Source organism: Muscardinus avellanarius (genome assembly GCF_963383645.1).
Source record: "Muscardinus avellanarius genome assembly, chromosome: 2".
Classification (NCBI taxonomy): domain Eukaryota; kingdom Metazoa; phylum Chordata; class Mammalia; order Rodentia; family Gliridae; genus Muscardinus; species Muscardinus avellanarius.
In genome coordinates, this window is record NC_137787.1 from 32,354,780 (window position 1) to 32,498,958 (window position 144,179).

Sequence of the window (144,179 nt, forward strand, 5' to 3'; positions counted from 1 at the left end):
CTGGTTATTTTGAGATACTTGGGGAAAAACTCAAAATTTTAGGCTTCCCTTTTCTTCCCTCCTTGGATTTCAGGTGACAGACTACTTGGTTCTTAGTTTCTTATTCCTTCATAGAATATAATTTATTTATTTTTTGATACTAGGGATTAAAACCAAAGGCATTCTAATACTCCCGCCCTATTTTGTTTTATTATTTATTTTTTGCAGTATTGAGGATGGAACCCAGGGGCATTCTACCTCTGAGCTATACCCCAGCCCTATTTTTTTATTCTTTATTTTCTTTAATTTTTTGGTGGTACTGGGGGGTTCCTGGAAACCCTTCTACTTCCGGGCTACACTCCCAGCCTATTTTATACTTTTTTAAATTTGGAAACAGGGTCTCTTAAGCCAGCGCGGCTGACTTCGAACCTGCGTGATCCTCCTGTTTCTGCCTCCCAAGCGCGGGGATTACAAGCCTGCGCCACCATGCCAGGCTTATTTATTTTGAAACAGGGTCTCACTGAGTTGCAAAGGACCTCACTAAGTAGTAGTTTAGGCTGTCCACAAACCGAGATTCTCCTGTCTCAGCCTCTCAAATGCTGAGATTACAAGCGTATTCCACCACACCTGGCTTATTTTTTATTTGGAAGTAAGGTCTCACCAAATTGCTGAGGGCTTTGAAAAATTGCTAAAGCTAACCTGTGGTCCTCCTGTCTCGGGTCCCAAGTACTGGTATCCCACGTGTACACCACCATGCCTGGCAGTGTTTGGGTGACATTTTATTTGTATCATAGCATTCTGTAGTCAGATGTGTTTGAAATAGGCATTGGGTTCTGATCCCAGCTCTTTTACTAGGCAGGCTACTTAATCTTTGATTTCCTTTTATTTATTTATTTATTTATTTATTTTTTTATTGTGGTTCTGGGGATTGAACTCCAGGCTATCTTTTCTCTGAGCCATAACTTCAGCCCTATTTTTTTTTTTTTTTTGAAACAAGGGTCTCACTAAGTTGCTGAGGGCTTCCTAATTTGTTGAGGCTAGCTGTAAACCATCTCCCTGTCTTTGGTTTCTTTAGAAATGGAAATAAAATTCTTTGGTTTAAGAAGTATGTGCCAGGAAGCCAGGCATGGTAGTGCACGCTTGTAATCCCCGCGCTTGGGAGACAGGAGGATCTCACAGGTTCGAAGCCAGCTGTGCTGGTTTAAGAGACCCTGTTTCCAAAGATAAAAATAGGTCTGGGAGTGTATCCCGGAGGTAGAAGGGGCTTCCAGGAACCTCAGTACCACCCCCCAAAAAAAAAGAAGAAGTATGTGTCTGGCATGGTGGCTCATACTTGTAATCGCAGCATTTGGGAGGCTGAGATAAGAGGATCTGGGTTCACAGACAGCCTCAGCTACTTAGTGAGGCCCTTTGCAACTCAGTGAGACCCTGTTTCAAAATAAAGAAAAAAATGGGACTGGGGGTGTAGCTTGGAGGTAGAATGCCCCTGGGTTCCATTCCAGTACTGCAAAAAAAGTATGTGAGATAGCTTAGTGTTGGTCCTTTGGCAGGCTCTAGTGGAGTGTTAATTTCCCTAGCCTGTCTGCCTTTTCTGGTTGCAATTTCCAAATCACTATTTCTCTTATTTGTCTGTTTGTTTTCTAACTAAAAATAATGCATTCTTATTCTTTGTTTAGGGAATAGACCTGTTCATCTTACGTTTGTTTGTTTCTTTATGGTATGGGATTGAACCTAGGGGCATTCTAACTCTGAGCTATGCCCCCAACCCTATTTTTTATTTTGAAACAGGGATTCACTAAGTTGCAAGGGCCTCACTGAGTAGCTGAGGCTGGCTGTGAACCGCAATCCTCCTGACTCAGCCTCCCAAGTATGGAGATTACAAACATGCACCACCACACCTGGCTTATTTATGTATTTGGAGGTGATGGTGAACAAATCCAGGGCTCCTCACCTGCTAGGCAAGCGCTGTTACCACCGCGCTCTAACACCAGCCTCCCATGTTAACATTTTAGTGTTAACATGGCACACACACACACACACACACACACACACACACACACACATCCACCCCATAAACATAAGTTTAGGCTCTGCCACGTAAAAATAGTTGTGTGATTTTGTATTAGTTAAAAGATTGGGCTCTGGAGTCAGACTGGCCTTGAATCCTAGCTGTGTGACACTGGATAAAGTTTCTTAATTTCCTTAAGTCTTAGTTTTTCCATCTGTGAAAGGGGGTAATAATAGTATCTACTTCACAGAGTCACTTTGAAAATTAAGTGGGGAATTGCACACTGATCTTTTAGAATGGCCCCTGGTGTGGAACCTTTAAAGAATATTTGCCTCTCAAGGATTTTTTTTAATATTCTTGATGTGAATTTTTAATGAGTTCTTGACTCAGTATGTATTAATAATACTAATAAGTATTTGAATACAGACAGAATATTATAATTATTTTCATGGGGTGAGAGAACATTCTTGTGCCAGGAGAAATTGTGCGGCACACGCGTAGACAGTTGAGCAGCCTGCAGTTAGCGTGTCTCTGCCCTCGAGCCTGGGAGCTGGCAAATGTGAGAAAGTAGTAAGTACAGTTGCTAAAGGAGGGGTGTTTTGCTTTTCTCCTGGCCTCTTTAAGATTTTGAAGACACCTGCATGGCCTTGAAGGCCAAGTGGTCTGTGGGTGGGGGGCTCACTTTGAAATGTTTGCCAAAGGAGATGGAGGGGGTGTTGAAGTCAGCAGCTCTGCTCCTTCATTTGCCAGATTAGTTTTTTTTTTGTTTTTTTTTTTTGGGGGGTGATACTGGGGATTGAGCTCAGGGGGTTCTACTGCCTAGCTATACCTCCAGCTTTATTTTTTATTTATTTATTTTGGTACTGGGGATTGAATCCAGAGGCATTCTCCCTTCATGCTATACCCCAGCCCTATTTTATATTATTATTATATTATTATTATTATTATTAATTATTTGGTACTGGGGATGGAACTCAGGGGCTTTCTACCTCCAGGGTACATTCCCAGACCTATTTTATATTTTATTTGGAAACAGGGTGTCACTAAGTTGCTGAGAGCCTCACTCAGTAGCTGAGGCTGGCTTTGAGCCTGTGTGATCCTCCTGTCTCAGTCTCCCAAGTGCTGGGATTACAAGCGTGTACCACCAGGCTGGGCTTTTTATTATTATTGAACCCAGGGGCATTCTACCTTCAAGCTACACCCCCAGCCCTATTTTTCCTTTATTTAGATACAAGGTCTCACTAAGTTGCCAAGAGCCTTAAGTAGCTGAGGCTGGCTGTGAACTGGCAATCGTCCTGGCTCAGCCTCCCAAATACTGGGATTACAAGTATTACTGCCACCACACTCAGTTCATTTTTATTTTGAAATAGGGTCTTCCTAGGCAGGCTTGGTGGTGCACGCTTGTAATCCCAGCATTTGGGAGGCTGAGACAAGATTTTGGTTCGATGACAACCTCAGCTACTACTAAGTGAGACCCTTTGGAACTCAGTGAGACTTTGGAACTCAGTGAGACCCTGTTTCAAAAAAAAAAAAGAAGAATAAAAAATAGGGCTGGTGGTGTAGCTTGGAGGTAGAAATGCCCCTGGGTTCCATCCCCAGTACTGAAAAAAAAAAAAAAAAGGGTCTTACTAGGTTGATGAGAGTCTTACTTCTTGCTGAAGCTATCCTCCAATCTGTGATCTTCTTATCAAGTCTCCCAGGTAATGGAATTAGAAGTATGCACCACCACCTCCAGCTCTTTTTTTTTATTTATTTATTTTTTTTTATGTGGTACTGGGGTTCCTGGAAGCCCTTCTATCTCCGGGCTACACTCCCAGACCTATTTTTACATTTTTATTTGGAAACAGGGTCTCCTAAGCCAGCGCACGCGGCTGGCTTCGAACCTGCGCGATCCTCCTGTCTCTGCCTGCCAAGCGCGGGGATTACAAGCGTGTGCCACCACGCCTGGCCTTCTTTTTATTTTGAAACAAAGTAGTGGGATTACAGGCCGGGGCACCACATATACCTCACCTCAACCCTTTTTGTTTTGAAACAGGGTCTTGCTAAATCCTCCAGGGCCTTGCTAAGTTGCTGAGGCTAGCCTTGAACTCACTATTCTCAGGTCTCAGTACTGGTTTATAGATATGCAACACCACCCCTGGCTTCTAATGGTGTCTTTGAGCCTTATACCCCTCCCTAACAGGTTCTCTGCCCTTGAGTACTCGAGAAAGAAATATCCTGCTAAATTTACTAATGACCAAATGACAGGATAAATTAGCCTGGAGGAAGGAAACCTATTATTGTAGTGTGGCCTGGGGGCAGGCTTAAAGTGTGGCCAGTGCAGAGCTTAGGGCTGCTGGTAAATGGGAGGAGTTAGGTATTCCAAGAGGTGGGACCAGAGGGTATGAATAAATGCCTAGGGACAAAAGAGTGTTCTGTGTTGCAAATTGTGTTTCTGTGTGGCCCTGGAGTAGGGGCTCTAGGGGAATGAATGGTGAGAGGAGAGGTCAGCCTGCCAAGGGCATAAGGAGTTTCTGTGTTAGACTAAGGAACTAAGGAGTTTGGATTTCTTCTACATTTATAAGCGGACCCCAAGGCTGTCAGCTAAGTAAATTATGTATAGTTTGGAGGGTCCAGATTGTTTAAAAAATGGAAGAAAAGAGGGCAAGACTGGAATTGGAGCAGTGGGGTGCTTCTGGGAGAGTGAAGAGGTTTTGAACTGAGGTGGCAGGATGAACAGTCCAGGGGGACAGGTAAGCAGCTCAGGGCCACCACAGGGATGGGGCTCACCCTCACACCGAGCAGCGGAAAATGTGGAAGAGACGTTTAGCTTAGTCACTGGTTCTTAGGAAATGGAAGGTCCAGTTAGGTACACTGGCAATTTTGTACTTTTGTTTTGAAACCTGGGCAATAACCTCTAATCTAGGTGTAGATGTGGAGTAAAGATGGTAAAAGCCTGTGGGAAGGTTTTGTTTGAGCCTAGAACTTTTTGCCATTGTGTGTGACATAATCGCTGCCATTTCTTAGATGAGGAAGCAGATTTATAAAATAACTTGGTCAGAGCCGGGCATGGTGGCACACGCTTATAATCCCAGCACTTGGGAGGCTGAGACAGGATGATGGTTTGCAGCCAGCCTCAGCTACTTAGTGAGGCCTTTTGCAACTTGGTGATACCCTGTTTCAAATTAAAGAATAAAAAATAGAGCTGGGGTGGAGCTTGGAGGTAGAATGCCCTTTGTTTCATCCTCTATACCCCCCCCCCCAACACACAAAATAACTTGGTCAGGTTTATCCACTTTGTATGTTTAGAAGTTTCAGTGAACTGCTGCTGGGTGTGGTGGCCCATATTTGTAATCCCAGTACTTGAGACAGGGTCTTGCTAAATTCTCATGGCCAGCCTTGAACTCTTGGTCTTTCTACTTCAGCCTTGGAGTAGCTGGGATTACAGGCCTATACTGCCACACCCAGTTGGATTTTTAAAATCATTTGGAAACTTGGAAGATCTGGAAAGCAAGGTTTCCTTTCTTCCTCCCTCCCTCCCTTCCTTTTTTTCCTTCCTTCCTTCCTTTTTTTTCCTTTACTATCTTCTTTCTTCCTTTCTTGTTGGAACTTGCTCAAGTCAGTGCCTTTGTAGATAAGGAAAGTTTGCTAAAATCTCCCCGGGCCCACTCCTGCAGCCCCTGTAGGCATTTCATAAAGTAAGATCAAAAGAACCTTGGGGAGCATCAAATGAAAGTGTGGGGGCCAGAGAAAGGAAGGGACTGACTGAGAGCCAGGAAGGAGAGGTTTTTCTAGAAATGGTGATCAGCAGTGTCCTCCACAGAGGGGTCAAGTAGCTAAAGAGGGAAGAGTATATGGAGCTCAGTAACAAAGGGACCATTAGTTCAGATTCTTAGAACAAAAGAACTTTGAAGAGTATTGCTACAACTTAGTTTTTCTCCTTGTCCTGCAGTGTGGGGTCTGTGTAACATTAGTGACTATGACATGGTTAGAGACCCCGAAAACCTTTATTAGAAAGGATTATTATTATTTTTTGAAGTACTAGGGATGGAATCTAGTACCTCTGAGCTACACCCCCAGCCCTATTTTTTAGTCTTTTTATTTTTTGAAACGGTCTCACTGAGTTACAAAGGGCCTAAGTAGCTGAAGCTGTCCACGAACCAATCCTCTGGTCTCAGTCTCCCAAATGCTAGGATTACAAGCATGTGCCACCATGCCCGGCCCTAGAAAGGATTATTCATGGGAGCAAATAAGTATCCCCCCCCCCTTTTTTTTTTAAATTTTGTTACTGGGGATGGAACCTAGGGACATTCTACCTGTGAGCTAACCCCCCCAGCCTGATATTAGGCCTCTGAGTTGAGGCTGGTTTTGAACCTGTGTCAGCCTCCCAAGTACTGGGATTACAAGGGTGTGCCACCATGCACAGCTCTGGTTTAAATATTCTAACCAAATTTATTTATTTATTTATTTATTTATTTATTTATTTATTTATTTATTTATTTTGGTGGTACTGGGGGTGGAACCCAGAGGCTTTCTACCTCCGGGCTATACTCCCACACCTTTTTTATATTTTATTTGGAAACAGGGTCTCACTAAGTTGCTGAAAGCCTCACTGAGTAGCTGAGGCTGGCTTTGAACCTGTGCGATCGATCCTCCTGTCTCAACCTCCCAAGCGCGGGGATTACAAGCGTGCGCCACCACGCCCGGCTTCTAACCAAATTTAAACACTGCTTATTCTGCAAGTACTTCCCACCACCAAATTATCAGCTTGTAGAGTCTATATAGAACATAGAAAATATTTTAAATTTTTTGCAGTATTGGAGATGGACACAAGATCTTATGCACGACAGCAATCCCTCTGCCACAGCTATATCCCGAGACTTAAAAATTTATTTAAACATTTTTGAGACATAGGTACTATTTTACTTTTATTTGTGGAACCAGGAATGGAAAGGAACACAGGGGCATTCTACCTCCAAGCTATACCCTAGCCCCATTTTTTTGTTCTTTATTTTAAAACAGGGTCTCACTGAGTTACAAAGGGCCTCACTAAGAAGCTGAGGCTGTCCATGAACCATGATCCTCCTGTCTCAGCCTCCCGAATGCTGGGATTACAAGCGTGCGCCACCACACCGGGCTCATAGGCAGTATTTTTAATGTTAGATTTCTTTTTTTTTTTTTGCGGGTCTGGGGGTGGAACCCAGAGGCATTCGACCTCCGAGCCACACCCCCTGCCTTATTTTTGATTCTTTAATTTGAAACAGGGTCTCACTGAGTTACAAGGGTAGCTGAGGCTGTCCGCAAACCGCGATCCTCCGGTCTCAGCCTCCCGAATGCTGGGATTATAAACGTGCACCACCACGCCCGGTTTAATGTTAGATTTCTAATATGGATTATAGGGAGGCATTTGTAGTGGATTCAATAAGTAGTCCCAAAAGTGGGAGGGCCTGAGTTAGTGGAGAATTACATAGTACCATTCAGAAAACCACTAGCAGCTGGAGAGGGCATTTTAGTCCTGCAGATTCTACATTAAAATGATAATACTAATAAGCTACTACTTACTGCTTCTAATAGTAGTTAACACTAAATGATTACTATGTACTGGGTACCATGCTAAGCACAGTTCATGAAATACCTAATTTGATTCTCCTAAGCAACTCACTGAGGTACATACAATTATAATCTTCCTTTTACAGATGAGAAAACTTACCAAATTTGAGCCCCATCCCTGATTCCTACCAGAGCCAATGAGTGATCTCTGCTGCTACATAAGCTGTCCTTACCTTTCCAGTAAATCAGGTAAGGAACTATTGGAAAGACTGCTTTAATTTTAATTCACAATGCAAACATTTGTACAGAGCTATTTGAGCACTGTCTTTGGCACAGAGACCTTTTTTATTTCTTTTGTGGTACTGAGGATTGAACTCAGGGAAGTTCTGCCTCTGAACTTGAAACAGGGTCTTCCCAGGTTGCTGAGAATCTCACTTAGTTACTGAATCTGTCCTTGAACCCGCCATCCACCAGTCTCAGCCTCTCAAATACTGGAATTACAAGTATGCACTACCACACCCGTTTGCACATAGACCTTCAATAAGGATTTATTTATTTATTTATTTAGCAGTACAGGGGATGGAACCCAGGGGCATGTACCTCCAAGCTACACCCCCAGCCCTAGTCTTTTTAATCTTTTTAATTTTGAAACAGGGTCTCACTGAGTTGCTAAGCGCTTCACTAAGTAGCTGAGGCTGTCTGTGAACCAAGATCCTCCAGTCTTTCTCCTGAATACTGGGGTTACAAGTGTGTGCCACCACGCTTGGCCCATAAGCTTTTCTTTTTAAATACTCTAGTCTGAAATTTAATTATAATGAATATTGTTTATGTTTTGGGTGACAGACAGTTTTCTCACTGTATTTTTTTAGTCATATCAGTTGATAGATTTTTCATCATTCCTCAGTCAAATTTTACGACTTTTCACATTGATATGTAGATTTTGTTTTTTTTTTAAATCAGTACTGTCATCTGTTTAGCTACATTTACATTTTTTTTGCTCTAGCAAGTTGAATTAAAATTAATTTAAAAAGACTTGACATAAAGAAAAAATCTTTAGACTTTATTTTTGGTGGCACTACGGATCAAACCCAGGAGCATTCTACCTCTGAACTATACCCCAGCTCTATTTTATTTTTATTTGGAAACAGGGTCTTGCTAGGTTGACGAGACTCTCATTACTTGCTGAGGCTGTTCTCAAACCTATGATCTTCTGTCTTAGCCTCCCTAAGTACTAGTAATACAAGCGTGCACCACTATGCACACCTCCTTTAGACTTAAGTATAAAACTCTAAATGTGATTTTAACAGTAGCCACTTCTAGGATAAGTAAATATCCTTTTCATCTGTATTAAAAATATTGGAAAACGAACATTCTGAGAATTAGATTCATGCTAGTTTAAAAAAAAAGAGGGTGAGAGCTGGGCATGGTGGTCCATGTTTGTAATCCCAGTTCTTGGGAGGCTGAGACAGAAGGATGGCAGGTTCATGGCCAGCCTCAGCTACTTAGTGAGGCCCCCTGCAACTCAGAGACCCTGTTTCAAAATAGAGAATAAAAATTAGGGCTGGGATGTACCTCGGAGGTAGAATGCCCCTGAGTTCCGTCCCCCAGTCCCGCAAAAAGGAGGGGGCAGGTAAGTAATGTTAGTTCTATGCTCTTTAAATATGGTAGAATATTAGAGAAAAATGGTGCTGCCGGGAAATGAACATGCTTGTGAAATAGGAGATCAAAAGAACAGGAATGACAGAGTCCACGGGGTGAGGGTACAGTGGTACCTCTTAGAAACTGATGTTCACATTTGATCGATTGTTGTGGTTAAGAGACTGAAAGGGTCCATAGCTGCTTTTGTTAAAAGCTTATCTTCTTTTATTCTTTTTTTTTTTTTTTCTGGTCTGGGGATGGAACCCAGGGGCATTTGACCTCCGAGCTACATCCCCCACTGCCCTATTTTTTATTCTTTTAAATTTGAAACAGGGTCTCACTAAGTTGCAGAGGGCCTCACTAAGTAGCTGAGTCTGGCAGCCAACCAGGATCTTTCATTCTCAGCCTCGGGAATGCTGGGATTATAAGCATGCCCTGCCACACCCAGCTCTTTTATTCTTACTAATAACCTTTTTCCTCTGCATTTGCAAGAAGAAAGAAACTATGAATTGTTTATTTTAAAATTAAACTCGGCATACGCTTTAAAAAACAGATTTTACATCTTGCCATGTCCCCTACATTGAATTTCCAGTAGGATATGTTTACTGTTAGATTTTTTTCTTGGATAAAACTCAGGGCATTTTACCATGAAGCTACACCTCCATCCCTATTTTATTTATTTTTTGCAGTAGTGTGGATGGAACCCAGGGTCATCCTACTTCCGAGCTACACCCCCAGCCCTATTTTTTATTCTTTATTTTGAAACAGTTTCATTGAGTTGCAAAGGGCCTCACTAAGTTGCTGAAGCTGGCAGCGAACTGCTATCCTCCTTTCTCAGCCTCCCAAATGCTGGAATTACAAACTGCGCCACTGCGCCACCACGCCTGGCTCCCCATCCCTCTTTTATGTTATCTATTTTAAAACAGGGTCTATCTAAGTAGCTGAGGCTGGCTGTGAATCTGCTGTTCTCCTGTCTCAGCCTCCCAAGTACTGGGATTACAAGCTTGTGGCACCACCCCCAGCTGTGGAAATATTATTGCTGAGATTGGAATATTGCCTATTCTTAATAATAGTTACTTGTGTATTTTGGTAATAATTAAATAAGAGCGTGTATTTTGCTGTTGCTTTAAAGTGCTTAATTACCTGCATTCTCTCCTTTGAATTCTAAGCAAGTTGTCTCCACAGCTAAAGATGATAGTTGCTAGAGCTGTTAATTAATGTAGTCTGGCTGAGATTTTCTTTCCTTTTTAAGTGATTTTTTTTTTTTTTTTGTACTAAGGATGGAACCCAGGGACATTCTATTTTCGAGCTATTCCCCCAGCCTATTTTATTCTTTATTTTGGAACAGGGTCTCACTAAGTTGCAAAGGGCCTCACTAAGTAGCTGAGGTTGTCCTCAGACCACGATTCTCCTGTCTCAGCCTCCCAAATGCTGGGATTACAAATGTGTGCTACCACACTCAGCCTTTAAGTGACTTTTATCATGTGTTTAAAGGTAAAGTTTAACCAGGTGTGATGGCATATACCTGTAATCCTAGTACTTGAGAGGCTGAGACAGGAAGATTATAGGTTTGTCAACCAGCCTCAGCAATTTGGTGAGACCCTGTTTTAAAATAAACAAATAAAATAGGGCTAGGTATGTAGCTTGGAAGTAATGCCTCTGAGTTCAATCCCCACTACCATATATATGCACGTGCGCGCACACACACACACCCACACACATGTACTAGTTTAGTTTTAGCTTTTTGTCGTCATGGCTGAGAAATGTGAAGCAGGGCATGGTGCCGCAGGTTTGTAATCCTAGCATTCAGGAGGCTGAGACAGGAGGATCTGGGTTCAGGGACAGACTCAGATACTTTGTGAAGCCCTTTGCAACTTAGTGAGACTCTGTTTCAAAATAAAGAATAAAAAATAGGGCTAGGGGTGTAGCTCAGAAGTAGAATGCCCCTGGGTTCCATCCCCAGTACCTCAAAAAAAAAAAAAAAAAAAAGAAAGAAAAGGTGAAATGTGATAGTATTTATCCTGCCCTCCCTTTTTTATGTGGCTCCATGGATTGAACTCAGGGCCCAATACTTACTAGGTGAGCATCCATTACCACTCATCTCTACCCCCAGCCCAGAAATGTGACAAGTATTTAAATCTTAGGGCCTTTAAATATTTTATGTGGAATCTTCTTTTATTCCTGTACTGGGAATGGAACTGAGGGGCATTCTACTCCCCCCAGCCCTATTTTTTTATTCTTTATTTTGAAACAAGGTCTCACCAAGTTGTAGAGGGCCTCACTAAGTAGCTGAGGCTGTCCGAGAACCTGAGATCCTCCTGTCTAATCAGCTTCTCAAGGACTGGGATTACAAGTATGTGCCACCACATAGGGTTTATGTGGATCTTGCTGGTATGGTGGTACACATCATTAATCCCCGTCCTTGGGAAGCTGAGACAAGGATCCCACTTGGAGGACTGTCTCAGTAATTTAGGGAGACCTTCAACAACTTAGTGATATCTTGCTTGAAAATGAAAATATAAGATAGTGCTGGGGGTGTGGCTAAGAGTTAGAACTCCCCTAGATTCACTCCCCAGTAACCTCCCCCAACACCACTAAATTAGGTTGAAGAGAACTTGACAAAATGTTGAAATTAAATACATTAGCTGGGCGTGGTGGTGCATGCTTGTAATCCCCGCCCCTGGGAGGATGAGACAGGAGGATCTAACAGGTTCAAAGCCAGCCTCAGCTACTGAGTGAGGCTCTCAGCAATTTAGTAAGACCCTGTTTCCAAATAAAATATAAACATAGGTCTGGGAGTATAGCCCAGAGGTAGAAAGCCCCTGGGTTCCAACCCCAGTACCACCTAAATAAATAAATAAATAAATAAATAAATGCCTTTACGTAATGGCCTAGAAGACGTAGAGGTGAGATTTGGCACTTGTTTGATAAATGCTGAAAGAGGGCAGTTGAACATTTGATGAATTCTTGGAGTTAGAAGAAGGCTGAATAGGCAGACTTAATAATTTTTTATATTTTTGGACATCACTTGCTATATGAATATGGAGTAGCATATTATATGACATCTGCTTGAAACATTTGATGTTACTTCATCAAATGTTTTGGAATATTCAAAGATATCTTACAACTTCTAAATTATACTATGACTATGGCTGTTAAAAATAATTGTATGCACTGTCTGAAGCACCAATTTAGTGGATTTTTAAAATTTTTTTATTTTTATGTATTTTTTTGCAGTACTGGGGATAGAACCCAGGGGCATTCTACCTTCTAGCTACATCCTCAGCCCTATTTTTTATTCTTTATTTGGAAACAGTTTCACTGAGTTGCAAAGCACCTCACTAAGTAGCTGAGTCTGTCTGCAAACCATGATCCTCCTGTCTCAGCCTCCAGAATGCTGGGATTACAAGCGTGCACCACCATGCCTGTCCCAGCCCTATTTTATTATTTTATTTTATTTTAGCAGTATTGGGATTGAATCCAGGGGCAGTTTATATCAGAGCTATACCCCTGGCCCTATTTTTTTATTTTAATTTTGAAACAAGGTCTCACTAGGTTCATGAGAGTCTCATCACTACTTGCTGGGTCTGTCCTTGAAATTGTGATCCTCCCATTTTTATCCTCACAAGTACTGAGAATACATGCCTAGGCTACCATGCCCAGATTTTTTGTTTTTTCTTTTTTCCTTTCAATTAGAGACTTACTAAATTGCCTATCCAAGACTGGCTTGGAATTTGCAATCCTGTCCAGCCTTCCAAGGACTGGGATTACACCACTCTTCCCTTCTCCCAGCCCATTTTAACATTTTAATCTCTCCTTTTTTTTTAGTACTGAGGATTGAACTCAGGGGCATTCTACCTTGGAGCTATACCCCAAGCCTTATTTTTTATTCTTTATTTTGAAACAGGGTCTCACTAACTTGTAGAGGGCCTCACTAAGTAGCTGAGGCTGGCCATGAACCTGTGATCCTCCTATCTAAACGTCCCAAGTATTGGGATTAAAAGTACTGGGATTACAAGTGTGTACCACCATACCTGGCTTCTTTCTTGTTGTTGTTGTTGTTGTTGTTGTTGTTGTTGTTGTTCTTCTTCTTCTTCTTCTTCTTCTTCTTCTTCTTCTTCTTCTTCTTCTTCTTCTTCTTCTTCTTCTTCTTCTTTTTTGGTATAGGGGATTGAGCCTAAGGCATTCTACCTCTGAGATAGCTCTAGCCTTTTTTATTTTGAAATGGTCTTGCTAAGTTGCTGAGATTGACATTAAACCTGCAATTTTCCTGTCCCCCACCCCCAATATGGGAATTACATACCCATAGCACCTCCCTGGCTATTTTATTCTGTCTGACACAGGGTTGGTCTTGCTAAATTGACTAGATTGACTAGGCTGGCCTTGAATTTGTAATCCTGCTTCAGCCTCCCAAGTAACTGGAATTATAAGTGTGTGCCACTGTGCTTGGCCCAACTTAGTAATTTTTTTTCCCTTCGGTACTGGAGATGGAACCCAGGAGCATTCTACCCAGCTCCCAGCCCTATTTTCTAGTCTTTTATTTTTTTGAAACAGGGTCTCATGAGTTGCAGAGGGCCTCTAAGTAGCAGAGGCTGTCCGCAAACCGCGATCCTCTGGTCTCTGCCTCCTGAATCCTGGGATTACAAATGTACGCCACCAGGCCTGGCCAATTTAGTGGTTTTTAGAAATTATGAAATAATCAATGGGTGAATGTTGTATTCTTTGTGTAAATATGGAATTAAGAGTTATTGCCACAAGATCTACTTATGTGTTCAGCTTGCACTTCTATATGAGCAGCTGTTAATTTCTGGGTACCGTGCTAGGCCTAGGGAGATAATGATGCACAGAAGACTTGTCCCTCTGGGAGTGCATTTTCTAGGAGGGAAGACAAAAGGACAAGCAGTTAAGGCAGAATGATGAATATGAGACTGGGAAGTGCGTGGGGTACCTCAGAGGCGCGGCTAACTCATCAGCTTTTATTCAGCTTTGGGGAGTTTATGTATGGCAATGAGTAAACTGTATTCTGTGAGTGTGTGAGTGATACTGGGGATGGGACCCAGAGGCAGTGTATCTTCAAGCCAGCTCTTTTTATTTTTTATTTATATTTAGTTATTTTTGTGGTACTAGGGATGGAACCCAGGGGCTTTCTACCTCCTGGCTACACTCCCAGACCTTTTTTATATTTTATTTGGAAACGAGGTCTCTTAAGCCAGCTGAGACTGGCTTTGAACCTGCGGGATCCTCTTGCCTCAGCCTCCCAAGCGCAGGGATTACAAGTGTGTGCCACCACGCCCGGCTTAATTTTTGTTTTGAAACAGAGTCTTACTAAGTTGTTGAGGCTGGCCTCAAACTTGTAGTCCTCCTGTCTCAGCATCCCAAGTACTAGGATTATAAGTATTTGCCATCACACATGGCTAAACTGTATTCTTAAGAATAGGGTTGGCTAGAAGAAGGCCACTAAGAAAATGAAGAAGGAAGCTGGGTGTGGTGGTGCATGTTTGTAATCCCAGTACGTAGGAGGCACAGACAGGAGGATCACAGGTTGGACTGTTTCAAAACTAAAAAGACTAAAAATTGGGCTAGGGGTATAGCTTGGAGGTACAATGCCCCTGGGTTCTATCCCGGTACCGCAAAGAACAAAAAAAGAGTAGGGCTGGGGGTGTAGCTCGGAGGTAGAATGCCCCTGGGTTCAGTCCCCAGTACCACATGTGTATGCACGCACACACATGTTTGCACCAGGCTGGGCGTGGTGGTGTACACCAGGGTTCAATCCCCAGTATCACTGGTGCACACGCGCTAGGCTGGGCATGGTGGTGTATACCTATAATTCTAGTACTTGGGAGGCTGAGACAGGAGAATTGCAGGTTTGGGGCTAGCCTCAGCAAGTAATTGAGACTTTCATCAACCTAGCTAGACCTTGTTTCAAGACAAAAATAAAGTAGGGCTGGGGGTGTACCTTAGAGGTCAAACACTCCACCTTGTTCAATCCCTAGTACCATGGAAATAAACAGCAGCTGAGCAGGTGAGAATTACAGTCAATTAGTTCCCTATGATAGGAGGTTGGGGTGGAGTAGGAGTGAGAGATGGCTTCTGCAGAATCATAGTTTAAAATGAGATAAGCTGGGCTTGATGGCACACACTTGTACTCCCAATACTTGGAGGCTGAGACACAGGTTTACAGCTTTGAGGACAACTCAGCAATTTAGTGAGGTTCTCAGCTACATAGCGAGTCACTATTTCCAATAAGAAACAGAATTGGTCTGGGGGTGTGGCCTGGAGGTAGAATGCCTCTGGGTTCAATCCCAGTATCACAAAAAAGAAAAAGCCTGGTGTGTGACATACACTTGGAATTCTAGTGTTTGGGGGGCTGAGATGGAGGAACCAGGTTTGAGGCCAGCCTCAGCTATTTAGTGAGGCCCTCCGCAACTTAGTGAGACCCTGTTTCAAAATAAAGCATAAAATTGGGCTGGGGATATAGCTCAGAGGTAATATGCCCCTGGATTCAACCCCCAGTACCTAAAAAAATAAAAATAAAAATAAAAAAAGAAAGAAAAGTGTAAGAAATTACAAGTAGACAGAAAAGAGGCAAGAGTGCGCTGATGGAGCCAGTCATTATAGAAATGACTAGTCAGCCAGGTGTGGTTTTGCAAGCCTGTAATCCCAGTACTGGAAGGCTCACACAGGAGGATCACAGGTCCCAGAGTGGCCTCAGTAATGTACTAGCGCACGCTCAGCAATCTAGTGAAACCCTGTTTCAAAAACAAAAATAAAAAGGGCTGGGGTCTGGCTTAGAGGTAAATGAGGTTCAATCCTTAGTACTTAAAAAAAAAAAATGTCAGACCAAAGTAAACATTGCCCTTCTCCATTCATCCTTGCTCGAGTCTTCTGTGATCTTAAACAGTCTTATAATTATCAGCATAGGCTTCCTTTTTTGGGGGGTGGGTTACTGGGGTTCAGCCCAGGGCAATCTACCTCTGAGCTATACCCCAGCCCTTTTTAATTTGAAACTGTCTCATTCAGTTGCTAAGCCCGTCTTGAACCTGCGATCCTCCTGTCTCAGCTTCCCAAGAACTGGGTTTAGAGAGGCTTCTTTTTCACAAAGGCAATCAAACTGATGCTCTAAACAACTTTATTTACTTAATTCTTTCAGGGTGTTTTAACTAGGTTTTTATTTATTTTTTTTACTGAAGTTCATAAAGACTTTGTTGGAGTAATTAATAATGGACAGTTTGTTGGGCTGGATGAATAGTGCATGTGGAGAGTGTGAAAGCGTAAAACAGGATGGGTTTGCTTTGACACGTTTCCTGTCCCAAATACCCTAGGGCTGCTAAAGTTTAACTTTTATTTCAGCTCTTCTTTGCATATTATTAAGGTATAAAAGGAAAGTTCTTATTTTTGTTTTATACTGATTTGTGGTTAGATTTACTTAGTAATATATGTGTCTCGTATTAACTAAGTGAATATTTTATTTGTTTTCTATTAAAGTAAGTAAGTGAAGTGTTTTTCTTTTTCTTTCTTTTTTTTTTTTTTTTGTGGTACTAGGTGTGGAACCCAGAGGCTTTCTACCTCCGGGTAGAAATACTCCCAGACCCATTTTATATTTTATTTGGAAACAGGGTCTCACTAAGTTGCTGAAAGCCTCACTAAGTAGCTGAGGCTGGCTTTGAAGCCGTGAGATCCTCCTGTCTCAGCCTCCCAAGTGCGGGCATTACAAGCGTGCGCCACCATGCCCAGCATGTGAAGTGTTTTTCAAGGAGAATACAAATTCTCTACCATTTTTACTGGCACATGGAATGTAGTGACAGTATAAGAATTAGTATTTGTGAACAATAGCTTGCATTTATCTAGTGCTTACCATGTACTGGGCACGAGACTGAGTGCTTTACAACCTGGTGATAACATAGCTACTGTTTTTCTGTTTTACAGGTGAGAAAACTGAGATTCAGAGAGGTTAAATGATTTGCCCAAGTTAACACAGTAAGTAGAAGATTTTGGACTTGAACAACTTGTCTTCAGATTCATCAAGCATTTATGTATCTTGTTATTGGTAGTATAAGAAATTTCTTATTCAGTTTTTCTTGTCTTTACTTGGTGCTGGAATGGAACCCATGCTAAGCACGCTCTACACTAGGCTGTGTCTCCAGACCCCATATTTAATTTTTTGAAGAAAAGAACTGAGCCACACCCAAAGCCTTATTTTATTTTTTATTTTATTTTTAATTTTTTTTAAACACTTCTTTTTGGTGGTACTGAGGTTCCTGGAAATCCTTCTACCTCCGGGCTATACTCCCAGACCTATTATATATATATTTTTGGAAACAGGGTCTCTCAAGCCAGTGAAGTTGGCTTCGAACCTGCGGGATCCTCCTCTCTCTGCCTCCCAAGCGCGGGGGTTACAAGCGCATGCTTTATTCTTTATTTTGAAACACGGTGTCAGTAAGTTGCAGAGGGCCTCACTGAGTAGCTGAGGCTGCCTGAGAACTTGTGATCCTTCTTTCCAAGCCTCCCAGCTACTGGGATTACAAGCATGCACTACCACTCTTAGCTCTCATTTTATTTTTTCGAAGAAGGTGGGTTCCTTTGGGGCTTAGAAAGGTTGTGAGTATTATATAATTTCTTTCCATTTTCTTCTAGAATCTCAGGTCATTATTATTACCCTCTGTTAATGTAGGTGCACTATGTGGTACAGAGCTCTGACCCGAATGATAGAAATAAATATTGGTGGGTGACTAGTCTTATGGGTTCAATAAGATTTTGTGTGTGTGTGTGTGTGTGTGTGTGTGTGTGTGTGTGTGTGTGTGTGTACTGGGGATGGAACCCAGAGGCATTCTACCTCCGAGATATACCCCCTAGCCCTGTTTTTTATTCTTTATTTTGAAACAGGGTCTCACTGAGTTGCAAAGTAGTAGCTGAGGCTGTCCTCGAACCACGATCCTTCTGTCTCAGCCTCCCAAATGCTGGGATTACAAGCATGTGCCATTACGCCCCGCAATAATAAACTTTCTAAAGCAAGAATTTGCATAGTACTTGGAGGCTAAGACAGGAGATTTGCAGGTTTAAGGCCAGCCTCAGCAATTTAGCAAGACCTTGTTTCAAAACAGTAAAAAATAAATAGGGCTAAGTGTGTAATTTGGAGATAAAGTACCCTTCGGTTTGATTCCTGTACTACACAGAAAAATAAATAAGCAAGATGGGCATGCTGGTGGCACATGCATGTAATCCTCATTCTTGGGAGGTTGAAGGAGAAGGGTAGCAGGTTTGAGGCCAGCTTTAGCAATTTGGTGAGGCCCTATTTCAAAATAATAAGTCAAAAGGGCTGGGTATGCAGTTTGGAGGTAGAATGCCCCTGGGTTAAGTTTCTCATATCAATAAATAAGTTTTAAAAAAGCAGGAATATGAACTATTTTGTATTTCATAGAAATATTTGCTACAAATTGCAAAAAAAAAATTCTGGTCAAATAACAAAAAGTGCAGCATTTTGTTTATTTTTATTTATTTATCTATTTATTTTGTGGTACTTGAGGTAGAACCCAGGGGCTTTTCTACCTCCGGGCTATACTCCCAGACTCATTTTTTATACTTTTTGGAAACAGGGTCTCACTAAGTTGCTGAGAGCCTCACTAAGTAACTGAGGCTGGCTTCGAACCTGTGTGATCCTCCTGTCTCAGCCTCCCAAGCGCTGGATTACAAGTGTGTGCCACCATGTCCCGCTAAAGTGCAGCATTTTGGAGGGAGGGTTTTTTTTTTTTACATTTATAGTTCATTCCAGTGGTATAGTCATAGATTTGGGTTCTGAAAATACAATAAGTGTACAAGCATAAGTAGTGAAGTAAAAAGACGTGTTCCTGTGGCATTTATTTGGTGGAAGAATTTTGCTTTGAGGTATTCAGAAAACCAGATCAGTTGTTAATTTAGATCCATTTTAAATGGTAGGATAACATATTTTATAATCCCTGTTTTCCCTTGTTTGACTTCATTATTGGGATGTTATATTACATGAAAGAATCTATCGCTTTGAGGAGAGTGATTTTGAATTGTTTTGTCTTGGGTTAGCTAGTTTTGCATATTTCTAATTGTTAACTAGGCCTTTTGATGTCTTCATAGACAATCTGCTTCATCTTGATTCAGCATTCCAAACTGACATCCTTGGGGTTCTCTTAACATTGCTATGTTGCAGGAGATTTGAAATCAGGTATGTCTGTGGGGCCAAATTTCCTCAGTGAAGTTTTTAACTTGAATCTCCCTATGCTTTTTTGGTGTATAATTTGGGTTTCTTTCTTTCTTTTTTTATGATGGCCTTTTAGCTGATGTTCACAAGGAATAGAGTCACGTGATGTATGAAGGGAAACATATACACTTCTCTGAGGTTGACAATAAGCCCTTGTGCTCATATAGCCCGAAACTGTGCAAGCAGCGGCGACTCAACGGCTACGCCTTCTGTATCAGACACGTTCTGGAGGACAAGACTGCCCCCTTCAAGCAATGTGAATATGTGGCCAAGTACAACAGCCAGCGCTGCACCAACCCCATCCCCAAGTCAGAGGATCGCAGGTAAGCGCTACTGCTGGCTCTGTTCTGGGCTGTATTAGTAGGCTTGGAATGCGTCCTTGTTTCTTTCTCTCTCTGTCTCTCTCTCTCTCTGTCTCTCTCTCTCTCTGTATGTGGTCAGTGTAAGTGTTGAGTTCTATGGGTAATCTAACTAAACTTAGGAATTCTAAGAATGAGAAAGGGCGATTTCTTTTAAAGGTAGTGGTACATTGGGGTATCATTTTTAAAGTATGTTTGAGTATTTTCATCTTTTTATTTATTTTATAATCAGTTAAAAAAGGCTTTTGTTCTTGAAAATTGTTGCTTGAGGTCTTGGTACTGATTTGTTTGATTTGACTTTTCTACTTAGTTTTACCATGCCTAGCCAGAGAAATTACAAGAAGTAATTGTTATGATTGGTAATAATTTTGAGGTTTTAAAATCTATATTTTAAAGATAGTAAAGGGTATATACTTAATTAAAAATATTTGTGACATTCTGAAAATTTACTTCCTAAACAGACTTCTAAGTAGTGGTTAGCATTGTTTTATAATTTTGCTCTTTTTTGGTTAAAAAGAGTTCCAAATAGGCTTTGTTTAACATAATTTAGAAACTCTATTTTGGCTTTAAGGTTAGACTTTATTGCTAGAATTGTGAATTTATACTTTGCTGAATTAAAAAGTGAAACAATTATTTTTGAAGAAGTCTTGTACTAATTGCCTTTCATATTCTTAGGAAAATTTACACTGTCTTTCACATATAATCTCTGTATGCATATTTTTCTTTAGTTTTGCAATAACCATGTCCATCATCATGAGACATTGTGGAGAGACATGCTTGTTTTGTAGAAGTTCTAGTTTTCTTCAAGTAGAAAATTTGAACCTTTTACTTTTATCTTAAAACACACCTACCCCCTTCATCTGTGTTCCTACAAGTAAGCAAATGTCACATGCACGAATTGGTTGAAAAAGCATCGTTTTTTTTTATGTCATGATGAACATAGTTTTCCACTTTTAGTGTGAAAAAAAATAAACTGGTGGTAATTATGCCACCAAAATAAGGAGAAATATATACATAGAGTGATTTGGGGATATTCCCTTAGAAATTCTAATGAGCATTTAAGGCTTCAGATTTCAGTACCTGAAAGTTAGAAACAGCTGCTTAGTGAGGCAAGGAATAAAATTTTAATTTCATGTGAGAAATGGACCTGTGTATCAGGCTAAACATATCTGTCCAGTTGGTTTTAGCAGACCCTTGCCCTCTTTTAACATGAAGAATTGCTGAGCTTGGATTTTTTTGCTTCTATCTCTGTGGTAAAGACATCTCTATAACTGTCTTAAATTCAGTGTATCACAGTTGTAATTGTCAACCTTGGATTTTTTTTTTTCATATGTGCTAAAGCAAGTATTAGTTAACAGCAAGAACTGAAGTGAGAGTCTTTCTGAATGTCTTTAAAATTTAATGATCCGAAGCATCTGTTTTTACCTTTTGTCTTCAAAGTAGAAGACAAAGTCCTCTTTTGAGAACAAGATAAGAGAAAGGACTTTTGTGTTTTTGTGTTAGGAGAAGCTCTGGTTACCAAGTACGAAGTTGTACTTTTTTCAAAATTGATCCATCACCACATCATTGTAAATTATATCAATAATTTTACTATTTATAAGGTTGTCTGAAGATACTTTATTTTTATTTTTATTGTTTTGGTGGTACTGGGGTTCCAGGAAGAAGCCTTTCTATCTCTGGGCTATACTCCCAGACCTATTATATATATATATATATATATATATATATATATATATATATATATATATATATTATTTATTTATTTGGAAACGGGGTCTCTTAAGCCAGCATGGCTGGCTTCGAACCTGTGAGATCCTCCTGTCTCCACCTCCCAAGCGCGGGGTTTACAAGCGTGCACCACCATGCTTGGCATCTGAAGATACTTTAAAAGTGGAGTCAGAGAAGCCTGGCGTGGCTGTGCACACTTGTAATCTCAGTACTTGGCAGACTGAGAAAGTATCGTAGGTTTGAAGCCAGCCTCAGCAGCTTAGTGAGGCTGTCGGCAACTTAGTGAGACTCTGTTTCCAAATAAAATATAAAATAGGTCTGGAGGTGTAGGTTCAAGGTAGAAGGCCCCTGAATTCTATCCCTAGTATCACAAAAAAAAGAAAGAAAAGAAAAAAGAATAATCTGGGTAAAGTGGCGCATACTTGTAATACTTGGGAGGCTGAGACTAGAGGATCTGGGTTTGCAACCAGTCTCATAGTGAAGCCCTCCATAACTTAGTGAGATCCTGTTTCAAGATAAAGAATAAGAAATAGGGCTGGGGTATAGCTTTGGAATAGATGCTCCTGGATTCAATCCCTAGTTCTGCAAAAAAGGGGAGGGGGATCAGAGAAGATAATATTCTTGTTACCTCAAGAAATCCGGGTTGAATTCATGCAATAATATTTTAAACTTGTATATAAATGTAAATAGTTAAATTGTATCATGATATAATTAGAAAAGATTAATATTCTCTTGAAAGTAACTTTCATGATTGTGAATGCAATTACTCTTTGAGCATTTAGCAATTTGAAATGTTTTTTATTGTTTTAGAAAGCAGTTTCAGTTGTCAGAATTATCGGGTTGGTGGTCAGCTAGAGGAATCTTCATGATTTCTGTTATCTAACTTACCTGGTATATATTATAAATTCAAATTTATAGGTCTCCACCTTTTTTTCAATAGAGTACTGAGAAAGTACATTTTTTACATGTTTATTGTGTGATAAGCTGATAATGAGAGCCTTGGTTCTTAGAAATAAGTGATTATTAAATCAGCTATTTTGTGTAATACATATGTTAAATTTAATGTACCATAATTACATATATATGATATAAATATATATATATATATGATATATATATATATCTTTTTTGGGGGGGGTCTGGGGATGGAACCCAGGGGCATTCTACCTGAGATACTCCCCCAACAATATATTTTATTCTTTATTTTGAAACAGGGTTTCAAAGATCCTCACTAAGTAGTGAGGCTGTTCTTGAACTCTGATTCTCCTCTCTCAAATTCTCAAATGCTGGGATTACAAGCCTGCGCCACCATGCCCAGCTCTACATTTATTCTTTTTAAAAATAGCCCAATTAGTCAGGCGTTGTGGCGCACACTTGTAGTCCCAGCATTTGGGAGGCTGAGACAGGAGGGTCACTGTCAACCTCAGCTATTTGCTGAGGCCCTCTGCAACTTAGTGAGACCCTGTTTCAAAATAAAGAATAATTTAAAAAAATAGGGATGGGGGGTAGCTTGAAGATAGACTGCCCCTAATTTCCATCCCCAGTACTCCCCCACAAAAAATAGCCTAATTAATCCAGATGCAGTGGTACATGTCTGTGAACCCAATACTTGGGAGGCTGAGATAGGAGAATCATGACTTCAAGATCAGTCTCAGCAACTGAATAATACCCTGTTTAAAAATAAAAAATACGCTGGGCGTGGTGGTACACACTTGTAATCCCCGTGCCTGGGAGGCAGAGACAGGAGGATAGTGCAGGTTCGAAGCCAGTCACCCTGGCATAAGAGACTCTGTTTCCAAAAAAAAAAAAAAAAAGGTCTGGGAGTGTAGCCCGGATATAGAAGGGCTTCCAGGAACCCCAGTACCACCAAAAATAAAAATAAATAAAAATAAAAAATACAAAATAAAAAATACGAAGGGCTTGGGGGTATAGTTTATAGAATGCCCCTGGTTAATCCCTAGTACCAAAAAAGAACTTAATTAAAATCTGATTCAAATACTGTGCATCTTATCCATTTACAGGGGGTATCATTCAGTAGTTTTCACTACTTTACAAGATTATGCAACTATCACAACAATCTAATTTAGAACTCTTTCATCCTCTCCAAAGAAACTCTATGCCCATTAATATAGTCATTTCCCTATATAGTTGTTCTTTTAGACTAGAAATTCATATTTTTATACTTAGTTGTTTTTATTTATTTTTTGATATTGGATGTTGACTCAAGGGCATTCTACCGCCAAGCTATACCCTAGCCCTTCTTATATTTTTAGTTTGAAACAGGGTCTAACTAAGTTGCTGTGACTGGCCTTAAACCTGTGAAACCTTGGTCTTAGCTTCCCAAGTACTGAGATTACAGGCATGAGCCACCATGCCTGGCTTGTATACTTATTATTATTACTTATTATTATTTTTTTTAATGGTACGGGCGTGGAAACCAGGGGCTTTTCTACCTCTAGGGTATACTTTCAAACCTATTTTATACATTATTTGGAAACAGGGTCTCACTAAGTTGCTGAGAGCCTCGCTAAATAGCTGAGGCTGGCTTCAAACCTGTGCGATCCTCCTGTCTCAGCCTCCCAAGTGCTGGGATTACAAGCTTGTGCCACCACGTCTGGTGTATACTTATTATTTTTTAATGGTACTGAGGATTGAACCCAGGAGCATTCTCCTTCAAGGAACACCGGAGCATTATTTAAATTTTTTTTAATTTGAAACAGGGTCTCACTAAGTTGGCAAAAGGCCTTAGTAATTGGGTGAGTCTGTTCTTGAACCTGCTGTCCTGTCTCAGCTTCCTAAATACTAGGATTACAAGTGTGTTCTACCATGCCCAGTTTATACTTATTTTAAAATAAGCTGTTCTAATCTAGTTTTGAAGAATTTTCTTTTTTAAAAGAAACGGGGAAGCCAGGTGTAATGGCATGTGCTTATAATCCTAGTACTTGGGAAACTGAGACAGGAATATTGCAATTTTTTTTTTTTTTTTTTTTTTGGTGGTACTGGGGTTCCTGGAAGCCCTTCTACCTCTGGGCTACACTCCCAGACCTATTTTATATTTTTGAAACAGGGTCTCTTACGCCAGCGCGGCTGGCTTCGAACCTGCGCGATCCTCCTGTCTCTGCCTCCCAAGCGAGGGGATTACAAGCGTGCGCCACCATGCCCGGCTATTGGAAATTTTAAGATGGCCTCAGGGAGTAGTGCGATTCAGCAACCTAGAGAGACCCTGTTTCCAAATAAAATAAAATAGGGCTGAGAGTGTAGCTTGGAGGTAGAATGCCCTGGGTTCAATCCCTAGTACCACATAATAAAAAATACTTTTTTCTTGTGGTACTGAGGATGGAACCCAGAGGCATTCTACCTCCGAGCTACAAGCCCAGCCCTATTTTTTTTTATTCTTTATTTTGAAACAGGGTTTCACTAAGGTGCAGAGGGCCTCACTAAGTAGCTGAGGCTGTCTGTGAACCACAATCTTCCTGTCTCAGCCTCACAAATGCTGGGATTACAAGAGTGTGCCACCATGCCTGGCTAAGATGTGGAGTTTTTAAGAGTTCAGACTATCCTGATAGTGCTGACCAAGTGGCTAGATTGAAGAAAGGGTGAGAAAGGGCGGTGTATACAGAGTAGCCTCTGCAGTATTACACACTGTGTAAGGAGCTTCTTTACTTGTGGGCTGCCCACAAATAAATGAGTAGAGAAGTTTGATTTTTAAATTAATAAACCCCAAGCCAGACAAACATAAAAACTACTTCACCAAATGGAGCCTTTTGTAAATTAGAAAAATGAGTTGAAACTGGGCGTGGTGGTACGTATTTGCAATCCTAGTACATGGGAGGCTGAGACAGGAAGATGGCAGATTCATGGCCAGCCTCAGCTACTTAGTGAGGCCCTTGCAACTTAGTGAGACTCTGTTTGCAAATAAAGAATAAAACATAGGGCTGGGAGTGTAGCTCGGAGGTAGAATATCCTTAGATTCAATCAGTACTGCAAAAAAAAAAAAAAAAAATTGAACACAAGGAGCATTCCTGTAATAGTAGTACTTTGGAGGCTGACAGAAGGATCATGGGTTTGAGGAAAGCCTCAGTAACCTTGAGAGACTCTCAACAACCTAGCAAGACTGTTTCCCAAAAAAAAAAAAAAAAAAAAAAAAGCTGGGTGTAGTGGCACACACTTGTAGTTCCAGTTCTTGTGATGCTTGGACAGGAGGATCACAGGTTCAAGGTCAGCCTCAACAAGTAGTGTGGCCCATCAATGTAAGGAAACCCTGTTTCAAATTAAAAATAAAATAGGTTGGGCATGAAGCTCAGAGGTAGAAGGCCCCCGGGTTCAATTTCCCAATACCACAAAACCCAAAAAATTTTAAAAAGAGAGCTGAGAGGAGCTAGGCGTGGTGGTGCACGGAATCCCAGCATTTGGGAGGCTGAGACCTGAGGATCACAATTTGCAGACAGCCTCAGCTACTGTAATTCAGTGAGTCCATTTCAAAATTAAAAAGACCACACACACACACACACACACACACACACACACACACACACACACACACTCGGGCTGGGCGTGTAGCTCTGAGGGATAGTGCCCTGGGTTCCATCCCCAGGACTGCAAAAAAAAAAAAAAAAGAGAGAGAGAGAGAGAGAGAGAGAGATATGGAGGTATTGCTCAGAGGCAGAAGCCCCTGGGTTTAATCTTCAGCACCAAACACAAACACGAAAAAAAAAAAAAAAAAAAAAAGAAGATGTTGGGCGTGGTCGCACACGTTTGTAATCCCAGCACTTGGGAGGCTGAGACAGGATGATCGCACAGGTTCCAAGCCAGCCTCAGCTACTTAGTGAGACCCTATTTCCAAATAAAGTATAAAAAATTGGTCTGGGTATAGCCTGGAGGTAGAAAAGCCCCTGGGTTCTACCCCTAGTACCACCAAAAAAAAAAGAAAAAAGAAAAAGAAAAAAAGAACACAATAGAAGCCATTTATTTATTTATTTATTTATTTATTTATTTATTTATATTTTTGTGGTGCTGAGGATTGAACCCAGGGTCATTTATTCTTGATTTTGAAACAGGGTGTCACTAAGTTTTGGAGGCTGAGGCTTCAGTAGCTGAGGCTGGCTGCAAACCTGGATCCTCCTATCTTAGCCTCCCAAGTACTAGGATTACAAGTGTGCACCACCACGCCTGGCTCCATTTGTGCTTTTTAAAAAATTATAGTGAATAGTGTATTTTAATCATACTGAATAGTTTGATTCTGTGTTAACATTTTCATACTTGCATGGGTCATACGTTGTTCATATCTACTCTCCCCATTACATCCCCTTCTTACCTAGTAGTCATCCTATTTACTTTTTTGGCAGTACTGGGGATGGAACCAAGGGGCATTCTACCTCTGAGCTACACTCCCAGCCCTTTTTTTAAATTTTGGAACAGGGTCTCACTGAGTTGTAAAGGGCCTCACTAAGTAGTTGAGGCTGTCTGTGAACCACAGTCCTCCTGTCTCATCCTCCCAAATGCTGGAATTACAAGCGTGTGCCACCACGCCCTGCTATCCTGTTTACTCTTTATTAAATTAAAAATTTTATATTTCACTTTTTGGTTAGTGCAGTTTTTTCCAATATTCCTTTCCTTACCAGCTTCAGCTTTTTGAGTCTGTTTTAAGGTTTATATGAGACTTGGTTCAGATCTGTTAGATATACTCTGGAGATATTACTTCTGTGGTACAATAATAGTTTCTACTTCCTTTCTTTCTTCCTCTCTCCCCTCCTTCCTTCCTTCTTTCCTTTCTTTCTTTCTTTTTTTTTTTTTTTTTGGTGGCACTGGGGGTGGAACCCAGGGGCTTTTCTACCTCTGGGCTATACTCCCAGATCTATTTTATATTTTATTTGGAAACAGGGTCTCACTAAGTTGCTGAGAGCCTCACCAAGTAGCTGAGGCTGGCTTCGAACCTGTGCGATCCTCATGTCTCAACCTCCCAAGTACGGGATTACAAGCGTGTGCCAGTACACCTGGCAATAGGCTCCATTTTCAAATAACTTTGGGAAACACTGCCAGATGGTCACCTCTTCCTCTTGGAATTTTGTAATGCATATTATCTTACAAAATGCTTGAGGTTTTTCAGTAGAAATAAGCAAAAACAAAATCATTGTATAATTTTGTTTAAGCCAGCATTTTCCAAATTTATGTAAGCATGGAATACTGTTTATGCCTACTTGTTAACATACTGTGGAATTGTATGAACAATAGAAGTTTGGAGACTGTCTTGAAAACCTCTGTGGGTTTTCATTGTGGTTAATCGACATAACGTGTATTCTTTCTCATTATTTGAAAGGACTTCGTTCCTCCATAGTGTGTGTGTGTGTGTGTGTGTGTGTGTGTGTGTGTGTGTGTGTGTGTGTGTTTGTTTTTGTGTGTGCCTGAGGATTGAACCTAGGGGTAGTCTTCATCCAAGCTACACCACCAGCCCTATTTATTTTTTGTTTGGAAAGGGTCTGGTTAGGTTTCTGAGAGCCTTGCTGAGTTGCTAAGGCTGTTCTTGAATCTGTGACCCTCCCATCTCAACCTCCTAAGTACTGAGATTACTAGTATGGGCCACCATGCCCAGCTTCTTCCATTCCATTGTATTTTCTTTTAATTTTATATTTTATTTACTTATTTATTGTACTGGGGATAGAACCCAGGGGCATTCTACCTCCGAGCCACACTCTTAGCCCTATTTTTTATTTTGAAACAGGGTCTAAGTCGTAGCTGAGGCTGGTCTCAGCTTCCCAAATGCTGTGATTACAAGCATGTGCCACCATGCTCTGGCTCTTTACTGTATTTTTAAAATAGCATATTTACATTTAAAAATTACCTCATTTATGAAGATTGAAAGTCATGACCTTTGGTTTCAGTTTAGGATTCAGCTTCACCCTTTCCAGATGAAAGTGGTTGGGCCAAGTTTATTTCTGTGAAGTTTAGTATCCTCATTTGCATAAAGGGCATGATTAGAGCCAGGCATGTTGGCGCATGCTTGTAATGCCAGTACTTGGTAGGCTGAGACAGGAGAGTTGCAACCTCAGCAACTTAGTGAAGCTCTCAGCAACTTAGCAAGACCCTGTTTCCAAATTAAAAAGATAAAATAGGGCTGAGGGTGTAGTCCGGGGGTAGAATAACTGGGTCCAATCCCCAGTAAAACACACACAGAAAGAAAGAAAAGAAGGAAGGAAGGAAAGAATGAATATTAAGGGCATAATATTCGTACCTACTTCAGGTCTATGCTAGAAGAGAGATTCCATGTTCTTATATCTGGCTATCAAGAAACTCATCCCACTAACCAGTTTTATTCTTTTACCTTTTCCTTTCATTCTAGTATTCCCTCATCACCCCGTGTGTGGGCCGTGGGAGGGGGCAAAAGCCTGAATGACACGGGAGTGTATACTTTTCTCCATGCCAGGATTTTAAGTGACCCTTTAGACTCTTGATGTGCTATGAATAGAGAATGACAAAGGCCTGTGAGAAGCAGCAGCCGAGCTGTTTTCACCAACTGACTGGCTGGCTTGGTTCTGTCTGTCTGCTTCAATACACGGACACCTCACAGATTTACCTCAACAGTTTCACAGACTATGAGGTTTGCTTCCCAATGAAAATTGTGTGTTCAGTTGATGAATGCCAAGAGTTACTGTAGTCGTGCGAGTTTTAGTTGTGTGTTAGGATTCACATTCTGTGCCGTGTAGTTTGATATCCTACTTCATGTGTATCACGAGTATTCTCTCGTGTGTGTGTTTTTAAAGGTACTGCAACAGCCACTTGCAGGTACTTGGCTTTATCCCGAAAAAAGAGAGGAAGAAAAAGAATGATCCAGTGGATGAGGTAAAGGTCAGGCACCAGATGGATACCATGGCCTTCAGCCTGACGGTGCCCACGCTGGCCTTGAAGATGCCCAACGGACTGGATGGGATGTCCCTCTCTCCACCTGGGGCAAGGGTGCCCCTCCACTACTTGGAGACTGAGTTGGAAGACCCGTTTGCTTTCAACGAGGAAGACGACGACCTGAAGAAAGGGGCAACCGTGAGAAAGAAGTTGCAGAGCAAACTGGCCCAGAACCGGCAGCGCCAGAGAGAGACAGAGATTCTAAAAGTTCGGCAAGAGCACTTTAGCCCCCCTCCTGCACCTTCCCAGCAGCAGCCTCCGCAGCAGCACTCCCACCTGTCACCTCTGTCCACTTTGAAACCTCCAGCGCCACCGCAGGGTTCTGTCTGCAAGTCACCTCAACCGCAGAACACCAGCCTACCAGTGCAGGGAGCAGCCCCCACCACACACACCATAGCACAAGCCCGGCAGGCGGCTCACAAGAGGCCTCTGCCGCTCCTGCCATCCAGCAGGGCTGCCGTCACGGACCTCCCCAGGACTGACCGGGTCCTCATGAAAGCCACAGCCTTCTCTCCACACTTGTCTTGTATAAGTCGACTGCAGAGACTGGTGAAACTGTGTACCCAGAAGCATCAGTTGGACACTGATCTATTTCCTCATCTAGGTGAGTTGTCCTCTCTTACCACATCATTGTGTATAGTATAAACTGTGCTCTGTCACACAAGGCGTGGCTGTCAGGACTGTCACATGCGCGATGGGCAGAGCACCTGCGCAGAGCGATGCACTACAAGATGCTGTATTTAGGCAGGCCACCTTAAAGTGTAGATGCCGGAGGAGATGGCACCTGGTGAATAGGACACTGGAGTCAAAGTTGGAAATTTAGAATCCTAGTCATAAGCTGGGCGTGGTGGTGCACACCTGTATTCTCAGTACTTGGGAGGCGTCTTGAGACAGGAGGATTGCAGCCTCAGAAACTTAACAGGATCCTTAGCTACTTACTGAGACCCTGTTCCAAAATAAAAAAATCAAAAGGACTGGGGTGTACCTCTGAGGTAAAACGCCCCGAGTTCAATCTCTAGTACCACAAAAAAGAAAACAGAATTTCAGCGATAGTTTTGTTAGCAGTGAGAGCAGTATTAAAAGACACCTGTGCTTGGTTGCATGCCCCTATGAGCTTAGTGTCTGCATGTTTAATAAACATCTGTATGCATTTTATTTTTTGTGGTACTGAGGATTGAGCCCAGAGGCATTCTACCTTCAAGCTATACCCTGAGCCCTACTTTTTATTTTTCTTATTTATTTATTTATTATTTGCAGTACTGGGAATGGAACTCAGGGGCATTCTACCTTCGAGCTACACCCCCAGCCCTATGTTTATTTAATTCTTTATTTGAAACAGGGTCTCATTAAGCTGCAAAGGGCCTCACTAAGTAACTGAGGCTGTCCGTGAACTGTGATCCTCCTATCTCAGCTTTCCGAATGCTGGGATTACAAGCATGCACCACCACGCCCAGCAGCCCTACTTTTTAAATTTTTATTTTGAAGCCGGGCGTGGTGGCGCACGCTTGTAATTCTTGCACTTGGGAGGCTGAGACAGGAGGATCACACAGGTTCGAAGCCAGCCTCAGCTACTTAGTGAGGCTCTCAGCAACTTAGTGAGACCCTGTTTCTAAATAAAGTATAAAATAGGTCTGGGAGTATAGCCCGGAGGTAGAAAAGCCCATGGGCTCCACCCCAGTACCACCAAAAAATAAATAAATAAATAAATAAATAAATAAATAAATAAATAAATAAATAAATAAATTTTTATTTTGAAACAGGGTTTTACTGGTTGATGAGCATCTCACTACTTATTATGGATGTCCACAAACCTGCAGTACTCCTGTCTTAGTCCCCCAGGTACAGGGATTACAAGCGTGTGCCAGCATGCCCAGGATATATTTTTATACATTGAAGAATGGCATTAATATTTGCCAACAGTGAAAAAATCATAAACCTTCATTTAAAAAATTCCTAAGCCCAATGTGATGTCACATGCCTGTAACTTCAGTATTTAGGAGGCTGAGACAGAAGGATTGCAAGTTTGAGACCAGCCTCAGCAATTAAGTGAAACCCTCAGTAACCTAGTTAGACCTTGTTTCAAAACAAAAAGTTTAAAAGACTGGGGATATGGTTTGGAGTTAGAATGCCCCTGGGTTTAATCCCTAGTGCCCCCAATTTTTTTTTCTCCTAAGGCAATACCACTTAATCATTGAAAAATGATACAAATAGAGATAAAACTTATTTGGTGGTATTGGGGATTGAACCTAAGGCCTTGTACATGCCACTGAGCTACATACCCAGCCCCACTTTCAATGTAGCCAAATGTCTATCTTCCTTTTTACGTTTCAATGTCAAGTTTATTTGTATATTTACTTTTGTGTGTGTGATACTGGGTATTAACCCATGGTCACTATACCTCTGAGCTACATCTCCAGCCTTATTATTTTTGGTGCTGGAGATTGAAGCCAGGGTCAATTTACCTCTAAGCTATACCTTAAGCCCTACTTTATTTTTATTTTATTTTATTTTATTATTTTATTTTTAGTGCTAGGGATGGAACCCAGGGACTTTCTACCTGTGAGCTACACCCTCAGCCTTATTTTACTTTTGTTTTGAAACAGGGTCTCACTAAGTTGCGAAGCGCCTCACTAAGCAACTGAGGGTGGCTGTGAACCTGAGATTCTCCTGTCCCAGCCTCCCGAGTCCTGGGGTGATAAGCATGCACCACTCTACCCTGCTTTTGTTTTATTTTTAAACAAACTCATTGTAGGTTTCTAGGTATCTTGCGAGTTGCTGAGGCTGTCATCGAACCTGCAATCTACCTGTCTCAACCTCCCAATTAATCTTATTACAGGCCTGCACTACCATGCCTGGCTATATTTACTATTAATAGTTGGTTTTGCTGGGCAATATAGTACATGCTTGTAATCCTAACTACAGGGGAGGCTGAGTCAGGAGGACCCTATCCTGTCAATAAATGGTAATGTGTAACAGTATGCACGTAAGGGTGTTTATTGAAGCTTTAAAAATATGTGCAACATTAAACATCTTTAAATAAGCTGGGTGTGGTGGCACCCTGATAATCTCAGTATTGGGAGGCTGAGATGGGAAGATCATAGGTTTGAGGACAGCCTCAGCAAGTAGTGAGACTAATCAACCTCGCAAGACCCTGTTTCAAAAGAAAAATACAACAGGGCTGGGGGTGTAGCTTGACGGTTGAATGCTTCTCTGTTCAGTTGAGGGATATGTGTGTGTGTGCATGCGCATGCGCACACGCACGTGCATGCGCACACACACACACACAAACACACACACACACATACCTATAATATCCAGAGTAGCTGGTAGGAAACCTTGAAAAATTATGGGGCACATACATATTTTATAATATAAGTAGCTATTAAAAAAGAATAAATGAAATCTGTATGTTTTGTGGTACTAGGGATTGAACCCAGGAACACCCCTAGTCCTATTTTATTTGATTTTGAAACAGTCTCACTGAGCTGCCGAGGCGGTCCTCTAGCAACTGCTCCTCCCGTCTCAGCCTTCCAAGTTCTGAGATTACAGGTGCGCACTGTCTTTATCTTTTGAGTAACAAGATAAATTCTTTCATTTTTTTAAAGATAAGCAAATAAGTGAAGTGGGGAGCACACCAAGTGCTGTGTAGATGTATGTCACTGTCAGTATGATTTACATTATGATGAGAAACTCTATAATGCACCAGTAAAAGCACATTATAAAAATAAGGAAATAAAACATGAAGGACATGGTGTGTCCATCAAGTACATGGGTAGATGCACTGTTTGAAATGTGCAGAGGTAGGTAAAAGTGTAGAGGATATATACTTCTAGGCTGTTAACATTGGCTTTCAGGGGAAATGGAAAGGGACAGGATGTGTTTTATGGGAAATGGGTGTGGCAGCTTTTCTTATAGCTTTATATTCTTTCACCTATTGTTTGACCATGTTTGGCTTTGGTAATTAAAAGAACTAATAAAACTTTAAAAATATAGGTAAGCAGAAATAATAAATTAAAATGTCCTTAACCCTGTTAATGCCCGTCTGCAAATGCCAATGCCTTGGTATATTCTTATTTTTTTTTCAGTACTGGGGATTGAACCCAGGATACTTCTACCCCCCAGTCCTATTTTTTCAGTCTTTTTAATTTTTAATTAATTTATTTATTTTTAGTGGTACTGGAGGTGGAAACCAGGGGCTTTTCTACCTCTGGGCTATACTCCCCGCCCTATTTTATACTTTATTTGGAAACATGGTCTCACTAAGTTGCTGAGAGCATCACTAAGTAGCGGAGGCTGGCTGTGAACCTAGATCTTCTTGTCTCGGCCTCTTAAGTACTGGGATTACAAGCATGCGCCACCACAGCTGGCTACACCTCCAGCCCTATTTTTTTTTCCCCCGGGTCTGGGGATGGAACACAGGGGAATTTGACCTCCAAGCTACACCCCCTGCCCTATTTTTTATTTTTTATTTTGAAACAGGGTCTCACTGAGTTGCAGAGGGCCTCACTAAGTAGCTGAGGCTGTCCGCGAACCGTGATCCTCAGGTCTCAGCTTCCTGAATACTGGGATTACAAGCGTGTGCCGCCATGCCCGGCTTTCCAGCCCTATTTTTTAACCTTTATTTTGAAGCAGGGTCTCACAGGCAGGGTCTCAAAAACATAAAATTGAATTCCTACTGTACATGAATGACTTCTAACATTTAGAAATTACTCAGCCAGCCGTGGTGGCGCATACTTGTAATCCCAGCATTCAGGAGGCTGAGACTGGAGGATCACGGTTTGTGGACAGCCTCAGTTACTTAGTGAGGACCTTTGCAACTCCATGAGACCCTGTTTCAAAATAATAAAAAATAGGGTTGGGGTGTAGCTCGGAGGTAGAATGCGCCTGGGTTCCATCCTCTGTACCTCAAAAAAAAAAATCCTCATAGTAATAAATTTTCATATAAAACATAATCTTCATGGCTGAATTCTATCTCCGATTCAAGTCATTTCCAATTTATATCATTATACTGTTGTAGATATGTAGCCTTGTACCAAAATCATTACCATCACATCTTTAATTTTTTTTTTCAAATAGATTCCTGGAAGTGAAATTTGTATTTTGTTGTTGTTGAGGTTATATGGCTTTAGCTCAGTGGTAGAGTACAGACATATAGAGGCTCTGGCTTTAATCTCCAGCAACAACAATAATAAAAAAGTTTATTTTTTTGATACTAGAAATTGAAGCTAGAGGCTTTTTACCTCCAAGCTAAACCCCCAACCCTTTTTATTTTGGAACAGGGTCTGCTAAGTTGCTGAGGCTGGCTTTGAACTTCTGAACCTTCTCTTTCAACCTCCCAAGTACTTCGATGCCCAGCTAACAAAAGTTTTTGATGTGTGTTTCCAAGTATGTATAAAATATACTTTTGGTATTGAGGAATGAACCCAGGAACTTTTTACCTCGGAGCTGTACCCACTCACCAATTATTATTTTGAAATAGGGTTTCACTAAATTGCTGAGGGGCCTGTTAAGTTCCTGAGGCTGGCCTTGAACCTGTGGTTTTCCTTTCTCCGCCTTCCAAGTAGTGGAATTACAGACAAGCGCCACCATGCCCAGATGCATAGTAATTTCTTGCACATGAATTGCAATGTGAAATCTGAAAGGATACCAGGAAGTTTCCATGCTGTCATATCAAATGCATTGATCTCTTGTATACTCTGAGTAGGTCGTGTGTGTGTGTGTGTGTGTGTGTGTGTGTGTGTGTGTGTGTGTGTGGTACTGGGGGTAGAACCTAGGGGCTTTCTAACTCTGGGCTATATACTTTATTTGGAAACAGGGTCTCACTAAGTTGCCGAGAGCCTCACTAAGTAGCTGAGGCTGGCTTCGAACCTGTGCAATCCTCCTGTCTCAGCCTCCCAAGCACAGGGATTACAAGCGTGAGCCACCACACCCGGCTGAATCTTTTACCCATGTATTATTTTGTGAGGTCTTTTATTGGTCATTTATAGCTGAGTCGTACTGATTTAGAGACTTATAGAAATTTTCTAAATGTTAACATATTTTATTATAAAATATAAGATTTTACACAGTCTTATACTGTGGAGAAGTTATCAGTTTCTCAGAGGTGATTTTAAGTTCCCTAAAAATCAAACCTTCAAGTAAAAATTTCAATTTTATCATTGGCAACAATAAATATAGTCAGTTATTTTCTTAGAAGTGACAGTTTCACTATCTTAAAACTTATAATTTGTCTCAGTCATTTTTCAAATAAAAACAAAAGTAGCTTGTTCTGGTTGCAATTAAATTAATCATATGCTTATGATGATGATGTCTGTAATCCCACGATGTGGGAAGCTGGGATGAGGTGTATAGCAGGCTCCAGGCCAGCCTCAGCAAGTTAACAAGACTCTTAGCAACTTACTTGACCCTGTTTCAAAAATAAAAAGTAAGGCCAGGTGTGGCGGCGCACACTTGTAATCCCAGCACTTGGGAGGCTGAAACAGGAGGATCGCACAGGTTCGAAGCCAGCTCCAGCTACTTAGTGAGGCTCTCAGCAGCTTAGTGAGGCCCTTTCCAAATAAAGTACAAAAAAAAAAAAAAAAAATAGGTCTGGGAATGTAGCCCAGAGGTAGAAAAGCCTCTGGGTCCACTCCCAGTACCACTAAATAAATAAATAAGCCGGGCATGGTGGTCCATGCCTATAACCCCAATACTTGGGAGGAGGATCACAGGTCCAAGGACATCTTCAGCAAGTAGTAAGACTCTCGTCAACCTGGCCAGACCCTGTTTCAAATAAAATAAAACAGAACTGGGATGTAGCTCAGAGGTAAAATGCCCCTGGTTCAGTCCCTTGTACTACAAAAAAGAAAAGTCTTGGGGGTATAGCTAAGGGGTAGAAAATCTCTGGGTTCAATTCCAAGAGAGAGGGGGGGGGAGGGAGGGAGGGAGGGGGAGAGGGAGAGGGAGAAAGAAAAGAAAGAAAATAATCACGCAAGAGCTTTTCCTTCAGATAACCATACTCAATTCTTCATGTTCAGCAGTGGTACTTTATGTGCACATCCCATAGATAAACAGAATATTGGAAAAACATAAACTCAGTCAGCCAGCTGTGGTGGCACAGGCCTGTAATCCCAGGACTCAGGAGGCTGAGACAGCAGGATTGCAGGTTTGAGGCCAGCCTCAGCAATTTTGAGAGAGACTCAGCAATTTAATGGGACCATTTCAAAATAAATAACAAAACAGGGTTGGGTTCAGCACAGAGGTGGCGCGCCACTGGTTCCCGGTACAAGAACAAAAAGAGAAAGTCATGTTCCCCAATGATCAGGGTTTTATGAAGTTACCAGGGCCGGCGTGGCGGCGCACGCTTGTAGTCCCCGCGCTTGGGAGGCGGAGACAGGAGGATCGCGCAGGTTCGAAGCCAGCCTCAGTACTGAGTGAGGCTCTCAGCAACTTAGTGACACGCTGTTTCCAAATAAAGTATTAAAAAAGGGCTGGGAGTATAGCCCGGAGGTGAAAGCCCCTGGGTTCCACCCCCAGTACCACAAAAAAACAAAAAACAAAAAAAAAACCAGAGCCAGGCGTTGGTGGCGCACCCTTGTCATCTCAGCACTTGGGAAGCTAAGGCAGGAGGATTGCGGGGTCTAAGCCAGCTAGTTGATCAACTTAGTGAGGTCTTTTGCAACTTAGTGAGACCCTGTTTCAAAGTAAAGAATAAAAGGTTATTATATTATTATTATTATTATTATTATTATTGTACTGGGAGTGGAACCCAGAGTCTTCTACCTCCGGGCTACACTCCCAGACCTATTTTATATTTTATTATTTGGAAGCAGGGTCTCACTAAGTTGCCGAGAGCCTCACTAAGTAGCTGAGGCTGGCTTCGAACCTGCGCGATCCTCCTGTCTCAGCCTCCCAAACACAGGGGTTACAAGCGTGCGCCACCACACTGGGCAAGAGTAAAAAATTAAAACCAGGTGTGGTGGTACTCACTTGTAATCCCAGCATTTGGGAGGCTGAGACCGGATGGCTTCAGCTACTTACGGCTTCACAACTCAGTGAAACCCTGCTTCAAAAATAAAAAGGACTGAAAAAATAGGGTGGGCTGGGGGGTGTAACTCCGAGTTACAATGACCTTGGGTTCTATTCCAAGTACTGTCACCCCCCCCCAAAAAAAAAAGAATAAAAAATTAGGGCTAGAGGTGTAGCTTGGAGGTGGAATGCACCTGGGTTCAGTCCCCCACCCCACCAAAAAAAGATTGCCCGGTGTGATGATGCATACTGTAATTTCAGTACTTAGGAGGCTGACACGGGAGGATTGCGGGTTTAAGACCAGCCTTAGCAATTTAGCGAGACTCCCCAAAACCTAGTGAGACCCTGTTTTAAAATAGGATGTGGAAAGCCGGGCGTGGTGGCGCACACTTGTAATCCCAGCATTCGGGAGGCTGAGACCGGAGGATCGTGGTTCACGGACAGCCTCAGCTACTTAGTGAGGCCCTCCACAACTCAGTGAGACCCGGTTTCAAAATAAAGAATAAAAAGTAGGGCTGGGGCTGTAGCTCGGAGGTCGAATGCCGCTGGGTTCCATTCCCAGACCCACAAAAAAAAAAAAAAAAAAAAGGAAGGAGAAGCCTGGCGTGGTGACTGCGTGCTTGTAATCCCATTACTTAGTAGGCTGAGACAGGAGGATCGCAGTTCATGGCCAGCCTCAGCTACTTAGGCCCTCCACAACTTAGTGAAACCCTGTTTCAAAATAAATAATATAAAATAGGGCTAGTGATGAAGCTTGGAGATAGAATGTCTCTGGGTTCAATGTACCCCCACACACACAAAAATAAAAATAATAAAACAAAATAGGGTTGAGGGTATACCTCAGAGGCAGAATATCCCTGGTCACAATCGCTACTTCCACAAAAAAAAAAAAAAAAATTAAACACAGTGGATCGTGGTATGAAAAATAAAATGATTTGTAGAGTTTAGTACCACTGTATATTGGATTGTCTGGATTCCATACTAAGGCGTCAACCGTTACCATTGTAAATGTCAACAGAGTAAAAAAAAATTAGGCCATCTTAGTATTTTTAGGAATATAGTGCCAGGGAATCTTTCCTTGAGAGTATTTCAGGGACCTCTGGGGTTCTGCAGAGTGTACTTTACAAACTGATATTTTGGATTAATAATACAGTTAAACTTTTTTGGTGGGTCTGCGGATGGAACTCAGGGGCATTCTACTTCTGAGCTACACTCCCCGCCCTATTTTTTATTCTTTATTTTAAAACAGGGTCTCACAGAGTTGCAAAGGGCCTCACTAAGTAGCTGAAGCCGTCCATACTGCATTGGGACTAACCTACTGCATTTTAATTTATAACTTTATTTGTGGAAGCTGATAATTTTTAGCTTTTACAACTGAAATTTTGTGTGGTGTTAGGGTCTGATATACTATCAGTTTTGAACAGAGTGAAACTGAGGGTAAAAAAATATTCCATTTATTTACTTTTTTGGGGGGTGGTTGCCGGGTATTGAACCCAGAAGCACTCTACCTCTAGGCTGCACCCCCAGGCCTATTTATTTATTTATTTATTTATTTATTTTATTTTTGGTGGTACTGGGGTGTCTGGAAACTCCTCTACCTCCATGATACACTCCCAGACCTATTTTATATTTTTATTTGGAAACAGGGTCTCTTAAGCCAGCACGGCTGGCTTTGAACCCGCGCGATCCTCCTGTCTCTACCTCCCAAGCGCGGGTATTACAAGCGTGCGCCACCACCCCTGGCTTATTTATTTATTTTTGAAACAAGGTCTCACAAGGTTGCTGGGAATCTCTTTAAATTGCTGATGCTCGTTTCCAACCTATGCTCCTCCTGTCAGCCTCCCAAGTACTAGGATTACATGGGTTCCCCACCATGGCTGTTGATTTACATTTTTAAACCCAAGCTTATTAGAAGCGTAAGACTTTATCTAATAAAGGTTATTTTGAAGAAATCAGAAATCGTAATGTACAATTATAACCAAACATCTGTATTCATGTCAGCAAGGAGTATTAAGAAAAGCTTAGTCCTGTGATTAGCCTTTACAGTCCTGTCTGGGTTGGCCGTACCTGTTAGTTACCTTAGAACTGGCTGTAATGAATCCCAGATCAGAGGTTTGTTTATCGGATAATTAATGTTATAGTCGGAGGAACATTTCCATCTTAGTTTTCTGATTTAGATCTTGACTTTTTCAGAAAAAGTGTAGGTGTCATTAACTGTCAGTCTATAGAAACAAGATGACTCCTGTTCTCGCTTTTTAAAGGCACCTTAAGTCTCACTTATTTTTAATTTTTTAATTTTTTAGTACTGAGGTTTGAGCCCTGGGTCATTCTTCAGCCCTTTTTATTTATTTTTTATTTTAAAATAGGGTCTCAAGCCGGGCATAGTGGCGCACGCTTATAATCCCAGCGCTTGGGAGGCTGAGACAGGAGGATCGCACAGGTTCGAAGCCAGCCTCAGCTACTTAGTGAGGCTCTCAGCAACTCAGTGAGACCCTGTTTCCAAATAAAATAGAAAAAAATTGGTCTGGGAGTAGAGCCCTGGGTTCCCTGCCCACCATAAATAAAATAAGTAGCTGAGGCTGGCTTCCAACCTGTGTAGTCCTCCTGTCTCAGCCTCCCAAGCACTGAGATTACAAGCGTGCGCCGCCACGTCCGGCTAAAAATAAAATAAAATAAAATAAAATAGGGCCTGGCTGGTTTGCTGAGCGCCTTGCTTAGTTGATAACGCTGGCCTTGCACTTGAGATTCTCCTGTCTCAGCCTCCCAAGTATTGAGATTTCAGGCATGTGCCACTACACCCAGGTACATATCACTTATAAGTGGTTGCTGTTATAATCAGTTGTTTCCTGCTTATTTTTCTCCCTACAAATTATTGTTTGAGTTGAAAGAATATACTTGTCACCATCGTGTGTGTGTGTGTGTGTCTTACTGGGGATTGAACCCAGTGTTGCTACACCTGCAAGCTATACTCCTAGCCACATATTATTTTGGAACAGGATCTTGCTAAATTAATATGTCCTAACCTAGAACTTGCAATCTTCTAGATTTAACCTCCCAACTGCTGGGATTATGGGTATGCATCACTGTACCTTGCTATATAGTCGTTTTTTAAGGTGACCTGACACTTTTTTTTGGTACTGGAGATTGAAACTAAGGGCATTCTACTGCCATTTATATTCCCAGTGCTAGCTCTTTTTATTGTTCATTTGAAAACAGAGTCTAAGTTGCTGAGGATGGCCTCAAACCTGGAATCCTCCTGTCTCAGCCTCCCATGTACTAAGAACAGAACTGGGCCATTATGCCTACTGTGACCCGACAGGTGGTTGTTGTTATTATTATTATTTTGTGGTACTGGGGATGGAACCCAGGGGCATTGTACCTCTGAGCTTATACCCCTAACCCTGTTTTATTCTTTTATTGAAACAGGATTTTAATAAATTGTGAAGGGCCTCACCAAGTTGCTAAGGTTGGCCTTGAACCTGCAATCCTCAAGTACTGTGTGTGCCACCATGTCTAGCTGACCTGACACACTACAAGGTCATCCTGAAACTAGATTTGAAGCTTCTTTCTGTTGGTGGCAATATGTAATTTAATTTTAAGCATTTATAGTTTTTGTTTCAATTACTCATTTCTTTTTTTTTTTCTTCTTTTTTTTTTTTGCGGGTCTGGGGATGGAACCCAGGGGCATTCGACCTCCGAGCTTCACCCCTGCCCTATTTTTTATTCTTTATTTTGAAACTGGGTCTCACTGAGTCGCAGAGGGCCTCACTAAGTCGCAGAGGGCCTCACTAAGTAGCTGAAGCTGTCCGCGAACCACGATCCTCCGGTCTCAGCCTCCTGAATGCTGGAATTACAAGCGTGCGCCACCACGCCCGGCTTCATTTCTTAATTTTCCTATTTGCCACATGTAAAATCATTTAAACTATGGAGTCTGTGAGGTCCTTTTAATATAAATGCCTAATGAGAACAGTCTTTTTCTGAGATTCTCAAGAAGGAAGATATAAGTCAAATCCTAGATATCAAGGTCTCTAGTAAGTTTCATAGTGATATGTGTATATTAAAGTTATTAGGTCCCATATACTGCTATTCTTTGGGCTATGCAGTATCTGTATATCAAGATTTCTTCAAGATCCAGGTGTGGTGGCGCACGCTTGTAATCCCAGCATTTGGGAGGCTGAGACAGGAGGATTGTGGTTCACAGACAGTCTCAGCTACCTTGTGAGGCCCTTTGCAACTCAGTGAGACTCTGTTTCAAAATAAGAATAAAAAATAGGCCAGGCGTGGTGGCGCACACTTGTAATCCCCTTGCTTGGTAGGCGGGAAGACAGGAGGATCACGCAGGTTCGAAGCCAGCCTTACTGGCTTAAGAGACCCTGTTTCCAAATAAAAAAAATATAAAAATAGGTCTGGGAGTGTAGTCTGGAGGTTGAGGGGTTTCCAGGAACCCCAGTACCACCCAAAAAAAAAAAAAAAGAATAAAAAATAGAGCTGGGAGTGTAGCATGGAGATAGAATTCCCCTGGGTTCCATCCCCAGCACCACAAAAATAAAATAAAAGGGGAAAATCTTTATGTCAGAAGCTAATAATTGCTGGGTGTGGTGGCGCACACTTGGAATTTCAGTACTTGGGAGGCTGAAGTAGGAGGATCATGAGTGTGTGGATAGCCTCAGCTACTTAGTGAGGCCCTCTGCAATGTAGTGAGACCCTGTTTCAAAATAAAGAATAAAAAAATAGGGCTTGGGTTGTAGCTTGGAAGTAGAATGCCCCTGGGTTCAATACTGCAAGAAAAAAAAGTTAGTTATTATCCTATCATTAAAATTTATGGCACTTAAAGAAGAACAAAGCATGGTTTGTATTTTCCCTTCCTTCCTTCCTTCCTTCCTTCCTTCCTTCCTTCCTTCCTTCCTTCCTTCCTTCGTTTCTTTTCTTGGTGGTACTAGAAATGGAATCCAGAGGCTTTCCTCCTCTGGGCTACATTCTCAGACTTACTTTATATTTTATTTGGAAACAGGGTCTCACTAAGTTGCTGAGAGCCTCACTAAGTAGCTGAGGCTGGCTTCGAACCTGTCTCAGTCTCCCAAATACTAGGATTACAAGCGTGTGCCATCATGCCCAGCTTGTATTATATTTCTATATTCTCCCATCTAAATTTTTACAAAATGGAGTACAAAAATATGACTGCAAAGTTTTCAGAAGAATTGAAAAAAAATCCCAAACTTCATTAGTAATCAGGCATTGCCCACCTACCCTCCCCTTCCATGGCTGCGAGTTCTCACCTGTGAGCCCTGTCCTCCCAAGGTATTGGAGTCGGAGTGGAGTATGTCTGCTTTTGATCATTTATTCTAGGGCTCTTCTTTGCTCAAGCATTGAATAACTCCATTTCACCTTTTGCCCTTTTTTCTCCCTGACTATTCATTAGACTTCTTTTCTCACCCTCTTGAATGTATTTTTCTGAAATCATTTTAGTATATGATATTTTGATACTTGAAAACTTTTATCTTTCATGTGTCCTGAACTCTCTGTCTTGCTCATGTTTTTTCTTATTCCATTGGTGAAACGCCTGATAAATTCATCCCTGGATTAGAACGTAGTCTTTTTTTGTTATAATCCCATCTTTTTAAAACCCGAGTGTCTATCATACATTCATTATTGATATCTTTGTAAGACTAGAAATGAAAATCATCAGGAGACATTGTATCCACATTATGATCGTACTTGCTGATGTTGACTTATGTATTTTGGATAGCCTTTTTTTTAAATCTAAATCTTGAGTAAAAGTACATTTTTTCTCACTTGTAATATCCCTGTCTGCCTCAGGGTTGGACTGGTCTGAAGAAAGCGGAGAGGAACTGGAGGACTCAGAGCAGGCCTCACCGTACCAGGTTGCCTGGTCCATCCGAGAAACCCTCAGATATGAAAGAAACACGTAAGCTTTTTTTTGTTGTTATAATTTTTATTCTTCTAATCTTGTTTGTTTGTTTTGTTATTGGGAACTGAACCCAGGAATTCTCTACCAGTGAGCTATTCCCGCCAGCCCTTTTATATTTTTGTGGTACTAGGGATTGAACAGAGGGGCATTCTACCTTTGAGCTATACCCCCAACCCTTTTAACTTTTTGTTTTTTGAAACAGGGTCTTGCTAGGTTGCTGAGAGTTTTACTCGTTTTCTGAGGCTGTCCTTGAACTTGTGATCCTACTCTCAATCTTCAAAGTACTGGGTTTACATTTGTGTGCCACCAGCCCTTTTTTATTTCTTATTTTGAAATGGGATCTCCCTAAATATAGATGCTGGCCTTGAACTTGGAATACGCCTGTCTCAGCCTTCCAAGTACTGGATATTGAGTTCTATATCCTTGAACTACACTCCAGGACTTTTTATTTTTTATTTTGAGACAGAGTCTCGCAGAGTTTCTGAGGCTGGCCTCGAACTTGCAAATTCCCCTGCCTTAGTCTCCCCAGTCAGTGGACTGCAGGCATGTGGCACCTCGCCCCTCAGAAGTGAGGGGTTATCTGGTGCGCTTACCTCAGGCCCAGAGAGGTCAGGGAGCTTGCGCACGGTTACTTCTCGCTCCTCCACATCCTCTTTGGCCCTGTCCCTTGCAGAAGTTAGAAGCCGTGCTTTTTACTTCACCTCTGGTCTTCTGCAGGATTGATTTATTCTTTAATATTTCCCTTGTGCTGAAATGTTTTTTAAGGTAAGTCTCCTAAGGAGTTTTTTGTACTTACCTTATTAGAAGGCTTGAGTTTCAGTGTACTTATAACCCTCTTCAGTGATTTTCCACCTGTGTCTTACTTCGGAAAAAAGTGTTTGACTGAGGTCTGTAGAAGATAAATGAACATCCTCCTCAGTAGCAGATAGTGAGTAAACTCGTTTCCTTTCAGGTGGCTGCTTTAGAATATAGGGATGCACTTGGTGCAGCGTGGTGGTACTAAGAGAAATCCTTGTTTGTAGTTTCAGAAGATGACACACTGACTTGTCTAATTACTTACTTAAACTATCATGGTTTGAATAGATGCCCAGCAAGGTAGACAATCTCGAGACCTTGACCTACTCCTAGAAGTTCATAATATCCTTGTATAGGCATAAAATTCAGGTTATGGTTTTTTTTTTTTTTTTTTTTTTTTTTGCGGGTCTTGGAATGGAACCCAGGGGCATTTGACCTCCGGAGGGCCTCACTAAGTAGCTGAGGCTGTCTCCACCGCAAACCGTGATCCTCCAGTCTCAGCCTCCCAAACGCTGGGATTACAAACGCCCGGCTATGGTTCTTGAATTTTTAGGATTGAAATTGTGATTTGTTAGAATACTCAGAGATGGTTAGGCTTAGAAAACTGATTCATTAGAAGCTAAGCTATGAACCGAACTATATAGGAAGCAAATTATAATCAGAAGCTTGTTTTAGCATGGAATTGGGGCAAGGAAAGTCCATTGGATTTTACTAGTGGACAGTGTCATTAAATTATAATAACATGACTCTTGTGACTTAACTCCTGTCTTGACCCTGCTTCGCTCATACTGTAGACAGCAATGGAGAACACTACGCTTCTTCCTCTCTCTCTCTGATGTTCTATTGATCGTCATGCAGGACTATTTCCTTATCATTAGCATGTCTTCTTTTTTTTTTTTTTTTTTTTTTTTTTTTTGGTGGTACTGGGGTTCCTGGAAGCCCTTCTACCTCCGGGCTACACTCCCAGACCTATTTTTACATTTTCATTTTGGAAACAGGGTCTCCGAAGCCAGCGCGTGGCTGGCTTCGAACCTGCGCGATCCTCCTGTCTCCGCCTCCCAAGCGCGGGGATTACAAGCGTGCGCCACCACGCCCGGCAGCATGTCTTCTTTTAGATAGAGCACATTAGAGTTGATGAGGCATAAGCCATCTTACTTACAGACACTACTAGTCATGCTTCATATCAGTTTAATTTGAGTTGGGATTTTTGGGTTAATTTTGCAGATTGCTCTGAGTTAACATAAATAAATGCTTAGCACAGAATACCTGGTACCTAGGAAATAAATGGTAGTTATTCCTAATTTAATTCTCAAGGTAACTTGATCTTCAGTATTGGTAGTATTTGCTGTTGGTTAAAGCAGTGTGTATTCCATTTCTATTCTGTTTTGTTGGTGGTACTAGGGATTGAAACCAGAGGCATTCTAACTCCGAGTTATACTCTTTCCCCCCCTTTTTTTTTTGGGGGTGGTACTGGGGTTCCTGGAAGCCCGTCTATCTCCGGGCTACACTCCCAGACCTATTTTATTTTTGGAAACAGGGTCTCCTAAGCCAGCGCGGCTGGCTTTGAACCTGTGCGATCCTCCTGTCTCTGCCTCCCAAGCGCGGGGATTACAAGCGTGCGCCACCACGCCCGGCACCCCTTTTTTAAATTTTAAAACAGAGTCTTGCTGAGTTGCTAAGGGTTTTGCTAAGTTACTGAAGCTAACCTCAAACCTGCAATTCTCCTGAGTTAGCCTCCCTAGTACGGGATTATAGGCATGTGCCACTATGCCTGGCTTCTGCCTTGTATTCTTGAAGTATTATCAAAATACTTTTTGCTGGGCGTGGTGGTGCATGCTTGCAATCCCAGCACTTAGAAGGCTGAGACAAGAGGATCTCACAGGTTCAAAGCCAACCTCAGCTACTTAGTAAGGCTCTTAGCAACTTAGTGAGACCCTGATTCCAAATAAAGTATAAAATAGGTCTGGGAGTGTAGCCTGGAGGTAGAAAAGCCCCTGGGTTCTGCCCCTGGGTTCCACCCCTAGTACCACAAAAGAAGAAATTTTCTTTTCTTTTTTTTGTTACTGGGATGCTCTACTGCTAAACTATACCCCCAGCCCTTTCTATTTCATTTTGAGACAAGGTCTAGCTAAGTTGCAGAGGCTTCCTTGAGTTTGTGATCCTCTTGCCTCAGCCTCTTCAGTTAGCTTGAATTATAGGCATGTACTACTATGGTTTGATGTTTTAGGCTACGGCTGGCCTCAGTTTCCTTCGTCTCTGTAGCAGTTTACTCTCTACACGTTTGCTAACTTGCTTCCACATTGATTACCATGATATATTGCTTTCCTGGTTCTTCTTTAATTTTAATTTTTCTTTTTCTGTGTGTGTGTGTGTGTGTGTGTGTGTGTGTGTGTGTGTGTGTTGCTGAGAATGGAACCCAGGGGCATTCTTCGAGCTATACTCCCAGCTCTATTTTTTATTCTTTAATTTGAAACAAAGTCTCACTGAGTTGCAGAAGGCACACTAAGTAGCTGAGGTCATCCATGAACCTGTGATCCTCCTGTCTCAGCCTTCCAAGTACTGGGATTACAAGCATGCGCCACCATGCTTTTTTTCCTTTTTATCAGTAATTTCCTTTACTTTTGGCCCAGCTGTAATTTTAGCTTTTCCCTCTGTATTTTTTTTTCTTTGTTCACTCATTGGTTCATTCCCTCTTCAGTATATTCTTGTTGGGTTCCTGTGCTCCATCTGGGGTGTGTGTTGTTCTTCCTTAGAGCGACACCGGTAGGATTGGCTTACATCCCTCTCTGCCCACAGCTCCACCTGTGCATCTGCCTCTCTGCCCAGTCACAGGAAGCCCTGGCCTGCATCTTAAACAGCTATGGAACATCTTCACTGTATTTCTTGTTGCAGCCAACTGACCTTAATTGGTACCTTATTGGGTGTGAGTTAATAGGGCATGGAGAGCTATAGATAATTGGCCTTGCCCAGCCTGTCTGTTTTATCTTCCAGTAGATTTTGCTATTTAAAATTCCTGAGTGATTTAATTGAGTTTTTGGAAGAGTGACAGTGCTCTGATCACTGCATTCCTGCCTAAAGAATCTTTTTCATGAGTTTTCTTGCTAAACTGCAGTTGCATTTAAAGGAACTTTTGGAAGAAGATTTGGCTTTGTTTTGGCAAAGGTTTCTTTGTTACTTAGTATAGTTGAGGTCTCAGTGCCACGGTAGATCTCTCAGGCTTTTACTTGGGTCTCCCGATATGAGAAATAACTTGTTCCCTGAAAGAAAGTCTACTGTCAGGAGTTATATCACATGAATAAGAACCTTGTAAGAGTATACTTTTATTTCTACTCATTTCATTTATGTACTCTGAGTCTCTGCTTATTGAGTGTTTTGGAGAATTTCAGTATATATATAATATATATGTATTTTTGTATTACTGGGAATGGAACCCTTCTACCTCTGGGCTACACTCCCAGACCTATTTTATATTTTATTTGGAAACAGGGTCTCAAGCCAGCGAGGCTGGCTTCAAACCTGTGTGATCCTCCTGTCTCCACCTCCCAAGCCCGGGGATTACAAGTGTGCGCCACCACGCCCGGCTAAAAATATTTTTTAGGATGGACCTTTTTTGTTGCCCAGGCCTGCCATCAAGTTGCAACCCTCCTGCAGCAGAGATGATAGCAAGCACAATTTTGCCTGGCTAGGCTGTTTAAATTTAATGTGATTATTGATTTCATTGCATTGAAGTCTAACATGTTAATACTTTTTTTGTGTGTGGTACTAGAGATTGAATTAAGGGGCATTCTGCCTCCAAGCTACACCTCCAGCTCTATTTATTATTCTTTATTTTGAAACAGAGCCTCGCTAAGTTGTGGAGGGCTTCAGTAAAGAGTTGAAGGTGGCCATGAACCTGCAATCCTCTTGTTTCAGCCTCCCAAGTACTGGGATTACAAGCATGTGCTACCCGCCCACCTCTAACATGTTAATTCTTTGAATGCTTGGTATAACTCTTAAGTGAAACAATCTGCTCCTAGGCTTCCTATTTCCATCTTGGGTTTTCTGTGGCCTGGGGAATTGAACCTAGGGCCTTGCACCTGCTATATCACATTCTACCATGGAGCTACATCCCCAGCCACAATGTCTTCTTGAGTAAAATTCAGAAGCAGATTCTGTCATTATAACTCTATTTCAACTTCATTGTTTAGGGCCTTGCCCACACAAGCCTCTCATCACTAGCCCCTGCCCTTTTTTGTGGTACTGGGGATTGAACCCTGGGCATCTACCTCTGAACTACACCTCCAGCCCTGTTTTCATTCTTTATTTTGAAATAGGGTCTCACTAAGTGGCAGAGGGCCTCACTAAATAGCTGATGCTGTCAGTGAACCTGGGATCCTTCTGTCTCAGCCTCCCAAGTACTGGGATTAGAAGCGTGCACCATCACACCTGGCTCCCAACCCATATTGGTGTGGCTATTCTAATTTTTTTCTTCCTCCTTTAAGAGGGAAGTAGAATATGTGTCTTTTTGCTATTGTTGAGAACATGCTTTGTGTAGTTTCAGTTCTTCTAAACTCACTGAGACATGTTTGATTAGAAATTTTCATGTTGTATTTGAGAAGAATGCATACTCTGCTGTTCAGTGGAGTTTTTTTGTTTGTTTGTTTTGGTGGTACTTGGGTTCCTGGAAACCCTTCTACCTCTGGGCTACACTCCCAGACCTATTTTTTACATTTTTTATTTGGAAACAGGGTCTCTTAAGGCTTTGAACCTGCATGATCCTCTTGTCTCCACCTCCCAAGCGCAGGGATTATAAGCGTGTGCCACCATGCCCGGCTGAGTGGAGTATTTTTAGACATTTTAAAAGATCTCGTGGTGGCGCACGCTTGTAATCCCCACACTTGCACTTGGGAGGCGGAGACAGGAGGAACACGCAGGTTCGAAGCCAGCCGCCCTGGCTTAAGGGACCCTGTTTCCAAAAATAAAATAGGTCTGGGAGTGTAGCCCAGAGGTAGAAGGGCTTCCAGGAACCCCAGTACCACCAAAAAAAAAAAAAAAAAAAAAAGATCTAGTTGGTTTATTGTTTTTGTTTTCTATTTTCTTGCTGATTTTTGAGTGTAGTACTGAAGATTCCAACTATTGTTGCGTTGTTTGTTTTTTAGTTGTTGCTTCAGGTATTTGGGGGCTTTTTAATTATGTTTTCCTCATCTGTTGGCACTTTTATTATTGTAAAATGCCCCTTCTTTACTGCTAGTGAAGTTTTTTTGTTTTTTTTTTTTTTTTAGTATATTTTGTCTTTTGTTAATATGGCTACAACAGCTCTTTTATGGATTCTGTTTGCACAATTATCCTTTTTCATCTCTCTGCTTTCAGCCTGCTTTTTTTTTTGTGTGTGTGTGGGTTGTTTTTTTGTTTTTGTTTTGTTTTGTTGATGGTATTAGGAATTGAACCCAGGGGCATTCTACCTCTGAGCTACACCCCCATCCCTATTTTATTCTTTATTGTGAAACAGGTCTCATTACATTGCGGAGGGCCTCACTAAGTAGCTGAGGCTGGCTGCAAACCTGCAATCCTCCTGTCTCAGCCTCCCAAATACTGGGATTACAAGTGTGTGCTACCACACCTGGCTTCTGCTTGTATCTTTGAACAGTAGACTGTGTATTCTTCTCAAGTACATACTTTAGATGGCTATTTAATTTCACAAGTAGTTTAACAGTCTTCCAAATTATTTGTGCCATTTTATACTCCTACTAGCAATGTATGAGAATTCTCATTGCTGAATATACTCTCCAACATTTGGTGGTATGAGACATTTTACTTTTTGGTATTTATATATCTTTTTATTTTTTATTTTTTGCTGTACTGGAGATTGAACCCATGACTTTGTATACACTGAGTAAGTGCTTTACCACTTAGCTACATCCTAGCCCCCCTCCAACTCTTTAATTTTTTTTTTTTTACCCCTACTGGTGATTGAACCAAGTAAAGTTCAATTCTACCTCTGAGCTATACCCCCAGCCCTATTATTTATTCTTTATTATGAAACATGGTCTCATTGAGTTGTGAAGGGCCTCACTAAGTAGCTGAGGCTATCTGTGAACCGCGATCCTCCTGTCTCAGCCTCCCAAATACTGGGATTTCAAGCGTGCGCCACCACGCCTGGCTTCCACGCTTATATTTTATTTTGAAACAGGGTCTCACTAAGTCGTGGAGGGCCTTGCTAAATTGCTAAGGCTGGCCATGAACCTGCGGTCTTCCTTTTCTCAGCCTTCCAGGATTATAGGCATGTACCATCATGCCTGGCTAGTTCTAAATTTTTTCTATTTATGATTCATTTAGCTTTTGAACAAGCAGTTTGGGAAGAGATGTTCTTTACTAACTTTGACACCAGTACTCTATCTATATGTATATTTTACCTAGTATGTAGTAGTTTTATTTTATTTTTTGATACTGGGGATGGAACCCAGGGGAAATCTACCTCTGAGCTACACCCCCAGCCCTATTTTTTATTCTTTATTTTGAAACAGGTTCTCACTGAGTTGCAAAGGGCCTCACTAAGTAGCCGAGGCTGTCCGTGAACTTCGATCCTCCTGTCTCAGCCTCCCAAATGCTGGGATTACAAGTGTGTGCCGCCACGCCTGACTGTATGTAGTGGTTTTAGAATGGCTTGTTCCATTGAGTATCTAAACTGCAGAACCACCATAAGTGCTTCATTCTTTTGTTGTTTTATCTGTTTCCTCTATCTCAAAGTGAATGACTCCCATATATTCTTTTCATGTCTGATCATTCTTTTCTCTTTCTCTTTTTTGTGTTTTTTGCCCTTTTTTTCCCTCTTGAAATGAGATCTTGCTGTGTTGCCCAGGCTTGTCAGAGTCCCTGGACTCGAGTTCTTCTCCCACTTCAGCTTCTGGAGTATGCCTGACCATTCTTTAGAGTTTAAACTGCCTGTTGGAGATTTCTCATCATATATTCTGTCAATACCTGAAATCTAGCATTTGTAGGATTAAGCCCCTTTTTTCCCCCTTAATATAGCTTTTCTCTCTGGTCCCTACTTTTCTCAGAGGTGTTGCCATTTTGCTGTGTTGTTATCTTAATAAAGTGGATTGAAATGGAGTGGAGAATTTTGTGTCATGGCTTGAGATTATGAACAAGCCTGGGGTCTTAGAATGTCACATCAGTATTTGTTGCTTTATGTCTGGGTTTTTACCAGTAGCATTTCAAATGATCCTTAGACTACACGGTGATTTCACAGGCATTCATTTCATCTCTCTACCTGGGGAGGGAGCCGGCCCGCTATTCCTCTCATTTCACAGATTAGAAAAGTTAAAGAAAGGAAGCTGATCCATACTGAGAAAGCCCTAGGTGCCAGGCCCTGCCACTGCTGGAAGGTGATGGGGAGCTGGCCTTTCTCTTCCCAGGCTGCTGTTCTTATTCAGCCACCTGGTTTGAAATCCTAAGTAATTGAAATGATGAAAAACCTTTAGAAGACTTTTTTTTTTTTTTTTTCTCACGGTACTAGGGATGGAACCCAGTGGCATACTACTTCCGAGCTACACTCCCAGCACTATTTTTTATTCTTTTAGTTTGAAACAAGGTTTCACTAAGGTGCAGAGGGCCACTAAGTAGTTGAGGCTGGCCATGATCTTCCTGTCTCAGCCTCCCAAGTCCTGGGATTACAGGTGGGCACCACCATGCCTGGCTTAGAAATTTATAATCAGTAGCATTCTTTAGTGTTCGGGGTGTCTTTCTGCAGTTACTTGAGAGGCACCAGTCTAGTCCATGGTCCTGAAGTGTCCTTCAGATCACAGTTTTGGAAGTGATGATGTGCTCGCCTCCCCATAAGACCTCCTCTCTTCCTTTTCTGTTAGTGGCGCTTCCATTCCTGGTATGCACATTCACAGCCATTGAGTCATTCCTACTGGCAAATTGAGTTAATTCTCTTATGGTAATGGCTCTTACATATGTTGTTTTTTCCATTATCTGTGTAGTTTCCCACTTTTATCACTCCCCTGCCTTCCAGTTGTTAGTTGTTGACTCTGAAATCTGTATCTTTTCAGTAAAGTTTGCCCCATTTTATCATTTCCAATGGTTTTTGAACAGCATCCCTTAATACCTCATATGTACTTTATTATTTATTCCTTTATGTGTATTTTTGGCACTAAATGTTGAACCCAGGGGCAGTCTACCTTCAAGCTATACCCTCAACTTATTTTATTTTTTATTTTGAAACAGGGTCTTGTTAGGTTTTTGAGGCTGGGATCCTCCTGTCTCAGCCTCCCAAGTATTGGGATTACAGGCGTGTATAGCTGGCCTAGCTTTCATATGTACTTTCAACTCTTTTGGGGCCTGGCGTGTAGCTTAGTGGTAGAGTACTTGCTAAGTATGTGCAAGGCCCTGGTTTGACCCTGACACCCCAAACAAATAAGCAAAAAATTTCTGTTTGAAATGGGATTTATTTTCTGCTCTAAATCTTTTCTTGCTGTAGTTCCTTATTTTATAAATGGCACTACTGTCTTTCCTTATTTTTGATAGAAACTGCTGAGTAATTACTGTCCCTGTCTTCCTTTACTACTTGATACAGTTTGTCTTTTTATACCTGAATGCTGCCCCTCCTGTGGTCCATTCCTGCTCTTAGCATCCCAGCATGAGTCCTTACGATCTCCTCCCTGGTGTTTTCTGGGTTTTTACTCCCAGACCTATTTTTTTTATATATTTCTTTTATTTTGGAAACAGGGTCTCTTAAGCCAGTGCGACTGGCTTTGAACCTGCAGGATCCTCCTGTCTTCACCTCCCAAGCGCGGGGATTACAAACATGCGCCACCACGCCAGGCCTCCTTGGTGTTTTCTAACTCTTCTCTTTCTTCCTACTTATTCTATATCCTGACAGTGTAATCTTTCTCATGCATACTTCTATTATTGTTACTCATTTTCTTAAAAATTGTCTGTGAAGCCGGGCGTGGTGGTACACACTTGTAATCCCCGTGCTTGGGAGGCTGAAACAGGAGGATCACACAGGTTCGAAGCCAGCCTCAGCTACTTAGTGAGGCTTTCAGCAACTTAGTGAGACCCTGTTTCCAAATAAAGTATAAAATAGGTCTGGGAGTATAGCCCGGAGGTAGAAAGCCTCTGGGTTCTACCTGCAGTACCACCAAAAAACTCCACAAAAAACAAAAAAATTGTCTGTGAAAACAGAGGTTGAACTCTTCAGCCAGGCATTTAGGTTTAGAAGTTTACTTAGCACTATTCCCCTGCAGACCTCACACCTCAGCCGACCAAGCCGCTTTATACTTGGCCTTTTGCAGTTCTGGATTTCTCTGTTTCATGGCTGAAAGGGTTTGAACTTTTTTTCCCTCTTCGGCCTCGACTTCTACCCTTCCTCGAGGTCCAGTTGTATTGTCATCTTCTGCAGACCCTCTCATCCAGCATACTCTCTGGTAAACCTCAGTAGCACTTTGTCCATACCGCTCATAGACTGACTGTTGTCTGCTTGTATTAAAGGTATTTATAGCTCTTATTGGCACTACTAGAACTTCCAAGTGGAGACCTGCAATGAGACCTTGAGGAACATTTCAAAATATAGATTTCTGAGTTCTACACCATGAAGATTTTGATTCAGTATATCTGCGGAAGGTCCTGGGAATCTGAAATTTTAAAGCGCGCCTTTATTTTTCCAATTCCTTTGCCTCATAGTTTTGGTGTTTTGGTTTTTTTTTTTTCCCTGTGAGTTCTATCCTTTCTTGAATTGTTTGACATTGGGATGTGTTTATCTTGTTTAAGTTACATTGTAAACTCTTTGAAACTTTCCTTTCTCTACTATAATAGGGCCCAACATAATAGACACAGTAAATGTTTCTCTGTTCTTTTTACTGTGTGTGTGTGTGTGTGTGTGTGTGTATTACTAGGAATCAAACCAGGGCCATTCTACCTCCGAGTTACACCCCCAGTCCTATTTTTTATTCTTTATTTTCAAACAGGGTCTCACTGAGTTGCAAAGGGCCTCACTAAGTAGCTGAGGCTGTCTGAGAACCTGGATCCTCCTGTCTCAGCCTCCCAAATGCTGAGATTACAAGCGTGTACTACCACGCCCCGCACAGTAAATATTAATAAGTAAAAAGATCAATATCCTTCAGTTTGTGTATCTGTAGTAGAAACTATACTGTAGGGAACATTCTAGGTGAAACTAGTTGTAGAGTAACCTACCGTAGGCTATTCTGAAAGAAAGACGAATAATACCACTTAAAAAGAGAGAGAGAGCTGGGCATGGTGGCACATGCTTTTAATCCCAGCATTTGGGAGGCTGAGACAGGAGGATCACAGTTCGCAGACAGCCTCAGCTACTTAGTGAGGCCCTTTGCAACTCACTGAGACCCTGTTTCAAAATAAAGAATAAAAAATAGGGCTAGAGGGTGTCGCTCAGAGGTAGAATGCCCCTGGGTTCCATCCCCAGTACTGCCAAGAAAAAAAAGAAAAGAAAGAAAGAAGGAAAGAAACTAACTGGGCACAGTGGCACACACACCTCTAATCCTAATCCCAGCACTTGAGAGGCCGGGACAGGAGGATTGTAGGTTCAAAGCCAGCCTCAGTAATTTATTGAGACACTGTTTCCAAATAAAAAAATAAAATGGACTGGAGATGTAACTGGAGTTAGAATTCCCCTAGGTTCAATCCCTAACACTACAAAAAGAAGAAGAAAGAAAGACAGAAGCAAGCAAGCAAGTAGACCAAGCAGTGATTTACAGAATATTAGTAAGATAGTATATACACTATGGCGTCACACGTGTGGTATTTATTCATGTTATGTTAGACAAGAGAGAAAATAACATAGACTAACTTTCAAATCTTTTATTCCTGACAATAAACAATGAGATCACATTTGTTCCAAAGAACAGTGGGCATTATAACCACTCTGGTGGTAGTGCTGAGCAAGCATAGCACTCGTTTTGTCGAGCCTAGACGTTTCCTCACCACCCTTTCCACAAAGCATTTTAGTAGGAACCACCAGGCAGTTACATTAGCATATGAAGAGAAGGCCTGAGTTAATCTCCCTGGCCTATGGAATGCTGTTTAGGATACCTCTATAGTTAACACTATAGAATCATAGCCGGGCGTGGTTGTAATCTCAGCACTTGGGAGGCTGGGACAGAGGATCTGAGTTCACGGACAGCTTCAGCTACTTAGGCCCTTTGCAACTCAGTGAGACCCTGTTTCAGAATAAAGAATAAAAAAATAGGGCTGGGGGCGTTGCTCAGAGGTAGAATGTTCCTGAGTTCCATCCCAGCACGGGGGGGGGGGGGGGCTGTAGAATTATGAGCCCTACAATCAAAATCCTTCAAGTGCTTAGCAAGAAAAGAGTAGTTAAAAAAAAAACAGCATGTCCAAGGGCGCCTGTGGGTAATGTATTGTTAGAATTCACTGTTCTCTTTCTGGTATGACCTATCTGTTTTACGAAATTAGGTTGTCATTTACTCACACTCTTTAGTAAGTGAAGGTAAAGTAGTGTTTTTCTCTTCAAGAGTACCCTGCTCATTTAGAATTTGGAAGACACCGTCTAAAGTGTCTAATGTTGGCAAGCTAAGGTGAGGCTTCTTTTGAGAAAAGCACTGGATTCTCTCTACTGCCGTTCTTTTAGTTGAAACACTGTCATTTTCAGCTCTAATTTTCTTAATGATGTGCTCACATGTCACAAAAATTTTAAACCTGTTCATCCAGTCACCCTTCCCATTCTCTGTTCCCCTCTCTAACGAGCTCCCTTGTAATCAGTTTTCCGCTTCCCTCCTTGCACTTCTAGGTCAGATGACGATGCTGCGGAGAGCAGGAGCTCCAGGGTGACCCAGCTTTGCACTTACTTTCAGCAGAAATACAAGCACCTCTGCCGCCTGGAACGGGCAGAATCTCGGCAAAAGAAATGCAGGCACACCTTTAGGAAAGCCTTGCTGCAGGCGGCCAGCAAAGAACCAGAATGTACTGGTCAGTTGATACAGGACCTGCGGAGAGCTGCATGTACTCGAACCAGGTTAGAGCCACACAGGGCCACCTGTTCTGAGGAACCTGTCTCAGTTTGGTTTTTGCTTTCTGTATTTTTGAGAGGGTAGTTAAGGCACAACAGGAGATGAGCATTGGGTATATACACAAAGTATTTGAGCATTGTATTTTTGTTTTGTTCAGAAAAAGTGCTACACAGGTGGCAAAATAATACTGCTATGAGCTGAGTAAACTTAAAGCATTATTGAGTTTGTATTTTTCCGGTGCTGAGGTTTTTTTGCTGTGCTGGGGATTAAACCTGGCACATTGTACCTCCAACCTATGCCCCAGCCCCATTTTGTATTCTTTATTTTGAAACAGGGTCTCACTGAGTTGCAGAGGGCCTTACTAGGTAGCTGAGGCTGTTCAAGAACCATGATCCTCCTGACTCCAGTTCCCAAGTACTGGGATTACAAGTGCGCATCGCCACACCTGGCTGTTAGATTCTTTTGAAAACATGTATGTAATGTTTATATAATATTTCATTTGACAAAAGGCTGTATATCAGAAATGAGTAATCTGATATTTTGCTGAAATTTTGGAATACTACATTTTGAAGGCTAAGTGGTGAAAACTTGAAGAGGAAAAATAATTACTTGTATTAGATTATGTACCCTTTTTTTGCAAGTTTGGGGATAGAACCCAGGGGCATTTGACCTCTGAGCTATACCCCCTGCCCTTTTTTTTTCTTTCTTTCTTTCTTTTGAAACCAGGTCTCACTGAGTTGCAGAGGGCCTCACTAAGTAGCTGAGACTGTCCGCGAACTGACATCCTCTGGTCTCAGCCTCCCGCATGCTGGGATTACAAGCGTGTGCCACCACGCCCGGCGATTATGTACCTTTTAAAAATAGTTTGTATTTATAGTATATTTAGAAGGTGTGATTTTATTTTCTAGACTGATTTACACAGAAGGTGATATATATATATATTTTGTTTTGCAGGTCTGGTGATGGAACCCAGAGGGATTTGACCTCTGAGCTACACCCCTTGCCCTGTTTTTTATTCTTTATTTTGAAACAGGATCTCACTGAGTTGCAGAGGGCCTCACTGAGTAGCTGAGGCTGAGGCTGTCTGTGAAACGCGATCCTCTGGTCTCAGCCTCAGGAATGCTGGGATTTCAAGTGTGTGACACCACACCCGGCTTTATTTATTTTTTATTATGTTTTAACTGAAATACACAACACATTAAGTTGAATTAAGAATTTCCAAAACATCTTACTTTAAGGAAGTAATTTTCAAGTTTAGAAAGTCAACAGCCTCAGCAACTTCATGAGGCCCTCATCAACTTAGCAAGTGAGACCCTATCTCTAAAAACAAAAAAAAGGGAAAAAAGGGCCAGTGCTATTGCTCAGAGTTAGAATGCCTTGGGTTTAATCCCCGGGACTACACACAAAAAAAGAAAGAAAGTCAGTTCTTTATTGAATTTATTTTTTCACATGTTTTAGTTATTGTATTCTCAGGCGACAACTTTGAATATAAAAAAAATTTAGGAGTTTAGCTGCTTAGATTATTGATAAGATGAAAATGTTCTTAGTTTATTCTGGTTTTTCTATAGTAATCATGAGTCACTTTAATAAGTCATTCTAGATAGTAATTTCTGTGAGTACAGGAATGAGGTACATTCTGCTCTTTTTTTTTTAGGTACTGGGGATGGAACCAAGGTTCCATCTACCTCTGAGCTACACCTCCAGCCCTATTTTTTATTCTTTATTTTAAAACAGGATCTTACTGAGTTGCAAAGGGCCTCACTAAGTAGCTGAGGCTGTCTTCGAACCTGGATCCTCCTGTCTCCGCCTCCCAAGTGGTGGGATTACAAGGTTGCGCCACCACACATGGCTTTTATTCTTTATTTTTGAAACAGAGTCTCAGTGAGTTGCAAAGAGCCTAAGTAGCTGAGGCTGTCTATGCGCAGCAGTCCTTCAGTCTCAGACTTCCTCATATTGGTATTACATTCGTTCTAAAGTCTCCAGTGTTGTCGAAGGTTGAGTAGAATTGAAGTCCATGTACTCTCCATCTACGGAGGGCTCCTTACTTTGCAAATCATGTTTAGAATTGAATATGTGAAGGTCTGTTCTTTAGTCATTCAGCAGATTCTCACAGTTAACACAGGTTATAAAACAATGATTTCTAATACATGGCATATTGCTTTCAAATTTATGTTTTGGTAAAAATTGTAGCTGTATCCAACATAAAGCAGCTTGTAGTAAGCATTATGTGTGTTGAGTCTTCTGTATTATGCTCTTGCACAGTGTTTGAGATGAGTCAGTATTTGTGTGGAAAACTATTTGTCTTTGATTCTTTTTTTTCTTTTTGGTGGATTTGGGGATCAAACCTAAGACCTCACACATGGCAGGCAAGTGCTCTAACACCTGGGGTACTCGCCATTGAACCAGGGACATTCTTACCTCCACGCTATACCTCTAGCCCTATTTTTATTTTTTATTTTTTATTTTGAAACAGGGTTTCACTAAGTTGTTAAGTCTGGCCATGAACCTGCAATCCTCCTGTCTCAGCTCAAGTACTGGTATTACAGGTGTGTGTTATTGTGCCAGCTATAGCTTTGATTCTTAACTGAATTAATGGAAAAATGTTATCAAATAACAACACTGAGATGGAATCTATGGCTGTTTTCAGATTGATTTATTGTCATTTACTTAATTCACCAATAAAAAATTTATTGCTTGGTACTTCATTGAAGATCATACACCAATGTGTGTCATAATTATTCTTTAGTCATTGGTAGTTTATTGCTGTATATTTAGGTTCACAAAAGTTAGTTGTTAGGTAATGTCCTCTATCTTTTTGAAATTTATGATGTCAAAGGCCTAGGTCCAAAAAATACATTTATATAAATATTTTAGAAATTAAGGCTTTAGCCGGGTGTGGTGGCGCACGCTTGTAATCCCCGCGCTTGGGAGGCAGAGACAGGAGGATCGCGCAGGTTCGAAGCCAGCCGCGTGCACTGGCTTAGGAGACCTTGTTTCCAAATAAAAATGTAAAAATAGGTCTGGGAGTGTAGGCCGGAGGTAGAAGGGCTTCCAGGAACCCCAGTACCACCAAAAAAAAAAGAAAGAAAGAAATTAAGGCTTTAGTGGCTACCTTTCTATATGTGTCCTGTAAACCACAATTTGTATTCAGGATGAATAATGTTGATAGTCTTTCTTATCTAATAATTTCTTTGTACTTGTTGGTAACTAGACTGAGCTATTGAAATAGCTTGAGTGGTGGTCATACGTGTTTGTAATCTCAGTCCTTGGGAGGCTGAGACAGGATCACAGGCTCGAGGCCAGCCTTGGCAATTTAATGAGGTTTTCAGCAGATTAGTGAGACCCTGTTTCCAATTAAAAATAAAAATAAGCCAGGCGTGGAGGTGCAGGCTTGTAATCCCAGTACTTGGTAGGCTGAGACTGGAAGATCACAGGTTCGCAGCCAAACTTAGCTACTTAGTGAGGGCTTATGCAACTTAGAGAGACTGTTTTAAAATAAAGATTTTTAAAAATTTATTTATTTATTTATTTATTTTGGTGGTACTGGGGTTCCTGGAAGTCCTTCTACCTCCGGGCTACACTCCCAGACCTATTTTTACATTTTTTATTTGGAAACAGGGTCTCCTAAGCCAGCGCGCGCGGCTGACTTCGAACCTGCGCGATCCTCCTGTCTCTGCCTCCCAAGCGCGGGGATTACAAGTGTGCGCCACCACGCCCGGCTAAAATAAAGATTTAAAAGAGGGGAGTTGAGCCGGCACGTGGTGGCGCACGCTTGTAATCCCAGCATTTGGGAGGCTGAGACCAGAGGATTGCAGTTCGTGGACAGCCTCAGCTAATTAGTGAGGCCCTCCGCAACTCAATGAGACCCGGTTTCAAAATAAAGAATAAAAATAGGCCAGGGGGTGTAGCTCAGAGGTAAAATGCCCCTGGGTTCCATCCCCAGACCCCCACAAAATAATAATAATAATACTTTTTTCCACAGGGCTAAAGTTAATAGTGTAAATACCTTTGGAGGGTAATATATTCAAGTATTTGGAATTACAGAACTCTTAATTTAGAAGAGTTCTGTTGCAGCACTTGATTATCAAATTGCATTACTGTTTTTATGAAAGTAGTAATTGTAATTATGGTAGAAGTATTCTTTTATTTAAAGTTTATGTAATTTTGTATAACTTAGATTCTGCATGACCTTATCTAATAAATGTAAGTCATTCCATTCAAACCCTTAGAAAGCCGGGCATGGTGCTGCATGCTTGTAATCCCAGCGCTTGGGAGGCTAAAACATGAGGATTGCACAGGTTCAAAGCCAGCCTCAGCTACTTAGTGAGGCCCTCAGGAACTTAGTGGGACCCTGTTTCCAAATAAAATATAAAATAAGTCTGGGATTATAGCTTGAAGGGAGAAAGCCCCTGGGTTCTATCCCTAGTTCCACCAAATAAATAAATAAATAAATAAATAAATAAATAAATAAATGAAAAGAAAACCTTAGAAAGCAGAAATGACACAAGATTTTCACTCTTTCATGCCTTACTTGTGACTCAGTGCATGAAGAAGTTTCCCCCTCCCCCATACGCAGACCCATGTAAAGGTCTAATAGTTTGTGATGCTTTATACAATTATTTGGGGGCCATATGAGTGCATTGCCAATTTATAAGTTTTAAAATAAGTTGGAACATTTAAATATTAAGTGAACAAAGAGGAGATAGCATTTAAATAATGAGACATAGAGTTGCATATGGAGTGTTAAGAAGCTGGAGGGTGAGAGCAAGCCCACCATTTCTGCCTCTCATTGTCCCCTCCCCAAGTATAGGATCACGGTGTTTTGCAGATTTACTGTTCAGCAGCAGGAGGTGACCAAGTCCTAATGAGGAGGATAACAGTGACTAACAACCGCTGGCTGCTCGTGCGCACCATGCAATAAGTGGTTTTAGGTGTGCGTATCCTGCCAGCGCCACAGCACCCCACCCGCTGCAGGGAGTTTCTTGTCTCCACTCTACAAGTGAGGAAGTGGAGGTTTAAGTGAGTCCCTGTCATGAAGCTAGTAAGAGGTAGTGCTAACATCCCCAGACAGGTGTGTCTGAGCCTAGTCTCGTGACTTTCATCACTTTGCACCCTGCCGATTTGTGACGGAAAGGGTACCAGAATGCCACTTATAAAAGAGAGATAGATATTCTTGAAATGTATTGCAATGTGAGTTTCTGCTTTAAATGCCAGTAGATTAGGGAAATAACACATTTGGTATTTATAATACCTCCTTTCTTTAACTCATATTTGCATTTTAATGACTGTGTATTTTATAGATAGTTACAATGTGGGTGTTACAGAGTAGTAATATAATGTTCAAAATTTACCCTGTCTTCTTAGAGCATTTCTTAAAAACTAATTTTGTGCTTTTCTTCCCTTAGCATAAGCCAGACCAAGCTGAGGGAGGTAGAGCCAGCAGCGTGCAGTGGAACCATGAAGGGTGAACAGTGCACCAACAAAGCCCTTCCATTCACCAGACACTGTTTCCAACGTATCCTTGAACTAGGTGGAGCGAGCACCACACAAGCATTGACTGTCTCCGCTGCGCTCTTCTTGGCTTTTCTTTTTTTGTATAGGGACTGAACCTAGCGCTTCTGCTATTGAAGATCACTAAGCTTTTTTCTTTTTTTCAGTACTGGGGATGGAACCCAGGGGCATTCTACCTCTGAGCTACACCCCTTGCCCTATTTTTTTATTCCTTATTTTGAAACAGGGTCTCACAGAGTTGCAAGGGGCCTCACTAAGTAGTTGAGGCTGTCCTCAAACTGCGATCCTCCTGTCTCAGCCTCCCAAATGCTGGGATTACAAACGTGCCCCACAAACCCGACTATACTTTGTTTTAAAAGGTTTTTTTGAAGCTGGGCATGGTGGTGCATGCTTGTAATCCCAGCATTTGGGAGGCTGAGACTGGAGGACCACAGGTTTGCAGCCAGCCTCAGCCATTTAGTGAAGCCCTCCGCAACTTAGACCCTGTTTAAAAAAATAAAAAGTAGAGCTGAGGGTGTATCTTGAAGGTAGGATGACCTTGGGTTCCATCTCCAGTACTGCAAAAATTCTTTTTTGTACTGGAGATGGAACATAGGGGTGTTCCAACACTGAGCTATATATCCTCAACTCTTTGACTTATTTATTCATTTTTTTGCTTATTGTGGTGCGGCGATTGAACCCAGGGGCATTCTACCTCTAAGCTATACCCCAGACCTATTTTATCTTTTTATTTGGAAAAAGGACCTCACTAAATTGTTGAGCCTGTCTTCAAACTTGAGATCCTTCTATCTCAACCTCCCAAGAATTGGGATTACAGGCATATGCCACCGTGCCCAGCTCAGGTCTTTGAGACACAGTCTCACTAAAGTTCCTAAGATGGCCATAAACTTTTTTTTGCGGATCTGGGAATGGAACCCAGGGGCATTTACCTCCGAGCTACACCCCCTGCCCTACCTTTTTTTTTTATTATTTATTCTTTATTTATTAATTTAGTGGGTCTGGGGATGGAGCCCAGGAGCATTCGACCTCTGAGCTACACCCCCTGCCCTATATTTTCATTCTTTATTTTGAAACCGGGTCTCACTGAGTTGTAGAGGGCCTCACTAAGTAGCTGAGGCTGTCCTTGAACCGTGACCCTCCGGTCTCAGCCTCCCAAATGCTGGGATTACAAGCATGCACCACCACACCCGGCTTGTATTCTTTATTTTGAAACAGGGTCTCACTGAGTTGCAAAGAGCCTCACTAAGTATTAGCTGAAGCTGTCTGCGGACCGCAATCCTTCTGTCTCAGCCTCCCAAATGCTGGGATTACAAGCATGCACCACTATACCCGGCTCAAATTCATACTTTTTTTGGTGGGACTGGGGTTCCTGGAAACCCTTCTACCTCCGGGCTACGCTCCCAGACCTATTTTTTTTATACTTTTTTATTTGGGAACAGGGTCTCCTAAGCAAGCGAGGCTGGCTTTGAACCTGCGCAGTCCTCCTGTCTCCACCTCCCAAGCGCGGGGATTACAAGCGTGCACCACCATGCCCGGCAATGAATTTTGTACATATATTGAGAAATTAAATACAGTTTCAATATATTTTGTTCTTAACTTAAAAAACCCAGATATCCTCTTGAACCGCTCTCAGCAGCTCTTCTCCAGTTGTACCGCCAGGTTTGCAGGTGGACAGCAGTGCTCTGTGCCAGTTTTTGACATTACGCACCAGACACCTCTGTGTGAAGAACATGCCAAAAAAATGGTAAATTCAGATTTTTTTAATTTATTTATTTATTTATTTATTTATTTATTTATTTATTTATTTATTTTGGTGGTACTGGGGTTCCTGCAAGCCCTTCTACCTCCAGGCTACACTCCCAGACCTATTTTTTATACTTTTTTATTTGGAAACAGGGTCTCCTAAGCCAGCGCGCGCGGCTGGCTTCGAACCTGCGCGATCCTCCTGTCTCTGCCTCCCAAGCGTGGGGATTACAAGCGTGCGCCACCACGCCCGGCCAGATTTTATTTTTGCAACTGAGGCTTTTAAGTTTTGGTGGCTGTCCACAGTAGGAAATACTTTATGACATAGTATAAGCTGTATGTGTATTTAAATCACGGAAACAAATCTTGTAAATAGTGCTCTTATCACCTGAAATTTTCGAGTCTGTTCTTTGACTAAAATATTTCAAATGCTAGTCATGACCTAATGAATTAGGTTCAGACTTTTATTTAAAAGCAAAACAAAAAACCCACTGTTTTAGAAGATGTTTAGTACAGTTTGTGCATCCCTATTCTGGAAACCTCAAATTCGGAAGGTTCCAAAATCCAAAACATTTTGAATGCTGACATTCTGCTCAAAAAATTCAGATTTTGGAGTCTTTGGGATTTCAGTTTTTTTTGTTTTTTTTTTTTTTTTTTTTTTCTTTTTGCGGGTCTGGGGATGGAACCCAGGGGCATTTGACCTCCGAGCTACACCCCCTACCCTATTTTTTATTCTTTATTTTGAAACAGGGTCTCACTGAGTTGCAGAGGGCCTCACTAAGTAGCTGAGGCTGTCCGCGAACTGCAATCCTCTAGTCTCAGCCTCCCGAATGCTTGGATTACAAGCGTGCGCCACCATGCCCGGCTTGGATTTCAGATTTCTAAATTAAGGATACTTATCTGGTATATTCTATGCAAATATTTCAACCTCTAGAAAACTCCAGCCTGAAATACTTCTGGTCCCCAAGCATTTTGGATAAGGGATACTCAACTTGTAAAAACTTAGATACGATCCTTTTTTTTTTTTTTTTTTAACTATCCTTATTCTATTCCTCACTTCTCCTTAAGATACATTTTCATTCATAGCAGTTTCCCAAACTGTTTCCTTTACTTCTTGTGTGTTTGCTTTCTTATATATAGTTCTATAAATGCCGTAGATATTTGATAATATTTTGGCCATATACCAAGTTTTTTTATAATTTTGTTGAATTTAATTATTGCTTTGGCTACAATTAGAAACATGAACTCTTAAATTTTTCAAAGTAGTTTAGAGGAGAGACAACAAGTTTGAATCAGTGACGTATCAGAATTATATAATTAAAATTCAGTTTTGGACCAGGAATGTAGCTCAGTATTTGAGCTCTTGCCCCATATGTTCAAGGCCTTGAGTTCTATCCTCAACACCACAGAATAAAAAGATCCTCTGTTAGTACTTATGTACCCAAAAGCAAGACATTTCTGCTCTCTGTAAGCACTCCCCAGTTCATGGGTGCATCAAAGTAATGGATTCATTCAGCTTGTGATCCCTGTTTGCCAGTAGCTAAATGAATAGCCAGGGACTGGTGATTCAACCTTCCTGGACCTCAGTTTCTATGTATATAATGCATTGGCTTCTCACCAACAACCTTTTGTTTTTAAGTTTCTTTTATGGACTATATGTTTTGAAAATTTTGAATACTAATCTGTGCATACAAATGTTGAGAGTTTTTTTCCCATTTTAAATTAAAAATATTTAAAATATGGGCACTTTTGTTAACATATTCAGGTTTAGGTATGAGTAATGGATAATTTTTGTATGCTTTTTTTTTTTTTTTTTTTTAATTGTACTGGGGTTCCTGGAAACCGTTCTACCTTCAGGCTACACTCCCAGACCTATTTTTTTTATATTTTTATTTGGAAACAGGATCTCTTAAGCCAGTGCAGCTGGCTTCGAACCTGCAGGATCCTCCTGTCTCCGCCTCCCAAGTGTGGGGATTACAAGCGTGCTCCACCACACCTGGCTCTGTATGCTTTTTGAACCACTTTTTAGACCTTCATTGATGATTTTACAGACTCTTGTGATCTCCTGTCTCAGCTTCTCAAGTACTGAGATTATAGGCCTGTACCACCATACCCAGCTAAATTTTTTTTACTCTTTTTTGAAACAGGATCTTGGTAAATTTCTGAGACTGCCTTTAACTTGCAATCTTCTTGTCTTATCTTCCCAAGTACTGGGATTACAGGAATGCTCAACACCTGGCACAATATCTTTTTTTAATGATTTTCTTTCTGAAGGCAGTTACAGAATTTGACATTAATTTGTGCTATTTTTGTTTTAGGTTAAAAATGACTTAAGAGACCATAAGAAAACACTTGAACCCTATGTGGTCTAGTGAGAGATTCCTCTGGGTTGGGCGAAAGCTGTGTGTGGATCTCTTGGCCCAGCTTTCATGCTGTATTCTCAACGTAGACACACTTTATCAGCTTTACTGTTAGCATCTTAGCCCAAGTTGCCATCATGTTTGCCTGAATTATTATACCAGGATCCTAATTCATCTCCCTTCTCCTTGCCATACCCTCCTCCCCTCCATGAAAACTCACAGGTTTTGTTGTTCACGTAGCAGCCAGAGTAGGCTGTCTGTGTGTGTTCCACTTTCTTAGAATTAAATTCACCTTTTTGGGAGCACAGTTCAAAGAGATCTGACATTGGGAGTTGTGTGACTGCCATTATGAATACTCTTGGCAGGTGCAATGGTGCATGAAACCCAGTACTTGGGATGCTGAGACAGGAAGGTGTACCGGGTTGAAGCCAGCCTCAGCAACTTGGTGAAACCCTCAACAATTCAGCAAGACTTTGTTTCAAAATAAAAAATAAAGTAGTGCTTGGGGTATAGCTCAAGAGGTAGACTGCCCCTGAGTTCAATCTCCAGTACCAAAAAACAACAACAAAGCCACCTATCTAAATTCTCTTAGTCAACCTTATACTTCATCTCCATTGATCTGTTTTCAGTCCTTGTAATTTTGAATATTAAAAAACGGTCCATCAAGCCATGTGTGGTGGCGCACGCTTGTAATCCCAGTGCTTGGGAGGTTGAGACAGGAGGATCACACAGGTTCAAAGCCAGCCTCAGCTACTTAGTGAGGCTCTGGGCAACTTAGACCCTGTTTCCAAAAAGCATTAAAAAAAAAAAAAGGTCTGGGAGTATAGCCAGGAGGTAGAAAAGCCCCTGGGTTCCACCCCAGTATCACCAAAAAAAAGGTCTATCATGCCAGACATAGTGGTGCATGTTTATAATCCTAGTACATGGGAGGCTGAGATGGGAGGATTGCAGGTTCAAGGACAGGCTCAGCAAGTAGTGAGACTCTCATCAACCTAGTGAGACCCTGTTTCAAAAAATAAAATAGTGCTAGGGATATGATTTAGAGGTAGAATCCCTCTGGGTTTTATCCCCAGTAACCAAAAATAGGTTCATTGATGGAATCATATAGGAGGTAGCCTTTATAAGAGGCCTTTTAGAATAGATATCTGGTTGTTTTAGTTCCATTATCAAACCGTTCTAATGGCTTCCCAACACACCTAAAATAAAATCCAGAATCCTTTCAGTGGCATGAGGGACACTGTCTCATCTGGGCCTTGCCACCTCCCGCCCGCCTCCCACCCCTCTAGCCTGTGGCTCCAGCTGCACTGACCTGCTGCTGCTTCTGTGGTTCTCTAAGTCTGCTCCCACTAGGGCACTTTGCACTTGCTTTTCTCTTTTTGGGGAGTATTCTTTTTCTAGATTTTTTTATGACTCAATTCTTCATTTAAGTTCATTTAATTTAATTTAATTTTATTTTATTTTGTGTGTGGGGGTCTGGGGATGGAACTCAGGGGCATTCTACCTCCAAGCTACACCCTCTGCCCTGATTTTTATTCTTTTTTTTTAAGATTTAAAGAAGTTTATTAAAAAGATAGAAATACAGAAGATATTTAAACCCCCATGCCAGAATGGCGTGGGGGGGGGGTTAAAATGAATGCCCCACCAAAGATACAACACGTGGACCGAACTTTTTATACCCATGACCTCCATCTTGTTTACGTAATTCTGTTTGAAACAGGGTCTCACTAAGTTCAGAGGCCTCACTAAGTATCTGAGGTTGTCCGCAAACTGCGATCCTCAGGTCTCAGCCTCCCGAATGCTAGGATTACAAGCGTGCGCCACCACGCCCGGCTTCATTTAAGTTTCTGACCACATAGCATTTCATCAAAGAAGTCATCTACCTCCTTGCTACCCTGTCAGTTTTGCCTTCACGCTCTTGTTTTTTCTTCCCAGCATTTATTGCCTAGCATTACTTTATTTATTTTGTTTGTTTACTGTCTATATCCTCCTTCTAGAATGTAAACTTTGTAAGAACATAAACATTTATTTATTTATTGCTGTATCTTCAGTGCTTAGGACAAAGATGCCCAGTTTGTAATTGTTGAATACATTAATGGTCAAGTATATGATGGAGAGGGTGAAGATTCAGAAGTTGAGCGAGGTGTGGTGGCGCACATTTGTGATCCCAGCACTCGGGAGGCTGAGACCAGAGGATTGCGGTTCACGGACAGCCTCAGCTACTTAGTGAGGCCCTTTGCAACTCAGTGAGACCCGGTTTCAAAATAAAGAATAAAAAAATATATAGGGCAGGGGGTATAGATCAGAGGTCGAATGTCCCTGGGTTCCATCCCCAGGCCTACAAAAAAAAAAGATTCAGAAGTTGGCTCAGCCACTGGGATGGAACAGCCATTGGCAGAAGAGACTCAGTTGATAGGCAGTGCAGGCTGACTTCACTGTTGTATAACAGGTAGTGAGTTAGTGCCTTGTGCTGGTGAAAAGATAGAAACAAGAGGGTGAGAAAGTTGGGAATGCACAGTATTCCAGTGCTCACTAAAGCTATATATATATGACCTGTTAGCATTGGGGAATCCTCCAGGGAGTGGGGGCTCTAGCTCTCTGAAGGCACCAAGTGGGGATGACCAAAAACAAGGCAAGGTGTCCATCCATCCTGAGCAGTTCTGTGTGGAGTGCCAGTTATACAACCAAGAATGTCACAGGGGAGTAGGGTGTTAGCCTATGGGAATCTGGCAGGAACCTACAGCCTGCACCAGGTGGACACTAGAAGTCTTGCAAGTCAGACGTCTTCCATCTGGGCCTAGAGCTCTTTAGGCCTGGCCTGAAAGCTGCAGTGTTCCAGAGGAGAAACCTGAAAAGGGTGTTGAGCACATTGCTAAAAGCCGGTCATCTCTTGCTCACCATTTGTTGAATTCAGTAGTGGTCATATTGAAGTGTTAGGTCAAAAAGAGCTACAGAGCCTGAAGAGCACTTTTTTAAAAACAGATTTTGGCCAGGCATGGTGGCACACGCTTGTAATCCCAGCATTTGAGAGGCTGAGACAGGAGGATTGCGGTTCATGGCCAGCCTCAGCTACTTAGTGAGCCCCTCCTTAACTTAGTGAGACTCTGTTTCAAAATAAAGAATACAAAATAGAGCAGTGGTTGTAGCTCAGAAGTAGAATGCCCCTGTGTTCCATGTTCCATCCCCATACCCCCCCCCCCAAAAAAAAAGGTGTAGTCTGATGTGGTGGTACATGTCTATAATCCAGTACTTGGGAGGCTGAGACAGGAGGATTGCAAGTTTGAAGCCAGCCCAGTACAGGATAACCTGTTTCAAAATAACAGAATAATATAAGACTGGAGTGTAGCTCAGAGGTAAACATTTCAATCCCTATTACCACAAAATAAATAAGTAAATATTTATTTGTGACTTAAGAGTCTATAATTGTATTTCAGCCAAGTAAATGTTCCACCTCCTAGTAGCAGCACATTGTGGAGTTAGAATCCAGCATCCATTCGGGGATGACACAAACATTTAATGTATGACAGATAGTGGACAGAATTATTGTCACTAACTGAAGAAAGCTAGTTGGTTTCTTTTTTATCTTTCTAACTATTCTCCTTCCTACTCACATAATTTGGGCAGTTTTACACAGGCGTAGCCACATCACCCACTCTCTTTACCTTGTCTCCCTGCCCATGTGATATCCTAGGAGTGTTACTGTGTCATGGATTTCCAGGTGTGCATCACCATCCCTTTTTTTCTATGTACCAATTACAGTTTTTCTAACGCTCCCTAGACATCCAGCTGTGTGTGAGCCAAGCCGAATTCCTGAACTTCTCTTCTGAATCTGCTTCTTTACTGTATTCTCTGTTAAGCAATAGTATCATCATCTAATAATCCTACAGAGTAGAAGCCCTAAAGGCGATTATAGAGTATATTCTCTCCATCCTCACCACATGAAAGGAGCTGTCAAATTTGGGAGCTTCTATCCAGGAGCTGGACGTGGAACTCAGCAGTAGAGCCTGTGACATAAGGCCCTGAGTTCCATTCCCAATATTAAAAACACAACAACAACAAAAAACTCTTCCTCGCCTATTAAATAAACTTTTAAGATCTTTAACAGAATACTTAAAGTCATACATGCTGTGGTTCCAAAATACTTTACATCTTGTTTTCGTATTTTATCTTCTATTTCATCCTAGGGGGCAGTCATACCTCGTTATTTGCTGTTCTTTTTTTCTGGTCTGTGCAAATCCTTTAGCCTAGAACGATCTCCATTATCCTACCATTTAACATCCTGCTTACCCTTTAATCTCCCAGAACTAAGAATGATCAGTTTTTCTTGGTGTGCCCATAGGAGGTATTATATCATCATCGTTCACTTTTCCCTATACTGGATTTATGTTTACTTTTATTCATGTTTTCCCATAGGAGAGTAAGTTCTTGGATACTACAAATTATTTTTTTCTTATACTGTAGTGTTTGTCACAGTGTCTATACATGGGATGAAATATGTATAAGCTGAATTGATGTGAATTAAATGAATTTATGTTCATTTGAGTATTACATATAGTTTTAAGCATATAATATGTTTTTGGCATTGTATACAATATTCAAAGATAGAAGGTTCTTAAAGTATTTGTAAGATTTTTTCCAGATTTTTTCATTTTCCAGATTTTATTTTTCATAAAATTTGTATTCAGTACTACATAAAATCATTTAAAATTGTACATATTAGCAGAGTAATGTGATGTTTCAATACATGTATGCATTGTGTAATGTTAAAGCTGGTTAAAATGTCTCCTCAAATATTATCATTTCTAGCCGGGCGTGGTGGCGCACGCTTGTAATCCCAGCATTTGGGAATCTGAGACCTGGAAGATCTCAGTTCGCGGACAGCCTCAGCTACTTAGTGACGCCCTCTGCAGTGAGACTCGGTTTCAAAAATAAAGAATAAAAAAAAAAATAGGGCAGGGGGTGTAGCTCAGAGGTCGAATGTCCCTGGGTTCCACCCCCAGACCCGCAAAAAAAAAAAAAAAAAAAAAAAAAAAATTATTTCTCTGTAGTCAAAACCTTCAAAATCATTTCTTCTAGTTTTTTTTTGAAATGTGCAGAGTATTATTGTTCTCTGTATTCATATTACTGTGCGATAGCATGCCAGGAGGGATTAGGTAAGATTGATCAGTGGGTAGCCTCAGTTTAAAAACAACCATTCGTTCATTCCAAAGGATAATTTCTTGAGAGGAGATAACTCCCGTAAAGTTCAGCACCAGCAGCAGAGGAAACCCAGGAAAAAAACCAAGCCTCCTGCACTTACCAAAAAACACAAGAAGAAGAGAAGGCGTGGACCTCGTCGACCCCAAAAGCCCATTCCCCCTGCGGTCCCCCAAGGGAACCTCAGCATGCCCACCAGCGTCTCACTGCCAGTGGAGACCTCTCGGATCCGGTCAGTGGTGTCGGGATTTGGCTTTCCTCTAGGTTTCCTGATTGTTCTCAGAACATCTATTTTCACGTCGTTATAATAATGTTGGCACTCGATTGCAGAGCCATTCGGTATATCTGCCTAGACTTTTTTATTTTATGGTTTGGGGTGCATACTTTGTCAATATCTGTATTGAGTTTTAGGTACAAATTTTTACCAATAATAAAGCTTTTGATTACAGCAGAGAGCAGATGCTGAAATTCCAAATTTAATTATATATTCTTGGCTAGACATGGTAGCACATACTTGTAATCCCAGTACTTGGGAGGCTGAGACAGGAGGAGTGCAGGTTTAAAGCCAGCCTCAGCAATTTTGTGAAACTCTCAGCAACTTAGTGAGACCTTGTTTTAAGATAAAATAGGGCTGGGGATGTAGCTTGGAGGTAGAATGCCCCATGGGTCAATTCTTGGCACCCCCCCCAAGCCCCACTACACTAACACACACACACACACACACACACACACACACACACACACACACACAATTTTTTTTTTTTTAGAATTTTCTCTTACAAAAGAAATTCCACATATGTTTCAGAAGAATTATTCCATCAGAAATATGATGCATTAGCCAGGCGTGGTGGCACACACTTGTAATTCCAGTACTTGGGAGGCTGAGACAGGAGGATCCAGGTTTGCAGCCAGCCCCAGCTACTTAATAAGACCCTGTTTCAAAACAAAGAATATGAAATAGAGCTAGGGGTGTTGCTCGGAGGTAGAATGCCCCTGGGTTCCATTCCCCAGTATGGCAAAGAAAAAGGAAGAAAAGAAAGAAAAAAGGCTTAGGGGTTGTAGCTCGGAGTTAGAATGCCCCTGGGTTCAGTCCCCAGCACCACAAAAGAAAAAGAAAAGAAATATGATGCGTTATTAATTTTGGCAGACTTGAAGATTTTGCCCAAATGAAAACGATTTTTAAGTTAAACATTTCAACCAGTCAACCTACCTTTCTTACCCCCTCCCCTCTACCTGTACTGGGCAAGTGCTGTGCCACTGAGCTACATCCCTGCTCCTTTGTTTTAAAGGCTTAGTTAGTTATTTATTTAGGTGCTAGAGGTTGAACCCAGGGGTGTTTTACCTTGTAACTACACCCCAGCCCTATTACATTTTGAAACCAGATCTCTATGTTCTTGAGTAGCTCACAAAATCTTGAACCTATGATCCTTTAGACTCAGCCTCAAAGTACTAGGATTGCAGGCATGTACACCATGCCCAGCTTTTGTTTATGTTTTTGTCCTACTGGGGATTGAACCCAGGGGCATTCTACCTCCAAGCTATATGCTGAGCTCTATTTTACTTTTACTTTAAAATAGGGTCTCTCGAAGTTGCTGAGAATCTAGCTAAGTTGCTGAAGGTGGTCTCAAATATATGCTCTTTCTGACCCAGCCTCCCAAATAGTGAGATTAAAGGTGTGCACCACCATGCCCAACCTCAGCCTGGCTTCTAAAATTTTATTTTGAGGCAGAGTCTCACTAAATTTTCCAGGCTGATCTTAAATTTGCAATCCTCCTGGCTCAGCCTCCTGAGTAATTTGGATTATAGGCATAGGTTATCATGCCCTGCCATTTATTTTATTTTTCAAATCATTTTATATATATATAATTTGTTTGTTTGTTTGTTTATTTATTTATGGGTCTGGGGATTGAACCCAGGGGAATTTGACTTCCAAGCTACACCCCCTGCTCTATTTTTTATTCTTTATTTTGAAACAGGGTCTCACTAAGTTGCAGAGGTCTCACTAAGTAGCAAGGCTGTCTGTGAACCATGATCCTCTGGTCTCAGCCTCCCAAATGCTGGGATTACAAGTGTGCGCCACCACGCCTGGCTTTAAATCATTATTTTGATGAAATTCTACTTAAAAATATTAAGGCACGTCTAATATGAAATTTATTCACATTCTACTTTGAAAGTAAAAATATTATAGATTGTATTGTCTTAATCACAATGTAAAGGTTATAGAAATAGATGACTGTATATGATCTTTGCTTTCAAATTTTTTTCTCATGAAGTACGGAAGGAGACATTTTATGCTAGGATTTTCCATGTTTGTACCGAATATGAAATTTCTTGAGCTGAGCATGGTGACACACATTCTTAATCCCAGTATTTGGGAGTCTGAGACAGGAGGATCACAGGTTTGAGGCCAGCCTCAGTAATTAGAGAGGTCCTAAACAACTTAGCAGGACCTTGTTTTAAAATAAAAAAACACAGCTTGTAATCCCAGCACTTGGGAGGCTGAGACAGGAGGATTGCACAGGTTCGAAGCCAGCCTCAGCTACTTAGTGAGGCTCTCAGCAACTTAGTGAGATTCTGTTTCCAAATAAAGTATAAAATAGGTCTGGGAGTGTAGCCCAGAGGTAGAAAGCCCCTGGGTTCCACCTCTAATACCACCAAAAAATTAATTAAAAACACAGTAGGGCTTGATAAGGTGGTATACAGAGGTAGAATGCACCTGGATTCAACCCCCAGTACTTCAAAAAAATAAAACATAATAATAATTTCAAAGACATTAGCCTCCTTTTATGTGGGTTGAACCCGCGGCGGCAGCTCTGGGGCGAGGTGGGAGAGCCTGGGAACCAACCACTCTGTCTCCCAGGAGCCCGTCCACGCCCGAGCTGAGTGCGGAGGAGTTGCCGGACGACATCGCCAGTGAGATCACTGACATTCCACACGACCTGGAGTTGAACCAGGAGGACTTCTCGGACGTCCTGCCGCGGCTGCCTGATGACTTACAAGATTTTGATTTTTTTGAAGGTACGGTTAGTATTTTAATTAAGGAGACTGGTGTGAAATATGAGTTTACAAAAGGGAACTAGTTTTTTGAGATGTGTCTGAATTTCTTGTCACATAAAAAGTTCTATCACCATAGATAGAAAATACAACACTGCTGTTGTTATTTTACCCATTTCAGAGGTGAATGCGTAATTTGTTTAACCATATTATAGGTTTACTAGATTTATATTTTGATAGCTAGATATATAACTTTGTTCCTTAAAATGAGTAATTTTACCTTATTTATTTATTTATTTATTTATTTATTTATTTATTTATACTAGAGATTGAACCCAGAGATGCTCTATCTCTGAGTTACACCCCCAGCCCTTTTTTATTTTCATTTTGAAGCAGTCTCACTAAGTTACTGTGCCCTGACCTCAAACCTGCAGTCCTTCTGTCCTAGCCAAGTACTGGGATATTTTAGTTTATTTTTGAACAGACATTTAAAACATGAGTTTTGAAATCTTTTAGAACTTGCTCTGCCGGGCGTGGTGGCGCACGTTTGTAATCCCCGCACTTGGGAGGCGGAGACAGGAGGATCGCGCAGGTTCGAAGCCAGCCGCGCGCGCTGGCTTAGGAGACCCTGTTTCTAAATAAAAATATAAAAATAGGTCTGGGAGTGTAGCCCAGAGGTAGAAAGGCTTCCAGGAACCCCAGTACCACCAAAAAAAAAAGAAGAAGAAGAAGAAGAAGAACTTGCTCTAATTTTAATACCCCATTCTTACTTGAAGTATACTTTTCCAAAACAAAGTTTGCTGAACCCCATCAATACTCCAGTGCTTTCAGAGAATATTTTGTGTTATTAGGGTTTTTTTTTTTTTTTTGGCATTGGGGATTGAATCCAGAGGTATCTTACCTCTGAGCTAAAGTTCCAGCCCGATTTTATGTCTCTTTTCTTTTTTTTTTTTTTTTGGTGGTACTGGGGTTCCTAGAAGCCCTTCTACCTCCGGGCTACACTCCCAGACCTATTTTATATTATTTTTATTTGGAAACAGGGTCTCCTAAGGCAGTGCACGCGGCTGGCTTTGAACCTGCGCGATCCTCCTGTCTCTGCCTCCCAAGCGTGGGGATTACAAGCGTGCACCACCACGCCCGGTCTCCAATTTTATTTCTTATTTTGAACAGGTTCTCACTAAGTTATGGAGGGCCTCGCTAAGTTCTTGAGGCTGGCTTTGAACCTGTGATCCCCCTGTCTCAGCTTTCCAATTACTGGGATTACAAGCATGTGCCACCATACCCGGTTTATTAGAATGTTTTTTCACCACTAATAACTGGATATTTCCATGGTGATTAATAAAGTTCCTGACAGCAGAGTTTTTAAATTTTGGAAGTGAAATCAGAGTTGCTCATGGGCTTCCATTTTATAAATATTAGTTATAATTGGGAAAACAGTGAGGGAGAAGGATTAGAGAGTAAAGCAAAAGCAATTTGAAATGAATTCTCAAAATAAACTGAGTGCTCAGTACTGTACTAAAATACATGCGTGAATTTCTGTATTCTAGTCATCTTCAGCTGCCTCCCAGCCGGAAAAACCAAGGTGCAGAGAAAGCAAGGCACCTCTTCTACACAGCCTCTGTTTCCTATTTTAGTGACAAATTAATGTAATTTTAGTAAACACAAGTACAGTCACTTAGTCACCATGAGTTTTAAATTTGGTAATCCTTAAAGTCCCTAATAGTTAAGCATTCAATAAGATGGTTTGGAGAGGTTTATAAATTGAAGATGGTGATTCAGGTTCCAAGGTGCTGACATTTCAGACCTGTCCTGAAGATTAATATTTCTCTTTCAGTTCAATTCCCTTTTCTTTCCTTCTTTCTTCCTTACCATCCCTCCTTCCTCCCTTCCATCCGTCCGTCCGTCCTTCCTTTCTCTCTCTCTCCTTGCTCCTCTCTTCTTTTTCTCTTTCCTTCCTCCTCTCCCCCCCCCCCCAGCTTCTTTCTCCTCTCTCTCTCTTTCATGGGACTGGAGATGGAACCCAGGCAAGTTCTTCCTCTATACTATGCCCCCAGCCCTATTTATTCTTTATTCTGAAACAGGGGCTAAATGACCATGCATTGGTCTTGAACCTGCAATCCTCCTATCTTAGCCTCCCAAGTACTAGGATTACAAGCGTGCCCCCCTGCCACCCACCCAGCTATTTTTTTAGAACCCCCCCCCCTTTTTTTTGCAGTCCTGGGGATGGAACCCAGGGGCATTCTACCTCTGAGCTACACCCCCAGTCAGATTTTTTTATTCTTTATTTTGAAACAGGGTCTCACTGAGTTGCAAAGGGCCTCACTGCGTAGCTGAGGCTGTCCCTGAACAGGGATCCTCCTGTCTCAGCCTCCCGAATGCTGAGATTACAAGCGTGTGCCACCACGCCCAGCTAGAAACTTCCCTTTTCAAGGGGGACTCTCCTTCAATAGAATATTGTTTAAAATTATTCCAATGTGTGATTTCTGGGGCGTGGATCAACTGTGAGCCCTGCTGATTCTCACTGGCCTTTGTTGATACAGGAAAAAATGGAGACCTCCTCCCAACGACCGAAGAGGCTGAGGAGCTGGAACGGGCCTTGCAGGCCGTCACTTCTCTTGAGTGCCTGAGTACCATTGGGGTACTGACCCAGTCAGACGGTGTACCAGTCCAGGAGCTGTCAGAGAGAGGAATGGGGGTGTTCTCCACGGGAACTGGAGCTTCAGGAATCCAGTCCTTGAGCCGAGAAGTAAACACGGACCTTGGGGAGCTATTGAATGGGCGAATAGTACCTGATAATTTTTCTAGTCTAGAGCTGGACGAGAACCTGCTCCGTTCTGCTACCTTGTCCAACCCACCTACACCCCTGGCAGGGCAGATCCAGGGGCAGTTTCCTGCCCCAGCCAACGTCGGCCTTACTTCTGCCACTCTGATCAGCCAGAGTGCACTTGGGGAGAGAGCCTTCCCAGGACAGTTTCATGGACTTCACGATGGCAGCCATGCCTCCCAGAGGCCACATCCTGCCCAGCTGCTGAGCAAGGCAGACGACCTAATCACCTCACGACAGCAATACAGCAGTGACCATTCACACTCCTCACCCCACGGAAGCCATTATGATAGTGAGCACGTGCCGTCTCCCTACAGTGACCACATCACCTCTCCCCATACAACATCTTTCTCTGGTGATAATATGGCAGCTACCTTTTCAGCAGAGATGCCCATCATGACGCAGCACTTGCTCCCAACCCAACTCGAGGTGCCACTTGGAGGCGTGGTCAACCCCAGGACTCACTGGGGCAATCTCCCTGTCAACCTTGGAGACACCTCTCCATTTAGCAACCTTCTCGGCGCAGATGGACATCTTCTTTCCACGTCCCTATCCACGCCACCCACCACTTCGAACTCAGAGACCACACAGCCTGCCTTCGCCACCGCGACCCCCAGCAGCTCCAGCGTGCTTCCGGGGTTGCCACAAACCAGCTTCAGTGGCATGGGGCCTTCCGCTGAACTAATGGCCTCCACCTCTCCCAAGCAGCAGCTCCCTCAGTTCAGCGCAGCCTTCGGCCACCAGCTGAGTTCTCACAGTGGCATTCCTAAAGACCTGCAGCCCAGCCACAGCTCTATAGCCCCTCCCACAGGCTTCACAGTAACAGGTGCCACAGCTGCAAGTACCAATAATGCATCTTCCCCCTTCCCCTCCCCTAACTGAGCATGTCTGTCTGCAGGCAGGCGGGGAGCCCGGTGTTTTCTATCTTTGTTTCCTCTTTAGCACCCCTCTCCCTCTCCTAAAGAAGATTTAAAAAGGACAGGTGGGGACTAGAGGGGCGCCCCTTCCCAGCTCCGCCAGTGGCCGCGCGGACCTCGCTTCAGTGTTCACACGTGCTCCTTGGCAGTGGTGCTCATCCCCTCCCGGCGGGCCCGCTCGGCCGGCGGCTTCCGTGGTGGTGCAGCACAGTGACTGGACAGGATTGGCCTCTAGCAGCAAGTCCTAGAAGGGAAGATACCTCAGATTACCAGTGCCCTTTATATTTCCTAGTATTCAGATCAGTGCTTTTCATTCTATAGACAGGTTTTGATATAGGTGGTTCTAGGTAGAATGATCCTATTAACTGAGTTCCTGTGTAGGAGTTAGCAGGTGGTGTGTAGAGGCAGGCCAAGGCTTTGACTCAGCACCAACTGCCAAATGCCAGTGAGGCCAGGACCCATTCCTAATCGTGATCATGGTTAACTGAAAAGAAAAAAGTCGTCTTTTGATCTGTGAGTGTGTCCACCCATGCGTGTGTTTTGTGCGGTGCAGGAAGTAGCTGTCTCATAGGTTTGTTTATTTTCTTATTCCCGTAATGAGTATAAGTCACTTTTCTCCTTTCTTACATCTCACACCCTAGTAACGATGGTCATTCTGTTCCACCGAGTGACCTTGAGTTGGTCCAGTTGTGTGAATAGAACAACCCTTTTCTGCTAAAAGTTAGCCCATGAAGAAAAGGGACGCAAAATCTCAGTTCACATCAGTGTTGGAGATGGGGGGCGGGATGAGAGAGCCTTGCAAGGAGCGACGGCGGGGCTCCGAAGCCCGGGGCCTGCTGGTCACTTCTCCCTTTTAGACATGTGTTTGTTTCTAAATCTCTTGCCCATGGAAAACACTTGCAAGATGTAACTGAAAAAATGTCTTGATGTGAAAAGGCAGGATAGGTCAGATGGGTTTGAAAGATGAAGTCCTTGATCCGTGTTTTGCTTTTGAATTTTTCATGTTTACAGTAGTGATTCTTTGGTAAGATTTGTAAAATGTTGAAGACACTCGTAGAATCAGTGTACCAGTTGTGAAGTGATTTGTAATATCTGAAGGATACACACTTTAAAATTTCTTTCAAAGTAGAATATGGAAATTAGAATAAATTTCATCTGCATTTGGTACCTTTAAGATAATTGGTCCTTAAGTTTAAATAAATTTGAAATTAGTTTTGGAAAATCCTTTTTAAGTACCAGAAATTTAGGGTTATAAATCCTTTTGGGTATTTTAATGAGATGGTGACTATGACATGAATATGTGAGGTTTCTTCTTGCCTGTGTTCTCCACCCCAGGAAGGTAGAGCTAGATTTCAAGGCATCTTTACTCTGCTTTTGTGAGAAGTGTCACTTTCCCGAAAGAAACCATTGGCTATTTATACCCGAGTCTAGTCTAAGTTACATAGATATATTTTAAAGGATATGCAGAGAGAACATCTAATTTGTCAGGGAATATTTGATCTTAATTCCTTTCTAAAAAATAAAGATTTGGATGTATTTTCCTACTTCCTACATGTATTCTCTTTATGCCATGCTAGTCCCAACCAGTCCCTTCTTTTGGAAGCTTTTCTTTCTCTGCTTTTTAAAGGAACGATGGTGATCAGCAGGCATTATGCAGATACCACGTGCCTGAGATTATGGAGGGAGATATCACATAACTAGATAAATCATAATATGCCCTATTTTGTATTTATTGAAGTTTTTGGGGGGCCAAAAATATGTTTATAATATATTTACTTTTTTTAAATCATGTTAATTGATTGGAAGATTTATTTTTAATAGCTTTGCCTTTTTTCATATTGAGAAATTTCTAAATTATAAATTATGTCTCAAAGCAAAATTATATTTGGTATCACCATAAATTTCTATTCTGAACGGTGAGGAGAGACAATTTGAGCATTTCTCACCTGTGAACCTATGTTGAAGCTTTCCACTTTAGTGCGCTGTGTCACCTGCTCACAAGTGTCATTTAGTTTGCTAAGCCATTTTCATGTCCCATTGTAATCATCACCAGGTACCTGTGCACTCCCAGCCATTTCATTTTGTCTCCATTGTGTTCTAAGTAAAGTTTGTAGCAGAGCAGCACATGGACTTCCTTATCTGCCCTTCATTGACAGCAAAGGGAAAGTCCTAGGTAGTTGATTTGAACTTTTTCTGGTTATTTGTCCTTCATGTTAGCTGCTTAAAAATCTTCAGTTATCAAAACTGAGTTTGCAATAAGTTGCACATTTTATTGTTTGCAATTTTGTTTCATGTGCATTTAAAAGCCCTTCTCTGCTTTCTAGTTAGGAGGCATAAAATGATCAAGAATGTTTCCAGTTACAGCTCACACCAAAAACATTGAGTAAATTCACTTTTGTTTAGTTGCCCATAATGATAGCCGCGGAACGGGCACTTTAGAAAGTACCAGCGTAGGGTTGAATAATTAACAGACACAAACGTTTTCCCTTTTCATCTATTTGAAAACAAATATCCAGGCTTGCAATTTGCTTTGCTTTTTCTGTTGTCTTGTGAGTCCCTTGGTGGGAGAGGGAACATCTTTAAGCCCAGAGATATCCGTTATGTTTTTCTTTTAGTTATAAGAGAAATTCTAGTCTATTAGTAGTAGATTTACTATTGTATGCAAAGAAAGGAATAAAGTATCTTTTACTCCAGAAATATAAAAGTTAGTGTCCTTTATCATAAGGCAATACTGGAATTTAAAACAGATCTTACATAAGATCCTAATTAGGCGAAAAACAGCTTTTGCCCTAGTGTTCAGTGCATGAGGAATAGTGGCAGAGAAGGCTTGCTCTATTTCTGCAGTTCTATGGGACCATTTATAAAGGCCAGTTAGATTGTGTTCCTGTGATTTAATTTTCGAAGTTGCTGCAGTTCATGGGAGCATTCTGTGCTCTGAAGAACTGATACTGTGACCTATGGCAGATGAAGCTATAGCCTATGAAGAAAAGCTGGGCGCTCTCTCCTTTCACTGCTAACGTTACTCTAGTAGGACTACTTAAGACATTGTTTTCTCCTTTGTAAAAATGGCTTAGCAGTGTTCACATCGGGTAGGTTCTATGGCTAGTAAACAGTTCAGGATAGTAAATAGTAATTACACTTAATCCACCAATTGACAGGCTATGCAATGGAAAAATTTTCTAATTATTGTCGCATAACTTATACAGCAAGAGCTTATTTTCTCTAGTACCTACCGTGTGTGAAATACTTGCTTTATAAATGACTTCCTGAGAAATGTTGTGTTGGCGGGCAGTGTGGTATGTCTAGTGTCCCTCTATGAGAAGAGTGTCTCTTAACGAGAAGCAAATAGTGGCTATGGAGATCAAATTGAAAAGTAATTTCCTAGTCTATTGTATTGTAATTGGTGTTACCGTCTCTAAGACTAAAGAAAGCTAACATTTTATCTTTGCCAAGTAACTATAACATTTATTTCTCAAACTCAATCTCTCAACTGAGGTTAGGACTATCATTTTCTGTGACTAACACTAAAACTTTTCCTTGTAAGAGCTTGTCCTCATCCATGACTACAATCCACAGTGGCGCAAAGACAGTGCTTGGGTTAGGATGGAAACTGTCTGTGTACTCACAGGTGCCCTATCCATTCAAGTTCCTTCTATTGTCCTGTAGCATGGGCGTGTGTGTGTGTGTGTGTGTGTGTGTGTGTGTGTGTGTGTGTATTACTGAGGATTGAACTCAGGGGCACTCTACCTCCGAGCTATACCCCCAGCCTGATTTTTTTTTTTTTTTTTTTTTTTTTTTTTTTCTTTTTGAAACAGGGTCTCACTAAGCTGCAGAGGGCCTCATGAGGTTACTGAGGCTGGCCACGAACCTGCAATCCTCCTGTCTCAGCCTCCCAAGTACTGGGATTACAAGCATGGTCCCCACTCCGGGCTAGCATGGGTGTTTTATGAGTTGGCATTAGAATTCGAGCACTGTCAGACCCCAGATCCTGGGCTGCTGTGCTTTCTGAGCTCCTGCACCTTGGGGCACCTGTGATAGTGATAGGCTTCATCATCAGCCTCCAGATGAGGCTGTAGCCTTTTCTCTAATTTAGTTCAGAAGGTCGTTATGGATCAGTATTGAAAAAGGATGAGGATATTAACACTAATTATTTAATGGATTTGGAATCCATTAAAATATTATAGGTGTCTAGTTTTTTATTTCTTCATCCTTTTTATCCTTTTAAAATTCTATTCTTAATCTGGTATATATGGAATAATTTAATAGAATGGTAAATGGTCAATAGAATGCTCCAGTTTAAAGACGCAATTTAGAGGACTCCTTGGAAGAAAATTGAATCCCATACTGAACAGTCTTTGTATGTCTTTCATCATGAATACCTACATTGTTCTAAGGAATTTTTTCCTGGCCAAAAATACATTTCTTGGGATGGAGATAGATTTCAGAATGGCACAGGTTTTTTTTTTCCCCTCACAATAAGTGAGTCTTCATTGGCATTCTGTAGGAAAGTGAAACAATTTAATTTCTTAATATGCTTCACCGTTATATAAGCTGTTCTATATCGTAGTCTGGAATGAGCCAAAATCATTTTTAGTAAATTAAAGCAACATAAATGCTGTCTTTCAAAGGTTTTTAATATTAGTGAAAAACATATCTGTATCTCTGGTAAGCATTTCCCCCTGACCAGTGAGTTAGAAAAGAAACATAAATGTACACAAGTAATTCTGACTCTGGTCATAACCCAGTGCCGTTAACGCTGCAACTGCGGGTCAGACTTGGGAAGGCTTTTCTGTTTTTCACTCTAGCTCTTATTTTTTGTTAGTTTTCTCTCCGCACTGTGATACAGAACTAATAAAAGAAGATGTGGCATTTCAGAGAAAGAGAGCAAATTTGATACGACTTTCCTTATCTGTCCCACATTTGGGGACTGTTTGGGTGCTGGGAGAGCTGGGTTTTGGGTGATCTCGAGGTCAGTCCGAAAGGCAGTCCCAGGGGAGCAGTCTGGTGAATTCGTGTTGAGCCCTGTGGGCGGCGCACCCTCCTTCATCCCTCTGCCTGCTCACCGATGCCCGACCCGGGACTGCCGTATGCGCGTGCGCACACAGGATCTGTACTGGTCTTGGCTGAAGAGTAATAGAATCCTCTTCTTTCACTTGTTTTTTGTTTTTCTTGTTTCTGTTTGTTCGTTTGTTTTTTAAGCTGGGGACCACTGAAGTAAGCTCTATATGCACCCAAAGTTCCCCTTGGAAAACTTTTCAACATGCAGTGCAGAAGGCTTCAATGCAGCTAAATGCCACACCATTGCTTTTACTTGGGGAATAGACTGATTGCCCTGACATGACTCCAACCTGCATCGTTAAGGTACAGTTGGCTCCAGCGGATTAGTGCTAACATGATGGAAAGCTTGACACTTGTCCACACTGCTTTCGTCTGTCGGGAAGGGGTCGAATCAGTTCCTCTCAGCAGTGAGAGTTCTTTTCACTGTAAAGTATTGAGTATGTCTCAGGGATTCCTTGTGGAAATTAGGGCAGTTTTTAAAATAAGAAAATAATTTTAAAAGAAACTAAAGGTGACTCATCATTGAAGAGAGCGCAAGAAAGAGAAAACATTTGTTTAGTAGCCCACGGCGTCTCGCTCGCCTCTACTCTTTCCCTTTCTACTTCAGGCTCTCATCTCAGCTTCCGCATACAGAATCCTTTCCCATCATGCACAGCTTTAAAACTTTTATTTAAAAATTTCCTTCCCCAATGAGCTTTCAGAATACTTATTGTAGATTTTAAGAGAAAAGGTATATTAATTTATGCTATTAACATCACCTCATAAATTATAAGTTTTATACTAAAGCTGTATTGAGTGTAATGAATTATGTTGCCTATGTGTTTAATAGCTAAAAAATTATATATGAGCTTTTTTTTTGACAAAACAAAACTAGTGAAGCACCTTTTTACACTGGATCTCTGCCGTGTCAAGGTGTATAGCTATCCTTTGCTACCTTGCAGATATATAAAATAAAAGGATATCCTGGGGCCTCAAAATGTAGAACACCTTTAGACCATTTATTATTGTTTATAGAACTGTTGAGAATCATGTTCTTTAGTGAATGATCTGTGGTTTACACTTAAGATGGCTAGAAGCTTAGTTACAGGGTAAATAGAAATACATAGATCAAGTAAAACTCCAACTACTGTAGCTGGAATTTGTAAACTAAGTTTTTAAGACCTCTTTTATTTCCTATGGATTTATTCTTTAATTTACAGTTTATTCTGTAAGTTGGGAAGTAAAATAGAGAAAATAATAAATCTAGATGTTCTCAGTGTCTTATTCAGGAACTTTTTTATCCCTCCTCACTAAGGAATTCCCACTGTGACTTAAAAATAGAATTAAATTACTTGTGTGCATGTATATGTCTGTGTTTTTAAACACATGCAAAAATACATTGGGGGCACGTGTGTGAGAGATATGAATGTGTGCTTATGTACAAATAGAGAAAGGTAACCGAATGTATTGTAGAAATATGATTTATTTAGTTGAGGGTATTAGAGTTACTTTCTCATTGTCTCAGTTGTATAAATATACCAAATTATTCATTATGTTATATTATGTTAAAAGGCTAGCTCTGATATCATGTGCATTTTAACTTTTGGATTAACATGTTTTTAAAGTGACGTGAGAAGCAGTAGACTAAGACCAACCCCTCTCACTTTCGAACATAAAAGCAAGAGAGAGAGAGACAGAAAGACAGACCCATCTAGGAGCTGTGTTTATCTATTGGGGTGATGGGACCAGGGATATGTTGAATCTTTTTTGTGTTAATAATAGGTTTCATATTCTGAGTAATAAAACATTATTGATTATCTTTTCTTGGTGAAGTTAAAAATGGCAGGTCTTTTATAAAGAACTTTTTGAAGGGGAAATGGTGGGATCATTTCAGAATGCATATTTCAAAGCAGGGGTGACTTCAGTTATTTTCAGATCATTTTTTGAAACGTTACTCAGTTTTGCCATTAGAGGTGAAGTTAGAATACCCCTGTGCCCAACTTTTGGCTGTAGGAAGAATCATAACTTCCCCTAATTTTTATCTGATTTGTGTGGAGTTTTTTAAAAATACATTCCTTTATTTGAGTTTTAAGTTGTCATTTCACTATACATTCTTTACCGGAGTATCTGGTGGTCAAAAATAGTCAAAATTAGAGTTATTAAGTGTTCCAGTCACATTTATTTTTAATACTGAAAAACCACATATTTTGAAATATGTCAGAACAACTTGGATAATACACCTGCATTTGTAGTCGTCTTTGAAGCCTCATTTACTTCATCTTAGACAGTGTCAAGACCTAGGAAAGCTTTACATACTGTTCTTTTTTAACAGTTGTACTTTTGTAGCGTCTCCCAGTTTCATTCACTCTTGGTTTTTGGGTTTTAGAGAATCTACATATTTCTTGTACATATGCATGCAAATGAAAGAAGGGGGTTTGTATTGGTGCCATTTCTCCCCTCAGTTGCTGGTTAATGGGATTTGCTAGAGTAAATTCCCCCTGATTGAAAGGTGACAACAGACCCTTTTGTGTATATCTGTACAGAGATGTGTATATGGGATGTGGTGGCACTTTGCTGAATGTGAACTTGCCTTGTCAATGGAAAGATTGAAAAGTATTATGTTTATTTATACATTTGTATAAATCTATATATACACGTATGTATATGTGTGTGTATAGATAAAGCTATATACATATATTTCCCTAAAAATGTGTGTGTATAATAGATAAACAGCCTCTGTTAAGCAAGATTATATGTTTATGGAAAATCCTGGAGTATTCCGTAAGCCAGAGGAGGTGACAGTCTAGAGCACATCATCAGAGCGTACTGAAGTGGAAGTTCTTTGGACTGTGGTCTTAGTCACGGCGATCACAAATGATGTCTGAACTGTGCTTACCAGCTCCACTATCCTTCATCTTTACCACCTTTTGCTGGTTAATCTCTTATCACTCAAGAAAAAAAACACACATCTATCATTAACTTCTCAGTCTTTTCCTCTAAAAATAATTATCTCTGAAATTTTTTCCAGAGTTCCTAAGTTTTAGGAATATTTTCGACAGTAATCTTGAGAATTGGGTAGTCAACTTTGCCCCCAAACAAACAAAAAAGCTAACATTCAAATAAAAGTAATTTAGAAAGTTTTACCTAGATAATTTTGGGTATCTTACATAACTTGGAAAAAAAACACATAATTATGATTTTATGATTATATTAGTCTTAGGTTTATTTTTGCACTTCTGGTCATTAAATTGTCATTTAAATAGTTTGATTGGTTTTGTGGTTTAATCATAAATTTTCCATTTGAGTTTTAATGGAAAGCATACAGAATCACAAATAAGCCTCTGAACTCTGTAACTAACTCATTTTACTCATGATGAAACTGCTTTAATGAATTCCTTTGTAATGAATTCTGCTCTATTTCCTTTTGACTTTTCTCACAGTTGTGACGTTCTGTTCTAACTTTGCTGCAGCTCTAGAAAACTTGCATCCCTATATATTGTGCCTTTAAAGCTCTTATGCACACACAGACAAAAGTGTATATATACATGTTGAAGCATGTGTACATATACTTTGGTATATACTCGCACAGTATGTCTCTGGTATATATTGTGGGAGTGGACACAGAGATATTCAAAGGCAATGACATATTGCCCTCTAGATATATATGTATATAAATAGTGTTGATAGAACTGTATATACACATGTATATGTATGAGTTTTAAATGGCAATCTTTTACATTTAGCAAAATGCTGCCCCTACTGGAATATTGTCACTGCAATGGCAGTTGTATGTAATGATTTAAAATACATTATCAAAAATTATTTAAAGAACATTTAAAAGTCTCATCTAAAGACATCCACACATTATTTATTTATCTTCCTTTTCCTTTTCCTTTTTTTTTTTATTATGTTTTGTTATGTTTGTTTAACTGAAAGGGAGACTGTCATTTTAAAAAATGCCATCTGCCCCATGTGAGACACAGGTCACTCGTGAGTTTCCTCTCTGAAATGGAGAAGTGCCACAACCCAGCCTGCTTACTTTGGTTATGAAGCGATCCTAATATTTCCATTAGTATGTGTCATCTACCATCTCCTAGATCAACTTAATTCACCAGTTTGCCTCTTCCTTTCATTAATAAATAATGATCACTGAGATCATTTTGCCTGGGGGGAAGTTAACTACTCTCTTGCTGCAGGGAAATATATCACCTAATTGTTATTCTGCCTTGTTCAAAATTCAACTTTGAAAGAAGACAGCTCTCTTGGGAAGCTGTCTTAAGCACATTTCGCATTTATTTAGTTAAAGGTCTTCCTGATCTTTTTTTTTTTTTTTTAAGATAACTCCAAGTTGCATGTACTTGACATGGATTTAATTTTTATTCCCCATAGCTTCAGGTATTTTTCACTAGTATATCAACTTGACACACTGAATACAAGGAATTAAGAAAAAAGTCCCATTAAAAATTATCTTGTGACGAGTTGATAGCAGATTACATTTCAAGCATTTGCAGAAAGGAAGGTAGACAGACAATCCTAAATTTGTAAGCTGTCAGGGGGGGAATGGATTGTGGGTACCCGTGAAGACTCACATGGAAAGGCTGGGTTTAAGTAGCTTCACACAGTAGTAGCTTAGCTGGAACTTGATATCAGAAGCAGCCTTTAACACAAAGCCCGTTGGCAAGTGTGTGGTACTGACTGCGGTGCTGAAGTGTAAGTTGAAACCAAGTTGCAGTGGGAAATCAAAGGTGAGGTAGCTTATTTGAATCCAGGAGATGACAGACAACAGGTTGGATGGTTTTTAAATCTCTTCTAGCAAAGTAACTGCACGGTAGCAAGGACTAGCAATTCTCAAAGCCCTTCTTTTTCAGTGTTCTCATTCACCTTGGCACACAAGTATGCTTAATATGCCATACATTAAAATATAAGAAAACAAATAAAGCTGCTTAAAGGGAATTTACAAACTGAGACTCTTCTCCTCTGTATTGGGCTAATAGTGTGGCTGCAAGCTCAGTTAACTGCACAAAAAGTAGGAGCCACTTGTTTCTGCACAGACACGAGGAGGTAGATGAGGTGGGCAGGTTTGGTAGAGCCCCTGTATCTGGTGGAAAGACTTAGGGTGTTGAGTGTAGTGTTGCTGGGGGGACATATTTTGGGAGATGATGGGCTTTTGGTTTGTAATTTCCCTTTAAACAAGAGATGGCTCACATTTTCCATTTATATATCTCAATGAATGTACTGTATTACTGTTTTAAAAATTTGATGAAATAATAATGGATTGGTCTCCTTTTGTTATCTGGTCCTTGTTTAATTTGTTTAAGGGTTTTTGTATACAAAAGTTTACATTTTTATGTATATTTTTCTTGTGTAAAAACTGATGTAATATGTGTATAAAACACTGTATGTATTATCTGTATATAGTGTGACAAAATGATTTTTCTTTCTTTCTTTTGGATGTATTAATAAATCTTGCTGTGAAGTAGCCTTGGTTTTAGTATAATTTATTTCACCTGGATATTGATGAAGCTACTACTTCAGGGTAGGTCGTTTTCTCCTTTGTTATTTAAATATAACATTTTAAAATTTTACATTTAGCCGGGCATGGTGGCGCACACTTTTAATCCCCGCACTTGGGAGGCAGAGACAGGAGGATCGTGCAGGTTCGAAGCCAGCCTCTCTGGCTTAAGGGACCCTGTTTCCAAATAAAAATATGAAAATAGGTCTGAGGGTGTAGCCCGGAGGTAGAAGGGTTTCCAGTAACCCCAGTACCACAAAAAAAAAAAAAAAAAAAAAAAATTATATTTAGCCAGGTGTAGTGGCACATGCTTATAATCCCAGTATTTGGGAGGCTGAGACCGGAGGATTGCGGTTCACAGACTTAGCAAGGCCCTTTGCAACTCACTGAGACCCTGTTTCAAAAAACTAAAAAGACTTAAAAATAGGGCTGGGGATGCTTGAAATCATAGCAGCTGTGGATTGATTAAATTCTGTCTGTCTGTCTGGGCCAGGTGTGATGGTGCATTCCTGTACTCCAGTCACTTGTGAGGTTGAGGCAGAAGAATGGCAGGTTCAAAGCCAGCCTCGCCAACCAGTAGGACCCAGTCTCAGAAATTTAAAAAAGCTGGGGATACAGCTTAGTAGTAAAATGCCCTAGGCTCAGGGATTGGACACAGAAGCATTTTAGCTTTTTTATTTTTTATTTTTTATTATTTATTTATTTATTTGGTACTAGGGATTGAACCCAGTGGCACTCTACCTTAGAGCTACACCCCCAGCCCTATTTTTTATTCTTAATTTTGAAACAAGGTCTCACTAAGTTGCCGAGGACCTTACTAAGTAGCTGAGGCTGACTGCAAATCTGAGATCTTCCTGTCTCAGCCTCCCAAGTACTGGGATTACAAGAGCACTGCCATGCCCCACACACCTCTAAGCTTTTTTTTTTTTTTAATCTTGAAATAAGTCTTTTTAAGTTACTATGCACTGACCTTGAACCTGTGATCTTCCTTGTCTCAGCCTTGGGAGTACTGGGAGTACAGGTGTGCACCACCTTGCCTGGCTTGAGCTGACTTTAATTATAGTATTCAGCCTTGAAGTCTAACCAGAAGTTGAGAAGTTGTATTTGAAATTATTGTATACTATAATGGAGGTCTTACAGACAAATTTCTATTTAAGTTAATCAGAAGCCCCTTCTCTATCACTTTATGTATATAAAAGAACAACTTAAATATTATGTTTCCAAAGTGGGGGGGGGGCGGGTGGCAGGAGCCAGGTGCAGTGGCACAGGCTGGTAATTCTAGTTTCTCTAGTCCTTAGGAGTCTGAGCCAAGAGGATCATAGGTTCAAAGCCAGCCTGGGCAATTTAGCAAGATCCTGTTTTGAAATAAAAAGTAAAACAGGGCTGGAGGCATATAGCTCAGATATAGAATGTTCAATCCCCAGTGCCACAAAAATAAAGAGTCAGGGGCTGGTGTGTAGTTTAGTAGGTGGGATGCTCGCTTGGTATGAATGAAGCCTAAGTGTGATGGATGCTCTACCACTGACACTCCCTCCCCGTCTTTGTGTGTGTGCTTTGAGCAAGGTCTCACTAAGTTGCTGATGCTGCCTTCAAACTTGAGATCTTCCATTCCTGCCTCAGTCTCCTGGAGCAGCTCAGATTCCAGGTGTTTGACATCACACTTGGCTTGAGGAGGCATCTTTGAAAGGTTGGTGCTGAGATCCTATAGATTGCCAAGTAAAACCAAAAATTGGCCGGGCATGGTGGCGGATGTTTATAATCCCCGCGCTTGGGAGGCTGAGACAGACAGGAGGTTCCCACCAGTTCAAAGCCAGCCTCAGCCGGTTTAAGAGACCCTGTCTCCAAATAAAATATAAAATAGGTCTGGGATTCAAACTAGCCTCGGCAACTTAGGCCCTCTGTAACTTAGACCCTGTTTCTAAATAAGAAAGAAAATCAGGCTGGAGATATAACTGAGAGGTAGAATGCCTCTGGGTGACATCCCTATACTAAAACAATAATAAATAAATAAGCTGGGTGTGTTGGAGAATCAGAGGTTTGAGCACAGTTTCAGCAACGTAGCTTGGAGGTAGAATGCCTCTGGGTTCCATCCCCAGTAAACACACACACACACACACACACACACACACACACACACACACTACAAAATAGGGCTGGGGATGTAGCTTGAAGGTAAAATGCCTCTGGGTTCAATCTTCAGAACCACTAAAGAATTAATAAAATCCCCGCATGATGGTGCAGGCCTGCAATCCCAGTACTTGGGATGGGTAAGACTGGGGGATCAGAGGTTGGAGGACAAGCTCAGCAATATGGTGAAACTTTCTGACCTAATGAGGCCCTGTATCAAAAATAAAAAGCCTAGGATGAAGCTTGGCAGAAGAAAGCCCTGGATTCAAGCTCCAGTAACACAAATAATAAAAAATAAAATAGGGCCGGGCGTGGTGGCGCACACTTGTAATCCCCGCGCTTGGGAGGTGGAGACAGGAGGATCGCGCAGGTTCGAAGCCAGCCGCGCTGGCGTAAGAGACCCTGTTTCGAAAATATAAAAAATAAGTCTGGGAGTGTAGCCCGGAGGTAGAAGGGCTTCCAGGAACCCCAGTACCACCAAAAAATAAATAAAATAAAATAGGGCTAGGATTGTAGCTCGGAGGTAGAATGCCCCTGGGTTCAATCCCTAGAACCAGACACACACACACACACACACACACACACACACACACACACACACACGAAGTCAAGTCTTAGAAGAGTGATGAAATTTTGTCAAGAGAGGATAATTTCCAACCAAAGGTGGGGTGGTATTCTGGAAGAGAGCCTATCTGAACAAAGCATTCAAAGTTGGGCAGTATTTGGACATTGAGAGATAGAGAACATATCGAGATGGAGGGAGGGCAGGGGCAGTTAACATAACTCACTCTGTAAAAGAACACGACAGTTCATCAGGAGTAGGACATACATGAGGGAGTCCTGAGAAGTCGGGGGAGACCTTGTGAGTGAGGTCATAGTGGGCCTGACGGCTAGACCAGGCAGGCGGCCAGGTGGTCGGCAGGTGACCTGCGTGGTGATTTAAAGGGTTAGCCAGGCACATGCCTGGGGTGGGGGGGCTCCAACAGAGGGACCACAGTTTTGTGGCCAGCCTTAGCAACTTAGTAAGACCCTCAGCAAGCTAGTGAGACCCTGTTTCAAAATAAAAAGGGCTGAGGATGTAGCTCAAAGGTAGAGCATCCCTGGGTTTAATCCCCAGTGATGAGTTCAAAGGAGGCTGTCTCAATAGTCAAACTCGAATGCAGTCAAACCTTGGTAGGAGTAAAATGAAGGAAAGGGGGCACAAAAAAACTTAGGAGTGGACTGGCAACAGCTGTTGGCAGCAGGAAGAGGAGACATGGTGGTATCTCACCTCTGGATTTGAGATTTGAGTTGGTGGAGTTTGAGTCAAGGAGTTTGAGTAGAGCAGGGAGTAGATGGAGATGGCCACTTAGTTGCAGTTAGGGCTCAGAAGAGGGAGTTCTGGGCATAAAGTAAATATTTGGAGTTGTCTATAAATAGTCAAGGAAGAGCCAGGCATGGTGTTGCACGCTTGTAATCCCAGCATTTGGGAGGCTAAAACTGGAGGATCTGGGTTCACAAACAGCCTCAGCTACTTAGGCCCTCCACAACTCAGTGAGACCCTGTTTAAAAATAAAGAATAGGCCGGGCGTGGTGGCGCACGCTTGTAATTCCCGCGCTTGGGAGGCGGAGACAGGAGGATCGCGCAGGTTCGAAGCCAGCCGTGCTGGCGTAAGAGACCCTGTTTCAAAAATATAAAATAGGTCTGGGAGTGTAGCCCGGAGGAAGAAGGGCTTCCAGGAACCCCAGTACCACCAAAAAATAAAAAAATAAAAAATAAATAAAGAAAGAAAGAAAGAATAAAAAATTGTGAAGGGGTGTAGCTAGCTTCGAGGTCAATTTACCTTGGGTTCCATCCCCAGACCTGCAAAAAAAAAAAAAAAATTAAATTAAAAAAATATATATGGTCAAGGAAGAACGATAAGGACCAATGTTTGAAGACATCTGTTATTTAGTATTATTTTATTTTATTGGCAGGCCTAAAAAGAGACCTTAAATAATTTCCCAAGAATCTCCCATCTAGGAAACTATGGAGCCAGTATTCAAATTCTACCAGGTCGGCTCCCTCTCAACACTCCCTGAGGAGGGATGGTGTTGGGAGTCAGCCCCTCCCCACTTGCCTGCGGAGGCCCCACCTGCACTGCAGTGGAGGGTTGGCTCCAGTGTTTACCTCCTTAACCCCGAAACCCCAGGCCCAGCGCAGCTGCTTCCCCACCCTCAGTGCACAGTCAGTGTTACTGTGAGAGATGGTACCCAGAAGACTTGAAGAGACGGATCTGGTGAGAGGTGGGATGGTCATGGTTGGTTGAGGATGTGGACTCTGGGGTGAGACTTACTTGGTTTTATGCTGGACTCCATTATTTACAAGCTGTGTGATCTCAGGCAAGTCATCTTGACTTTCTCTGCTTTATCATCCTCATCCACCAATTTAGAACAGCACTTGGTACATTTTAATTATGTTCATTTTGTGACAAGAGGAAACAACCAAAGCTAAACAGCATAAGCCAGTTCCTAAAGCAAATGTCTCTGGGAAATGAACAAGTGGACTGAGGTCAGCTGTGGAGAAGGAGGATGGAAACAGGCAGGGAGCGTGGGCAAGAGGTTTCTGAGGATGAAGTGAGTCAGCTACTGACTTTCCATATACAAGAGGATATTGGTGGCCAACACATGGGGTTACTTTTACCCCATCAAGATTGAAAATAAGCTGGGCGTGGTGGCTCACGCTTGTAATCCCAGCATTCGGGAGGCTGAGACCTGGAGGATGGCGGTTCGCGGACAGCCTCAGCTACATAGTGATGCCCTCCGCAACTCAGTGAGACCTGGTTTCAAAATAAAGAATAAAAAATAGGGCAGGGGGTTTAGCTCAGAGGTCGAATACCCCTGGGTTCCATCCCCAAACCCGCAAAAAAAAAAAAAGATTGAAAATATTATAGGATGTCTTTCTCTCTTTCTCTTTCACTTTCTCTCTCTTTTTCTCTCTCTCACTTTTGATCTTTCCTGAGAGACACTTAGGGTCCACGTGGTATAGGGAGATGGCTCCACCCTGATGCCCCAGTGGGTCACATGGGCAGCTGCACAGGCAGGTTGGACAGAGCTGGTCCGGCCTTGGCAGACGCCCAGTGAGTGTCCCAGGACACAGTGGCTTAGGAGGAGATGCTGGGAGGCCTTTCCTCCCTCCCTCCACTAGAGGCCATCCATCATTGGACAGTTTCTTGTGGCTTTTTTTTTTTTTCTTTTTTGTGGTACTGGGGATGGAACCCAGGGGCTTTCTACCTCCAGGCTACACTTCTAGACCTATTTTATATTTTATATGGAAACAGGGTCTCACTAAGTTGCTGAGGCTGACTTCAAACCTGCGCAATCCTCCTGTCTCAGTCTCCCAAGCGCTGGGATTACAAGCGTGCGCCACCACGCCCGGCTCTCTCAAGGCTTTTTTAAATCTTGTGATGCTGAGAGCAAACCCAAGGCCTCATGCATCCTAGGCAAATGTAGCTACACCCAGTCCTTTTTATTTTGAGACAGGGTTTCACTCCGTCATCCAGGCGTCCCTTGCACTCGCCACCCTCTCGCCTCAGCTGAAGTCACAGGCAGTGCCACTGAGCCGCCACGTCCTCGCTTCCCATGAGGTGTTGAGGCCTCGGCCCACCTTTAGTCTACCTGCAGGTTATGAAACAGCTTGGCTGCTGTGTGACCTCGGTGCCTCAGCGACTCAGAGTCCTATTATCCATGTTGTAACCATCTCGCTTCTACCCCCTGCTGCTTCTGTAGTGGGGACTGACCCCAGGGGCACTGTACTCTGAGCTACATCCCCAACTTTTTATTTATTTTTAAGTTTTGAAACCGGGTCTCGATGAGTTGCCGCGGGTCTCACTACATGGCTGAGGCTGGCCTCCAACCTGTGGTCCTCCTGTCTCAGGAGGACCCTCCAAGTACTGGGATCACAGGCGTGTGTCACCACAACTGGCTCCTCCAGCCCCTTCTGTTCAGCACTGCCCCATGAGACAAGGGAAAGAAGGAGCCAGCGCCCTTGCTCGTTTTTTTGTTTGCTGTCCCTGTGAGTAATAAAACCGAATTCTCGACTGGCCAAATCTGTCTGCTGTGCTTGAGGTGTGAGAACTATCAGTAGACATTGCTACATCCGTCCTCATCATTCCCTTAATTCTTTCCCGAGTGAGCTGTGGACGAATAATAGACGCCCAGCTCTGCCCGGGCCACGCTGGACTGCAGGGTGCTTTTCCAGATTCTCCTCTAAAGGCACTGAGCCTTCTCTGCTGCAGCCATTCCCACTTAGCGGCAGCGTTTTCTTCAGAGCAGACTTGTGATCGGGCACCGGTTGGCACCAGGAAGATGCTTGGATTAGTTTTAGCGTCATTAAGGATGTTTGTGGAAGAAGAACCTGGGAGCCCAAGTTCATTAATGATTCAAGGCCTAATTATCCGTGCTGTGTCTCTCCCAGGCTCCTGGGTCTCCTAGCGTCTCCTCTCGCTGTTTGTCTTCTGGACAGTTCTGTGTGGACCCCAGTACACAGGCACGGGAGGACCGCAGTGTGCAGGCACGGGAGGACCGCAGTACGCAGGCACGGGAGGACCGCAGTGCGCAGGCACGGGAGGACCCCAGTGCGCAGGCACGGGAGGACCCCAGTGCGCAGGCACGGGAGGACCCCAGTGCGCAGGCACGGGAGGACCGCAGTGCGCAGGCACGGGAGGACCCCAGTGCGCAGGCACGGGAGGACCGCAGTACGCAGGCACGGGAGGACCGCAGTGCGCAGGCACGGGAGGACCCCAGTGCGCAGGCACGGGAGGACCGCAGTACGCAGGCACGGGAGGACCGCAGTGCGCAGGCACGGGAGGACCCCAGTGCGCAGGCACGGGAGGACCGCAGTACGCAGGCACGGGAGGACCCCAGTGCGCAGGCACGGGAGGACCGCAGTACGCAGGCACGGCAGGACCGCAGTGCGTAGGCACGGGAGGACCCCAGTGCGCAGGCACGGGAGGACCCCAGTGCGCAGGCACGGGAGGACCCCAGTGCGCAGGCACGGGAGGACCGCAGTGCGCAGGCACGGGAGGACCGCAGTGCGCAGGCACGGGAGGACCGCAGTACGCAGGCACGGGAGGACCCCAGTGCGCAGGCACGGGAGGACCCCAGTGCGCAGGCACGGGAGGACCCCAGTGCGAAGGCACGGGAGGACCGCAGTACGCAGGCACGGGAGGACCCCAGTGCGCAGGCACGGGAGGACCGCAGTGCGCAGGCACGGGAGGACCCCAGTGCGCAGGCACGGGAGGACCGCAGTACGCAGGCACGGGAGGACCGCAGTGCGTAGGCACGGGAGGACCCCAGTGCGCAGGCACGGGAGGACCGCAGTGCGCAGGCACGGGAGGACCGCAGTGCGCAGGCACGGGAGGACCGCAGTGCGCAGGCACGGGAGGACCCCAGTGCGCAGGCACGGGAGGACCCCAGTGCGCAGGCACGGGAGGACCGCAGTGCGCAGGCACGGGAGGACCCCAGTGCGCAGGCACGGGAGGACCGCAGTGCGCAGGCACGGGAGGACCCCAGTGCGCAGGCACGGGAGGACCGCAGTACGCAGGCACGGGAGGACCGCAGTGCGTAGGCACGGGAGGACCGCAGTACGCAGGCACGGGAGGACCCCTACTTCGCTTGCTTCTGATCTTCACTGAGGATTTGAGGAGGAAACTCACTGTTTCTGTTTGCTTGTGCCTTGTTATTCCTTTTCTTTTCTTTTCTTTTCTTTCTTTCTTTCTTTCTTTCTTTCTTTCTTTTATTTCTTTCTCTTTCTTTCTTTCTTTTTGGTATTGGGATCAAACTGAGAGGCATTCTACCTCTGGGTTATATCCCCAATGCTGAGCCTGGCGTGTGTGTGTGTGTGTGTGTGTGTGTGTGTGTGTGTGTGTGTTACTGGGGGTGGAACCCAGGGGCTTTTCTACCTCCAGGCTATATTCCCAGACCTATTTTATACTTTATTTGGAAATAGGGTCTTACTAAGTTGCTCAGAGCCTCACTAAGTAGCTGAGGCTGGCTTTGAACCTGTGCGATCCTCCTGTCTCAGCCTCCCAAGCGCGGGAATTACAAGCGTGCGCACACAGCTCTTGAGGCTGGCTTTGAACCTGCAATCCTCCTGTCTCGGTTTCCCAAGTAGAGAGATTCCAAGAGTGTACTACCATGCCCAGCCTAAGGGTTATTTTTGGGTTTGTTTGTTTGTTTGTTTTTGCTTCTGTCTGTGTGTGTGGTACTGGGAATCACACCCAGAGGCATTTTACCTCTGAGCTACATTCTTCCAGACCATTTTTTAATTTCACATTTTGTTTTGAAACTAGGTTGCCGAGAGTCTCTCTTCATTGCTGAGGTTGTCCTTGACCCTTTCATCCTCCTTTTCAGCCTCCCAAGTACTGGGATTACAGGTGTGCACCACCATACCTGACTCAGCCTGGTTGTTTTTATATTTATTTATTTATTTATTTATTTATTTATTTATTTATTTATTTATTTATTTATTGTGGTACTGGGATAAAACCCAGGGACCTTTTTACCTCTGAGCTACACCTCCAGCCCTCTTTAAATTTTTTGTTTTGTTTTGAAACAAGATATCACTAGGTTGTGTTAGGGTCTCACTGTGTTGCTGAGGCTGTCCTCAAGCCCAAGATCCTTATTCCTGCCTCAGCCTCACAGGTACTGGGATTACAGGTGTGCACCACTGCGGCCGGCCTAGTTATTTTGAAAACTGGAATATTAGTTGGACACGGCTGGGAGGCTGAGACAGGCACTCACAAAATGGAAGTAAAGCAGAGTTCTGCATTTTCCTTCCACAGTTCTCTGTGGTGCTCCACTTGTCACCCACCTCATCTCCCTTCTGGTTACCGTGGGCGATGCGTCTGCGCTCCAAGCCAGGGGCTGCCCATCCCCTTGGGCCGGATCCCGTGCCCTTTCATTTACCCAAGATGCTCTGTGGTTTGGATGTTTCTGTGCCCCCACGTTCACATGCTGAATCCCCCGCCCCAAGGAGATGGTATTAGGAGGAGAGTGGATGAGATTTGTGCCCTTACAAATCAAGTGCGTTAGGGCCTCCCACCTGTTCCTTACAACAGGAAGGGACCATCAATGAACCAGAAAGCAAGTTGGCGCCACATACTGACTCCGCCAGCCTTTTGATCGCGGGCTTTCCAGCCTCTGGGATTGTGGGAAGGAGACTTATGCGCCTAAGCTGCCCAGTGTGTTACTGCTGACACTCCCCCAGAGCTCTCAGGACCATTTGGGTTGAGTTGCTTTTCCAGGAGGCTGTCAGGGTGGGTCGGGCTGTGGGAGCTGGGCGAGGAGGGTGTGCCTAGGAGACAGGAAGGCAGCAGAGAAAAAGACAAAGTCCTCTTCTTGTTTGCGCACTCAGGTTAATAGTTAACTTCTGTGGAGAAAGAAGCAGTTGAAACTGGACTTTAGTTTCTGGCTCTTTTTTAAAAAAATCATGTGAACTTGGTTTAATTATCCTCCTGTCTTGGAGAATTGCAGATATTGGAACTGTAGGTTGGGCCCTTTTATTATCCAAACCTCAAGAACTAGGGTATCAGCCAAATAGAGAAAGGTCTGAGGGTTTTCATTTGTGGTCTGCCCCCACCCCCACCCCTTCTGAAGAAGTAGAGACGTTTATCTTATGCAACCACAGTAAGATGTCACCCCTATAAATTACGGATTTATGTTTTGAAAACAGTAATGAATAAATGACTCCAGTTAGATGTTTAACAGCTTTATTGGGCTGTATTTTGTGTGTCATAAAATTCATCCATGTGAAGTGCACAATTTGAGTAGAATTTTTATTATAACCAAGTAGAAAAGTAATAACACTTTTCTCAGTCCTCATGTAATACATTGAATCATATAAATTTATGAGTGTTTTAACTGTTTTGTAACCCTCAATGTGATGCAGCCTTAACTTGAAATGCTATTTCCCAGCATTCTTTCAGAGCAGAAAAAATATTTTCCAAGAGAATTTTTCAGTTAGTGAGATGTCATTCCATATTTTTTCTCTATCTCCCTTTTGAGTAATCTATAGTTGAAAATATGTTACACAAATATAGACTTGATAATTCTATTTTTCCAAATAAGGATTCTCATGCTATCATTCATTTCATGCTTGGAAAATGGATTTTTCATCAAATAAACAAATCTACTCAACCTTTTCTGATAAAGATATTTGTCAATACCTAGAAAAAACAATTAAGAGACCTGAAGGGGAACTAAACAGATATTTTGTTGAGCATAGAAATGATGAATTTTATAAGGAAAATAAATGCACATGCAATAAAAGTGAGGAATGCAAATGGGGAAATGAATAATCAGCACAAAGAAGGAGACGCACGCACATGCCCAGTGAGTGTGCCAAGCTGGAACGGAAATGTGACAACACTTTTCTGTTTCCTATGTTTGGTTTCTTCATAACCATGATGTACTTAATGAACGCAAATTCTCTTTCTCTACACACACACACGCGCACACACATGCACACACACACGCACGCACACACACGCGCGCGCGCACACACAAACGCACACACACACACACGTACACACACACACACACACAGATAAAAATGTCTCGCTCTGCCACTCAGCTGTTTCCGGACAGGACTTGTAGTCTCTCCTTCATAAGCTATTAGGCAAGAAGAAAAGAGCAAAGGAAAGGTTAGGAATGTTGAACTTCCTGTGAGTCGGTGCTGGCAAAAGTCTACACGCCCAGGCTTCTGCCCGGACTGTGGATGCCGGAATCACTACGAGGTTCTGAATTCTCTGCTTCTGGTCTTTCTGAAAGGAAGTCAGTGTTGGTCTCCCTCCCTCCTCTTATCCCTCCCTCCCTCCCTCCCTCCCTCCCTCCCTCCCTCCCTCCCTCCCTCTTTTTCTTCCTACTAGAACCCAAGGATGCTCTACCACTGAGCTTCACCTCCAGACCTTTTTTCTTTTGGCGGTACTGGGGATGAAACCCAGGGACATTCTACCTCGGAGCTACACCCTCAGCCCTATTTTTTATTCTTTATTTTGAAACAGGGTCTTACTAAGTTGCAGAGGGCCTCACTAAGTTGCAGAGGGCCTCACTAAGTAACTGAGGCTATCCACAACCCCAATCCTCTTGTCTCAGCCTCCCAAGTACTGGGATTACAAGTGGGGGGCACCAGCCCTGGCCAACCTTTTACTTTTATTTTGAGGCCGGGTCTTGCTAAATTGTTAGCCTCTTGACTCAGTCCCTGGAATAGCAGCGATTGTAGGTGTATGCCACCACACGGGGATCCCCAGCTCTTCTTGGTCTACCATTGCAGAGTAAGTTTAGACAGGCCAACAGCCCAGCGTCCAGCACCTGAGTCAGGTATGAAATAGATGTCCCATGCAGGTGTTTGGAAAGAAGATTGAAAGAACTTTTTGACCCAAGCATGCAAGGTACAGGAAAAAAATGTAAAACCTTTAAAAATAATTATTAGAAATAAGTTTTTCAAGCAAGTGGGATGAAAGAACATTCTGAAACCTTAGAGTCGAGCTCGACATTAGCGAGCCTGGCCTCGGCAGGAAGCTCTGGAACACGGTGCCGCTGGGCTGCCACCTGTCCTTTTTCATCTGGGTCAAATGCTCCGTCCTCCATGCCCCTAACCTCCCTAACCTCTTCCCTTCAGAGAAGTGCTTTGAATGAAGGATCTTTGCTTTTCAGATTTCCTACAGCTTGGCCTTTGGGGCTGATCACAAATGCAGAAGAGGAGGGAATCTGTAGACAACACCAGCCCGTGGAGACTTTGTAGATAGTTGAGATTTGCCTTTCACACGATGAAAAATTATTTAAGTTATTTTCCCTTTTATCCCCAGGAGTCAAGCCAAGGGAGCCCCTTACTGCCTGGTGTTTACTGGTCTCAGTCAAAGAGATTGGTTTTGTGGCTTCTGTGAATCTTCCCCAAGAGCCCCTCTGGGTTTTGCTGCCACAGACACCACTGAGTGTACATGTAATTATTGCAAAGCCTGACAAACACAGACTTTGGGGCACAGTTATACCCAATGAGGCAGCTCCTTGATGGCTTGGCATCATGTACTCAAATAGGTGGATTTCCCCTTGATTCCTGAAAATAATGCACATTTTCAGTGAAAAGTATTTTCAGGCATAACCCAAGAATAGCTGTGTTGCTCAGTTGCTAGATGGCTTTGGCTGAAATCAATGTAACTGAAAGATTGTTGAAGCCGGGCATGGTGACCCACGCTTGTCATCTCAGTAGTTGGGAGGCTGAGACAGGAAGATCGTGGTTTGCAGACAGCCTCAGCTACTTAGTGAGGTCCTTTGCAACACAATGAGACCCTGTTTCAAAATAAAGAATAAAAAATAGAGCTGGGAGTATAGCTTAGAGGTAGGCAGTGCCTCTGGGTTCAATCCCCAGTACCACCAAAAAAAATTTTTTTTTATGTTTAGAAATATCTCTTTATTAGGCCAGGTGTGGTGGTGCATGCTTGTAATTCCAGCATTTGGGAGGCTGAGACAGGAGGGTCGCAGTTTGCAGACAGCCTCAGATACTTAGTGAGGCCCTTTGCAACTCGGTGAGACCCTGTTTCAAAATAAGTAATAAAAAGAGGGCTGGGGATGTAGCTCAGAGGTAGAATGCCCCTGGGTTCCATCCCTAGTACCGCAAAAAAGTAATAATAATTAAGAAAATAAATATATATCTATTCTCATTTCAAAATACATTTCCCTGCCGGGCATGGTGGCGCACACTTGTAATCCCAGCATTTGGGAGTCTGAGACGGGAGGATTGCGGTTCATGGACAGCCTCAGCTACTTAGTGAGGCCCTTTGCAACTCACTGAGACCCTGTTTCAAATTAAAGAATAAAAAATAGGGCTGAGGGTGTAGCTCAGAGGTAGAATGCCCCAGGGATCCATTCCCAATAAAAATAAAAAAGAAAGAAATAGCTCTTCATTTTTTCTTAATCCTTCTTTCCTTCCTTCTTTGTTTTTTCTTCCCCACCATGGCCTCAACTGCCAGTGGTGTAATCTCAACCTATCACAAACACATGCATGCACATGTGTACAGACACACACAAGCACACACGTGCACACATGTACACACACACATGCTGCCAAAGTGTACATGTGTTTGCCACCTCACTTTCCGCCTTGACACACCGGCTGGGACATCTGCACAGTGGAGGTCTCTCTGGAGAACTTGAGAGGCCCAAGGAAGCGCTCTTTGCTTTGACATATGCAAATGTTCACCTGTGGCGCCCTGCAGGGCAGAGCTCAGCTTCTGAGTTCTTTAATGTGCCTGGAGGATGTTTCAATTATTGATAGAAAAACTTGTGGCTGGTAGGAAGGACTGGGGAGGGATTCGGTTTCTCATTTCGGGTTTAATTTGAGCAGGCTGTTGTTCTTCTTTAGTTGGTCATACATTTTCATTTTAGCACTTGAAGCTGTCGTTTAGGACTAACCCATAGAACAGAATGTCAGCAGTTGCGGTGGCTCCAAGGATTTTTGCTGTTTTTCATTCTCTGGTTGCTTTCAGTACTTAAGGTATTTTAAATCTTGCCAACTGTGCCTGCCATTCTTCAGATGGTAGTGCATCTGTGTGTTTTGACTTTTCTGATCGTTTAGGAAAAATTCTCCTGCTCGACTGTCTCATGCCTAGATCACTGACCCTTTCCCTTGGTTGCGCCTGCCCAGCTTCCTTCCTCCTGCCCTCCAGAAATTCTAGGAGCTCAACTTCAGGATTTGACTGTCCAAGATTTGAATCCAGTCTCTTCACTGAATAGTCACACCCTCATGCAAGATACTTACCTTTCCTCCCTTCTTTCTTTCCTCCCTTCCTTCCTTTCCTTTTTATTTTTTATTTTTTGTGGTGCTGGGGATGGAACCCAGGGGCATTCTACCTCTAGGCTACACTCCCAGACCTATTTTTATATTTGATTAGAAACAGGGTCTTAGTAAGTTGCTGAGAGCCTAAGTAGCTGAGGCTGGCTTCGAAGCTGTGGGATCCTCCTGTCTCAGCCTCCCAAGTGCTGGGATTACAAGTGTGCACCACCACACCCGGCTTTTTTTTTTTTTTTTTTTAATTTGCTGTACTGGGGATTGAACATAGGGGCATTCTACCTCCGAGCTACATCCGCAGCTCTATTTTTTTATTCTTTAGTTTGAAACAGGGTTTCACTAAGTTGCAGAGGGCCTCACTAAGTAACTGAGGCTGGCTGCAAATCTGCGATGCTCCTGTCTCAGCCTCCCAAGTACTGGAATTACGATTGTGCGCTATTGCACCTGGCTCATGAATTAGCATTCTTGAGAAGGTCCTAAGAACATAATTGTCATGGGCAGCATTCTCACTGCTACAGACCAAAAGACCTGGCCATACACTTTAGAGGAATGAAGATTTGTTCAAAGTTTTTTTTTTTTTTTTTTTTTTTAGATATAGAGTTAGTCCATGTGAGAGAGAAAGAGAGAGAGAGAGAGAGAGAGAGAGAGAGAGAGAGAGAGAGAAGAGAGAGAGAGGAAAAGAAAAGAGAAGAGAAGAGAAGAGAAGAGAAGAGAAGAGAGAAGAGAGAGCACAAAATCTGCTCTCATATTGTGGAGGCTGAAAGCAAAAGAGCCAGCGAGCAAACGATTCAGACATGAGTATAATCTGTTACTGTTGTAACAGCACTGAAGGCTCTTTTCCTCAATTCACATTGATATGTTGAATCAGGAAATTAAAACTAATAGACAGCTCAGTTGCACCTTTAACAATTCTTTTTTTTTTTTTTTTTTGTGTGTGTGTGTGTGTGTGTGTGTGTGTGGTACTGGGGGTGGAACCCAGAGGCTTTCTACCTTCCGGCTATACTCCCAGACCTTTTTTTATATTTTATTTGGAAACAGGGTCTCACTAAGTTGCTGAGAGCTTCACTAAGTAGCTGAGGCTGGCTTCGAACCCGTGCGATCCTCCTGTCTCAGCCTCCCAAGCGCGGGGATTACAAGCATGCACCACCACGCCCGGCATAACAATTCTTTATTATAAAGTCAGTAGAAAATAAAAAGGGAAGAGAAGAAGGGCAACGTGCCTGGAAGACATGCTGGAGAGCCTGAAAATGGAATTCTGCCCCCTCTCAGACTCCGGCCCTTAAATACAATTTTCTTATTGGTATGTTTGTTTTGAATCAGCATTAATAAGACAATGGGATAGTAACTTATTTCTTAGGCAGGTGGTGCCTTCTTGTCTCTGGACAGTGTACTTACTAAGTACGGGGGTTAATAATCTTTTTCCTATCTCTGTTGTATTAGGTTGTATGGGTTGCCTATCAACTGTGGGTACTTTGAAGTAACACATGAAGTTTACTTTTCACACACTGAGGCCGGGTCAGAAAGGAGGGAAACAGAGGCACTAATTGCAGCCAGCGTAGCTTTATATAATCTCAAGAATAAGGTATGAGGCTCTAGCAAGAAAAACCATAAAACCTTTATGGCTTTAACATATGCCAGGCAGAGTCACTGTGATCTTAGGGTTTTTAATTGCTTCTCTATATATTTTAGGGTTAAAGGCTTTAATTACCTCTACATTCTTACTATGCGTTAAAATCAAGGAAAAAGAGAGGGGAGGGGAAGTTCTGAAGTGTAACAGGCAAAGCTGCATTTTCCCTGCCTGACTGCTTGTGTAGCATCCAGGCTCTGACTGCCTTTTACATTTTTATTGGACGTCAGTAGCATATAATCCATAAGGCCACACCCCAGGGTCTTACCTTCTCCAGCAGCACCCCACCAGCCTAGGTGGCCACGCAGATATGTACATTACAGTGGATGTACCTACTGATGAGATTATAAACCTTCATGGCCCAATGTCGTCAACTCCAAAGAACACCATTTTATGAGTTCTTCAGGGGAAGTTCTACGTCTGATTATAATAATGACCTTATTTGGCTATCAGTTAAGATGAGGCTGTACTGGAGCGGGATGTGCCTCTAGTCCAGTATGACTGGCACACTTATAAAGAGGGGAAATCTTGATAGAGGACAGACATGCACATTGGAAGGTGTTAAAGAAAAGAACTATTAGCTGGGCGTGGTGGCGCACGCTTGTAATCCTAGCATTTGGGAGACTGAGACAGGAGGATCCGGCTTTGTGGCCAGCCTCAGCTACTTAGTGAGGCCCTTTGCAGCTCAGTGAGACCCTGTTTCAAAATAAAATGAATAAAAAATAGGGCTGGGGGTGTCGCTCAGAGGTTGAATGCCCCTGGGTTTAATCCCCAGCAACCCTCCCCTAAAAAATCTATCAGTGATGTCACTTAAGTATAGTGTTAAAGACATTATTATTACTATTTTTTAAAATTTTTTTGGTATTGAGGTTTGAAGCCAGGGGACTCTACTACTGATACACAACCCCAGCCTTTTAAAAAATTTTAGTTTTAATTTTTGTGGTACTGGGAAGGGCAACTACCTCCGAGCTATACCCCAGCCCTATTTTTTTATTCTTTTTATTTTTGAAATAGCGTCTCACTGAGTTCTAAAGAGCCTCACTGAGCAGCTGAGGCTGTCCTGAAACCCGGATCCTCCTGTCTCAGCCTCCCAAATGCTGGGATTACAAGCCTGCACCACCACGCCCAGCTCACCCTTAACCCTTTTTATCTTTCGTTTTGAAACAGGGTTTGCTAAGTTGCCGAGACTGGTTTTGAACTCCAATCTTAGTCTCCCAAGTACTAGGATTATAGATGTGCACTACCACACATGGCCAGAAGACTTTATTCAAGGCAGGAAAATCACAATAGGGTTAGGGACTAACTACAACAAGGTCTTGCAGGGGGAAAGGGAGAGATTGAGCTCCACTCATAAGTATAGCATAGGCAAGTGGGAATTTATAGCCGAGGAGCAGGGTGGGGGTCAGACGATGGACAGTTACTAGGATGAAACACCAGAAGCAAGGGGATTCAGGCTGAACTAGCCTCACAGGCTTTTTGGTGAAGACGGGCCCAACGGATCAGACAGCACATGGGGAATGGTGGGGAATAAGGAACCATTTAGATATTGGGGGTTGAGGGTTTTGCTTAACTGACTTAGCAGGGTTCTTTCTAACACTGGATTTTACAAGTAAGTGCGCAGACAGGCCTAGGAGAAAGTGCAGGCCTGACAAATGTTTGGCCAAGCAGAGAGTCTTTTTTGCAGAATGCCATGTGATTACGAAATAGAAATCAGGATGGTGTGTTTGCAGGCCAAGGAAGGACAGTTCATGAGCCATCTCAGGAGTGAGGCGGGAGGCCGGGGCAGAGGCCCTCCCCAGCAGCAGGGGGCGCTGTCACCTAGATCTGGACTTCTGGCCTCCAGTGTGTGAAATAGTAAATCTATGTAGTTTAAGTCAAAATCAGTTTGTGGTACTTTGCTACAGCAGCGCTGGCAAACTAACATGCTTCCCCCTTCAGTCTTTTTCTTTTCCAAAAAGACTAGTTGGCACATTTTCTGTTCTAACCTGAAGTTTCAACAAGGGAGAGAGCATTCTGGTTTTCTGTTCCTGAGTTGGCTTCCTTTGTTATAGCAGGGCATGTGGCTTGTGTTATTTTTTGTTTTGTTTTGTTTTTAGTGTTTAGTTTATTTATTTATTTTTCTTTTCTTTATTATATTTTTTTGTGTTAGTCCAGGATGGACCCCAGGGGCATTCTACCTCTGTGCTATACCCCCAGCCCTATTTTTTAATTCTTTCTTTCTTTCTTTCTTTCTTTCTTTCTTTCTTTCTTTCTTTCTTTCTTTCTTTTGGTCTGGGATGGGACCCAGGGGCATTCGACCTGTGAGTTACAATCCCTGCCCTATTTTTATTCTTTATTTTGAAACCGGGTCTCACTGAGTTGCAGAGGTTCTCACTAAGTAGCTGAGGCTGTCCGTGAACCACGATCCTCTGGTCTCAGCCTCCTGAATGCTGGGATTACAAGTGTGCGCCACCACGCCCGGCTTATTCTTTATTTTTTTGAAACGGGGTCTCACTGAGTTGCGAAGGGCCTCACTAAGTAGCTGAGGCTGCCCCTGAACCACAGTCCTCCTGTCTCAGCCTCCCGAATGCTGGGATTACAAGCATGTGTCACCATGCCCAGCTATTTATTTATTTTTCTTATATTTATTTTTGTGTATTTATTTGTTTTTGTGTTTTGTACTGAGGATTGAACCCAGGGAAGTCTACTTCCTAGCTACAACCCAGCTCTTTTTAAATTTTATTTATTTATTTGTTTTTTGGTGGTACTGGGGGTGGAGCCCATGGGCTTTTCTACCTCCGGGCTATACTCCCAGACCTATTTTATACTTTATTTGGAAACAGGGTCTCACTAAGTTGCTGAGAGCCTCACTAAGTAGCTGAGGCTGGCTTCGAACCTGTGTGATTCTCCTATCTCAGCCTCCCAAACTCTGGGATTACAAGTGTGCGCCACCACGCCCGGCTAAATTTAATATTTAGAAACAAGGTCTTGCTGAGTTGCCAAAGGGCTCACTAAGTTGCTAATGCTGTACCCAAACCTGCAATCTTCCTGTCCCAACCTACCTCCCAAACACTGGGATTACAAGAGTGTACCACCACACCTGCATTTTTAATTTTTTGAGGAAACTCCATATTGTTTCTACAGGGGCTACACTATTCCATTCCCACGTGCAATGTATGAGGGTTCTTTTTCTCCACATCCTCACCAGTATTTGTTATTTATTTTATAATTGCCATTCTAACTGGAGTGAGATGGAAATCTCATTGTGCCTTTTCTCTGGCTAATGATATTTAGCATTTCTTCCTATGTCTATGGGCCATTTGTACTTTTTCTGAGAAGTGTCCGCTCAGATCATTTGCCCATTTTGGGGACTGTATTCCTTATTCTTTTGTTGGCAAGTCTTTCTCTTTAGTTCTTTATATATTCTAGATAGTAATCCTTTGTCAGAAGGATAGGTGGCAAAGGTTCTCTCCCCTTCTCTGCGTTGTTTCTTCACTTTATTTTTATTTTTATTTTTTTTGCTGAACAGAAGCATTTTAATTTGATGCAATCCCATTTGTCTATTCTTGGTTTTGTTTCCTGTGCTTTTGCAGTCCTATCCAGAGCTCGTTGCCTGTGCCAGTGTCTTGAAGTATTTCCCTCGACTAATTTCAGAGTTTTCGGTCCTACATTAGGGCCTCTGATCCATTTTCAGATGAGTTTTGTACAGGGTGAGAGATGGGGCTCTAATTTCAACCTTCTTTATGGGGCTATCCAGTTTTCCCAGCACCATTTGTTGAAGAGGCTGTCCTTTATCCAATGTATATTTTTGGCACCTTTATTGAAAATCAGTTGGCTGAAGATGTGTGGATTTATTTCTGGGTCCTCTATTCTGTTTCATTGGTCTGTGTGTCTGTTTTTATGCCAGTATCATGCTGGTTTTTTTTTTTTTTATTACTATGGCTACTTGAGCTGGACTTGAATCTTGGCACCATCTACTTACTTAGTTACTTTCTTTCTGGTTTGATTTCCCTCTCTCTGTGAGTTAGGGGCATCCACAGTACCCCTCCATAGGCTTGTTATGCGGCTTAGGTGAAATAAATCATAAAGCACTTGGAATGGGCTCAACACATTGTTTAGGTGCTTAATAAATGTTAGCTGCTGTTCTTCAACGACTGCATATGTTTTCCAATGGAATCATTTTCCATGTTTCTCCCCCAGTTATTAAAGGCTCAATTCTGAGCCCTTTCCTTTTGGGCTTCTGTGTGTGTGCAATACTGCCTCTGACCCATCTGCTCAGGTGACATTACTTACCTTGGAAAACAGGTGACATCGTTTACTTTGGTTAGGGGGTCCTTAAAATCTGGCTGTCTACCTGGCAGCCTCTGGATCGGATCACCAAGGAGCTTGCTAGGATGTAGACACTGAGTTAGGCTGCACACACACACACACACACACACACACACACACACACACACACACACACTGACTGAAGGCACAGCAGGTGGTTCAGCCACCTGTGCCTTAACAAGTCTTGCAGTGGTTGTGATGCATGCTCAGGTGTGAGAACCACGAACACGGCGTGATGAGCCTGCTTCTCCACACAGCAGCCTCCCCGGGCGTGCTTTCCTCTCTTCCTACATCCCATTTCTCCAGGACTGCCGGATAACATCTTCTCACAAAACAGGAGCTGCTGGCATTGTTCATGCCTCTGAATTAATGCTGGCCCACTGGATCTACAAGGAAGAGATCGTCCTCAGCTGGATGAACATCTCTTTCTCCTGACTCTGGATGGATCTCCCGCTCCACTCCAGGACCAAGTCGTCGTCTCTCCAGTGCCTGGGGCAGGGCCTGTGTCCGGCAGACCCTCAGTAATGTCACTGACACAGAAAGGAATGGCAATTCATGGATCATGGACAGATGACGTGGTACAGCTCTATGTACTGAAACAAGTGAGTGTTTGCTGTGGTATTATTATTATTATTATTGTTGTTGTTGTTGTTGTTAAAAGGGAATTGAATCCAGGGGTGTTTTATCTCTGAACTATCCCTGACTTTTTTTATTTTGAAAGAGCGTCTTGCTAAGTTGCTGAGGTTGACCTCAAACCTGTGATGCTACTGTCTCAGCCTCCCAAGTACCGAGATGATAGGCGTGCACTCCCGTGTCTGGCTTGGCCATGGTGTTTGCATGGCTTGTGTTCAGTTTGTGTGGAGCTGTGGGTGACATGGCTCTTCTCTCTGCCTGGTGCCCCATCTCACTGCCCTGTCCCTGGTCCTGAGTGTTACTAAGCCCAGGTTTCGAAGCTTATCTCGTGGAATAACCAGTTCTCAAGAGACAAATATAAAGAAAGAATAGGCTTTGTTCAGTGGTCAAAGAATGGCAAAGAGGCATCTCTGTTCACAAGCTGACTTGTCAGCTCCACGGAGTTGAGAGGTTACTGATATAAAATAGGACTATGAGGGAAGAGGCGGGCTAATAAAGGGGAAGAATATTCACATCTTTTCTGGGAATAAGCAGAGATCTTCTAGGGAATCACATGTTATCTCTTTCCTTTCTTTCTTTCTTTCTTTCTTTCTTTCTTTCTTTCTTACTGGGGATGAAACCCAGGGGCACTCTACCTTTGAGCTACACCCTCAGCCCTATTTTTTATTCTTTATTTTGAAACACGGTCTCACTGAGTTGCAAAGGGCCTCACTAAGTAGCTGAGGTTGTCCGTGAATTGCAATCCTCCTGTCTTAGCTTCCTAAATGCTGGGATTACAAGTGTGTGCCATCACACCCAGCATGATTTTCCTTTCTGTGGTACTGGGAATGGAACTCAGGGACATTTTACTTCCGATCTACATCCCCAGCTCTATTTTACTCTTTTTATTTTTATTTTTTTATTATTTTATTTTATTTTATTTTTTTGCGAGTTTGGGGATGGAACCCAGGGTATTCAACCTCCAAGATACAACCCCTGCCCTATTTTTATTTTTTATTTTGAAACCGGGTCGGGTCTCACTGAGTTGCAGAGGACCTCACTAAATAGCTGAGGCTGTCCGCGAACCGCGATCCTCCAATCTCAGCCTCCCGAATGCTGGGATTACAAGCGTGCGCCACCACGCCCAGCTTACTCTTTTTACATTTATTTATTTATTTATTTATTTATTTATTTATTTATTATTTATTTTTGTGGTACTGGGGATGAAACCCAGGGGCATTCTACCTTCAAGCTATATTCCCAGCCCTATTTTTATTCTTCATTTGAAAACAGGATCTCACTAAGTTGTAAAGGGCCTCACTAAGTAGCTGAGGCTGGGCACAAACCTGGATCTTCCTGTCTCAGCCTCCCAAATGCTGGGATTACAAGCATGCGCCACCACGCCCAGCTTATTTTTTGAAACAGCATCTCACCAAGTTGCTGAGGCTGGCTGCGAATCCGTGATCTTCCTGTCTCAGCCTTCCAACTACTGGAATTACAAGTGTGCGCCACCACACCCGCCTCAAAGTAATTTTAAAATCAACTCAGCACAAGTGAAGCTAGAGGAGTGATTAAAGGTTTTACCCGGTAACATGAGCATCCTCTTCTCTCTGGTTGGAAAACCTGGCATGCCTTGGGGCCCCGCGTGCCTCCCTCACTGCCATCTTTGCCTGACTTTTTTTTTTTTTTTTTTCTGATCACATTCTCTCCTGCTCTGTCTTCACCTTAAACAGCTTGAGGTCTTTCCCCAATCTGTGTCCTGGACTCATCCTGAAGTGAGTGTCTGCACTGGTGTATCACGGAGTGTGGTAAGGCAAAGAGAGCCTTGGGGCCTCAGCATGGGGGCTGCCAGCCACCTTTCCTCTCTCCCTTCACCTCCCATGCATCATGGTAAGCCTGGCTGGCTGCCTAACTCCGCACCGCTGCCCTCTCCCCAGGCTGGAGCACCCTCCCCCTCTCGCTCACTCTCACTGTGGCCAGTTTGGGTTCAGGTCTTGGTCTTGGTTTGTCTGTCTGTCTGTCTGTCTGTCTGTCTGTCTGTCTGTCTGTTTCTCTATCTCTCTGTCTCATCTGTTTGTCTGTCTCTCTTTCTGTCTCTGTCTCTGTCTCTCTCTCTCTCTCTCTCTCTCTCTCACACACACACACACACACACACACACACACACACACACACACTGCTGAGAACTTGAGAGCTGAGCCGAGTCTCAGGTGTTTTTGCAGTAACTGTGCTGATATTTGAATGCAGACCACCAGCACTCTCCTTACCCTGCAAGGCTTGCACATGTGGGAGAAATTTACTATTTTATGATTCTCCCAGCAATATTTGCATAATAACGGGGAACTCTTGACTGTCATTGGGTTGGAGGTGTTTCTCAGTGACACAGATCTTGCTTAGCATGTGTGAGGCCCTGGCTTTAATTCCCAGAACTGGGAACAAAACCCAAAAAACTCAAAGCCTAAAAGTCTCAAAGCACGATGACACTGACTTATCTGTGGTTTTACTTTCTAAGGTTTCCATTGCTCTCAGGCAGTCACAGTTCAAAAATCTTAAGTGAAAAATTCCATTTAATAAACAATTTATAAGTTTTAAATTATTAAATTAAAATAAATGACTGTTTTGAGGCGCACAATGAAGTTTCACATCACCCCTCTTTACCCTGCTCGGGATGTAGATCATCCCTTTGTCCAGCGGATCCGGACTGTATATGCTACCTGCCTTTTTGTCACTTTGTAGTTGTCTTGGTTATCAGATCGACTATTGAGATATTGCAGTGCTTGTGTTCAAGCTTATTTGAATAAATAATGCAAGGGTAGTGATGCTGGCAATTTGAATATGCCTAAGAGCAGGGTGAATACAATGTAAGATATTTACTGTGTTCATATAATTTTTATTATAGTATATTGTTATAATTATTCTATTTTATTATTAATTATTGTTGTTAATCTTTTACTGTCCCTGATTTATAAATCAAACCCTACCGTAGATAAGTATGTATAGGAGAAAAAAACAGTACTATTGTCAGTTTCAGGCATCCACTGGGGATCTTGGAATACTTTCCTCCAAGACTAAGGGTGGACAAAGAACTGTTATAATAAATAGGTCATCATGGAATACAATGAACCAGACCAGGAGAACATTTTGTGCCCAGGCTGACTGAACTCCCCTTCCATCCAGAAGCTCTTTCCAGTTACTCTATAAACTTACCACTGCTTCCCTCCCTCTTTTCCTCTCAGTTTCTTCTTTGTTTCTTTCTTTCTGTTTTTTCCTTCTTTCTTCTTTATTTCTCTTTCTTCCTGTGATACTGGGGATTGAACTCAGGGGTGTTCTACCTCTGAGCTATACCACCAGTCCTATTTTTTATTTTGAAAATGGGTCTTGCTAAGTTATTGCATGCTGGTCTTGAACTTGTGATCCTCCTGATTCCAAGAACTGGGATTACAGGCATGTACCCCCATGCCTGGCTCATCACTCTGTTTCTTAAGAGGCCCTAACATGGCCTGTTTTTGTAAGTAACAGCTTTATTGAGATATAACTCACATACCACAAAGTTCACCCTTTTAAGTATAAAATTTAGTGAATTAAAAAATACATATTCATAGTTTCAACCACTAGCATCACTATTATTATTATTTTATTTTATATATATTTTTTACAGTACTGGGGATGGAACCCAGGGGCATTCTACCTCAAGTTACACCCCCAGCCCTATTTTTAATTCTTTATTTTTGAAACAGGGTCTCACTGAGTTGCAAAGGGCCTCACTAAGTAGCTGAGGCTGTCCGTGAACCACGATCCTCCTGTCTCTGCCTCCCGAGTGCTGGGACTACAAGCGTGCGCCACCATGCCCGCCTGTCATCACTATTTTTAGAACATCTTCATCTATCCAAAAAGAAACCATATCCATTAGCAGTCACTTTCCATTCTCTATCCCCCTCAGCCCTGGAAATCACTCATCTACTTTTTGTCTATATAGATTTTATTTTAGAAATTTCATATAAATGAAATAACCCATATGTGCCTGAATTCTTTCAATAGCATGATGTTTTAAGTTTCATCCATGTTGTAGCATGTATCAATACTTCATTCCTTTTTATGGCTAATATTCAGTTGTATAGATAGACATTTCATATATCCATTAATCAGGTGATGGACACTTGAGTGTATGGCTTTATTCATTATTGGACTCAACCATTTTTTTTTTTTTTGGTGGTACTGGGGGTGGAACCCAGGGCCTTTTTACCTCTGGGCTATACTCCCAGCCATATTTTATATATATATTTGGAAACAGGGTCTCACTAAGTTTGCTGAGAGCCTAAGTAGCTGAGGCTGGCTTCAAACCTGTGTGATCCTCCTGTCTCAGCCTCTCAAGCACGGGGATTGCAAGCGTGCGCCACCACTCCTTGCTGGACTCATCCATTTGAGCAATATACAGGACAAACAGGAAACTTTTGCCAAGGCTCAATCTTCCTCCTCCTTCTCCTTTTCCTCTTCCTCCTCTCTTTCTTCTTTTTCCCTTGTTCCCTTTTTTTTTTTTTTTCAGTGCTTGAGATTGAGCCCAAGGCCTCATGCATGCCAGGCAAACACTCTGCTGATGAGCTACGTCCCAGCCCTTTTCATTTTTGTATTTTGAGTTAGAGTGTCACTTAGTTGCCCTGTCTGGCCTTGAACTTGCGATCCTCCTGCCTCAACCTCCCACATAGCTGGGATTGCAGGACTGCACCATTGGGCCGGGCTTGCTTTCCTGAATGTGTATCTCCTTATCATGGACCCATGCACACACAGCAAAACACAGTTTATTGGGTCATATGTTTTGTTATTTGTGATGACCTAGCTCTTGGGTATTATCTGTGTCTTTTTTTTTTTTTTTTTTTTTTTTTTTTTGCAGGTCTGGGGATGGAACCTAGGGGCATTCTACCTCCAAGCTAAACCCTCTGCCCTATTTTTTATTCTTTATTTTGAAACAGGGTCTCACTAAGTTGCAGAGGGCCTCACTAAGTAGCTGAGGCTGTCCGTAAATCGTGATCCTCCTGTCTCAGCCTCCCGAATGCTGGGATTACAAGCATGCACCACCACTCCCAGCTTTATCTGTGATTTTATTTGTTTGTATTAAAATATTTTGGTATTTGGGGCTTGCTGAGCCTTGAAGTAATGCCTCTCCCAGGGTTAGCTAATTCCTACAGTATACTGTAGCAATCTGCTTTGCAGTGTGTTTTTTCAAATGCAAACCAACCAATCAGATCCCGAACCCCAGCCATTTCCTATTGGGCTCTCACACTCTGAGCACTCTCTATCTGTCCTAATTACCTGAGGGTCAGGTACCAGACACCTGTGGACAGTGCCTATGCCTCACAGCCCACTGAATTTATTCAAATGAGCCAATCCTAAGCCGGCTGACTCTGCCTCGCACCTTTCTTCCCCCAGGAACCACAGGAAAGGCTCTCATCCATGCCCCCCCCCCCGCCTCCCAGCATGCTTTGTGGGGTGGCTTGCTTCCTCCTCTTGAGAGCCATGGATAATAAACCATCATGTGGATGGCCATCTTCTCCTGATCTGCCAGCCTTACCTAAATAATAACAAACATAATAGAACACCTTGCCCTGGCACACTACCAGGACTTTGATTTCGGGTGTGATATTCTCGGTTGTAGGTAGCGTCTGTTCATTGCAACAAATGTCATGCTGATATCTTGAACTTGCCTTACAGTATCTTCAATTTCCCGTAATACTAGGAAAACTAACACTTCTTTATTTTTAGCATTGGATATCACTTGTCAAATTGTTTTTCTCACTAGCTTTGTATATAGATTTTACTTTTCTACTGTCTCCAACTTCCACTGGGAAATAAGATCGTTAGAAAAACACATCACGCAAAGCATCTCTTATGGGGTTGCATCTGTGCCCACTCAAGAGATGTGGCAGTGGTGGGTGCTGATCTTATTCGGGAAGGTGACTGGCGTTCTTGTAAATACAGCTCTCTATAAATGATCTCTACTTCTGCCTGCAGTGCACTCCACCAAGCTGAGTATTTAAACATAACAGAGCTTTGTCGTGGCAAAAGAAGAGGGCAGATCATCTCTTTTGTCTTATTTAGATAACTGCATCATAGGTTTCTCAACCATGTTAACATTTTGGATTAGATCATTTGTTCTTGGGGCCTGGGGGTGGAGAAAGCTGTCCTGGGCATTGTAGCACTTTGAGCAGTGACCCTGGCCTCTACCTACTGGATCCCCGTGGCACCCCACTCTTCAGTCTCCAATTAAAGCGCACTAAAATGTTTCTAAACGTTGTTAGCAGTCTCTAGGGTAAGAGGGAAGTGGTGGCGGTAAAATCTCTTTAGGCAGCCACTGGTCAAGAGTTATAAGGAACCTTGAAACCCAGCCACCCCTGGCTGTCAGAAGCCTCCTGTGCCACCCCCTGGGTGAATGACGTGTGACCATTTCCTGTTTATTTCATTGAACTTTTCCTCAGTTGAATTTTCTGGCTGCTCTGCTCTCAACTAAATCCTACTTTCCAGGAAGTCCGAGTATCCCTCTTATTCCTAGGGTTGTGGAGTGGCCCCAGAGCTGTGGGTGGAGGAGCTGGATCTAGAGTAGACTGGAAAGCGCAGGGGTCACACTGGGGGATCTGATCTGAGGAGTGGAGTCCTGGGATGTGTTCTTATATCATCTGAGGACCTTCTAAAAAGTGCAAGTCTCTGTCTCCCGGAACTGACTCGGCTCAGCATCCGCTTAAAACAATAGCAGCGCAGAGACGCATGTGGCTACACATGAGTACACATGCTAAAAATGGTCCAATGTAGAAAGACAGCTATTTAAACTTTATGCCCATTGCATATGGATCATGTATTGTGTAACTGGGGAAGTTAAATAAAGTCACTTTTTGGTTTTGTATTGCTTTATGTTTTGAATTATATGAGGAGCAGAATACTGTAACACTTGTGGTCTATTTAGGTCCTTTGCAAAGGTCCTGAATCTGAGCAGGTGAGGCCTGGGGTTCTGCACTGTAAGGAACTCCCTAAGTAATTCTTATACATATCAGCATTTCAGGACTATCACTCTAGCAAAATATTTGTAAATATGTTCTTTAAAAATGTTTTTTGGGAAACTTTCCACTAAAATATTTTTTATTAAAGGAAATCTGGAAAATGTATAAAAGGAGAATGAAGGCAAAATAACATTCAAGATTTTGCTACTCAAGACTACGGCATTTTCTCATGTGTCTCATTCTATTCTATTTCCTTTTTTAAAATGTGTTTTCACTGGGAGTGCTGGCGCACGCTTGTAATCCCCGCGCTTGGGAGGAGACAGGAGGATCGCGCGGGTTTGAAGCCAGCCGCACGTGCTGGTTTAGGAGACCCTGTTTCCAAATAAAAAATACCCTGTTTCCAATATAAAAAATAAGTGGGAGTGTGGCTTGGAGGTGGAATTCTAGGTTTCTAGGAACCCCAGTACCACACCCACACAAAAAAGTGTTTTCTTTTCCTAGCATTTGGGAGGCTGAGACAGGAGGATCATGGTTTGCAGCCAGCCTCAGCTAATGCTTTGTGAGGCCCTTTGCAACTCAGTGAGACCCTGTTTCAAAATAAAGAATAAAAAATAAGACTGGTGGTGTAGCTCATAGGTAGACTGCCCTGGGTTTCATCCCCAGTACCGCAAAAAAACAAAAAAACAAAAAAACAAAAAAGTATTTTCTTTTAGTAAAAAAACACACATACACATAGCTGAAAAATCAATGAGTACCAAAAAAAAGCTTATAAAGAAAAGTGCGAATCTCCTTTCCCACTTCTTGCTCTCCATTCTGCTTCCCAAAGGCCTATGTTTAGAACTCTGTGGTAATTTCTTCTGTATTTACTCTATTTCCAAATAATAAGCCTATAATATTATTAAATGTTTAATTATTCAATTTGGGCATGACCTCTTGGCTTCCCATTATAGTTGAGGATTTTACTTTTCCTTCCACTCCCTCCCTTCCCCATCCTTCCAACGTGGTGTATCACAAGTGAGAAATCAGTGATAGTCATGACTTGCTACTTGCCAGGTCAAATTGTAAAATATTGTGCTTTTGCTAAAGTTCATGGTTATATTTACCCATTATTTTTGTAGTTTTCTATGGGTCTACCAATTATGAAGGCTGTCAGAATCAGGGCTGGGGATGTAGCTCGGTGGTAGAGTGCTTGCTCAGCATGTGCAAAGTCCAGTACCACAAGCAAATAAACTAACAAAAAAGTTGTCAGAATCCAAATGGAGGCACTTGTGTCAAACCCTGAAAGAGATGATTAAATCAGAAGGTTATGAAGGAGGGAATCTCACACACACACACATGCCTGATAACAGGGACTATCACAAAAGACCCTGCCAGGAGTATGAAGGCCACACAACCTTACCCAGGAAATACTTCTGCAAACATAGCTGCCCAACTACCAGTTCATCCTCAACACCGGCCTTGTTATTAATCCTTGAAGTCAGGGGTTATTGTTCTAAAACGACATATATAGTCCTCCTCACTTTGCCTTTAAAGTTTTCCATTGCCTTGAACTCCTTGGATAAGCACCTAGTTTATTATTTCAGCCATATTCAATAACCAGTCTCTCTCTCTTTTTTTTGTTTTTGGCACTGGGGATTGAACTGAGTGTAGTTTACCTCTGAGCTATATCTCCAGCTCTTTTTGTTTTGAAACAGGGTCTCACTAAGTTGTTGAGAGTCTTCCTAAGTTGCTGAAACTGGCCTTGAACCTGTGATCCTCCTACCTCAGCCTCCCAAATACTGGGATTATACCCAGTTTACAATATTCAATATTCATTCCCTTTTTTTTTTTTTGCATTAGAGATTGAGCCCAGAGGCATTCTACTTCTGAGCTATACCCTAGCTTTTTTTTTTTTTTAAATATTTTGTTTAGAAACAGGGTCTCTTTGGTTGCTGAGAATCTCACTACATTGCTAAAGCTGTCCTTGAATCTGAGATCCTTCTGTCTCAGCCTCCCAAGTACTGGGATTACAGGCGTGCACCACCATGCCCAGCTCAATGTCCATTCTTGAGTAAATTATTTATCTTTAAAAAAATCTCTGTTTGTTATTTAGCTTGACCTACTGTACAAACAGTTCTTTTCTCCTTAAATACTTCAACAGATGTGTTCCGGTTTGGATATAAAGTGTCCACAAGAGAAGCCCATGTGTTAGGCAAAGCAGCCATTCAGAGGCACAATGCGGGTGAGGGAGGTGGTTGCTGTGGGTGTGGCTTTGGGGGGACTATACCTGTCCCTGGCCCCCTGCCTTTCTTTGCTTCCTGGCTGCCATGAGGTGAGAGCAATTTTTCCTCCTCTGCCACACTCTAAAGCCCTGATACGGATCTGCTTCTACCCTGGAGCTGCCATCGGTGCCCTGGAACCTTTGGAACCTCTGAAGCCATGAGCCAGTAAACCTTTCTTCCCAAAGTTGTGCTTGTCAGGTGTTCTGGTCATACTGAGAAAAATCTGACTAAAGCAAGATCTTTAAAAACAAACAAAACTGTAACGACCTTCCAAATACTCAAATCACACCATCCCCTGGCCTTTTCTGCCCCCAGGCTCCCTGCCCCTTCTCTTGGGGTGGGGGGCTCTTTGGCTCAGTGCGCACTCGTAGTCCCTGCCTGATCTTCACTGCTCATCTAGATTCCAGTTTTTCTTTTGTGGTAAGGATGGAACCCAGGACCTTGCACATGCTTAGCAAGCGCTCTACCACTGAGCTATGTCCCCAGACCACCAGGCTTGTTCTTGTTTGCCTGTCCCCCCAATGCCTTCTAATTCCTCTTGTATGGGTGCTATATATCTCTCTGAGCATATTGATTAATTTTTTGTTGGAGTTTTATTCTGTTCCTTATATCTATAGTTTCCTCTCTATCTATATACCTATCTATATCTATGTACATATATATATATATATACACTCTCTATATATATCTGTATGTATCTATATGTATATATATAAAGAGTGTATTGGGGGTGGAACCTAGGGGCATTCTACCTCCACGCTATACCCCAGACCTATTTTTTATTTTTTATTTTTTATTTTGAAACAGGGTCTCACTGAGTTGCAAAGGGCCTAAGTAGCTGAGGCTGTCTGCAAACCGTGATCCTCCTTGTCTCAGACTCCCAAATGCTGGGATTACAAGCGTGCGCCACCACGCCTGTCCCAGTTTCCCCATTTTTCTGCTTGTTTTAGTCACTTATTTAGTCATTAAATACTTATTGAGTTCCTTTTGTGTGACATATATTAGGGATATCTCTAGTTGTAAATAAGACAAAATTCCTTGCCCTTGTATTATATTCTAGCAAGGAAGGATAATAAGCAAATGAATTGTATTATGACTCTGAGTAAAAAATAAAGCAGGATGAGTGTATTTTTTTTTTTTTTTTTTTTTTTTTTTGGTGGTACCGGGGTTCCTGGAAGCCCTTCTTCCTCCGGGCTACACTCCCAGACCTATTTTATATTTTTGAAACAGGGTCTCTTACGCCAGGACGGCTGGCTTCGAACCTGCGCGATCCTCCTGTCTCTGCCTCCCAAGCGTGGGGATTACAAGCGTGCGCCACCACGCCCGGCGAGTGTATTATTTTTTGATAAGGTTTTCAGGGAAGATGTCTCTGCCTAAGGTCTCCTTATTCCTCTGTCTGTGTCCTGGGCTAGGATGACTGCGCTTAATTGGGCCTGTGGACCTGAGTGCCTACATATAGCTGCTTCAAGTGGCTTGGGCTTCCCCACAGCATGGAGGCTCGGATCCAAGAGAGAATATTCTGAGAACAAGGTTTTCAGGAACTAAGGCAGAACTACAGGGCTTCTATGGGTTACAGGAGAGTCATAAAGACCAACCAAGATTCAAGGGGAGAGGAAATGGACTGTATTTCTTGATGGGAGAGTACCAAAGTCACATTGCGGAAGAACATGGGTGGGAGGAAGTGTTTTGGTCATTCTGGAACATACAGTCTGTCCCAGTTTGTAGCTTCCTCCATTCTGTTAAGCTGGGCCACTTTCGCAGCCACTTTATCTTCAAGCATTGTTAGAAGCTGAGTGTCTCTGGCTGTTCATTCTTCTATTCGTTTTGGTCTTCATGACTTAATGCCCTGTTCTTACTCCTTCACAGCTTCACTGGGTTTGAAGAGGGGAAAGGGATAAGTGTGTGTCATCAGGTCACTGTTTTCAAGCCATAGTCTGGATGGACGGTCTCAGAGAATCTACAGGGCGAGCTTGTTGAAAATTGGGTATGGGAACAATGGCGGAGCTGAGACATGGCTGGAGTAAAACGCTTTTCCTCTCTACCCTTTTGGGTTGCATGAGAAGAAATTAATGCATATAGAGGGTTAGACAACTTTCCAAAATATCACCCAACTAGCTGTAGCACTGAGAACACACTTGCATTTAAACTTGTGCTTTACAGGGCCTCTGGAGTATATTTTAAAACCCCATCAAAGCCGGGTATGGTGGAGCACGCTTGTAATCCCAGCATTTGGGAGGCTGAGACTGACCGAAGGATCATGGTACATGGACAGCCTCAGCTACTTAGGCCCTGTTTCAAAATAAAGAATAAAAAATGGGGCAGGGGGTGTAGCTTGGAGGTCAAATGCCCCTGGGTTCCATCCCCAGACCCGCAAAAAAAAAAAAAAAAAAAAAAAAAAAAAAACCCCATCAAATAGCACATCTTAAAAAAAAATCAAGAACAAAAAAAACTAAACAAACCCAACCCATTCAGATGTCAAAGAAATTTGGGAGATTCTGAGTGAAGCAAAGTTAGAACCTTCTTTTTAACCTCAGGTCCTTAATATGCTGAAGTGTTTTTGACTCTCCAAGGAGGGAGAAATGAACGCTGTGCTTTCTAGGCGAGGGGTAGGTTGATTTTTCACACTCTGTGACCACTTTTGCAGAGTGCCCCTCATAGACTGTAATTATTCAAATATGCTCACGAGTGGCTCTCAGAGTGACCAGATCATGCTGTTCTCTCTCATCTTGTAATTGTTTCACCAATAGAGACACAAATAGCATGGATAGGTTGTCACTGGGTTTTATTATCACTATTTTTTTTTTAATGACCAAAGGGGTTTGCATACTTATACCTGCCATTTTTCTGTACCTCTGTTTGGTAACCAGACAGGCTCATTCAATCAAACTGTTTACGTTTCTTTTGTCTATGCCTGTGAAACTTAACAAAAAAGACTGTTCAAAATTTAATTTTCTTTTTCAGGATTCCAACTTGCTGCTCTTTGGCAACAGACCCCGACTGTACTGTGCACGCTACTCATCTATTTCCCATCTTTTGAGGGAGCATTTGGGGCCATTTCACATTTGGCCACCAGAGGGCAGTGCCGCGCCGCGCTGTGATCCTTGGGCTGTCTCTGAGATAGGTTGGTGCGGCTGACCGCAAGCAGAGCAGCCGCAGAGGGACCTTTGAGCAACACTTGCATTTTTCTACCTGGTTTTAATGATACCTGGACTTGTTTCTGACTATGTTGACACTTAAGGACAGTATAATTGAGCCATAAACAGGGCTTTTCTAGAAAGTGCTTCACTTTTTTTTCTTAATGATTTGTTAGTTGCTGTTTACATTTTGCCACTTTATGATTTCAAGGTCAGTTTTCTGATTGTATACAAAGTGTTGGTTTTTTTTTTTTAATTTTAAAAGAGTAAGTGGCCGGGCGTGGTGGTGCACAATTGTAATCCCCGCGCTTGGGAGGCTGAGACAGGAGGATCACACAGGTTCAAAGCCAGCCTCAGCTACTTAGTGAGGTTCTCAGCAACTTAGTGAGACCACATCTACAAATAAAGTATAAAATAGGTCTGGGAGTACAGCCCAGAGGTAGGAAGCCTCTGAACCACAAAAAAAAAAAAAAAAAAAAAAAAAAAGAGTAAGTGAAGGAATTCATCAGATTTCAAAACTCCTTTAATTCCGGTTGGTCCTTTTTGTGGATGCTAGGCCAAGTCCTGCCAGAGTCTGAAGACACATCCACTCTTTTATTTGGATCTCAAGAATAAGGATTTTATTAAGGATCTGTATGGATATGCAGTAGTTTCAGCTTTTTTAGATTATCTTTTTTTTTTTTTTTTGGTACTAGGGATTGAACCCATTTTACCCCTGAGCTATACCCCTGGCCCTATTACTTATTCTTTATTTTGATACAGGGTCTCACTAAGCTGTAGAGGGCCTCACTAAGTAGCTGAGGCTGGCCATGAACTTGCGATCCTCTTGTCTCAGCTTTCTAAGTACTGGGATTATAAGCGTGCACCACCACACCCGGCTTTTATGGATTATCTTTTGCCAAGGAAATGGGAATAAAGATGCCCATATAGGACTCATGATCCTTCCTGAGGGGAAGGGAGAGACGCTGGGATTGAGAACAGTGTTCCCTGTGTGGTTTGGCTGGGATGTTTGTGGTCAGGGGCCCCACAAGGAGGCAGGGAGCTCTAGAGAGGCCTAGGGCTCCTTGAAATGAGAAAGAGTCAAATAGTTTTTCTGCAACTGGTTTTACCTCAAAGTCGCTCTTGAGGATTGGGAATGCGAGGACAAGGGACATGGAAAGGGAAAGCCCACGTCCTCTCCTCACTGGCCCTCTACCCTCTCTGCCCAGCGCTGAAATTTGGGTCTCTCTTTCTCTCTCCACCCACACCTGGAGGTTCCAGCCTCTCCCGAGGAGAGTGCCCGCTCACGCGCTGAAAGGTGGAGGGAGACACGTGGCCACTCACCCTCTCAGCCTTGAAGAGGGACTGGCCTGTGGGGGATGCTGGCCTGACCTCCCAGAAGATGCCGCTGAGAACAGGAGAGAAGAGAACGGCCAGATTGCCCTTGCCAGTCTGGTCTGGTCAGGGGCAGGTTCCGGCCTCTGCTCCTCTGGTGTGCAAAAGTGGCCATTCCCTGCAGGATGGTGCTCAGAGGGCCCGCTGCGGCCTACCTTTCCAGCTAACCTGCCCTCGGCCACTTCCCTTCTGCTTGCTCATCTGTTACAGTTGGATGTCCCCTCACCTCACAGCCTAGAGGCTGCCATGTTTGGCAGTGGGCCCTTGATGGCCTGACGGGCTACGGTGTGTCCTGGCCTTGCCCAGCTGCAGTGTCTGCCTCTGCCTCTCCTCTGGCCCTTGTGCTCTCTCTGTTCCCCATCACCATCCCCTAAGTACCCGCAGCCCTGGCCTCGTCTATGGATTGAAATCTCTAGAACCATCAGCAGATATATCTTCCTTCCTCTACCTTTTGTGTGGTCAGGGACTTGGATCACAGCGGTGAGAATGCTGATGAAACACCCTATTCCAAGGAAGGCCCTTGGGCTTGCCATGCGCCCTGCCCTTGAATCTGTTTCCTTTCCTCCAGGGACACTGAAGAATCCAGCAGCCGTAGCTCAGGGGCTGCACCCGGAGTGTGTGTTTCTAGCAGGAGCACAGCTGTTCCCTCCGCAGTTGGGGACCAAGGGCTCATGAGAGAATTTCATTTAGTCTGAGCTCTGGATAAGACGTTGGAAGGATGGACGAGATGTCCTTTCCCAACGATTCGAAGCCTCTGCTGTGTTTTTGGACCCTTCAGTTGTCAAGGCTGTGAAAGTGAAAAGCATCGGGATTATTTATGGTCACAATTGCCATCTGTCTGGTTCTCTGCTGACACCCAAGGCCCTTCATCCATCTCTGTGTGCATCAGACAGACCACCACCGCTTAAGAAAAGAAATACTCTCATGAAAGATTCATGAGAAGACACGACTTCTGGGGGGCCACCTCGTTGGTCTCTAGTAAGTTGTCCTGAAGCGTGAGGGGCGAGGTTGGTGGCGAACATCTCCTCTCTGAAAGGCGGGCCTTTTCTTTCTGGAAGGGCTTGTCTTCCAGTGGATAGCTCACCTTTGTTTGCTGACACCTCATCTCGTCCTGCAAGACACGGTGGTAATGCTTCTCCCAACATCAGAGAATGTTTAAAAGCCTGGTTGAAAAGAATCATAATAAAAATCTATAAGCACTGGCCTTTTATGTATTTCACTTTTATTGAATTCCTTGTAGTATAAAAGTAGCCTATTTTGTAGTATTCAGTACAATGTCCATCTACTGATAGAATACCCAGAGCTGAGGGCCTGCGGGCAGATAAGGGACAGAATAGGCCAGGCTGGTGGAGGTGGAGACATTATTACTTTCTGGGGGAAGGCCGCTGCAGCAGCTCTCATTTCCTTTTTGGTTTCTTTTCTGTGTTTGTGCTTTTCTATAGGTTGGGGTGATTTTCTGATATAGCTGAAGGGTGTCTACTAAGTTTCATCATCTTTTTTTTTTTTCTTTTTTGAAATCACCTCAGGATAATAATCAAATACATGACCAAAAAAAAAAAAAAAATGGTGCCAAATGAACACAGCATCCAGACAGCTTTGTGAGGCTGATTCTGTGTGGGACCTTCATGTCTCCTCATGGGTTTTAGCTCAGAAGTATAAGAACTGCAGAACTGCAGATGCCTGTTGGCTGATAACTCATTCTAAGTTTCAGTTTATGTTCTGTCTCAGTGGAAAGAGATTTCACATCAGTGCTGGACTTTCTCCAGTCCACCCCCCTTCCTTGCCTTTCTCCTTGTCCTCTTCCTCCTCATCCTCCTCATCGTCGTCTTCCCCCTCCTCCTCTTATCAAGCACTTTCTTTCTTTCTTTCTTTCTTTCTTTCTTTCTTTCTTTCTTTCTTTCTTTCTTTCTTTCTTTCGCTTTTTGTGGGTCTGGGGATGGAACCCAGGGGCATTCTGCCTCCGAGTTACACCCCCAGCACTATTCTTTATTCTTTATTTTGAAATAGGGTCTCACTGAGTTGCTAAGGGCCTCACTAAGTAGCTGAGGCTGTGCTCGGACTGCTATCCTCCTGTCTCAGCCTCCCAAATGCTGGGATTACAAGCGTGAGCCACCGCTCTTGGCTTCTCAAGCACTTTTCTCCATCTCTGTTGCAGCTGGACTTTCTCCATTACCTCCTCCCCCTCCTGCTCCCCCTTTCCTCCTCCTCCTCCTCCTCCTCCTCCTCCTCCTCCTCCTCCTCCTCCTCCTCCTCCTTCTCCTCCTCCTCCCCCTCCCCCCTCCCCCCCCCCTCCTCCTCCTCCTCCTCCTCCCCCTCCTCCTCCTCCCTTTCTCCATCTGTCCGCACAGCCACAGTGGGATGATGCTCTAGGCGCTTCCGTGCGCCATCTAGTGTTGGTGACCAGTGTGGCAGCCTCTGCCCACTGTCTCAGAGTCAGCGTGGAAGTCCTGAGTGCCACGTCTGTCCATTGGCGCCCTGCCAGGGCTCACCGTGAGCCTCCTCCTGCCACCTAAGGGCAGGAGCAGGTGATGGGTGGGCAGGACCCCTACACCCCTGCAGCGCCCAGGTCCTCCTGCAGCACCCAGAGCCTGCGAGTTATTTGATCCCCCTTTCCAGGTCTGGGCTTCTGCCTCTGAGTTCGCTCTTCTGCTTTGTCTGCGTTTGGAGACTCTCAGAATAGAATGTGCGACCCGCGCGTGAGCGAGGAGGGCGCCGCGCCTGGCCGTTGTGGGGACTGCAGGGCAAGCGGGCCAGGGTCCTGGCCGGCGAAGCCTGAACTCAGCCGGCCCCACTCCAATGCCTGTTTCCTAAGGCCAGGGTTCCTAAGGACAGGGCTTTCCCTGAGGACACAGGGTTCAGACATGGTTAACAGCAGACTCTGGAATACACAGAGGAATACATCTTTCCAGAGACAGAGCTCCGCATCCCTGGCTGCTTTTGGACAAGGATTTCTTTGCTTTGTGCCCGGGGCCTCTTTGGGGCTGGCTCCTGGCCCCCGGCTCCCTCTGGCGGAGGGTGGGCTGGTCACGGTTTTGTCCACTGGTGTCTGCTGCACGCTCGTCCTCTCAGAAGCGGAGGGGCCCAAAGCAACGCCACCACCAGCCACCACCAGCGTGTCCAGCTTTGCCCGGCTGGAAGCCACCCTCCAACTCTCATGGCGAGGTGCTCTGGGATCTCCCTAAATTTGATATTTTGGTACAACTTGTTAACATTGCCGAAAAAATACATTTCTTCGACATTAATTCATTATCATTTAGGGAATTGCCTGTTCTCAATTATCTTGACAATTCAGAAGCTCATAGCCCTAGATTTTCAGTTTAAATCTTCATCTAGATTAAAATAAAAAATCCTTCAGGATGTCAGTACAATAGCTCTTTTGTCTTTTTCCTTCCTTGAACCTTGAAACTTTACAGGGTGTGGTATTATCTTTCTCACCTGAAATACAATTAGTTGAAAATAGGCTCCATAGGAGATTTTTTTTTGGTGATACTGGGGATTGAAACTAAGAGGCATTCTACCTCTGAACTACACCACCAGCCTTATTTTTATTTTGAAACAGGGTCTCACTAAGGTGCAGAGGGTCTCACTAAGCTGCTGAAACTGGCCTTGAACCCATGGCCCTGCTGTCTCGGCCTCCCAAGCACTGGGATTACAAGCATGTGCCACCCACATTTGGCCTAACACCACTTTCTGGTTCTTTTAAGTTTTGGTTTAGTTGACTATAGACTTAATAATCCTCCTCCCATATGATAAAATATTGCTTAAAATACTACTTAACTAGCTTTAAAATGCTAAACGGTTTCATCAACAGGATGAATTATACAGTAAATATTATATTAAGGCAATCATCACAGAACAACAAAGCCGGCAAGAGTCCTATACACATTTTCTTTTATTTTTTATTTTGTGGCACTGAGGATGGAACCCAGGGGCATTCTACCATAGAGCTACACCCTCTGCCCTATTTTTTTGTTTCTTATTTGGAACAGGGTCTCACTAAGCTGCAGAAGGTCTCACTAAGTAGCTGAGGCTGGCCATGAATCTGCAATCCTCTTGTCTCAGCCTCCCAAGTACTGGGATTACAAGCGTGCACAACCATGCCCGGCTCTATACACATTTTCTGATGCCCCTCAAAGAGGAAATAAAAGCTCCCCCATAGTGGGGGTCCTCAGAGCCCCACCCAGTGGCACCAGTGGATTACTGGGATGGTCCCCGTGTGAATTTGCTTGGGCCAAAGGGAAATCAACAAACAAATGTGACAGAGAGATTCTTGAAAGGGCTTGCTCTTCCTCACTCCTCCACCGCCACCTTGAGAACAAATCTAGGCTGAAGAGGAGAGAAACGGTCCATGGAGTTGAGTGGTCCCCGTTGAGCCAGGCTAGATGAGCTGAATCCCAGCTGGACCCCAAATGCATAACGGAACAGGATGGGCTCCATGAACCTTATAGATGTGTGAGAAATAATTAGGTGTTATTGTTTAGCAACAACACCTAATTATTTGTGGTTGCTTGTTTTATGGCATGTAGTTATATTATGGGCTGACTGTTTATATATGACCTCAAACTTATATTTGAAATCTTAGCCCCCAGTGAGATGCTATTGGGAGATGGGGCCTTTGGAGATATCAGGGTTAGATGAGGTCGAGAGGGTGAGCCCTGGTCTGGTGGGATTAGTGCCTTTAGAAGAAGAGGCACGGGGAGACTCGCTCTCTTATTTTTATTCTTATTTATCGTTGGTGGAGGCCACGAGAGGACATAGGGATAAGGTGACTATTTGCAAAGCAGGAAGATAGCCGGAAAGTAGAAATTAATCATGCTAGCAACCTGATCTTGGACTTCAAGAATCCAGAACTGTGACAAATATATGTCTGTGATCTCAGCCCCTGGCCTGTTGTGCTTCGGCAGCCCCAGCCGCTTAATTTAGGAGCAACAGAGGTGCAGTGGCCCCGTGAACACTAGGTCCTAGGCAGCTCAGATGGGTCTTGCTCTGCACATTTTAGTATCTTCTCCAAATTTTTCTTTCTTTTTTTTGGTGGTACTGGGGTTCCTGGAAACCCTTCTACCTCCAGGCTATACTCCCAGACCTATTTTATACATTTTATTTGGAAACAGGGTCTCTTAAGCCAGCGCGGCTGGCTTCGAACATATGTGATCCTCCTGTCTCTGCCTCCCAAGTGTGGGGATTACAAGCGTGCGCCACCATGCCCGGCTTTTGTGTGTGTGTGTGTGTGTGTGTGTGTGTGTGTGTGTGTGTGTGGTGCTGGAGATGGAACCCATGGGCATTCTACCTATAAGCTATACCTCCACCCCTATTTTTTTATTCTTTACTTTATTTTATTTTTGTGGTATGGGGTGTGGAACCCAGTGACTTCCTACCTCTGGGCTACACTTCATCCCTATTTATAATTTATTTGGAAACAGGGTCTCACTAAGTTGCTGAGAGCCTCACTAAGTAGCTGAGGCTGTCTTCGAACCTGCGCGATCCTCCTTTCTCAGCCTCCCAAGCTCTGGGATTACAAGCGTGCACTACCATGCCTGGCTTATTCTTTATTTTGAAACAGGGTCTCACTGAGTTGCAGTGGGTCTCATTAAGTAGGTGAGGCCGTCCACAAACCATAATTCTCCTGTCTCAGCCTCTCAAATGCTGGATTACAAGCATGGGCCACCACACCCAGCTTCCTCTAAGACATGCATTCATCTTTTGATGAATGTATGAAATGTATTAATTAATGCATTAATTAATAAGTTCTCTTCCCTCCCCCTCCTCCTCCTCCTCCTCCTCCTCCTCTTCCTCCTCCATTCTCTTATAACAGTTGACATCAGGGTTGTCAACCACAGGCTTGGTGACGTCCTGTTTTCAACCCAGAGAGGGACCTACAGGTCTCCAGTCACTGCCCTAAGTCTGGAGCTTAACTAACTCCATTTTGCTTTTGTGACTAGCCCTTTCTCAATGCCATTCCCACCTCCGGTCACCTTGGACTTTAGGAGCAACAGGTCTGACTGATAAACGTCTTGAGATGAGTCAAAATGCCTCTCCAGCAAACAGCAACTTTCTTATTGCCAACAAAGGCCCATCTCAGTCAGATGCTGTGATGATGATGTATATATGATGAGATGATGACCCACCAGGCCCGCCTCCCCGGCCCTTGTGGTATAACCCAGGTCTGGCTTAGCCCTGTAGAGATGGCCCTCAGTCACTGGCCTGCACGCTCTCCCCCATGTGGCCACACTGAGAATAAGCTCCTTCCCTGTCCTCACTACCATTGCCCCTTGAGTTAGCCTTTGGGATGGGTGGGCAGACCTGATTCCTGGGGACCTCAAAGCCAGGGGCCCCGATCCCGGTTATCCCTCTCCTTATTCCTGCGTTCTGGGCTGAGGCCGGCGTGTTCGCAGCAGCCTGGGCCTCCTGCCTCCTGCTGGTCTCTCTCTTTTCTTTCTCTTTTTTTCTCCTTCCTTCCTTCCTTCCTTCCTCTCTCCTTCCTTCCTTCCTTCCTTCCTTCCTTCCTTCCTTCCTTTCTCCTTCCTTCCTTCCTTCCTTCCTTCCTTCCTTCCTTCCTCCTTCCTTCCTTCCTTCCTTCCTTCCTTCCTTTCTTTCCTTTTTTCTCCTTCCTTCCTTCCTTCCTTCCTTTCTTTCTTTTTTCTTTCTTTCTTTCTTTCTTTCTTTCTTTCTTTCTTTCTTTCTTTCTTTCTTTCTTTCTTTCTTTCTTTCTTTCTTTCTTTCTTTCTCTTTCTGTGATACTGTGGATGGAACCCAGGGACATTCCACCTCCGAGCTACACCCCCAGCCCCTATTTTTTATTCTTTATTTTGAAACAGGGTCTCACTGAGTTGCAGAGGGCCTCACCAAGTAGCTTACTAAGTACGATCTGCCTTTCTCCGGCTCCCAAGTGCAGGGATTAGGAGCGAGCGCCCCCTCCCAAGAGCTGGGATTACGAGCGCCCCCTCCCAAGTACTGGGATTATGAGTGTGCGCCCCCAAGCCGGCTCTCTCGCTGGCTGTGTGGTCACTCCCCTAAGCTTTGGCACATCTCATTTTCAACTGTCCCCTTTCAACTCAGAACCATCGTTTTTCCTTCCTTTTCCCATTTCAAATGACAACGTGATAGAAAAGGGGAGAGTGAAATGTAGTTATTGTACAGGTTGAGCATGTCCCTGAATCTGAAATGCTTGGAACCAGAAGTGCTTCAGATTTTGGACTTTCTTCAGCTTTTGGGATTTTTTTTAGATTTTAGAATTTTTTTTTTTATGCGGTTCTGGGGATGGAATCGAGGGGCATTTGGCCTCCCAGCTACATCCCTGCCCTATTTTTTATTCTTTATTTTGAAACAGGGTTTCATTAAGTTGCGGAGGGTCTCACTAAGTAGGTGAAGCTGGCCGCGAACCGCGATCCTCTGGTCTCAGTTTCCCGAATGCTGGGATTACAAGCGTGCACCACCATGCCCGGCTGGAATAGTTTTGTAAATGTTACAAGTTGAGCAGCCTAATCTGAAAAATTTCAAATCCAAAATGTTCCCAAATCTGACTTTCTGCTTTCAAAAATTTCAGAGTTTGGAGCATTTCAGAGTTTGGATTTTTGGGTTAGGGATGTTTAACCACTATTTTCTGACTTCTTTCTAACATGAATAGATACATTTTTTGAGCAATTCTTATTTATTTATTATTTATTTATTTATTATTTATTAATTAATTAATTATTTATTTATTTATTTATTTATTTATGGTACTAGGGATGCATTCTACTTCTGAGCTATACCCCAGCCCTAATTTTTAGTCTTTTATTTTTTGAAACAAGGTCTCACTGAGTTGCAAAGGGCCTCACTTAGTAGGTGAGGCTGTGCGTGAACCACGATCCTCCGGTTTCTGCCTCGTGAATGCTGGGATTACAAGAGTGCACCACCACACCCGGCTGAGCAATTCTTATTTAAACAGAACTAAAAATTATTGATAGGTAAAAATGATCAGAAGGTTTTTTTTTTTTTTTTTTTTTTTTTTTTTTTTTTTTTGGTGGTACTGGGGTTCCTGGAAGCCCTACCTCCGGGCTACACTTCCAGACCTATTTTATACTTTTTTTTTTATTTTTGGAAACAGGGTCTCTTAAGCCAGCGGGGCTGGCTTCAAACCAGCCCGATCCTCTGTCTCCGCCTCCCAAGCGCCGGGATTACAAGCGTGCGCTACCACACCCGGCAGAAGGGTTTTTTTTGAATAATTAGCTTTAAATTTTAGGCATTAGGCTGAGTGTTAGGTAGTACCTGGTGGTAGAGCACGAGACTAGCACTGCAAAGCAAGTAAGAACTTAAGGCATCACGTTACTTTTAGAGTTTACTAAGCTCAGGATTGATAAAAAAAAAGGGAAGAGGATATGGTCCCTATTGTTTCCTGACAAAGAGATTTGCTATATGACTAACAACAACAAATATATGTATATATGTATGCATATCCTATTTATAACTGATTTGGAAAAATTAAATTCCAGGTTACACTATTAAGATTATGCTTATTGCTGGGGTGTGGTAGTACACACCTGTAATCCCAGTACTTGGGAGGCTGAGACAAGAAGATCACAGGTTTCAGATAATCTTCAGCAGCCTAGTGAGACCCTGTTTTAAAACAAAAATTAAAAAAGTTAGGGTGTAGCTTGGGGATAGAGTGCCTCTGGGTTTAATCCCTAGCACAAAAAAGGATTATGTATATAAATATATGTACAATTAGGGACCATATGATTATATTTATTTCATGACTCAATGTATTTTACTTTATTGTGTGTGGTACTGGGGATTGATCTTAGAGTCATTCTACCTCTGAGCTAAATGCCCAGACTGATTTTATTTTATTTCTTATTTGGAAACAGGGTCTCACTAGGTTGCAGAGGACCTCGCCAAGTTGTTGAGGCTGGCTTTTAACCTGCAATCCTCCTGTCTCAGCTTCCCAAATACTGGGATTACAAGCGTGTGCCACCATGCCTGCTGTGACTCAATGTATTTTAAATGATAATTTCTAAAAATGTCCATATATTTTAAAATATTAAAATGTGGTAAGTAGAACTATAGAGTAAAATAACTAAACATTAGTTGAAGGCCACTCGTGATTTTGCTCGTGGGGGTGCAGTTGGAAGGCAAGGATGATCAGTGCGAGAATACTAGAAAAATGAAAGGTCGAACACTTGTTATCAGCTGGGCGTGGCGGCACGCGCCTGAAATCCTAGTGCCTAGGAAGCTGAGGTAGGAGGATCGCAGGTTCACCACTGGCCTCAGAAACTTAGCAAGGCCCTCCACCAGTTAGTGAGTCACTTTCAAAATAAAAAATAGGGTTGGCGGTGTAGCTCAGAGACGGAATATCTGTGGGTTGTCCCTAGCACTACAAACAAAATCTTGCTGATTATTGTTGGTGGAAGGCATTTATCCCAGCCTTTCCCTACAAAGGTTTAAGATGGTTTATTTTGTTTTTCTTTTTGGGTTTTGCCTGAGAAATTGTGATCTCAAAGAAACAAATTGTTGAAAATGAGGCAGGGCAGGGTGGACTTGGTATGTCTGGGTGATCTTGGGCGTTCTGTGCTATTCAGACTCTCAGATGAAAGCGCTTTCATCCAGCCGGGTCCTTTAATCGCCTCCACCTCCCACCACGAAGGGGGAAGGGGTGGACTCTTCTCTGAGACGGGGTGGGAAGGGGTCTCCTGGAAGCATCAGAATAATGTCAACAGAAAACTCTTTCATGCATTCAGCCCACTTGAGTAAGAACCGCTGGACTCCACCGGTGAACCTGACCTCAGACAGGGAAGCCGGCCCCAGCTGTCCAAGCAGGAGAATCTAAGCCTGTCCGTGAAATCTGTGTATCTCCTCAAACATGAGAAACAATACAGTGATTTAGTCACACGGGGAATCCATTAGCCTTGGCAATTTAATTTCTGTTTCCTTGAGGTCTTTTCTTGAGGGCGTGGGGGCAGGGGTGTCTGCCCACTTAGCCTAATACATCTGATTAGATTCCCCAGGGGTTTCTGACTTATTCTTTGGGCGATTTGAAGAATGTGATTCCCCCACCCCCTCTTTAAATGTCAGTCTTGTCTGAAAAGAAAATAGGTTATGGGCTTTGATCACTTATCATTTCAGATTAACATTGAAATGCTCGAGGTTGGAGATCTGTCAAATGGGGCGGCAGAAAATATGGTTATCTCCAAACAGGGGAAGTGCAGATTAACAAATTTCATATCCAATAATACTTATTGAGCGTTTGCTTTGCTAAACTGAAAATTCTCCATTCCGAGTCAGTGAGTGTTCCAAGCTTCACAGAATAAATCTGTATTAAATGAAAAATAAATCAATTGTCACGGTTGTAGAGCCCAGAAAATTTACAGCCCAAGTAAGACAGAGAAAAGTGACTCCTACCTTCCTCTGTGCCTCTCGCCGCCCCCCAAGCCTTGCCTCTGTCACTCCACACCTAGCAAGTCTCCTGGGCACCCAGAATTATGTCGGCTCCTACAGAAAGGGTGGTGGGAGCGCAGGCTTACCGCGTTCTGCTTGTTCGAGCAGGAGTGCTTCCGTATTGAGGGTGAAGCTCTTTTCTCCTTCAGCCATTGCCTGGGCTAGCCCCTTTGCAAAATCTCTGCCACATATTTTAGAAACCCAAGACCATAAAACAATAGTATTTATTTTTCCAGCACTTTAAGTAATTCCATTTAATGCTTAAAAAGGAGAGATCTCAGGAAATTTTTTTGGCAGCACCATTTCTTCCCCACATTTCAAAGATGACTTCCTATTCTAGAGCTGGGGATGGGTGTCATTTATTTTAACAACCCCAAAGTTGTTTTCCTGGAGAATGGAAGGATTTTGCTCCCCAGGGTCACATGCTATGGGAAGCAGGATGCTGGCATCGGGGCCAACACACGCTGCTTTTGCCCAAGAGTGATACTGCAAGAAAATCCAGTCTTTTCTCCATCTTCCTTTTTTTTTAGGTGGTACTGGGGTTCCTGGAAGCCCTTCTACCTTAGGGCTACACTCCCAGACCTATTTTTTATATATTTTTTATTTGGAAACAGGGTCTCTTAAGCCAGCAAGGCTGGCTTTGAACCTGCGCGATCCTCCTGTCTCCGCCTCCCAAGCATGGGGATTACAAGTGTGCGCCACCACGCCTGGCTTTTTCTCCATCTTCCTGACCAGAGCTTTAGGGCGTTCATGCTCTGGGCACCCTTCTAGTGCTACAATTATGCAAATGGCACCATTTCTATATTCAACAGCTGAACTGGTAACTAGTTCTGCATGGAGTTTGGTGCCTGTCTCAGTTTGTTTTTTGTAACTGTAACTGAATCCTTGAACCGGGTAATTTATAAAGAACAGAGGTTTAGGCTGGGCATGGTGGCGCACACTTTTAATCCCAGCATTTAGGAGGCTGAGACAGGAGGATCGCAGTTCGCGGACAGCCTCTGCTACATAGTGAGGCCCTCTGCAACTCAGAGAGACCCTGTTTCAAAATAAAGAATAAAAAAAATAGGGCAGGGAATGTAGCTAGGCAGTAGAATGCCCCTGGGTTCCATCCCCAGTACCGGAAAAAAAAAAAAAAAAAAAAAAGAACCAAGGTTTGGAGCTGGGCGTGGTGGTGCACGCTTGTAATCCCAGTACTTGGGAGGCTGAGACAGGAGGATCGCAGGTTCGAAGCCAGTGTCAGCAGCTTGGTGAAACTCTCAGCAACTTAGTGAGACCTTGTTTTCAAATAAAATATAAAATAGGTCTGGAGGTGTAGCGTGAAGGTAGAAGGCCCCTGGGTTCCATCCCCAGAACCACACACACACACACACACACACACACACAGAACAGAGGTTTCTAAAGCTCATGGTTCTGGAGGTTGGGAAGGGCACGGCCATGGTGCTGAGGCTTCATATGGTCAAGACGTGGTAGAGAGCTGAAGCACAAGCACATGCATGGAGAAGACACAAAACAGATAAGAACCTGCTCTGGTCGATGCTAATCCGGTCCCTGAGGGCAGAGCTCGGTCCTGCATGGAAGGCCTTAGTCCCTCTTAACAACCAGCCCGCTCTTAAAGGCCCCGCCTCGGGGCTCAGGGCAGCGAGTGCCGCAGGCCTCAGTGCTACCACCCACTCTGTACCTTCTGCGTGCCCTTCTGGGTGTGTCTGGAGAAAGCCCCAACCTCACAGGAGCCGAGGGCTTCACGACGACACTGGCCTTTCCTTCTGAAACTCTTGGGTCCTTCCAGACTTCGCCAATTTGAGGCCATGGTATCATCTCTGGACTAGAAGGACCGGCCCGAGCATCTTAATTCTCATTTTGCCACCATTACTTTTTCTTTTCAGGTCAAATCAGTAGGAGCAGGAATTGTTCCCACACATAAAGAAGAGTTTTGGGGAAACAAACCGGTTCCGTTTTTTTTCTCTCTTATTTGCCAAAGGTGGTGCCAGTGAGACAGCCTAATATCCTACAAATTAACATGCTAGTGACATACTCATCCAGAGAGGAGCTGGCTTCCAGGATGCACCTCTGATGGACCCCGAGCTGGCTGACAGGAGTGCTCTTATTATTTTATAGACTAAAAGTTATTTAAGCACAAAAAGCTAGTTGAAGTGGGAAGAGCATAAATATGTTCCATAAATACCATCAACACTTGTTGTAACTCAAAACATGTGCCATATTTCATGGATGCCAAGATGTACATTTTTAATACTTATATTAACATCTATAAGGTTGACGTTATTTTGTAATCATTGTCGACCACGTGAAATTCAAGTTGTATTGTCATTGCCAGCATAGACTTATTAGTTTGCTTTCTTGGTGGTGTGACTGGTTAATTGCAAATAAATCCCCACCCTGCTTTTCAGTGCTGGGACCAAACCCAGGGTCTTGAACAAGATAGGCAAATGGTCTGTTACCAAGCCAAATTCCTAGCCCTTAAAACTTCAATATTTTAAGCCATAAACCATTAAAGGATTCTTCAGAGAAAGAATATGAGTCCTGCCTGCCCTTGGAAAGCATCCCCTTTTACCTGTAGTAAGGTCAGGAGACGGCGCATCAGACAGCATCAAAGCTTGCTGGGGGTAGCTCAGCGATGGCTTCTGGGTCCAATCCCCAGTAGCAAACACACACACACAGACACACACACACACAGACACACACGCACACACACAGACACACACAGACCCAGACGCACACACACAGACACACACACAGACACACACGCACACACACAGACACACACACACGCACACACAGACACACACACAGACACACAGACACATACACACACATGCACACACACACGCACACACACACACACACACACACATGCGGGCGCGCGCGCGCGCACGCACACACACACACACACACACACACACACACAGGCTGGGGTTATGGCTCCATGGTAAAGGGCCCCTTGGTTGAATTCCCAGTACTTCCAAAAACTTGCTGAATGAGTGTGGGCTCAGGTGAGAACCTTGGAAACACGTGGGGAAGACTTAGAAATGCTGCATGCCGGCACTCCTGATGCTGCAGAGGACAGAGGACTGAAGATATAGAAGCTGGGCGTGATGGTGCATGCCTGTAATATCAGTACTTGGGGGGCTGAGACAGGGGGACCCCAGGTTCAAGGCCAGTCTCGGCAATTTAGGGAGACTCTCGCCACCTAGAGAGACCTTGTTTCAAAACAAAAGATAAGCCAGGTGTGGCGGTGTGTGCCTGTAATCCCAGCACTCAGGAGGTTGACGCAGGAGGATTGCAGGTTTGAGGATAGCCTCAGCAAGTAGTGATGTTGGGGTGAATCTTCAGCTCAGAAACTCAGGATCTACAGGGTCTTTGCTAACATGACAGAAAAGAATTTCAGTATGCATTAGTCAGAGACAGGGACAGAGGTTTATTTGGGAAAAAGGGAAGAAATACATATTCAAGAGAGAATGTGGGTCACCTCAATATGAGGAAGGCATTTTGGGGAATTCAGGGCTTTTTTCCTTTTTTTTTTTTAACCTCCAAGCTGTAATACCCTCAGTCCAGTATTATTTTTATTTATTTTTTCCTGTGGTGCTGGGGATGGAACCCAGGGGCATTCTACCTTTGAGCTGCATTCCCAGCCCAATTTTTTATTCTTTATTTTGAAACCAGGTCTCACTGAGTTGCAAAGGGCCTCACTAAGTAGCCGAGATTGTCTGTGAACCGTGATCCCCCGGTCTCAGCCTCCCAAATGTTGGGATTATAAGTGTGCACCACCACGCCCGGCTTCCAATTTTATATCTTATTTGGAACAGGGTCTCACTAGGTTTCTGAGAGTCTTGCTAAATTGCCAAGGCTGGCTTTGAACCTGCAATCCTCCTGTCTCAACTTGCTAAGTACTGAGATTATAAGCATGCGCCACCATGCCCGGCAAGAGCTCTTTTTTTCCAGTAGGGGACTTTTGTGAGGGGTGGGTTAGGGGAGGTATGTGAGGATAATCTCAGTCTGGTAGTCCCCGAGGCAGTTTATGGTGGTCTGGTCAACCTTAAGTTCCTCAGGCTGATCGGGGCCTTCATTATCTGATTGATAGATAGGCTGGAGAGTGTCCTAAATTATAGGTTTCTCAAAATATTGGCCTGTCTTGTTATCTATCATTGCACAGGGCAATTATAGTTTCTTTTAGTTAACTCTAGGATCTGCAGATATCCTAGGAATTTGGAAGAGTCAGGCCTGGGAAAGAGAACTGGTTTGGGGCGGCTGAAGTATTTCAGCTCCAGGTTCTTATGCTAACATTATATTTTACTTTTCCTTCCTGTCTGTCTTTTTTCTACCTACTTATTTCTTCTATCCTACATCAGTGAGACTCTCATCAGCCCAGCGAGACCCAGTTTCAGAATAAAAATAAAATAGGGCCAGGGGTTTAGCTTGAAGGTAAATGCTTCTGGGTTCAATCTCCAGTACCAAAAATAAAATAAGCCAGGTGTGTTGGTGCACACTTGTAATCTGAGTACTTTGGAGGCTGAGACAGGAGGATCACATAGGTTTGAAGCCAGCCTCTCAGCAACTTAGTGAGACCCTTTTTCCAAACAAAAATATAAAATAGATCTGGGAGTGTAGCCTGGAGGTAGAAAGCCCCTGGGTTTCATCCTCAATCACACACACACACACACACACACACACACACACACAAATAAAAAGTGCTGGGGGTGTAGCGCAGAAGTACAATGCCCAGTTGGGTTCAATTCCCAGTAAAACACACACACACACACACACACACACACACACACACACAAAACAAACAAACAAACAAACAAAAACAACAACAACAAAAAGATACAGAGTTCTATGACTTTACAAAAAAGTGATGTATGAATTGGACTCTGCATGTCAAGAAATTTTAGGAATACGTTAACCAATATAGCACACACACACACACACACACACACACACACATACACACAGAGACACCACACTTATGTATATATGTAACGCATGGACGGATGAACAGCAAAAATCAATATTCTCTATGTCTACAATAGTTCTTTAAGGATTATAAAATAAGCCAAGCATGGTGGCGCATGCTTGTAATATTGGTACTTGGGAGGCTGAGATAGGAGGAGCGTAGGTTCGTGGCCAGCCTTAGCTACTTAGTGAAGAACTTCACAACTTCGTGAGACCCCGTTTTAAAATAAAAAATAAAAAAATAGGGCTGTGGGTATAGGCCAGAGGTAGAATGCCCTGGGTTTAATACTCGGAAACGCAAAAAAAAAAAAAAAAAAAAAAAGAATTATAAAATTAAATTTCTTATTAGTGCATTGTGGCACATGTCTGTAATCCCAGTACTTGAGAGGCTTAGACAGGAGGATTAAGTTTGAGGCAAGCACATGGTAATTTAGCAAAGCCTGTTTTAAAATAAGTAATATGAGCTGGGTGTGGTGGCACACGCTTGTAATCCCCGAACTTGGGAGGCAGAGACAGGAGGATCGGGCAGGTTCGAAGCCAGCCACGCGCGCTGGCTTAGGAGACCCTGTTTCCAAATAAAAAAAATGTAAAAATAGGTCTGGGAATGTAGCCCGGAGGTAGAAGGGCTTCTAGGAACCCCAGTACCACACACACACACACTAAATAAATTAATTAAAAAAATAAAATAAGTAATATGAGCTGGGATGTAGCTGTAAGGTAGAATGTCCCTGGGTTCAATCCCCAGTATATAAATAAAAAAATTAGTAGTGATAAGAAAGCTTAGATTGGAGTTTTGGCTGCGTTTTTCTTCCTAAGTGGCATGCACAAAATAACACACACCTTATAATCAATGATATCTTATTTTGATGAAATACATACGTGTAAGTTTTTCTCTAATACTTTGATGGGTGAGCAATTTCCCTCGAATGTTGGTTGCCATTTCCCATTGCCCTTCTTGTATCTTCTGGAATTTGCAGTTGATATTTCTTTACAGTGAAGTAAAACAGCATGTTTGCAAAGAGGAGCACATTTCAGAAAGGCTGAAGAGGTGGGATTGGCTGACTGATCTATAAAGAGGTCTTGGGGTAAAGGAGAAGAGGAGACATGGCTAGTTCCCAGGTTGCTGGTTGCAAGGGTTGGCAGATTATAACGCAAGGGCCATCTGGGCGCTGTAACAAAACACCACAGACTGGCTGGAGACCTCCTTCTAAGGTTCTCACTGTTTGGAGGTTGGGACGTCCTGGGTCAAGATACTGGCAGATTTGCTGTCTGGTGAGAGCCTTCTCACATCATGGAAGGAGCGCGGCTCTCCTCTAGAGGGGTGCTAGTACATCCCTCAGGACCTGATCTCTCCCAAAGGCCCCATCCCTTACACCATTACTGTGGAGGATAGGATTTTAATGTATGGATTTTTTGGGGGGCGGGGGGACAGAAACACTCAACCCATTGCACACCTGTTTTATAAATAAAGTTTTATTAGAATGCTGACACACATTCTTTATGTATTGTCTACTGTAGCAGGGCTGAGTATTGGGGGGCCTAGGTCATATAGCCCTAGAACCTAAAATATTATCTGGCCCTTTACAGAAAGAGTTTGCCAAACCCTTGGACTAGGGAAATGGTCAAATCTTAGATTTGTGTGAAGAATGAGAGGAAGAGGATTTATAGAGAAAGATAATGAGCTTACTCTATTGGACTTCTCTTACAGATCTGTCTACAGATGCACAATGTATACTGAGAAATCTCATATTCAGTAAAAACAGAATGGAACCGAAGGTGAAGATGTTTTTTAATGGTTCCGTGAAGAAAGCATTAACAGAGACCTTTGACCCTGGTTCTGAACTAGTAGCATAGGACAGAAAAAAAAAAAAAAAAGCCAGATTCCAAGATTGTGTGTCTGAGCCCCTGTGAGTCATCAAGTGCCCTGGAAACGTACGGGGACACTGCAGACGAAAGTGAGACAGACTCATGCAGACCTGGAGACCAGGAACTTGGGCTTATTAACAGCAGCCACTTAGGGTGATTCTGTGTGAATGGTTTGTTGAATAGAGCGCTTCAATTAAACATTACCTTGATGAATGTGGGCGAATCAACACCCGGAAAATTAAATCTGAGAGTTAGTTTCGTAACTGCTTTATCCTCTGAAGGTGAGAGCAGAAGCTATATTTTAGTTGGTTTGACTTAGAACCTGAAAAAAAAAAATGGAAAGTTGAAAAACAAACAACAATATGAGAAAACAATTTTAAGGAGTAAGATGTTCATTTTAAAGGATTCTTTTTGCTTTCAGGTCCCTCCGAGTGGGGATGTAGGAGGGGATTTCATGCTTAACAAAAGGTCAGTCATTTCTGGGCTCCAGAAGGATTAGGAAGCTGTCTGATGATGTCACCCCCTCTCATTCCTGCCGACTATGGCCTCATTATGACAGAAACCCGGGATGTGTGGAGGAAGAGCAGGCAGAGGGGTGGTGGTGGTTAGAAACGCGGTGTTTTAATCTCAGTTTGGAAATCGCATGGAATGTCCGGGGAAGAGAGGCCGGTTGGAAAACTAAATAAACTGGCAATTGAAATTCATTAGGGCAACTTGAGTGTGTTCTGATCAAACAGAGTTGAATTACCTGCATTGTGAAAAATCAAAGAATGCTCAGTAAAAAGAAAACACAGATGAGATAAAGAGATCAGCACTGGCCCTCTTCTGGCAAGACTTGCTAGGATATTAATAATGTGCATGAGATTTTGATTTTTGTAACTGTCTCCAAAAGGAACAATCTGTTGGCTGCGGTACTAGGAGCTTCTAAACTGAGTTCACCAACTCACTGTGCTAAGGGCTTCCGTGCTGCTGGCTGGCCCTGCAGGGGAGGCTCTGGATCCACGAGGCATTTTCTTGAGCTCTTTGCAGGTCCGGGTAGGGGGGGGGGGGCTTGGAATGAACTAGGTGTCATGATTGTGTTGCTTCCAAGTGCAAAGGGGCGACCTGGCAGCTGGCAGCTGTGCCAGTGGACCATTTATTTCTCAGGCTGGGCCTCAAAGACAGTTGCAAATATTTGAAATGGGAAAGCGATAGGAAGAAAACGAAGCACTTAAGTCAGACATCTTCCTTCCACTAACAGGCAGCCGAGATCGCCTCTTCAAGGTGACCTTTGGACACAGCTTTATGGAGGTGTGGAGAAATTCCAGGGTGTCTGGCAGCCCTGGTTCCTGTGCCTGCATGGCATGTTGGCGGGCAATTACTGAGCTAGGGGAAAGGGATTGCATTATTAATATATGAATTATTAATTATTATAATTACATTTGTCATTTATTGAGCACCAGCCATGCACTAGAAGCTGCGCAGACCTTAAGAGTCCCTGCCCAGTGGGGGGTGACTGAGGTAATTACATTTGGAATAGCTGCAATCACAGGCATACACTGTAACTTGTGGCATATACTAAGTGCACAGTGTAGTTCCTGGTTTTTTTTTTCTCTCTCTCTCTAGAGCCATATATCCTCATATGATTTTTCTAATTTGTTTATGTATAGAAGGGGACGACTAATTTGTCAAGGTAGAAAAATGCTGCATCAGGCTATTTTAATTAGTATTTATTATATCTTCTACCAGCAGTAAGAAACCAGTGCTTCCAGGCCTAAACAAATGCAATCTTTTTTTTTTTTTTTTTTTTTTTTCTCCTGGCTGGCCATCTCTTGAATGAGTGCTGAGGGTCAGAAAGGTCCACACAAGAGGGAAAGAGCAATGGCCTCCCTACTGGAGGGTGGCTTCTGGGCTCACGTGCCATGAGCATGGTATGGCAGCTCATCTCCCCAGTTAATATGAAGGCCAAATATGCAGAGTCCTGTAATGTGAAGGCTGGAGAGGATTTTTTTTTTTTTTGGTGGTACTGGGGGTGGAGCCCAGGGGCTTTTCTACCTCCAGGCTATACTCCTAGACCTATTTTATACTTTATTTGGAAACAGGGTCTCACTAAGTTGCTGAGAGCCTCACTAAGTAGCTGAGGCTGGCTTCGAACCTGTGCGATCCTCCTGTCTCAGCCTCCCAAGCGCTGGGATTACAAGCGTGCGCCACCACGCCGGGCTGAAAAGGATTTTTGAAATAATCTTGTCCAGCCTTCTCATCTGCAGATTTGGAAGCCAAGGCTCAAGATGTCATTCAATCTGCCTGAGATTATATATTTGAAGTAGAGCAAGGCTGGGCATGGTGGTGCACCCCTGTAATCTCAGTACTTGGGAGGCTGAGACAGGAGGATCACAGTTCAAGACCAGCCTCAGTAACTTGGCAAGACTTTCAGCAACCTAGAGAGACCATTTTTCAAGACAAAAATTAAAAAGGGGATGGGATATAGCTCAGAGGTAGAATGCCTCTGGGTTCAACCCCCAGTAAAAACACACAGAACACACACACACACGTAGAGTTGGGACTACAACTAGGGCTTGGCAGTCCTCTGGTCAGGGACCCCACGGCTAGACCGTGTTCACTGTCTTTGGATAGAGAGCTAAGGTAGAATTGGGTTCACAGATCCAAGAGGAGAAAAACCAAGTTTTGGTCCTTTGGGTCAATTGTAAGAGTTTTCCAAGCACGGCCTACACGGTGGTGTTTTCCCTGCATCCCCCTGTTCACCTGAGAGTAAGTAACATCAGTAGCTCTGCCCATTACACTCAGTGACTCTTCCAGGGGGGCAATGCCTCTGCCGCCTTCCTCCAGGGCCTCCTTCACATCCTGGGGTCACTCTGGGGAGCAGCCTGTGGATGTTTGGGGGATGCTCAGGGTCCCTGGTGGGCTTCATCTAGATTAAGCTTGGGTTCATGGAAGCTCGTGGAGCCCAGCCACGTTTTGGTCCGAACTCCTGCACACCATTCTGGACTCCCATCGGCACTGCGTCCAAGCTGGATACCTCACGGGACGCATTGGTCTTTTTGTCCAGATGTGGGTGGGACCCGAGGCTTGCACTTCGCCTCTTCGCCTTCCTGATGAGGAGGAAGGCTGCCCCTTGGCTGGCGTGCAGGGCCTGAGAAATGATCATCCTCAGCCAAGGGACATCCTTTTGTGAAGTTTTTACGTGTTCCCAATAATAAGTGCTCTGCGGGGATGGTGGACAGCCTCCTGGGTAAACATTGACTTATTTCCCTTCCTAAAGGGCTGGAGCAGGGGATTTTAATTAAACATACGCAGCCTTCAGTAAATGAGATATTTATTTACAAAAGGCTGTTACCTGGGGCGGGCTTTTACCACTAGTTTCTATGCATTTCTGAGAATACTCTGCATATGTTTCTAGATTCTTCATCTCCTAGGTCAAGAATACTCCCAGAGTCTCTGTATCACATGGCTCATGGAACCTGGAGATGCTTATGATGAAGGTTCAGCTTTAAATTCCAGCCTCCGGTTTCTTTGCACTTCAGTACTATTTTTTTTTTTTTTTGGTCTTTTCTCCCAACTAGACCTTTAAAATCTGAGCTCTCCAGAATCCCAGATGCAGGCCTCCCATCGCCAAGGTCTGCTGCTGACCCCATATTGCGACTAGTGCCAGCCAAGACTCTCCCACACGGTGGTACAAATGACCGCCTCCCCATTCACCCTGCGAACGCGCTGGCGTTCAGAATGCATATACATTTTATTGAATTTCCCTGTATTATGGCTTTTCCACGGGGGGATTAAAAGGCTAATTCCGAGCCTTGTGATTACAGGAAGATGTGTAAGGAAAGTAACAGGGATACTATTCTATAAGGTCCACTGGGCCCAAACAAGGAATCCATATGTTTCCATTTCCCTAATAGGCAGAGAAAATAAAAAACAAAGGGGCCTAGAGACACGCACCTGCATAAGCAGCCGAGCAGAAGTAACCCATAAACACATGAAAAGCAGCTCTCCAACAATTCCATCTGCATTTTATTGAAAGAAACCTTTGAAAAGGAGAGAGGGAAGGTACAATTTACAAGAGCCGTGGTATAAATCCCGCCACAGTGCCAATTGCTAAAAGCATTGGAGCCTGGGAAGGAGGGAGAAATCCATTCATTCACTGCCCCTAGAAAACAGGCATCCAGGCCAGCCACGTACCTCCTGCATCCCGAGGGATTTACACCTCTGACTGACTGGCTGCATGAATCACCTTGGATTGATTGCTTCTATATCGAATGTTCCTTTATAGCTCTATGCTTTCTCATTTCGACTCAGCTCAATTCCATTCTGCCGAGCCTCTTTGGGACACTTTGCATGAGAGATGCGGGAGGAGGTAATGTTGTGTTTGTTGGTTTCTCCGGTATATTTCAGGACTGATTTACTCTTAAGCTGGGTGCAGGGGGCAAGTCCATCCTTCCTACCTCTAGTGAATTCCCGTTAAGCAGCCCCTTCCCCATTTCTACAAAGAACACTGCACTTTTCTCTTTTCCATATTACCTTTTTTGTTGTT

General features: G+C 42.9%; 1 protein-coding gene across 1 annotated transcript; it reads left to right on the forward strand.

The window, feature by feature from the left end:
- Positions 1-19,263: 19,263 nt before the first annotated feature.
- On the forward strand, positions 19,264-77,587 carry INO80D (INO80 complex subunit D; the record flags this gene model as incomplete). The annotated part of the gene is made up of 10 exons (XM_080720018.1): positions 19,264-19,346; positions 19,459-19,705; positions 29,227-29,969; positions 43,190-43,298; positions 55,861-56,085; positions 61,486-61,595; positions 63,202-63,335; positions 70,902-71,119; positions 73,748-73,905; positions 76,422-77,587. The coding sequence occupies exons 2-10, from the start codon at positions 19,488-19,490 to the stop codon at positions 77,585-77,587; spliced, it is 3,081 nt and encodes a 1,026-aa protein (XP_080576144.1). The 5' UTR covers positions 19,264-19,346; positions 19,459-19,487.
- Positions 77,588-144,179: the final 66,592 nt, after the last annotated feature.